This window comes from Salvia miltiorrhiza, chromosome 7 (assembly GCF_028751815.1).
Source record: "Salvia miltiorrhiza cultivar Shanhuang (shh) chromosome 7, IMPLAD_Smil_shh, whole genome shotgun sequence".
Classification (NCBI taxonomy): domain Eukaryota; kingdom Viridiplantae; phylum Streptophyta; class Magnoliopsida; order Lamiales; family Lamiaceae; genus Salvia; species Salvia miltiorrhiza.
In genome coordinates this window covers 46,724,062-46,868,240 of record NC_080393.1, presented here as the reverse complement: position 1 = coordinate 46,868,240, position 144,179 = coordinate 46,724,062, and the positions used below count along the sequence as shown (strand labels likewise).

General features: G+C 39.7%; 8 protein-coding genes and 2 long non-coding RNA genes across 12 annotated transcripts in view; 5 read left to right on the top strand and 5 right to left on the bottom strand.

Annotated features, from left to right (window-relative positions):
* The window catches only part of LOC130992807 (novel plant SNARE 11-like), a 7,556-nt gene extending 5,880 nt beyond the window's left edge, over positions 1–1,676 (bottom strand). For both annotated transcript variants that reach the window (XM_057917555.1, XM_057917554.1), the window contains exons 1-2: positions 1,202–1,676; positions 901–993 (exon numbers count right to left, since the gene is read on the bottom strand). In XM_057917555.1, coding sequence (XP_057773538.1) covers positions 901–993; positions 1,202–1,263 — 155 coding nt within the window. In that variant the 5' untranslated portion in view covers positions 1,264–1,676. The remainder of the gene's footprint in view (positions 1–900; positions 994–1,201) is intronic.
* Positions 1,677–19,684: 18,008 nt separating this feature from the next.
* On the top strand, positions 19,685–23,777 carry LOC130992806 (uncharacterized). Of its 2 annotated transcripts, XR_009091406.1 has the most exons (3): positions 19,708–20,501; positions 22,809–22,872; positions 23,473–23,777. It is a non-coding gene; the product is annotated as an uncharacterized LOC130992806 (long non-coding RNA). The 2 variants fall into 2 exon arrangements; XR_009091405.1 differs by having other exon boundaries at positions 19,685–20,501; positions 22,809–23,777.
* A 23,007-nt stretch (positions 23,778–46,784) lies between these two features.
* On the bottom strand, positions 46,785–48,101 carry LOC130994296 (protein ALP1-like). The gene has a single exon (XM_057919343.1). It carries the CDS (start codon positions 48,099–48,101, stop codon positions 46,785–46,787), a length of 1,317 nt encoding a protein of 438 aa, XP_057775326.1.
* A 543-nt stretch (positions 48,102–48,644) lies between these two features.
* LOC130994295 (uncharacterized) lies at positions 48,645–49,557 on the bottom strand. Its single transcript, XM_057919341.1, has 2 exons — positions 49,306–49,557; positions 48,645–49,178 (listed from the first exon to the last, which is right to left on the bottom strand). The coding sequence occupies exons 1-2, from the start codon at positions 49,555–49,557 to the stop codon at positions 48,645–48,647; spliced, it is 786 nt and encodes a 261-aa protein (XP_057775324.1).
* Positions 49,558–55,065: 5,508 nt separating this feature from the next.
* Positions 55,066–85,297, top strand: LOC130992803 (uncharacterized). The gene is made up of 3 exons (XM_057917553.1): positions 55,066–55,514; positions 84,507–84,527; positions 84,603–85,297. The coding sequence occupies exons 1-3, from the start codon at positions 55,389–55,391 to the stop codon at positions 85,170–85,172; spliced, it is 717 nt and encodes a 238-aa protein (XP_057773536.1). The 5' UTR covers positions 55,066–55,388; the 3' UTR covers positions 85,173–85,297.
* On the top strand, positions 55,657–83,898 carry LOC130992804 (uncharacterized). The gene is made up of 2 exons (XR_009091404.1): positions 55,657–56,281; positions 83,564–83,898. It is a non-coding gene; the product is annotated as an uncharacterized LOC130992804 (long non-coding RNA).
* Positions 85,298–92,280: 6,983 nt separating the features above from the next.
* LOC130992802 (NAD-capped RNA hydrolase DXO1) lies at positions 92,281–102,796 on the top strand. The gene is made up of 13 exons (XM_057917552.1): positions 92,281–92,870; positions 93,804–94,036; positions 94,736–94,801; positions 94,884–94,962; positions 95,093–95,172; positions 95,276–95,299; positions 95,723–95,847; positions 100,094–100,310; positions 100,416–100,469; positions 101,718–101,764; positions 101,889–101,973; positions 102,243–102,306; positions 102,496–102,796. The coding sequence occupies exons 1-13, from the start codon at positions 92,426–92,428 to the stop codon at positions 102,597–102,599; spliced, it is 1,623 nt and encodes a 540-aa protein (XP_057773535.1). The 5' UTR covers positions 92,281–92,425; the 3' UTR covers positions 102,600–102,796.
* A 658-nt stretch (positions 102,797–103,454) lies between these two features.
* LOC130994294 (uncharacterized) lies at positions 103,455–104,549 on the top strand. Its single transcript, XM_057919340.1, has 2 exons — positions 103,455–103,640; positions 103,725–104,549. The coding sequence occupies exons 1-2, from the start codon at positions 103,455–103,457 to the stop codon at positions 104,547–104,549; spliced, it is 1,011 nt and encodes a 336-aa protein (XP_057775323.1).
* A 10,555-nt stretch (positions 104,550–115,104) lies between these two features.
* LOC130994293 (uncharacterized) lies at positions 115,105–117,288 on the bottom strand. The gene is made up of 3 exons (XM_057919339.1): positions 116,916–117,288; positions 116,470–116,783; positions 115,105–116,406 (listed from the first exon to the last, which is right to left on the bottom strand). Exons 1-3 carry the CDS (start codon positions 117,286–117,288, stop codon positions 115,105–115,107), a joined length of 1,989 nt encoding a protein of 662 aa, XP_057775322.1.
* A 10,644-nt stretch (positions 117,289–127,932) lies between these two features.
* LOC130992801 (uncharacterized) lies at positions 127,933–133,796 on the bottom strand. Its single transcript, XM_057917551.1, is given in 4 exon segments — positions 127,933–128,315; positions 132,669–133,156; positions 133,477–133,591; positions 133,593–133,796. Coding segments are annotated over 4 exon segments (912 nt in total). The 5' UTR covers positions 133,659–133,796; the 3' UTR covers positions 127,933–128,072.
* Between the last annotated feature and the right edge of the window lie 10,383 nt (positions 133,797–144,179).

Here is a 144,179-nt window from a genome sequence, read left to right as displayed (position 1 = left end):
CAGAGGTTTATATCAGCAACACATCTCCTATCCATAAAGATTCATGAAACACGAGAACAATGCGACAATGACAAAGAAAAATAAAGTTGCATATTGAACAAATATCTTAAAGAAGAATATCAGTTCAAACCAGGACATTCCAAAGACCTTTCCAGTAGAATTGCTTTGCATTATTTGTTTCAAGTCTATCGAGTTCAATTACATAATGGAACAAAATTTACGAATTATGCACATCCAAACTTGATTCAGTTCAACAGAATCTTCCAAGCCATTATACAAGATAAGTACTTTCTAGAATTTGGAATTATATTATCATGTAAAAAACACCATATTGCAAGGAGTATAATGAGTTTTACAAGTGTGGACATGCTGGAAACTGGTCATTAATTTTTGGCATATTCTTTCTCTCTTTAAATGAAACACATCATAGGTTGGCATATTTAACTTTTGTTTGTGCTGATGGGAAACTAGGTCTTGTTTTCTTAACAGATAAAAAACCGAAAAGATGATCAATATTTTCTTCATGCATTGATGTCAGCCCTCTTCATTACTCCCGACATGTAAATGGGCGAGATTAGAAACCATTGCAGTTGATTCTACCTCATAAACAGGAATCACTACCCAACAGACTCAAGTGAAAATAAGAACAGTAATGACTGCATCGAATCCTGGCAAAAATCTTCTAACCAACACACATTCATAAAGTGGATAATCACTGGTTCCACTTTCTTACCATGCACAATCTGAACACCTAATTTACAAACACATCCACCTGTTTACCACACAAAATTCAAGATTAAACTCAAAACACCTACTTGTAATTACTATTTGCCAAAGCACTTTCCTGCCCAAAGCTCACATACCAACTCAAGTCAAACATCCAATGTTCCAATCAAATACCTCTTACATTCGCGCATCTTATCGGTAAGCTCCTCCAGCTGCCTGCTTTGCCGGCTGGAGTCCTTAATTTTCTCCAATTTTTGAAATCCATTCCTTCACAATGCAATCAACAATGATCAATACGTCAAATGCTTGATGCACAACAGTTTCATTTCATCGCCTTTTAGCAACCAAACGCTTCAAAGATTTTCTTTACGACAAATATATATACCCCACGCCACGATACAAAAATGTCACATTTTTATCACCCTTTCAGAAAATCAAACAGAAAGGAAAAACTACAAAGAAAAGGAAAGCTTACGATAGAGCTCGAAATAAATCTTGAATCTGGCCCTCGATCTCTGCGAGCTCTTCGCTCACCATTTTTCGCAGGGAATCAAGAACCGGAATGCGAGTCGGGGATCTTCAAAGACAAATTTCCACCGTAAAAATAGTCGTTAGAATTATCACTCCGATCAAAACAACGTCAAGATGGATCAAAACAACCGCATCAACGGCGGAAGAGTTGAAATTAGGAGCAATGTGGTGGTGGGTGGTGGATGGATCTGATTGGAAACTTTGGGGGAGGATGAGAGAGAGAGAGAGACAGAGAGAGGGAGAGACGGCCTCTGCTATGAGCTGGCGGTCTCGTGATTTACAAACATTTCTGCCATTGTATAAACTCAAAATTCATCCAAAAAAATTAAAAACAAATACCATAAATTGTTTTTCATAGTATACATTTATCCCATTTGTTAAGACATGGCTTTTCGTTGGGGTTGAGGGAAAGAGTTCCCACTTGTCCACATTACTTATTTTAGATTTATGTCCTATTCTACTCTTGTCTTCCTTTTTTCTTTTCGTCTTTTTCAACTATTAAAAGTTAAAAGTAAATCTATCTATCTATACATATATAAAAGATGGTCCATCTAGCAAAAAAAGATTCCCGCTCTTTTATTCAATCTATTTTTAGAAAATTGATTTATATTTAGAAAGTTCACTAATTCATAGGATGATATATATAAGTTGCGGGGCCCACTTGCTACAATCTATACAGTGCTCTTTTATATTATGCAATTTATAGTTTTGTGAAAAATATCCTTTATTTTTGTGAATTTATATTTTTTTAGATAAATTTATATAAATCTATACATATATAAAAGCTGGTCCATCTAGCAAAAAAAAAATTCCCGCTCTTTTATTCAATCTATTTTTAGAAAATTGATTTATATTTAGAAAGTTCACTAATTCATAGGATGATATATATAAGTTGCGGGGCCCACTTGCTACAATCTATACAGTGCTCTTTTATATTATGCAATTTATAGTTTTGTGAAAAATATCCTTTATTTTTGTGAATTTATATTTTTTTAGATAAATTTATATAAATATCCAATATTTAAAATTTAAAGTCACCAATATTTTTCAGTGTGAATTTATATAAATTTTGAAATATATATATATATATATATATATATTGTGAATTTACCCGTGTGAATTTAAATATCCAATATTTAAAATTTAAAATCACCAATAGTAAATTTATGAATTTATACTTAGAATTTATATTTTTTGAAAAATATCATTTTCTTGTGAATTTATATATTTTTAGATAAATTTATATTGAAATATCCAATATAAATTTATAGTTTTGTGAAAAATTATCAATTTCAATTAAATCTTTTGTGAAAAACATCTAATATTTAAAATTCATAATATAAATACATATAAATTGCATGGGATCTTGTAGTCATTTGCAAAAGTGAATATTATTTTTCATTTACACGCAATTTTTGACTATAGATTGTTTTTCAATTCAAGAGAATAAAAACTTATTTACGAACTCTAGCAATATCTCATATTAATTTCTTACTGATTTACACGCTAAACAAAGGGATTAGTATGCATGATCAATGAGATTTTTTGTATGATCTTCACAGCTAGACGATGAAGAAGCCTTATTTCAAGGTATGCATGGCGTCAAGTTTGTGGAGGAGAGAGAGAGAGATAGAGAGGGTGATAGAGTGAAAAGTGTAATTTGACAACATTCCTTATATATCTCCAAAAATGCAGCAACTTTTTATTATATCAGACCAAAATCAACTCCATTGTCAAAGCATCTCATTTAATATAATATATTAAATATATAAGTTCCATATATATCTCCCATGAAATGTGCATCCCCATGGCCTATATAAACTAACTTTTCGTGTTAAAATTTTACTTACACTCCCTTCTCATTTTGATATTCATCATTTCTCTAATCACAAGCATGCCGACCATGTGGTCTTTAGTAAAAAACTTGCAACCAAATAATGCCAGATCTATAATTAAAATGAGACTTGTGCGTGCATACAACCGCTCATCTCAAAGCACCAACAATGTTATCAGCTATGAGTGTATTTTTCATGATCGTGAGGTAAAAATTCTCTATTCACTAAACTATTACGTATTTAAGCATTTTTGCAACATTATTATGTTTTTCTAATTTAGTTGTTTTTTTTAATATAGGGTGACCACATCCATGCTACACTTGATCGCACGTTAATCCCCAAGTTCAAACATATCTTGAAAGAAGACAGTGTTTATGCCATAAAAAATTTTTTGGTGATGCATGATTCCAACAAAAAGTATAGAACAACGACAAATGTCTACTATATTAAATTTATTAATAGTAGTCATATAGTTGAAATTTATGAAGAAGGTTTTCCACGCCAACTATTTAACTTTAAAAGTTTTGAAGAAGTGGCCTCCATTGCAATGACAATATGTTATTTGGTAATGTGTTTATTTCATTATTTCCTTATACATGCATTTTCAATTGATAAACTCAAAATTCATATTTTTATAAACTCAACATTTTGATATATCTACATTATTGGTATGCATTTATATATGTAGATGTAATTGGTGTGGTTTATCACAAAGTAGTTAAACTGTACTTTGCAATGATGGAAGACAAGTTGAAGGGGTCTGAAATCTTGATATATAATGAAGACAAAGTAGAATGTTCGTCTACTACAAATGTTGTATATAAAGAAATTTTCCAAAATTTATAATAATAAGATGAGAAGTTTCCAATTGTCTTTTCATGTATTATTATTTTTACATTGATTTTTATGTAATTAAAAATGATAGTCTTAAATATATTTTAGTAGTAATATAATTGGTATAACAATTGTATAATACAAAAATGTCTTCGAGAATATGTTACAATAAAACTTTAACAACATATGTAATCCCGTGCATCGCACGGGTAAAACACTAGTAGTTTTTAATGTTAGGTTTTATATAATTAGGGTATTATCTATGAGAATATATTTTATGTTGTGATTTATAATTACTTTATGTTATTTCTATGATAATAACATATCAAGTATTTTTTGTATAAATTATTTATGTAATGTAATTAATTTAAGGGGTGTTGGAATAATATTTGTACTCTATTGTATTGTCATTGTGTAGACAAGTGATAATATCCGCAGATGTTCTTCTCTGAGTTAGCACAGTGTCTTGGTCAGTATTTTCGGATGTTCTAAATTGCAGTTGAGACATTCAGAGCCTTCATACTTGCGAATTTAGCAGATAAATTTGGAGTTATCTTATGCGTTTTTATGGATGTACATGGCCACGAATTTACAATTTAATGAAACATTATTGGAGCACAATTACAGATAGATCAAGATCATCGAAGAAGAGTCCTCATCAAGCTAGAACTCTTGTTTGCATCTATGACTAGGAAAGGATTAACTTGGGCTACAAGAGAAGATTGGAGACGTAGAGTCTATATAAGGAGGCCATATTTCATTCAAGATGGCAGGGAATTTTCGTTCATAACAACTCTTGCAATGTAGTCGAGATTTCTTGTTCCTACTAGGTGTCCCCTCGAACTTGTACAGTCTGTAGTACATTCACAGATACATTACTTTTATTTGTCCTAGCAGAAGAGTGTTTGTGAGTCATACATTTGAGCGTACATTGTAAAAGAGTTATATACTCTTCTTTATTGTTGGTTCTTGTTTCTCAAGGGGTTAGGTGCGCCTAGGAAGTAAGTCGTTGTCTAGCTTTCAGTTATTCATCGTTGATGAGGTTTTGAGAAGATGTAGAAGCTAAGTAAGAGGGTGTCTTATTATGTAAGTCCTTTGTATATCTTAACTTCATATAGTGGATAATTTTCCCTGGGGGAGACCCCCCAGATGTAGGTTGTTTAACCGAACTCGGTTATCATTCTATGTGTTTCATCTTTCGTACTCATATTCGTGTTACAACACATCTCACCATATATTTTATGGATTAGTCATTCTTTTAAGGGGTAATAGTCGGAAAATACACAAGATTTTTTCATTTTCTGGTTCATTTCATCACCTTTTAATTTGACTAAAAAATACATCAATTTTTAATTTGTTCGCAATTATACCACGACGAGGGCCTCCGATGAAATCAAAGTTGATGTGTCACTTATATAGGGAAATCGAAATTGATGTTTCAATTTCTTAAACGAAATGACATCCCTTTATTAAAAATAAAAAACAAAAATTGAAAACACTAAAATTAAAAATTAAAACATGACTCGACATGGGGAGCTTTCGGCTGCTATTGGCCGCTAGCTCGCGGTGGATGGGTTGTTGGACACCGACGAAGAATGAGGGTCTACTGGGGAGAGGGCTCGCGGTGCAAGGGCTGTTGAAGCCAGAAATTGCAAAGAATGAAATTGAAAACCCGCGGTGAAGAAAATTGTAGAGATCAAGAAGCCATACTTCGCGTTTGGGTTTGACGGTAGTCGAAGGTAGAAGGAGACAGGCTCAGTGACAATGGGGATCAAGGGCTCGATTTGGGTGAATTCGGCAGAGATCGAGAGAGGATTTAGGGCTCAACTTTGAGTGTAAGCGGTGGAGATCAAGAAGCCATACCTCGCATCTAGGTTCAGCGTTGGGGGTAGGGGGAGGAAGGGTCTGCAAGGGTAGGGGAAGTGGCAGCGGCGGGGTGAGGGAATGGCCAAATGGGTAGGGTCTGCGAGGGGTGGGGAGCGTGGGGGGAGAATTTGCGGGGAGGGGAGGGACGTGTGTGTGTGTGACTGATGCTGTGTGTGTAAGGAAGATAGAGAGAGAGAGTGTGTGTGTGCGTGTATCTATGTGTGATTTGGCAATTTCAACTGCCACGTTAACAATTCCGGCTGATACATCATATTTAATTTGGGCAAACTTGCAATCGTGGGACTATTACGAATAAATTATAAATTGATGTATTTATTAGTCAAATTCAAAATTTTTCGTGATAAAGTTTAATAGAATATCGATGTGGAAATAATGAATGATTAATAATGTAGGAATGATGAATGACCTTTTATTTAGGTTATGGATTGCTAAAGTTTAATGTGTTCTCAATGTGGGATAGAAAATTTAAGATAGCTAAAAATAAAGAATGGAGAAGATGTCATCTAGGATTGAGGATGAATATGGTACCTTCAATATGTTTTATTTTATACAATTAATATATTATGTCCCTAATGTTTATAAATTTAGGCAAATAAGTTCCCGGAGTTTATAAATTGAGGCGAATAAGTACCGTCATCTAACGATTGTGAACATCAAAGATCTATTTACCCCAATTTATGAACGTTATTGTAATACCTCGGATTTTCGATACTATGATTAATAATATTTTAATGATATTATTATTATAAGATAGGTTCCTAATTCTCGATTAATGAGAATAATTATCTTTGTGATAATTTAAATATCTTGATGCCTAGGTTTTCTTTTAAGAAAGACGGGGAATAAAATAAGGGTAGAATTCACATATAGCCAAACACATAAACTATATAAGTTTTCTATCAACCTACATAAAATTATAAGTTCTGTAGCCATTTTATGTTAAAATGACAAATATATCCCTAGTGATCCCCACCTACCTTTTAACTTATTTAAAACATAAAATAAAAAGATATAGTCATGCACGGCTACTTCAAAAACTGCTCCAAAAATGTGGCAGTTTCAATAAAGTGATATTTTGGTCAAATAATTAAGAATCTTCTATCTCATCAATACTATTCTATTTTTGTCTTATATTGTTTTATTCTCTCTCTCTCTCTCTCCCTCTCTCTCTCTTCACTACACGGTTGCTTCAAAAATAAAATAAACCCTAACTTTGTGCACGGCTGCTTAAAACAAATGGCTCATTCAAGAAAACAACAATGAGTTCAACCATTTTGTTATTCAAAAAAAACCCTAACTAAGTAGTTTCAATACACACGAGACACAACACACACGACACGGTTATTAAAAAAAAGCTCTTCACCGTGTGCTCCATACACCACCCACGACAAAATTTTAAAACAATGACTTTAACCAAATCTGATTATGAGAAGGAGGATGAGGTACAACAACCGTGAGAGGCAATTCATCGGATGAATTCGAAGAAAAATGAGCAATATCCGGCGCCACCTCTGGTAATTAACTGTGCACTAATATCGTGTTTATGAGTGCACGATAGTTGATATTAGGTGTTTATGTGTTCCCGGGGATGAATTCTTAAAACTAAGACATGTTTCGATGTAACCGTGTTCAGTCGAACCGTGCACGGTTAGTTCTTCTGTACATGGTTGCTCACGGTTTATGTTGTTGGTTGAGTTTTAATGCTTCATAAGATGTTTATATGCACGAATAAACACTGAAGTTGGTATTTTTACACGATATCAAAGTGCACAGTTGGATCTTGGTGCATGGTTAGTTCTACAAAATACGGTTGCACACGGTTTGGGCAATTGTATGCACGGTTGAGTTTTATTGCTTCCTAAGATGTTTTTATGCCTGAATAAATACTGAAATTGGTATTTTGTACACGATATCACAGTGCACGGTTAGATTTTGGTGCACGGTTAGTTATACTAGATACGGTTGCACACGATTTATATTTTTGTGTGCACGGTTGTGTTTTAATGCTTCCTACGTGTTTTATATGTATGAATAAACACTAAAATTGCTTGTTTGTACACGATAACACCGTGCACAGTTGGTGTTTTGATGTGCACAGTTCGATTTCTTTTGCATTATTTGATTATTCTAATAATTTTTAATTCATTGCAGCCTCCTCGCTATGCTTGGTTACGTCCGCACATGCAAAGTTATGCGGGACGTATCAATCACTATATCTGGATAGCTATTTTGAAGGATGTGAAGACATGTTTGGAGCGTTACCGTCATTATGAGGAATTCAAATGTGGCCCGTTTGGCCATTTAAGTGATTTGAAGAGGGAGGAGAGCGCCAATGCCGCACTGCATCAACTTCTTGCACGAGAACTGTATGACCCGGAGTTTGGTGCATGGGAGAAGTGGTTCCATATTTGTGGACACGACATACGTACGATTTGGAGCCGTTGAGTTCTGTTTGGTGACGGGATTACACTTCAGGTTATCCCCACACGGTTTTGATCCAAATGTGCATCATGATATTCCGAGGACGAGCTTTTTCACAAAGTACTTCGAGGCAAGAAGACTTCTATTTGTGATTTGCAGAAGCGTTTCAATAACAATAGCCTGGGAAATAACCCCGATGATTATTTGAAGATGGCAAACATCCTTGTGGCCTATTTGATCATGTTTTGTCGTGATAAGGAGTATGTCGATGATTGGGTGTGGGCACTGATTGAGGAACCTCGGGTATAGTTGGACTTCCCGTGGGGATAGTACTCATTTCAGATTTTATGCCATGGGATAAGCGTGCTGAAGAAGCACCCTTTGGAGATTTGTGGGTCGAGGAAGACGTACCATTTCTATGAGCCCACATGGGTATTAGAGATTTGGTCATATGAGGCCATTCCGGCTTTGGGCAGGATATGTGGGTTGCGAGACACGACCCTGAGGCTACCCCGATGTTTGATGTGGAGGACTTGGAAGTCGTCCGCTGAGTTTACCCATTTTTTCGATCAGGATGTAATTATTTGATGCTTTACACTTTCATTTTTTTTATGTTATATTTAACTAATCTTTGTTTAACTTTTGTGCAGCATGACTGTTACCCGAGGCTGGCGCTGACTGAATTGGAGACGGATGAGCTTTATTACCAAACCCTTTATACAAATCAGACATTCAATGTTTGGCACTACCCTCAGGGGCGATATGCCGGATTGAGGGATCCTATTTTACTCAAGCATGTTGTTGTTATTCCTTCGCATGTGTCGAGGAATAGGTCACAGTCACGAGTAGAGAATGCTCGTGGCAAGATGCTAGAGGTTGTTGAGCGTCAGAGACGCTCGTTTGTTGATCTGACTGCTAGCCCGTCGAAGCAGCATATATGCCGCATGAGTTTTGAGTTAGGCCTAGAGGCAGAGCCAGATCTTGTCTACTGTGAGCACGCCTCGTGGGGTCGATGGAACGAGAAGCTGATTTCTCCCATCCAACAATCGAAATCATTGTCAAACAACAATAGTTCTATTAATTCATTCTCCCGCCTAGGACATGCATTCCCAGTGTGTGCTTCACTCTTACAAATACCACATTTCTTCTTACGTCATGTTGGGATCCCGGAGGGTTGACTGATAGGTGTATGGGGATGGGGGAATACACATGTGGGCTATTTTTCGCAAACAATACAAACTTAACTAAATTTCAGTTCGAAATAAGTTATAGACTGATACTGAAGATACTTCAGTAGAGTGACACCAGTCAAGCACTGGACTTAACTGATATCCAAGTAAGACTTCAGTCTAGGTTGTAAAACAGAGTAGAGTTATTAATCTCTCTGACTATCAATAGTCAGTAGGATTAATAACTCAGCAACGAAATTTAAACTTAGTGTGAATAGCCTTTAGAAGAGGTTTGTCACTTGTAAAATCCTTGGTTACACTTTTCAGTTAATCCAGTTTAGTTGAAAACAGTTTGGCACAAATAAGGAAAAACTGAAAGCAGATAAAGAACACAAGGATTTTTAACGTGGTTCGGAGACATCTCTCCTACATCCACAACCAGATTATTTGTCTGACAAACACTCTGGGCTTATGTTTAGAGGTGCACAACAAACCTACCAATCCACCTTGAATTGGATTTAACATTCTAGTCATTCTGATGAAGTATCACAATTCTTTTCTACAAAATACAGATCTTTTCTCACAGACAGAGCTGTGGAATCAAGGTGAAAGAGTAGGAAGCAGGGGAGAGAGATAAAATCTTTAGAAGGAAGGTGAAGAGACCAAATGAGAGAGAATTGAGAAGATCCATTGAAGAAGATGAACCGTTCTGAGAAGTAGTGAAAAGACGTGTCTAAGGCGGTTTTCAATGAGGTTTGAAATCCGGAGAAATAAAGGGCTGACACATGTCCTAAATATCCGCTTATATAAAAGGACGGAATTTTTGGATATCGTGGGAGTAACTGCTCAAGTACTACCATCATTTTTAAAATAAGAGAGAGAATTACAAAATGAAGTAGTGCAACATTCTAGTTAACTTCTCATAGAAGGACAAAAGAAATTTTCAGATAACATTCCTCAACAATAAAAATTGACCTAAAAGATCATAATGAAGAATAGAGAAATGTACTGATACAAAGTTACAGGGTCAGTTAGGGGTGCTTACAAGTCGACTGATCATTGAAGTCAGTCAATACCTTGTTTTGGCTGTAATGAAGAGGTTTAGTTTCTCTTTGTTTGGAAGCTGATTTCCTTTGAGCTATAGTGTAGATTTTTTAATTACTGAAGTTCCCCCTGGACTGTTGCATTAGTCATGTTCCCAGATTGGTCTTCAGTGGTCTTTCTCTTTATCTCCCTGATCTTCTTCTTCAGGAAGCAATCCCATTTGACTCCATGTTATTGACCGAAACCTTGATCCTTATCTGAGGTTTCCTTGGGAGTCTGAATCTGATTTACCACAAGTTGGTGAGTCTGTTCCATTGTTAACTGATCTTCTATCTGATGAAGAATTTTCAGTTGATGCTGATGCTTCTCTTGACTCCGCTTCGGCTTTTGTATGTGACTCTTCTTCTTCAAAATCAGGCCAAGGAACGACATAAAAACTCTTGCCATTATCATTGAGTCGCCTTTGAGATAATAGAGCAGCTGAAGACTGAAATCCTTTAGGTTGGACCAGTTCGATCACAGTTGGAGGTTGTCTACTCTGTGACTGATGAGATCCAGATTCAGCATCTTTGGATGATTTCGGAGAAGCGTTGTTGTGAGAAACTGTTGTATCCTTAGCCAGAACTCATTTTCCCTTACCTTCATCAGTCGAACATCCTCAATTTCTTTCTTCAGAGCGGATGATGTCAAGTTTTCAATGCTGAAATCAACCCACTGTCCATTCCTTAACTTCTCTCCGACCAGCTCATCCAGTGTTTCATCAAGGAGTCTTCTTGATCGAATAAGTTTATCTTCAGTTTCTCTAAAGATTCATTGAATGAGTTGATTTCTTTCAATCCGAAGTGTCTGCAACAACTCCTCCAGTTTGGCAAGCTCTTGAATGATCTCTTCCTGAAGGTTTCCATCATGGATGACTGAAGAGATCTCATTTGCTCTGGATGAAGTCACGACGATAGCCATTACCAGCTTTTATTTTTCCACGAGGAGATATTCGAATTTAAATCTAAGATCCTCGTAGGCGCACACGACCTGTTCCAGCTCACTCACTTCATGGATCACTTGTTCAGAGGATGAGACTCCAGAATCTTCTACACTATTTACGTCGAAGAGGAAATGATTCTCAGCACCTGAGCTTGAAGACTCACTTGAGGAGGTGCCTGACAGAGGATAGTGAGCTTTTGTGTCCAAGTCAACAATCCATTTTCCTTTATCCAGCTGCTCAACTTCATTTTCTTCGGAGAAGGCTTGGAATGCAAATGAACTGCATGGATTACATGCCATTCTTGTTTTCAAGAGCTCTTCTGCTAAATGAGAGGAGACGATTGGATCATTCTCAACTGGCTTTTTAGAAATAAGAGTTTCATTATCTTGTTTGTCCTTTTCATGGCTCTTCTTCCATTGATTCGTCAGTCTGAGCTGACAAGTTGCTTCATGAATGATTTCTTCAAGTTCATTTGAAGAACACCTCAAATCATTCTCAGCATCTTCAAGATGAGACCGCAACTTTCTCTTTTCTGATTGTAGAAGTTCCATTCTCCTAATCAGTCTGCTGTCTTCTACAAATCTCTTATCCATGTCTGCTTCATCTGGAAAGTAGAGAATGATCATTTCTTGATCAAACCATACTTTACTGATGTCCTTCTCTAATCTCCGGTTTTTCGTAATGAGGTCTTCAAAAACCTTTCTCAAGTCTTGATATTTATGTAAGACTTGATCATACACACTTCTCCCAGAGGTGAGTGTTTTGGACTCTCATTCTCTTCAGGGAAAATAAATGAATCATCGGAATCAGAATCCAAGGATCCAATTTCAAGGCCGTTGACTCCACAGAAGAAGATGTTGATGTAGTCGCTTACAGAGTCTTCAGTGTTCCTAGCCATGAGAAAATAGAAGAGAAGGACAAGAGAAAAAGAGGCGAGAACACAAAGCACGTTGAAAGAGAAAAAATGGAAATCAAGGACAACCCTCGTGTAGGATCTAGTTCAGTAAGAACTAGGTCAGAACAGTTTGTTCTTGCGAACAATCTGCTCTGATACCAATTGTTGGGGTCCCGGAGGGTTGACTGACAGGTGTATGTGGGGGGGGGGGAATACACCTGTGGGCTATTTTTCGCAAATAATACAAACTTAACCAAATTTCAGTTCGAAATAGGTTATAGACTGATACTGAAGATACTTCAGTAGAGTGACACCAGTCGAGCACTGGGCTTAACTGATTTCCAAGTAAGGCTTCAGTCTAGTTTGTAAAACAGAGTAGAGTTATTAATCTCTCTGACTATCAGCCGTCAGTAGGATTAATAACTCAGCAGCGGAATTTAAACTTAGTGCGAATAGCCTTTAGAAGAGGTTTGTCACTTGTAAAATCCTTGGTTACACTTTTCAGTTAATCCAGTTTAGTTGAAAACAGTTTGACACAAATAAGGAAAAACTGAAAGCAGATAAAAAACACAAGGATTAACGTGGTTCGGAGACATCTCTCCTACATCCACAACCAGATTATTTATCTGACAAACACTCTGGGCTTATGCTTAGAGGTGCACAACAAACCAACCAATCCACCCTGAATTGGATTTAACACTTAGCACGCCCTGATACTGTCGTGTCCAATAAGCTAATGTTAAGGTAATTGGAGCCAGAACCTTTAATCTGAACTCCCTCTTGGTTTAAACGGTACTAAGGTAACCACCTAGTTTAGTTTTCTGATACTAAACAACAACCACTCAAACTCACTTTTCTCTCGGTTGAAAAGGGGGTTTGGACTCTTCCAACTAAGATTACTGAGAACAGACTCTCAAGTAATCCATTCTAGGCTTAAGATAAAACATGAAGTGCCTAGACTAATAAGAGAGTTTAGGTAATCAGCTAGACTGATTTTACAACGTTGATTACTCTCTTCTTCGATTCGAAATCTATCTATGGAAATGCTGGCTCCCTAATTCGACAGAGCTTCAGCGTATGTCTTGGAATTAGTGAAGATTGGAGTTGTTCCTCAAGCTCTATTTATAGGCAAAGTCTTGAATAGATCCGTTGGAGAGATGGTCTACAGGATTTCTGCCGTTGTGAGAGGATGTTGCTTCTTGGGCTGAGGTGGCAATCTTCGGATACTCTTTTTGATAGATATTTGAATTATCTTGTCCTCGGAGTATGGTGCTTCTGCATCTTTACACGTAAAGGGAAGCTCTGGTACTTGCAAGGATGATCTTCAAATCTTCGGCATTTAATGCTATTGTACTTGAGCATTTAATACAGCATGTCCGGAACTCTTCTCTTCAGTTAGATGCAGAATGTTGATTGGTACTTGACTGGTCTTCAGTTCAATGCTGATATTGAATTGTGTGAACATCTTCGATTGATGACTGATGACTTCCAGTCAGGATGCGTTCAGCGAAGTGTGCTTCAGTTGTACTGTGTTTGATCTTCAGTCTTCTGTTCCTTGTCCACCTGATCTAAAGTCTTTGCAGCTTCAGTCAAGGCCTGTGAGGGCTGAAACACTTGGACCTGAAACTAGTTGGATATCTTTTTGTGTCCCAACACGTAGCCTTCTTGCAACGAGTGGTGGCTCGACGTCCTCGTTCTCATCCAATGGCACATTAAAGTCTAACATAAGCAACGATGTGCATCCCCGTCTGTTGTGACCTCGACCCTTGCAATGTGAGCATACTAGAGATCGCGTAGAAGAATCCTCAATTACCGAGCGAGCCCTACTCATCTTCGGGCGACCCGCTTGACGTGTGATATTCGGGGCTTTCACAACATATATTGATACCGACTCTGGCACATCCCAATACATAGGATGTGGCACGGGCATAATACGAGGCATGTAAGTGGCCAACAACATAGATTGTTTGAAATATTGCCCAACAAAATCAATGACTTGTAAACTTGCACGCCTAATAAAAGGAAAAAATATATATTATAATACCAATTGTAGAATTATAAGAAGCTAAAATATTCATAATTAACGTACCTAATAGCGGCACAAGCATGACGACATGGAATCTCATCCAGATCGAACTGAGAACAATCACAAGTTCAATTTTCAAGATCGGCGACGCAGGATGCATGTTCCTCTTCAACTATAAACGCATGCATCGTCGTCCCATGGACAATCAATTGCCGACCTGCTTCAACAGCTACTTGCAACTTTGATGCTACCTTCTCAGTTAACTCATGCGACCTTGATGCAACATTTGCTTGTCATGCATTGAACCATTTCTACACAATGGCTCAATAAGACTTGATCAATAGGCAACCGAGAGGCATCGTGCCCACAACAATCTACTGTTCATCCTCTCAGCAGCATTCGACGTCATGAAGCTCGTATGTCGTACAAGACACTTAGACCTAGCCCATCACTCGACTCCAAAAGTGTGAAGATGTCAATGCGCATTGACTTTGAGGACTTCAAGCACTGAAAAACTCCTATGAAAATCCTCTGATGGATAGGAATATGCTACTGCTTTGAAAATTGCAGCTACATGCAACTCATAATGCTCAGGATTCTTCTACAAATGGTAATAACATAGCACATGCGGGACATTTAGGTAGATGATAACACTCATGTTTCCATTGTTTTTAGTGTTCATATGATGTTAATTTTATAAGAAATTGAGTGTTGGATGATTGTTTTGTGCTTAAATTGTTTTATCTTGTGAAATATGTTACTTGCTTGTACTTTGATGATTTTTACAGAAATATGGAGTACGGATTTGGACCAATGCTCTTAATGAAAGTTGTATATCGTCTCGATACAAGTTCGTAGGCGCAAACGGTTTGCAAATTCGAGTTTGGACGAGGAAGATATGGCCGAAACAAGAAGGTCGCGCGCAGCAGTGAATAGTGCCCGACGGGAATTTCCGAATTTTCGGGATTTTGCGGGATTTTCGGATTTTATCAGTATTTTCGAGCTCTGTACTGTATTTATCTTATGTGCCTATATATAGGTCCTTTTCCTGACCTAATAGACACATATCTTTACCTCTCTTTATTTCTTTTCTTCTTCTTTTTATTTTTAGACTTAGAATTTTATTGCTTCCATACATTAGCTTTATTTTTCCTGCAAGATTTCAGCTGTCATTCAACATTCATTCCGGGTTTTATTTAATTTAGTTTTTATTATTGCTTTCTTTTAAATTATGTTTATGCTTTCTTTTGCTATGTCTGGCTAGTTTCGTTTAGCTGATTTTAGGGTTTGTAAATAGTTGATTGAATTTATGTGATTTATTTGTTAATACCTTTGTGCCTTCCAGTTTATGATTCAGAATTCCAGGTGTTTGATTTCTTGTGGATTATTTGGCGAATAATTTGCATGTGTAGCTATTCGGTTTGAGACCTAGCGGGGATAACTGTTTAGCGGATTCAGGAATGTATGATATGATTTTAACCTTGAGACCTAGCGGAGATAGGTGGATCATAGAGAGCTATTCTTAGGAGCTATTGGGAGTTAGTAGATTTTCTTGAGACCTAACGGAGATAGATAATTTACTAATCTACGATCGTTGCTGCTCTAGCGAGAGTGATTGATTAATTAAGTGATCTCTCATCATAACTGGATTAAACTGGTACATAGGATTAATAGATTAATTGCGTAGATTTAATTAATGAACTTACTACCCTAGGATCAGCTGTTTTTCCTTATTTGATTCTTCTACGTGCTTTTATTTGCTACTGTTTGAGTTTAGTTCTAGTTAAATCCTCCTTACTTTCTGTTGCCTGTCTACTGTTATAGTCTGTTTAGGAGATAGCTAGAGTTGTTTCGTTGTGTCAGTCCCTGTGGATACGATACTCGATTACTTGTTGCTTGCTACAATTACCTGTGTTAGTTGCAGTCATTCTTGTTGCTAAGAAATTAGTGATCAACTTTTTGGCGCCGTTGCCGGGGACTGATTAGAAGTTGCTTTATATATTTCCGATAGGACTTAGTAGTACTTCAAGCGTTTACTGTTACTTTTTACTTGTATTTTTCTAATTCTCATTTTTTTTCAGGCACTGCATACGATGGGTACTGATGAACAAATTCGTGCTCTACAGGAGCAGCTGCAACAACTGTTGGACGCTCAAGCTGCTAAAGAAGCTCAGAATCAGCCTCCGATTGCAGAGATGTTCGTTCCTCAGTATATTTATCAGGAACCTCCACGAGTTAATGCCAATAATTTTGAGCTGAAGTCTGGTTTGATCACGATGGTCCAGCAGAACCAGTATGGAGGACACGCTATAGAGGATCCTAATGCGCATCTGGCGCAATTTCTGGAGCTTTGCAGCACTGTAAAGATGAATGGAGTATCTGATGATATTATTCGTCTTCGTCTTTTGCCTTTCTCATTGTGGGATAAAGCGAAGTCGTGGTATCATACATTGAATTTGAGTGCAACTACTACGTGGAAAGATGTAGCTCAAGCTTTCCTACGCAAGTTCCATCCTCCTGGCCTGACCCTAAGATTAAAGATGGACATCGTGCAGTTTCAGCAGTATGAGGGGGAAAAGCTGGCGGAAACTTGGGAGCGATATCAGGAAAAGCTCAGAAAGTGTCCGAGCCATGGATTTGATGAAGGCACGCTTGTGATCATGTTCTACAATGCCTGTGGGGAGAGAACACGGATGCATATGGATACAGCTGCAGGTGGTTCTCTGCTTCAGAAATGCAGTTCCGAGGCGTGGAGCATTATTGATAGTATGGCTTCTACGAGCTACCAATGGCCATCAGAGTGAATACAATTAAAAAAGGTTGCAGTTGCTTCCAGTTCTGATCCTATGGCAGCGATGGTTACTCAGCAGGCAGCGATGGTTACACAGTAGACAGCGATTTCTACGCAGCTGGCAGAGCTGACTACTAAGATTAATGTGTTGACCATTGGAAATCAGGAGCAAGCTGTGAGAGATCCCATATGCATAGAAGACGTAAATTTTGTCGATGGCCAAAACTATGGAAATTTTCAGAAGGTACAGCCAGGAATGTACAACAGAGGGCAGCAGTTTTAGCAGCAGTATCAGCCAGGAGGGCGCCCACACCCAAATCTAGCCTATAGCAATCCCAACAATGCTTTGCAACCTCCACCGGGATTTTCTGTGTCTAGTGGAGGAGTCATCAATGAGCCGAAGAAGGATTCACTAGAGGAGATGATGAAGCAAGTGTTGGTGAAGGTGACCGAGATGGAGGCAAACTCGGCAAACATGGGGACCAAAATTTTCAACATAGAGGAAAATTTTTCAGCATTGTCTAAGCAGGTGCAGATGTTGGAGACTCAAGTTGGTCAGATGGCTAACCAAGCAGCTGCACAGCACAAGCCAGGCCAATTTCCTAGCAACACTCAGTTCAATCCGAAGAGCCAACATCAACAGCCTCAGCAAAATCAGCAATGTCATTCCATCCGGGTGGTTGATAATTTAGTTGAGGATGAAGGTATTTCTGTTTCTCCCCCTCTTCCATTCCCGAGGCCAAGATTAGATGAGCAAAGCTCCAAATTTTTGGAGACATTTAAGAAGTTGGCTGTGAATATTCCTTACGTGGAGATCTTGAGAAACAAGCCAAATGAGGTGCAAATTGTGAAGGCTGTGATGGAAAAGAAAAGTGCATTCAATGAATTTGAGGAGGTGCTCGCAGTGAAGGAGTATCAGTTGCCTCCAAAGAGATAAGATCCGGGCAGCTTCAATATTCCTGTGAAGATTGGAAATTTATTGTTTGAGAAAGTGATGTGTGACACCAGAGCAAGCATAAATGTAATGCCTCTCAAAGTTTATAGGAAGTTGCAGCTGGGGGATTTGAAGCCAACCCACAAGACAATTCAGCTTATTGATAAGTCTTGCTCTAAACCTCTAGGAGTTGCGGAAGATGTGCTTGTGAAGGTGAGTGATTTTTTCTTCCCAGTCGACTTTGTAGTGTTGGATATTCTGGAGGATCCAAAGATGCCTTTGCTGTTAGGGAGACCTTTCCTTGCCACATGTGGAGCAAAGCTAGATATGAAAAGGGGGACAATGACATTGGGAGCCTATGGGGAAACTGTGATTTTCAAGAAACCTCCACCAAAAGAAGTTTCCCATAATGAAATGATTAATTTGGCTGAAAGTTTTCTAGCGAATTCGGAGGATGAAGAGGTTGAGAAGAATGAGTTGCCCAAGTATGAAGCCAAGAAAAAAACGACAAAGCCATACCCCCAATGAAAAGAAGTTCTGAATTTTGAGATGTGTTTGTTTTTGGAGCATGATGGGGGGTCTTTGAAAACCCATACCCCCAAGAAGAAGAAAGTGAAATTTCGGAACAAGAATGAGAATGGGGCAATGCTTGTGGAGGATGTTCGAGCCAAGAGAAGTGTTTTGGTGGAGAGGGCACCCAAGAGTAGAAAAGCTTTCCAATGGTTAGAGTGCTGTTTCCGACCTCCATGAGTTTTTGAGGTATCGTCGAGCTCTAGACGTTAAATTAAGCACTTGTTGGGAGGTAACCCAACTGTTTTTCTTTGTTTTGTTCTTTTCGTTCTTTTAGTTTCGTTTTGTTTCTTTTTGTTTCGTTGTTTTGTTTGGGGTTTTTAGTGCAGTGTTGAGCTTGGAAGATGCAGGAACTCGCGCCTTGTTCATATCACCACCGTGGAGCATGTGTTTCTGTGAGTAGTGACACACATATCATCATCCCTCCAAACTTATTTTCGAACTTATGTTCTGTAATAAGTTTGGGGGAGGGGGGTGAGAGTAGATATGTGTATCACTTTTATCTTATTGTTGGCTTTATTGTTTTATCCTGCTTGGTTGGTGGTGTGTGTTTTTGTTTTTGAGATGTTTAATGCTCCATTAGATTTCTGGTGAGATGCCAATGATGATTTCTGTGAAAAAAAAAAATTGGAATTTGATTTTCTTTGATGATTTAAGCATAATTGGAACTAATTTGCATAATTCTAGAGTGATTTTGACCTTGACTTTTAGACGTTGAATAAACCTGTGAGATTTTGAGCTATAACTGTTTATCATACACAGTTTATTCTTTGTTGTGAGTTTTGTCATGCATGTGGTGATCTTCTAGAACTTGCCATGGTTTCTGTGTCGAGGTTGCTGTTGTGCCCAGGATTATGAGATGATTTTAGGCCATCTTTTGTTAGCCACAATTTTTCCCAAACACTGTCCTTGAAAAAAATTATCATTTGTTATCCACTTTGAGCCTATTTAGCTTTTATTCTTTAGCCGGATGATAGTGTCATACCCCGACTTTTAATCCCTGATTAAGGGCTTAATTATTAATAATTAGGGTTCGGCATCCATTAATAATAAAACTGGTTTGATTTATCTAATGTGATTTAATCATTATATATGTGTTTTAATGTGTTTAGTTAAAGAAATTTTTATAAATGCAGTGCATAAGTTTTAATCGGTGAGTTAAGTGTATTTATATGATCAAGTTATTATGATTTTTATTTGAGGATTACTTGGAATTTTAATTAAGTTTCCAAAGCAAGTGTAGTTTATTTTACCGAGAAATCAAAGAATGCCGGTTCATGGAAATTTTTTCCAAACAAAATATTTTCAAATTATTTTTCCTATGATGAGGAATATTATAATTGAGTGAGTGCACTAATATTAGTGCCATATTTATTTTAAATTTTGGTCACAAGAGTTTTGTGTTATAGCATTTCATTAATTAGTGATTAGTCTTTCATGATTTTAATACATGGTTTATTCCTACACCACATACTACCTTACACACACATGATTATTTTAATTAATTGAGCATGTGTTTAATTCCTAACCTTGCATGAGAAGGGCACAAGTGGCCAAGTGGGCTTTTAATATTCATTAATTACTTAGGAAACTTAGTGACCAAGTTTAGCATTAAACAAAAGCATTTCCTCTCTCTTCCTCCCCTCTCACTTTCGTCCATCTCTCTCTCCCTCTCTACTCTCACTATTTTCTTTTCAATCCATCATGGAAGAACACTCCAAAGCTTCTAAACACATAGATCCACCATCACCACTCCTAGAACTAGCCTTCAATCACCAAGAATCAAGAGAATGATCAAGCTAGAGTTTCCAAACCCAAGTGGATCAAAGAGTTCGCCATTTTCTTAAATATTGAGGGTAAGTGGATCAACCTTAAGATTCCTTAAATCTACCTCTATTTCTTGATGTTTTGATGGAAGAAAACAAGAAAATCAAACCCCTCCATCATTTCTCTAATTTTCGAAAATTGGGGGTATTTTTACCCTTCAAATATTTTCACTTTCTTTTCTTAAATCGAGGCAATAATTATGTAATTGAGAACCTATTGAGTTGATATCCATGAGTTTTTAAAAGGATTAGAAATGATTTTGAATTTTCAAAGAGTTTAGTTTGCTAAATTTGGGAAGTTTTGGATTTGAGGTTGATTGATGAATTGATGGATGATATATGCTATTGAGAGTGTTTATATGAGATTTGATGGATTAGATTGATGGTTGAAATGGATTAGTAATTTTTGATATGAGTTAGTTTGATGTAATTTGGGTAAAATTGATTCTATGGTTTAATTTACTAATTGATTGCTTATTTATGCTATTAAGTGTGCCAATTTGATTAATCTAAGGTTGGATTAATGATTTATGTATGTTTGTAGATTTTCAAAAAGTTTAGTTTGTTAAAAATTGGGACTTTGTGATCTATGTGTTAATTGATTAAATTGGCTAAGTTTAATTGTTATTAAGCATGATAGAAATGATAATTAGGGATCAATTTGGTTAATTGTCAAGAATGCCTAAAATTGGTTAAGTTTAGTTTGCTAATAATTGGGAACTTTTGATTAATGAGATAAATACTTGAATTGATGATGTTTATATGTTAGTTAGACTACTAGCAAGGAGAAAACATGATTAATTTGGTTAATGATGTTGATTTGTGAAAATTTCTCGAGTTTAGTTTGCGTGCATACATGAGATCTTGTATATAAGATGAGTTATGAGTCGAGCATGTTTATATATGGCTATTTGATGATAAATTGAGATTGTATATGCGATATGAGACGAAACGGACCAACTCCTAATGACTTATGTGTTGGCCGAATGTAAGGAGAAAAAGGGGAAGTCGATGTTTGAATTTTCTTGAGTTATATGATCATGTATTTATGTTATTGTGATTTATATGAGCTTAATTTGAATTTTTGAGAATTTTTCATCAAAGAAGTCCGGAATTTAGGTATATTTGCTTTATGCTCAAGTTTGGGAGTTAATTTGAGAACCTTTTTAAAGGCTACTGACCTACTGTTTTCGACGCGATTTTGATATCCAAAAGCCATGAAAATTTTATGGTAAGTATATTTGAGAGTTTTGAGCACACTGGTAAACTTTCAAGCCATTCCAACTTCGTTTGATATTTCTTTAAAATGCAAAACCTAAACTACACATTACTACCGAGAATTTCAGAGAACAGGGGAAAGAGTCATTCATTTCAGTAGCTTCCTGTGTGATCTAGATTTTCAAATTTTTATGGTATTAACCTTATTGTGTTAGCTAGATATCCACCAAATTTGATCCCAATTTGACAACGTTTACTATTTTTCAAAAATCCAAGTTTTCGATTGCTCAAAACTGCCGAATATGGTAGACTGTAGTAAAACAGTCATATCTCCTACAATACTTGGAGTTTTTGACTCTACTTTTTTTTATATGAAACTAGACTCGAAGACCTTTCTGTTGGTATGAGTCTTGAGTCCAGGAGGTGTCGGAGTCAGAACAGGTTAGATTTTGAAGTTGAATCAGTGTAAAAACAGAGCATGTTTTAATGATATTTGATTGTGATTCTTATGTGCCTTATGTGATTGTGTTGTCTATGTGTTTGAATGAGATTAGACGAGCCTTATATGAGAGATAAATCGAGACTTAGTACCATGATTTTCTTGAAACCTATCATTGAACTTAAGGATTTGAGGTGAGTGGAGAGTTTATATAGAGTTGAGTAAGGAGATAGAATATGAGTTAGAGTATGAGTTAAGGCTTTATGAGTATGGATTTTTTTTAAAAGGATTAAAATGTTTTAAATCAATTCCTTTTTAATGGAGTTTAAATTGCTTATTTAAGTCATTTATAAATGAATAATGGAATTTCGTATTTATTTACATGGAAATGAAATGTATAGAATGTTATAAGATGGTGTATGATTATTATCTCTTATGTGAACATGTGAATTTCTAAATGATATTAAGTTTAAGGATGTTGAATTCTTTTATTTTGTTTGTTATGTGGTTACGTGATATTATGTGGTTAATCGATGTTATGTTGGTTTTTGATTGTTTTAATCGAAATGAATTATGGATGCTAGAACCCTAAAACACTAAAAGATACCCTAGGCACGTAGAATTAGACTTTGTCTTGTGACAATTTTCTTCACGAACTTACCGACTCTTCATCAATAAAGGTCCGGGCGATAGGAAGTGAAGCCGAAGAAGAAGCGACTCCACGCTAGCTTAAGAACGTTTGAGGTGGGCATTACTTTTACTATACGTATATAGAGATCCCCTGCGTGTCGTAGGCCTCTTATACGAATATATGCATGAGATGATTTTTAACTGTTAATTTCAGTTTATTATTATGCCCAAATGATAAATGACTCTTATGAAATGAAAATGGAATGTTTATGAAATGAAATGAAATGTTTATGAAATGATTGACTGCCAAAAATGTTTATGTTTTACGTATGTATCCTATCTGTGTTGGTTCGCCAACTTTAAAGGAAATCCAATTGGGATCCTATGCTAGACAAAGGTCGCTAGCTAGGGTTAACGTGTACACTTATGGAGACTGCGAGTCGCTTGCGACCGGTCTTGGCGTCCGTGGTAAGGAGGCCTCCTTCCCGGCGCGTGACAGAAAGGAACAGATATGGATCATATGAAGAAAAATGGGTCGGCCGGCCAATCTTATGAAAATGAAAGAAATGTTTTAGTAAGCGCAGGACTTTCAAGAAAACCCCTGTGTGTTACTGTTGGCAGTTCAATTTATATATGTTATGCATGATTGTATTTTCGGCATATGTCCACTGAGTATTTTTATACTCAACCCTGCATGTATTTCTAAATGTGCAGGTTGAGCAGTTGATGGAATGGAATGGTGTTGAGCGGGTGTTCATTTGATCATTTCAAGAAATGTAACCTTGAGTATACATCTTCATATGCATATCTTACACGTTTTCCGCTGCAAAACACTTTGATTAGGATAACTCTATGTTATGAAGTTGTGACACGTGATATTGGGTAACCCACCTTAATCAGTTCTCCTTTATGTGTATGTGTTATAAGTATCCAAATGATCATATATGATCCTAGCATTTTATCTATATGTGACATTTCCATATACTTTAATGTTAAGTAATTATCCATTTCCGTTTCCACTCATTAATTCTCATCCCAAGTCATAATCCCGGCTAAACCGTCATTAAGGGTAGCGGGCTGTGACAGATAGGGGGTGATGAAGTCTACGGGGATCTTTGTGTGGTGAATATCATAGTAGGTTGTGATAAAGAAGGGATGATATTGTATTACTATTTACTCTTATAAGCTCTAGAAAGTTGTTGAAAAAAGAAAAAAAAAAGAAAAGAAAAAAAAGAGAAAGAGAAAAAAGTGTGAAGTCGAGTGTTTATTGAGAAATTTGTTTAGAAAATCGACTTTATGTGTTGGAAATAAATGGAGAGCATAAAAGAGTGTTGAGTTATGTTGTGTGATGATTAAATCCATTGGTTGGAGTTGATTATGGTGACATAGTTTGGTGGAAGATGGAATTTATTCCATACTTGCTTTGTGAAGTTATAAGGTTGGTGTTCTTAATTTATTTGAGTCACTTAGCCTATATTTCCCTACCTTAACCAATGTCCCTACATTATAACCCGAAGAAAAAGACCTTTTTGATCTTAGTCCTGGCACATTTTTAGCGATGGAGATTGTAGACGATTGACAAGTCTATGGTAAGTGATCTATATTGTATTGAATTCGATGAGAGTATACACGTCCTATTCCATCAAATTGAGAGTTGAGTGATACACATACCTTGTGAGATTCAATTGTTTGGAATGTCAAGGTTGATTTTGCTATAGGTTGTGTTTATTGGTGAATTTTGTGCTTAATTATTGAGGATTTGAGAATTCTATCATTCTTTATTATTCGGAGGCATCGATGAGCTAGATTTCTTACCCATTCGTGTTATTGATTGTGTTCTTCTCATTATTCGAGGACGAACAATAGCTTAAGTTTGGGGGAGTTGATAACACTCATGTTTCCATTGTTTTTAGTGTTCATATGATGTTAATTTTATAGGAAATTGAGTGTTGGATGATTGTTTTGTGCTTAAATTGTTTTATCTTGTGAAATATGTTACTTGCTTGTACTTTGATGATTTTTACAGAAATATGGAGTGCGAATTTGGACCAATGCTCTTAATGAAACTTGTAGATCGTCTCGATACGAGTTCGTATGCGCAAAAGGTTTGCAAATCCGAGTTCGAACGAGGAAGATATGGCCGAAACAAGAAGGTCGCGCGCAGCAGTGAATAGTGCCCGACGGGAATTTCCGAATTTTCGGGATTTTGCGGGATTTTCGGATTTTATCAGTATTTTCGAGCTCTGTACTGTATTTATCTTCTGTGCCTATATATAGGTCCTTTTCCTGACCTAATAGACACATATCTTTACCTCTCTTTATTTCTTTTCTTCTTCTTTTTATTTTTAGACTTAGAATTTTATTGCTTCCATACATTAGCTTTATTTTTACTGCAAGATTTCAGCTGCCATTCAACATTCATTCCGGGTTTTATTTAATTTAGTTTTTATTATTGCTTTCTTTTAAATTATGTTTATGCTTTCTTTTGCTATGTCTGGCTAGTTTCGTTTAGCTGATTTTAGGGTCTGTAAATAGTTGATTGAATTTATGTGATTTATTTGTTAATACCTTTGTGCCTTCCAGTTTATTATTCATAATTCCTGGTGTTTGATTTCTTGTGGATTATCTGGCGAATAATTTGCATGTGTAGCTATTCGGTTTGAGACCTAACGGAGATAACTGTTTAGCGGATTCAGGAATGTATGATATGATTTTAACCTTGAGACCTAGCGGAGATAGGTGGATCATAGAGAGCTATTCTTAGGAGCTATTGGGAGTTAGTAGATTTTCTTGAGACCTAACGGAGATAGATAATTTACTAATCTACGATCGTTGCTGCTCTAGCGAGAGTGATTGATTAATTAAGTGATCTCTCATCATAACTGGATTAAACTGGTACATAGGATTAATAGATTAATTGCGTAGATTTAATTAATGAACTTACTACCCCAGGATCAGCTGTTTTTCCTTATTTGATTTTTCTACGTGCTTTTATTTGCTACTGTTTGAGTTTAGTTCTAGTTAAATCCTCCTTACTTTCTGTTGCCTGTCTACTGTTATAGTCTGTTTAGGAGATAGCTAGAGTTGTTTCGTTGTGTCAGTCCCTGTGGATACGATACTCGATTACTTGTTGCTTGCTACAATTACCTGTGTTAGTTGCAGTCATTCTTGTTGCTAATAAATTAGTGATCAGTAGACACAGTCCACAACATTTCTGATGCTCTTATGTTGATCAGACACAATTAAGAGACCATCAAGCTGACCAAAGCAAGTCCTCAGTCGGTGGAAGAACCAAGTCCAAGACTCGTCATTCTCAATTGGACCAATCCCAACTGCGAGAGAAAATACGCCTTCGTTTCCATCCTTTGTAATGATGACAAACAAAATGCCTCTATTCATTCCCTTCAGATAAGTCCCATCTACGACGATGACCGGTCTAAAGTAACTCCCGAAGGCAGCTACCCTTCGTCCAAGAGCAACAAACATATACTGGAACTCGCCATCACCATTCGTCTCAATGTCATATAACGTGTCGGGATTACTCAATCTTAGCATATACAAATATGATGGGAGCATCTGATAGGAGTTGTCAAAATTACCATACATAATCTCAATCGCGATGTTTCTTGCTTGGAGAGTGAAGCTGTAATTGATCTCAATGCAAAATAAGCGCTGCATCTCTAAAATCACATCCTTTAGCTTCAACACGACCTTGTCACCGACCAATTTCCGTGCAAAATACTTTCCAACGACCTTCACCGGAATCTATCTCGGAGCAGTGCGATTCAAATCTGTGTGGCAGGTATGATCCTTCACCAACTTAATCACTCTCCAAATCGACGCATTCTGAACGGCTCGTAGCTTGAACGAACAATCGCTGTTATGCTTGCAAACAAACCCCAAATGTGTCTTGCTTGATCGATCCACGACGTACTCCATATGATTCTCCATATGATAGAGTCCCACAACAATCGCCCAACTCATCTTTCGTTCAAAATAGAGCACCCACTTATAATATCCCGCTTTCCAGTACATTAGGTTCTTCCCAACCTAATGGCAGCGCAACGTCAAATCAAGGAGTGGAATCTTCCAATGACGTAGCTTAGGCCCCGCTTGCTTAACTCCGCCATGAGGCTCGACACTGAGGTGATGCTCCGAATTGAAGTTGTGAGGCCCTGTTTGTCTCCAAGCTTCTTATTCAGTCGTCACTGAATCCAATATCTCCCTGCGTCGTCTCTCATCTTCTTCTCCATCCGAAGAGTCGGACTTCTCTTCTTGCGAAGATGATTCATCGTTGCGATTATCATGTATCAGGATACTTCTTCCTGCGTCCATATCAGTAGACCGCTATGAATCATAATATCTCGCCTCATTGTGAGGATCCACAGCTGGAGATTGTTTGCCCTTCTCAATCACGTATACAATCAGATATCTATTTTACTTGGAAATCAGATGGTTCAAATCCGAATTAGCCTTCAACACCACTTTTATTTTTCTCCCTTCGTCGGTGGTCGATGTGTAGAAAAGCATATAAGTAGATCGACCATTCTCGTCTAATTGCTTGTGCACCTCCCACATCAAATTAGAATGACAACTCTTCCTTGGACATGTATACAACAACCTCATCACCGCCTACATACTCGGCTCTGTCCCACTAACCACTATATCATATAACGATCGCTTGAAACGACAAAAATATACAATCAAATACACAAAACAAGAAACCGTGTACATAAAACCATAAACAATATATACAGCAATGCTTGAAAACTGATTTAATTTGCGTACATAGTGTTTTAGATGATTTGATAAGTCCAAAACATGTAATAAGTCATATATATAAAATAAATAACGAAATAAACAACACAAAATCAAGACAAATGAAACCGTACACTCAGGAACACAACCGTGCACGGTTTAGTACATGGTTTCATGCACGGTTAGATTTTAATGTTGAAATGTCGTTGGTTCAGTCCTAAACATTAACATAATACTCCACATTAATTTACACATCAATTAAACATATAAAAATCCAACCGTGTACGGTAGAACAGAAACTGTGCACCCTTGAAATGACAAACAAATTGAATCTTTCACACACCTTTCGTATTATAAGCCCTCGGATGAATTTATTCTAATTTTTTTAGTAACCGTGTACTGGTCGTGCAATATGTAGGATTTTCTTGCTTTTATTTTTGAATCTATAATGAATGAACTCAATTTGTTGGTGTATTCACTTATTCCCACAGTCTACTAACTACTGTTAGGTCCGGAGGGTCTCGAATAGGTGTATGGGGAGGAGGAATACACCTATGGGCTATTTTTCTCCTCTAAAATAGAGGGATCTCAAGATAGAGATCAAAACGAAACTTTACACGCAAACTATGACACCTGTTAACTGAAAGGAGTTTTGACCAACAGGGTTGACGACTGATACTGAAAACACTTCAGTAAGGAGTTATCAGTTAAGTTACTGGAACTTAACTGATGCACGTAAGGGCTTCAGTCGAGTTTTCTAAAACAGAGATGATAACATTCTTCTTGACTATCAGAGGATAGATCAGTCAGACTGATATCATACGCAGCGGAAATAACTTTGTTTCGTAATAGCCTCGGTTGAGCACATTGTTAGTCTTAGGTTTCTCTTTGCAGTTATTCAGTATTCAGCTTATCAAAAGTAAGAACATAAGTAAGTATGTAAAATTGAAACCTGTAAATAACACAGAGACTTTTACGTGGTTCGGAAAACACTTTCCAACATCCACGGTCGGTTGATCAGACCAACAATCCACTCCGCAAGTGCTTAACTGGTGCACTGCAAATTGAACCGTGTGCTTGCCGGGTACACACAACCGTACCACTGAAGATTCCACTCTTCAGTACCCACACTTCACTCGTGTCGGATTTCTCACTCCTAGCACAACCCGTGCTAAGATCTCTCAGAGTCAGAGTACCTTCCTGAACTCCGAATCACTCAAACACTCTACTCTTTCTTTTCGAAAGGAGGTTTGAACACTTGCCAACTATACTTCAAAGAACAAGTTCTTTGGAGCAAGTTTGACCTTGGCTTCTGGGTAAACAGAGGTTTGCCTAAGGTCTAAGAGAATGTGTGTAATCAGCAGTGACTGATTTTTGGCTTTGGAATTCTCTTCTTCGATTCAAGCTTTGGGGAGGTTAAGCTTTGAGCTGAGTAGCAATTTTGGCAGAGCTTCAGCTTATGTCGTTGAATCGGTGAAAATTGAAGTGATCCTCGAACGCTATTTATAGGAGAGGTCTTGAATAGATCTGTTGGCAGAGAACGTCTTTAAGATTTCTTCCGTTGGAGAGCATTTTGAATTTGGGCTAAGGCTTCAATCTTCGAGGTTCCTTGTTTGGTGGGAACGACTATCTTGATGGGCAGGAGATGCAACGTCTCTGATAAAGTAGCCACCAAATAGGAATGACCTCTGCAGAGAGGGATGTGTTGGATTTGTATACTGAAAGCAAGAATGTTTTATGCTTGTATACAATGTTTCCTAAGTTCACTATCTAATCTCCTATCTGATTGTGTTCATGATTGCATATGTATGTTCTTTATCTCTGTATAAGTAGGTTATATGGTGTGTTGTAGATCACAGAAGACCATATAATTGGAATAACCTTAAGAGATATAATATGATCACAGCCGAAATAACTCTAGGACAAGTTATTGGTTTAGGCTGCAGTATAGATGGAAGTAGTTTGTCTTGGCTACTTGTCTATACTGGTACGTCATTACGTATTGATAGGACCACAGTTTGAGATGTATTCTTCTATCTGACTTAAGTGAAGAATCAAGATCTCGGTGACTTATAAATCTTAATACTAATAAGTATTCAGATATATATATTAATTCGTATATCACTTTGACTTACTATGGGTGAAAGTCATATACTAACTCGAGTACTCTGTATCTTGGGTGATAGCGGTTAATATATGATATTTGATTATCTGTATTAGTACCCGTATCCGGTATAGGATAATGGCATCCCCTTAAGGAGCTCAATAAGGTTTATTGCGCTAAACCCTGCAGGTTGATTAAGTTCAGGCGCAATAATAAAGTTTGAGTGGTACTGCTTAAGGATTTATAAAGAGATTAATTAATTTAAGCTGTCAGAGCTCTAATTAATTAATGGATGTCGGATATTTTAAATACGGAGATTTAATAAGTCTAAATACAAGCCCCGACTCATCACCGGCAATAAAGGGGTAAGTCAGTATCGGTTCTCTAGTGGAATGAACTGATATTTATAAATTAATTATGGTCTGGGCTGACCATAGATAAATTAATTTATTTGAGGCCCATCTTTATTCCTTGTATCTGGTCCCTAGACTGGCCCAATGTCTCCTAGCCCTAGAAGGAGAGAAAGACGCCTACTACACTTATTCTGTGCCCACACGTATTTAATTTTATTTAAATACAGCTGTCAGCTCTCAGGAAAATACACTGATAAAATATTAGGGTTTTGAGAGCTGTGGGGCGCAGGGAAGAAAAACGTGTGGGACTTATTTCTCTCTTGGGACTTTCATAGATTGTTGTCCATCCAACGGTGAAAGCTGAGCGGGATACAGTCGAGAAGATCAGAGCTGGAGTCAGATTTTCGCAGGAAACCAAGTTCTGGCAGTCTCCGTAAAACGGCCATAACTTCCTCCACAGAACTCCGATTCAGACGAATCAGGCGGCCACGGAAAGCTCTCTCGAAGACGAAGAAGTCGTATTTCTGGGCGAAATACGATTTGAGGACGTTTGAGGCTTCAAACGAAGGCTTGAAGCTGACTGGTCTGTTCAGATGCGAATCTGCGAATTCTTCTGAATTCTTCAGGTATTTCTGAACTCCAACGTGCAGCTGTTAAATTCATAGGAGCATGTTAGGATTAATCGTTGTATGATAAATCAATAATAATCCAAGAAACGATCATCGGGCAAAGCGGAACGTTAATTCAGTTTAATATTCCTTCAGTTGGTATCAGAGCCCAGGATTAATTTCTTGGCTCTATTATTAATTTATGTACGATTAATAATGTGCGTTGTTTTTACTGTTGTTGTTCTTCGTGGCTTGTTGATTCGTGGGATACGTCGTTTGACGTTGTAATCGTTTTTCACCGCGAGAAAATCCGTGGTTAGATTAGGATTTCAAGTTGTTTTTGTTTTTCCGTTGTAATGTATAAAATTGAAAATCGAGACGAAGACGACGACGAATCAACATCGAATGAACGGAGGTTGGAGAGCCGGAGGCAGGGCGGGCCTTACGCGGGCTGCCGCTGCGCGCCGGGCGATTGCTGTGCGCGCCGGGTGGTTGCTGTGCGCGCCGGGCGGTTGTGGTGCGCGCCGGGCGACTGTCGCTGCGGGCCGGGCGATTGCTGTGCGCGCCGGGTGGTTGCTGTGCGCGCCGGGCGGTTGTGGTGCGCGCCGGGCGACTGCCGCTGCGTGCCGGGCGATTGCTGTGCGCGCCGGGCGATTGCTGTGCGCGCCGGGTGGTTGCTGTGCGCGCCGGGCGGTTGCGGTGCGCGCCGGGCGACTGCCGCTGCGTGCCGGGCGGTTGCTGTGCGCGCCGGGCTGCTGCTGCTGCGCGCCGGGAGGCTGCTGCTGCTGCACGCCGGGCTGCTGCTGCTGCGCGCCGGGAGGCTGCTGCTGCACGCCGGGGCTGCGCGCCGGGCTACTGCGCGCCGGGCTGCTGCTGCCGAGCGCCGGGGCGGCTGCTGTGGGAGGTGGCGGCTGCGTATCTCAAACCCTAGGGGGCCCAAACCCTAATTCCAAAGACGGGCCTAAAGTGTTTGGGCCAAAGTTTTGTTTTTTGGTTTTCTTTTCTGTTTTAAATGTAATAGATTAGAAGTTGGGATTCCACGAATGGGTCACGAAGAATTTATTTCTGTTCTTTGCATGCCGTGGTGTTAATCCTTTATGCTCTTTGCATGTTGTTTTGTCTTTGCTTGTTAATATGTGTTTATTAACTGCGCTTAGACAAGCATGCTAGGTTTATCGTTTTCTTAAGCATGTTTTAGAATTCTGCGAGCATGTTTTACATGTTGCGTTCTAGATGAGCATGTTTAGGATTATGTGTTGAGCATGATCAAACCTTTTGAAAGAAAAAAGACTAAGCTTAATAATTTTATGGATGATTAAAATTATTTAGATTTCCACAAGCGGTCTCTAGACAAAGTGATTAGCAATATGAGTAACGGTCCACCCCACGTGGCTTACTTCATGTTTGTTCTTTCATAAGTTTGTCAGATGAGGTTTCTATAAAAATATTTAAATCCATTAAAGTAGTGGGAGTTATGCAGTAACGGTCCACCCCACGTGGCTTACTCGTATAATTTTTCACGAGTACTTTAGATGATGGATTTAAATAAGATAACTAAGAAATTAAATTGAATGCGGCATGGTCCGAGTGAGTATGTCAAAATTCGAGAATTTAATTTCAAAGTTAAATTGTGGTTATTTCTAGTTAGTTTTATTCTTAAAATTATGTAGACCTCCACATGCGGTCTCTAGACAAAGTGTTTAGTAATATGAGTAACGGTCCACCCCACGTGGCTTACTTCATATCTGTTTCTCATAAGTTTGTCAGAAGAGGTTTCTATAAAAAATATTTAAACCATTAAAGTAGTGGGAGTTATGCAGTAACGGTCCACCCCACGTGGCTTACTTGTGTAATTTTCATAAGTACTTTGGAGAATGGTATTAAATAAGATAACCAAGAAAATTAAATTGAAAGCGACATGGTCCGCGTGAGTATGTTAATTTCGAGAATTTAATTTTCAAGGTTAAAATGTGGTTATTGCTTAGATATCATATCAAGTACAATGTACAACTCCCCCACGGAGTCCCTTCTTGATGATGATATGGTCTAGTCAAGGTGCCAACTATTAATTTCTTTTGTCAAAAGGTTAAGTTGACATGGATAGAAATTAAATGACTAGGTAAATAGTCTGGTTGAGGAGTTCGTGTGTAACTGTCCACCCCACGTGGCTTACATATGGAATTCTTTGAGCCGTTGGAGGTTTCACTAATATTGTTTTATCAAAAGGTTACAATATTATTGTTACGAACTATATGCGTTCATGTTCTTACATGTTTAATTTTGTTTACTTTCAGATATGTCTATGTCTCCTGTTTCTTTATTCTTGCACAAAGTCTTTTAACCGGTCCACATATATAAAATGGAAACGCAGTTTTTGGATTTTTATCTTTATCACAAACTAACACAATTTTTGTGTTGCTTACTACTCCACGTTCTATTGGTCCGAATAATGAGTCAACTGATGAGAAAAATGAATTACATAAAAGGTGACATAAGGCGAATAATGTGGCTATATGCTATATTATGAGTATAATGTCACAAACCTTGTAGCTCCAACATCAGGGCATGGACGATGCTATTAGCATCATGCTGAATCTCAAGAAAGTGTTCGGAGAGTTGAACTGAGCTACTCATTTAAATTTGATGAGAGTAATCTTGTTATTTTTATGAGTGAGCACAACTCAGTGCACGAGCATGTCATGCAAATTTTTTTGACGGACTTGACTTGCTCAGTGGGAGTATCGACGGTGAGGCAAAAGTCGATATTATCCTGAACTTTCTTCCCAAGTCTTTTAATTAAGAACTTCCGCCTCAATGCTGTTATGAGCAAGAAAGATAATACTTCTTTTAAGTTGTTGAATGCTCTAGTTACGGCTAAGGAAGTTGTGGAAAAGAGATGTGCAAGCACTTGTTATTGCCAAAGGAGAGCCATCTTCTTCGTCGAATGACGGGAAGAAGAAGGGTCCAAGGGGCAAGAAAGACAAGGGAAATAGTGGGAGTAGTGGTGTGATAAGATTGGGTATTGGAGATTTCTTCTTTCAATACTCAAGGCAAAGGGTTAAGGTACTTCACTTGCTATAGTAACTGAGACATATCAGCTCATTTTCTACTCAGTTGTGAGTAGTGGATAACGAGAGAAACTGATAACGATTGTTACACCTTGCATGGCTTTTTATAAGCTAACAAGGAAGCTGAGAAGTGATGAGATGATTGTTTTCGTAGGCAACGTGACTAGAGTCACAGTTGTTGCAATGGGAGACTTGTCTTTAAATCTTAAAGACAAAGTTTAGTTTTGAGAGTTCCTTATCATGTTCCAAAATTTTGAATAGATGGATCTTATGTCATTTTTGATAGTGGTGTTTTCTATCATAAGAAATGACAAAGTTGTCTATTCCGGTATTTTGAACATCTCTCTTCATACTATAACTTGTCTACAAAATACCTTTATATTGCATTTACATCATCGAACAAAAGAAAGAGAAAAGTTAAGGCTAATCTCTCATGAGGATCTTACACATATATTGATACCCTAGATTAGGTCACATCTATCTTAACAGGATCCAAAGGCTCGTGTCTAAATAGTACATTGGATTTAATCCAGGTTGTACCATTTGGAACCTGCGAATCCTGTATAGAGGAAAAGATGGAGACCGGGTCATTCATGGCAAAGGGGATAAAGGGCTAATAATGTGTTAGGAATGATCTTTTCTGATTCATTGTCAGTGTTTGGGATTCCAACCCAGTTTACTACACCGTGTAATCCCTATATAAGATGGTGTGGTGGAGAGAAGAAATAGGTCACTCTTGGAAAAATATGTTCGATGATGAGTTATGTATCTTTGCAATTAGTCCTAAAGAATCAGAAGGTGGTTATTAGCAATGACACACGATTCTTAGAAGTGGACTATGAGAATAATCACTAATCCAAGTCAGATAGTGTGCTTCAAGAAATTGAAGACATTAGACAGGCGATTCCATCACCCAAGCCAAGTGTGCAAGAGTTTTGTACCACAAGACACTGCACGCACTGTTGACACACATGTGCCACCACAGATCCATTGTAGTGGGAGGGTTGTGGGACAACCCGATCGATTTATGTTCTTGGGAGAATCTTTGGATTCAGTCCCTGGTTGTGAATATAAGAGAATCGACCCAGATATCTACTTGGAATTAGTGGAAGACGAGAATGTAGATTTCTGGCACGCCTCAATGGAGCAATCCATTAAGAATATGGTTGTATACTAAGAAAATCTTGCTACCAGAATGCCGTAAAGTCATAGGTTGCAAGTGAGTATACAAGAGAATGATAAGTCCGAATGAGCAAGGTCGTAGCTTTTAAAGCTAGACTGGTGGCGAAAGGTTATGCCCAGTGTGAAGGTATAGGTTATGATGATATTTTCGCCAGTGCCATGCTCAGAACATTCGGATCATTTTACCCATAGCAGCTCACTTAAACCATCGAGGTTACGTGAGGGAGGGAGAGAAACATCTCGTGTCAATCGCTCTCGTGTCATCGGTGATGTGGTTTATCTTGCATTTTATGTAAACAATATCCTCCTAATTGGCGACAATATGGAGCTATTGTTAAGACATAAAGTAATGGTTATCCGAACAGTCTCATATGAAAGACTAAGGAGGTACAGTATACATCTTTGTGATCAAAGTAATAAGGGATCACTAGAAAAGGATGTTGGGCTTATCTCGAGTGTCTTACATTGATACTGAGAATACTCGTTGTAGTATGAATACCGCCAAGAAAGGATTGCTAACTTTTAGATATGGCGTTCCTTTATCTAAAGACTATGTCTTAAGATGCCTATTAAGGTTGAGGAAATGAAGGCAGTATTCTACGTTTCCGCAGTAGATAGCTTCATGTATGGATTGCTATGTACGAGATCTTATATTTGCTATGCAGTTAGCATGATTGTAAGATATCAGTATAGTCCTAGTTAAGGACACTGAATTGTGGTAAATTATATTCTCAAGTCCCTGACTAGAGAATAAGGATAGTTTACCAGTTAGACAGTTTAGTTCCTTTTTGGATTATATGATTTCGGATTTCCAGGCTGACCGGAACAAAGAATAATTACCTCGAGCTATGTGTTTTTTTCTTGGGAGGTAAAACCTTTTGGTTTGACCACTACCTCCAGGATCTAAGGGTAATTCCTAGTTTGCGTGGGAGCATCACCTTCGTGATACCTCAAGTGCAGTTGCGAACTCTAAGGAATCCAAGAACCACAAGGGGTTAAACACATGGAGAGTAAGTACCAAGTTATACGATTATTCGTAAATCGAGGTTTTTGTGCTCAAAGAATAAATTCTCACATATTGGAGAAACCTACTGATCTTTCACAAAAGGCTTATCGCAAATGGTCATTGAAAGATGGGAATGCGATTGATGCCAGATTGATGCCACCCACTTAGGAAACTTTAAGTATAAGTGGGAGAAGTGTTAGGTGATTGGTAAATAGACGCATTGTATACTAAAAGTTTGCTTTAGTATAAGTGGGAGATTGTTGGATTTGTATACTGAAAGCAAGAATGTTTTATGCTTGTATACAATGTTTCCTAAGTTCACTATCTAATCTCCTATCTGATTGTGTTCATGATTGCATATGTATGTTCTTTATCTCTGTATAAGTAGGTTATATGGTGTGTTGTAGATCACAGAAGACCATATAATTGGAATAACCTTAAGAGATATAATATGATCACAGCCGAAATAACTCTAGGACAAGTTATTGGTTTAGGCTGCAGTATAGATGGAAGTAGTTTGTCTTGGCTACTTGTCTATACTGGTACGTCATTACGTATTGATAGGACCACAGTTTGAGATGTATTCTTCTATCTGACTTAAGTGAAGAATCAAGATCTCGGTGACTTATAAATCTTAATACTAATAAGTATTCAGATATATATATTAATTCGTATATCACTTTGACTTACTATGGGTGAAAGTCATATACTAACTCGAGTACTCTGTATCTTGGGTGATAGCGGTTAATATATGATATTTGATTATCTGTATTAGTACCCGTATCCGGTATAGGATAATGGCATCCCCTTAAGGAGCTCAATAAGGTTTATTGCGCTAAACCCTGCAGGTTGATTAAGTTCAGGCGCAATAATAAAGTTTGAGTGGTACTGCTTAAGGATTTATAAAGAGATTAATTAATTTAAGCTGTCAGAGCTCTAATTAATTAATGGATGTCGGATATTTTAAATACGGAGATTTAATAAGTCTAAATACAAGCCCCGACTCATCACCGGCAATAAAGGGGTAAGTCAGTATCGGTTCTCTAGTGGAATGAACTGATATTTATAAATTAATTATGGTCTGGGCTGACCATAGATAAATTAATTTATTTGAGGCCCATCTTTATTCCTTGTATCTGGTCCCTAGACTGGCCCAATGTCTCCTAGCCCTAGAAGGAGAGAAAGACGCCTACTACACTTATTCTGTGCCCACACGTATTTAATTTTATTTAAATACAGCTGTCAGCTCTCAGGAAAATACACTGATAAAATATTAGGGTTTTGAGAGCTGTGGGGCGCAGGGAAGAAAAACGTGTGGGACTTATTTCTCTCTTGGGACTTTCATAGATCGTTGTCCATCCAACGGTGAAAGCTGAGCGGGATACAGTCGAGAAGATCAGAGCTGGAGTCAGATTTTCGCAGGAAACCAAGTTCTGGCAGTCTCCGTAAAACGGCCATAACTTCCTCCACAGAACTCCGATTCAGACGAATCAGGCGGCCACGGAAAGCTCTCTCGAAGACGAAGAAGTCGTATTTCTGGGCGAAATACGATTTGAGGACGTTTGAGGCTTCAAACGAAGGCTTGAAGCTGACTGGTCTGTTCAGATGCGAATCTGCGAATTCTTCTGAATTCTTCAGGTATTTCTGAACTCCAACGTGCAGCTGTTAAATTCATAGGAGCATGTTAGGATTAATCGTTGTATGATAAATCAATAATAATCCAAGAAACGATCATCGGGCAAAGCGGAACGTTAATTCAGTTTAATATTCCTTCAGGATGATCCTGAGATCTCTGCATTTAATGCGGCTGTACTTTTTGGATTATGTGGCTTTCTTTGAACGTTGGAAGTTCAGTCCGAGGAAGAATGTTTAACTGATACTTGACTTTAGTATCAGTTCGCTGAGTCCACGCGACACGCATTAAGTACTCAGTTCCGAACTGATTCTTCAACTGACACTTCAGTTGGTATCTTCAGTCTTCAGTCTTCAATCCTTCATCCTTCAGTCTTCAGAACCGCACGCTAAATTAGAAACGAACTCTAACACTTGAGTTCAAACCGTTCTATTCTATTACAATTAAGACCTATGGATTTTGGTATCATCAAAACAAGGATTAGGATATTCCACAAGGTTCCCAACAACTACACAACAACATTTTACATGAAATAAATGTGTATTTATTGAATAAAATACTTTTTGTAGTTTGCTCGTTCTTTTCGATTTTCAGCTTGAGTTTTGTATTGAGAGGGAGCAACAACCGAAATAAATGTTTCGGCCATTAATGTTTGAGTGTAAGTAAGTTTCAGCCATTCATGTTTGAGTGTAAGTTTCGGCCATTAATGCTTGAGTTTTAAGGTTTCAGCAACAAATAAAGTGAATTTGTTGTAAGTGGGTTTTAAACCTCACATAAAATCATAGATAGTGAAGCAAGCGTGAGTTTTGTGATGAGTATCAGATTTTACATGTTTTTTTAAATCAAAAATAAATTAGATGTCAACATCATTCACTTTATTAACTTGTCATAAGGATATCTAAGTTATTTTACTCCAAAATGGCTAGCCAAACTCATACTTTTATGGGTGTGTATATTAATCTCATATACTTTATGAAATATGCTATTGTCATGTATTACCACATAAAATAAATTAAGTTATTTTATTTTATTCTTCCGCGAATCATATTGATTTAAAATTAATATATTTTATGCATTTAAAATGTGTAAAATTTAAAGAGTATTTATTTTTAAACGATTTCGATTTTAATCAAGTATTGAGCGATAATGAGCCGTAGAAGAGGCCAATGGATGGGCTGATTTTTGTGAGGCTTGGGCCAATTTTTAAGCCTTGATTTTACGTTAAAATTCAGCCCATATTACTAGCCCAAACCCATGGATTTTGAACCATCATTTTTAATTCAAATTAGCCAACATGTGGTAGCCACCGCCCCTCCCCCCTCACCACCCCAATTTTCGTCCACCCCTTTCCCTATAACATTAGTTGGCTGAAAATCTTCTCCAACACTCTTCACTTTCCCTCTAAAAAGTCAAAAGTTCTCTCCCTCCCCTCTCGTTTTCAGCTTTCTCTTCCACCACCACTCTCACAAGTTCTTCTCCCACCATCTCACCCTTCATAGAACCCCCTTAAAGCTCCAAGTGAAGTAGGAAACAAGGAAAGGACGTGAGAAGGATAGGGCATAAAGTTTTAGAGTGAAGTTATAAGTTACAAGAGTGAGTCTCATTTTTTTTTAATTCTGAAATGGGCATGTATCCATTGAGTTTTTACATAGATATGGTGTATATTTTGTGATGGTATGTATTATCGACTTGGATGATAATTTTGATGAATTTTTGTGGGCTAGAAACTATGTATGAGGTGAAGTTGAAAATCTGCCATAGGCTCATTGTTTCGGCAGTGTTTTGCAAGGCAATTCCCACCGATCAAATACTTCCCAAAAATTCAAAATTTTTTACAGAGTGACCTTTTCATAAGTCTAATGCATTGTGGAAAATGTGTAGATTTTTCTGAGTTCTTGAGAATATTCTGCAATTTTTCAAATATTATTGGCTGATTTGAATTCAGTTTTAGTGGACAAACTTCAAAGGGACATAAGTCCAGTTTCAATCGGTAAAAACTTTTGAACCTTGGATATGTTATTCTAGAGTCTCATAGCTTTCTTTTGACACTGCCCTCACCATTTTTGGGTGAGGGTGCCGAAGCCCGTTGTCAAGATTTTGGGTGATATTTGTAATTTTCTATGCCCTGCAATCAAGATCAGTTAATGGCAAGTATAGGGTCGAACCCACAGGGAATCGGTGTAGCTCAGTACTTAGTGTCACAGTTTATATGGAGTTGCCCTCTCTGGGCAAAGGTGTCACTTGCCAGTACTCTAGCAGAAACAGAATTTAAATCTACTCCAGGCAATATGTAAAAGCTGAAAATAAAACAAAAAAATATCAGTAATAAAGGAAACCTGGTCTGGGCATAGTCTAGGTATGGTATTGGGTAATTCATTCGATCATCGATACAAGGATTTTCACTGTGCTTTCATGTCTTTGGTTATGGGCCGTTGATCAATAGGTTGTGCCCCCATTGTCACGGTGTCACGTGCACGAGCCTACCCAGCCCTCATCCACGCCCTTCATGTTGGGTGGAGTGTACACCCCTCCTCCCTCTGCCCTGGTAGATTCCCCGCATCAAGCTGTAGTTGTGCGGGTATGCCCAGAATGCATTATGGCATAGCGGACCCAAATGGTCATAGGCATGCCTAGGGCATACTACCACCTCCTGTATTTGCCGCACTATGTGGAGCAGAAATTTCTCCAAACTCGAGCCCACATACTGCTTGTAACTTGGCCATGTCCAGAACATTACCGGCCACATAAGGTATCGGGTTTGCCCAAGTTGTGTTGAAATCAAGCTAAATATTTCGGGAACATGGTTGCACAATTATTAAGTTCATTTTAATCTCACGAATATTGATTACCCCATGCCAATCCTTAACTTAGCCCATATCAGGTATAAAAACTTAGCTACTCATAAACATGAAAGTAAAGGCAAAACAGAAATAAAAATAAAGCATACTTGATTAATAGATGTCTGGGCAAAAGTTAAAAGCGATCTTTGCCGGCTCCAACTCCGGGCAAAGCAAATAAAAACATAAAACTGAAATATAAATTGGCATATGGCCTTGTATCTGCCTCACACGCTCAAAACATATAAAATATGACTAAGAAACAAAATAAGGAAAGTGGCCGAGTAGGGGGTCAGCCTGGATTAGTGCACTCGCCGGAAACTCAAGGTGTCGAATAAACTTCTCCTTCTGGGCAGTGCATCCATATTTATAGAGAAGGCATGGGCTAGGGCTTGGCCCAGAATCAGGCACCGGCTGGGCTAGGGCTATGTGGTCGGTTCTTTCCTTACACGGCGTGCCCTAGAATCTGCAGATCCTCTGGGTATGGCAAGATATGGTATGGGAAAGGTAAGGGATCTCCTTCCTTTTTTGGACCCGTGGGCAGATGTACCTTGCCTTTGCCTGTGTACGCCAGTTGTGCCCATATGCAAACTTCTCTCTTGGCCTCCTTTCATTTGCCTTTGTTCCCTCGTCCTCTGATCACGTCTTTGTCATCTGGGCATTCCGCCCAAATACGACCCGATCCAGCACGGTACTCGATATGGGCAAATCGTAGGCTTTGCCTCTGTATGAACTCGGGTACTTGCCTCTCTTGCAGAATGGAGCCTGTTCTGTCCCTGTACAATCCTGCACACTTCTGTGCCCCAGGCACAAACACACACACAAACATGCAAAAAGACTTGATCTAGACCTAAAACAGACTAAAAAAGAGCATGAAAACTGGGCTCGTTAGAGGGAAACAACTGGTGAAAATTTAAGAAGTTTGGTGCTTATCCAATGAACCTCCCAGTAGGTTCAGAACTCATTTTTTTGAAAAATTATTTTTTGGCATAATGTGAATCTCTTTGTTAAATTTTAGTATTTTTGGTGAAACCTAAGTTCGTTTTTTCTTAATTATGTTATATGCTTGCCGAATTTGAACCCTAGTTGTGCACTGATGTTCAAGCATTGATATCTCATGAACCATGAAACTTTTGAGGTTGAATCGAAACTGGAGTAGCGTTATACACTTTTCCTAGTTTTCGAATTGACCTTTGGGGTCCCCAGTGATTAGGAGTAATCCCTACATCAGCGCTGAATATTTAATTAGAAGTTTATTTTTAATTATTAGTTACTCTATTTTCAATTAGCGTCATTGTTATTGTCTAAATAATTATTCTAGCGCAAGAAATATTTGGAGCGCCGCATTATCTTAGGAACTCTCCCAAATACGAGTAGAAGCTAAACACGTTCGTCAACACTGTAAAAGAGAAGGAGTAGCTTAAGTCGAAGTCTGCCAAAGAAAGTAATGCTCATCATCATTCCAAGCTGCAGGCAAATTGAGAGGATCCAGTGCCGCCAAATATATAATTCCCAGTGCTGAATGAAGAGACAAAGAGTTCGCGACAAAAGCTGCAAGTTAGTTATTAAGAAGAATATTTGATATTAGTGATTGTAACCCTAGTCCGTGCATGAAGAGTACGTGAATAGAGTTGAAATGCCTTTTTTACCCTCCGCGATGTAACTCTTATAAATAACGATAGTTCGTCATTTGTAAGACTCACGCTATCTTGAATAGAAGAATTCTCTCTGATTTTCTAAAAAGTGTTCTTCAAGTTTTTGAGTTTTTCATCGAATCACAAACGATATTTCTGGTCCAGGTTTATTTCCTGATAGTATTTAATTAGTTTTACTTAGTGTGTTGATTTATGTTATATCAATTGGCGCCGTCTGTGGAAAAATCTGGGTTAAGACGTGAGAGTAGTTATAGATTTGCTGTTTTTTCCCTTACACTCGTTGAGAAGGGGTATTTCTTTATATGCGAATAATGTGTGTCCTTTTTTATCCGGCATTTTCCTCGCAAGTTTTTGTTGAGATATGTCTATCTGCTATGTTTTGGTTTATACTCTGTTTTGAGCGTTTATCTTTTTTGGTATCTATTAATACCATTTACTTCATGTTTTCTTGGCATGTGATTCGACGTTAATAGTTGATTTCGTTTGTTTACTAATGTCTTCTACTCCTTGAATGACCTTCTAACAATTGATAAACGAGCGTGATCTCATCAGAATACCTGAATAATACCACCAGAAATGGCGTAAATCTATAGTTTATTATTGGATTTCTAGAGGGTTTCGAGGATTATGGACAGAGGCTCTGTGTTTCTGGGTTTATTTCCTAGAAAAAAAACAAAAGCATACTTAGGAACATTCATGAGAGGGATCTGTTATTTGCCTTTTTCTTCTTGTTGAGGCCGTACGCTTGATCCGAAAATATTTATATGGGCTTCTGTTTATGGGCTTTCTTATTTACGCAGCGCATCCTTTAAGCGGAGAATTCGTTCAGCACAAGCATATCTATTATATTGTCTTATCTTATGATTTTTGCAACACAGGTACCAACCATGGACCCTGGCGACATCAATCGCGATTTAGTCAAGGACTTTGACAGCGCTGAGATCAATGTCAACACCAAGGCTGCAGGGACTTCTTCTGTGTTGGGAACTAATGTTACTGATTTCCCACCGCCGGGATTTACTACCATGAATGCAGCTTCACAAGGTTTAAATGTTCTGACTCCGAAGACAACTACTACTGCACTGAAATCATGTTTACAAGGGAATATGTTCCCCACCTCAACAGGAGGATTGATCAATGTTACCATGACAGAGCCAACGATGGCTATGTTTAACTATGCTGTAATGCGACAGATGATGGGAATTCCGTTCACTCCATTGGCACCGCAAGTACCCAGGATGGAAGAACCAACCACCAAGGCTGGACAGGGAATCACTGAAAATCTGGCTAAGACTCAGGCACCAAATCTCAGCATTGTACCGAGAAACGCTGCAAAATTCGATCTTCCCGATAGAAATATTGGCAAGGGAGAAGAAGGAAGGAGGTTCGTGACTCAAAGTGTAGAGCTGGAGGACGTTGGTGATTCCACCAGCAAAATTACCCATGCTTTGCTTAAGGACAAGTCGAACAAAGCTGATAAGTTACACGAAAAAGTATCATTCCTGCGTACACAATTGAAAAGTTTGGAGACAGCGCTGGAAGAGAAAACTCACAAAGCCGATGACCTTTCCGAACAAGATGAACAATCACACTCTAACCAGAGAGATAATCTACAAAAACGGCACAAGCCTACTGCCACTAAAGAAAACAAGTTCACCAAAAGAGGCAAGACAGTTATCACAACTGAATTCACACCACGACTTTGTCAAAGTCCATTCTCCGATGAAATCTTATCAGATGTACTACCCCGGAACTATAAACCTATCTCTTTGGACTATGATGGAACTTCGGACCCAGAAGTGCATATGGCCCGCTTTGAAGGACTTGTGATGCTACACCAATACACAGAAGGAATCAAATGCCGGATCTTTTCAACTACGTTATTAGGCGTTGCACAACAATGGTTTCGGAAACTGAAGCCGAATTCTATTCACTCGTTCGAGGATCTATACTTTGTTTTCATGAGACAATTCGCCAGTTCGAGAAAAGCAGAGAAGATAACTATGTCGCTTATGGATATGAGACAAGAATCACAAGAAATTTTGCGGGAATATGCAACTTGTTTCAACATGGTTGCATTGGAAGTACCCGAGGCTGAATCACAGATCAACGACTATGCTTTCGTGAGAGGACTAAAACCAGGGTCGTTTTTTGATGCTTTGCAAATAGCACCACCTCAGGATTTTGATGACATCATGTCTCAACTGCTCAAATATTTACAGTTAGAGGATGCTAAAGCTGCTAGGAAAGCTGAGACAGAATGTAATAGACCAAAGAGCGTAATTGAATGAAAAGTTTGATGGAGATAGTCTGAGAGCTACACTTGGATGTGTGATTTTCACATTGTGTGAATGCGTCCAAAGTAACATTCTTTTAAGAGTGGACTTTGAAAATGACCACTATATTATAATAAAAATAAAATTTGTCCACTAGAATAAAAAACTTAAAATTGGTCACATTTATCATTTTACCATTCACACAAAAAATTTAAAAAATTTATATTATATTATATTATAGTAGTGAATTTGAGTTTTAAAACTTTAAGCAATAATGTTGGTTGTGAATTCGAATTTTAAAGCTTGAATTCACAGCCAACACTAGCGAGTCAGTTGTGAATTCATCAAATTAGTTGTGAATTGAAGAACATTAACAACACAAACTCACTTCCACAACAATTGACAACACACAATCTCACATATTTGATTAAATCCACATCAATTTCTCCATCATGTTTTTTTCTACAAAATCAAACAATACTTAAAAAAAATAAAAAAATAAAAGTTGGAAAAAAAGAAGAAATACTACTTTTTTCAATAAATTAATAATAGTATTAAATAAAAAAAATTAAAAATCACGCTACGATGGGCTCGAACTAAGATCTTAAACATTAGGGTGCCTCCAACGGTTCCAAAATCCACTCAACAAACTAGCTCTTAGTTTCCTCAACATTTTTCAAAAATTCCAGTTGTTGTCGATGATGATGATGTTGTCGTCGTCGAAGTTGCTAAACCCACTGGAAAGGCAAAAGAGACAGGCGATTTGGACGCATGATGAAGACATTATTCTTGTAAAAGCTTGGTACAACACAAACACTGACTCCATTATTGGCAATCAACAAAAGAGAAGGGATTTTTGGGAGAAAATTGCTGCCTACTACAATGAGTGGAAGCCGGAGGGCACTATTGAGCGAACTTACTCGCTGGTAAAAAATCATTACTATAAAATCAATCCAGATATTAGTAAGTGGGCAGGTATTTACAATAAATTTTGGAGGAATCGAGCGAGCGAATTTGTGGATATGGCATGCTTTCTTTGGCGTCGCTGGAGCAAACAATGATATCAATGCTATTCATGGATCTCCATTATTTAATCAATTCCTTCATGGAAATGCCCCACCAGTTCAATTCATGGTGAATGGTCAGATTTATAACAAAGGATACTATCTGATAGATAGAATTTATCCAACTTGGGCTTCATTCGTCAAGAGTTACCCAGCACCAGTAGATCCGGTCAGACGAAAATTTGCGCAGAGACAAAAGGCTGCAAGAAAAGACGTCGAACGAGCGTTTGGAGTGCTACAAGCTCGTAGGGCAGTAGTTCGAAATCCCACGCGGTCTTATTTTAAGGAAAACCTTCACAATATAATGATCACATGTATTATTTTGCACAACATGATCATTGAGGATAAGGGTGAAGAAGCGGTCAATTGGTCTGACGAAGATGCGACTCCTCAGCAACCAATACCAATGGGTACTAATAATTGGGAAACATTTGAAAATTATCTCCAAAATCACAAGGATTTAACAAATAAACAAGCCCATCTCCAACTTCAACATGATTTGACACAACATATTTGAGCACAATTCAATACAACGGATGTATACAATTAAGTTATATTAATTTGAATTATTATGTTTATGTACTTTGAATTAGTGTACTTTTAATTTTTGCAATGTAATTTTAATTTTAGCATTGTAATTTTAATTTTAGTAATGTATTTTTAATTATTATTTAAAATTTTAAAGTTGATTTAATTTATTATATTAAATAATTAAAATATAAAATTTTAAATTAAGAATAAACCAAAATATATAAATATTATATTAACAATAATATAAATAAAATTAATTAGGAAACATATATAGATTATAAACAGAGTATGTATTATGGTGGGATCCTCAAATACTAAGAGAGTGGTTCCACTATGGAGCTACCCCATAGTGGTGCCACATATGCGCCACCTCAACAATTATCTCATTTTTCAACTACCTCATATCTTCTTCACTATACCACTACCTCACTTTTAACTATTCAATCCACTATGGTGCTGCTACCCAGCCTACCCATAGTGAATGCCACATGTGTGCCACCTCATCTACTACCTCCTTTTTCAACTACCTCATATTTTCTCCACTATAGCACTACCTCACTTTTAACTATTCATTCATGGACCACACTATCATTATTATTTTACCACCATATATATATATATATATATATATATATGTGTGTGTGTGTGTATTTAATTTTGTATTATATTTTATTTTAATAAAATTAATATAATTATATGAATAAATTAATTTATTTAAATAATATAATTTAATTTTAAAATTAATATAATTATACGAATAAACTATTTTATTTAAATGATAACATAGGATTTTAAAATTAATATAATTATGCTAACAAAAATTAAAATTCAAACGCACATTTTATTGAAAATTAATTGCTTACAACACACAACTAAAATTAAAAACACAAATACACACAACATCTTAATTTAAATACCAAATGACAAACTCAAAAAAAATTAATTATGACACTAATCATCGCCAAATCGCGCCCACACGTGCTCAACCAGATCGGATCGAAGTTGGTGATGTATTGTTTTGTCACGTACTCTAGCACCCCTTCTGAGGTACTCGTTGAATCCTCCTACCGAACCACGATTTATTTCCCCTGCAATATTGTTGCTCGACGTGCTTGGTTCATCTTCAACCCATTGGCTTGCCATTTCCCCTTCATCTTCAATTATCATATTATGTAAAATAATGCAAGCATACATAATGTCAGTGATGTTTTCTTTATACCAGAGGCGACTCGGACCTCTAATCATTTCCCAACGAGCTTGGAGAACCCCAAATGCACGTTCTACATCCTTCATCGCAGCTTCTTGCATTTTCTTGAACTTCCTTCTTTTTGGATCTTGAGGATGTTGGAAGCTCTTGACTAAAGTTGTCCACTCAGGATATATACCGTATGTTAAGTAGTATCCATGGGCATATTGCGTGCCATTTACTTTGAATGAGATGGAAGGCGCTTGCCCTTGCAGAACGTCGTTGAATAGTGGAGACTGATTAAGCACGTTTATATCATTGTTGGACCCTGCCACTCCAAAAAAAGCATGCCAGATCCACAAATCTTGATATGCAACCGCCTCAAGCATAATTGTTGGGACTCCATGATCGCCACGGGTGAATTGGCCTTTCCATGCCACTGGGGAATTTTTCCATGTCCAGTGCATACAATCAAGACTCCCGAGCATTCCAGGAAAGCCATCCCTCTGCTTGTGCATCTCCATCAAGCGCTGATAGTCATCAACGGTTGGCCGCCTCAAGTAGTGTCCGCCGAAAACCTCAATAACACCTCGGGAGAAGTGGCGCAAGCACTCGTACCCTATTGTGTCAGAAACCCGCAGGTACTCATCGTAGTGATCAGCTGGGCCACCATATGCCAACTGTCTAATCGCATTCGTGCATTTTTGTAGTGGCGTGAAACCTTTCTTCCCTGTGGCATCGGGTCTTTGTTGAAACCATGTGTTGTGGGCTTCCAAAGCATTCACTAAGCGAGTGAATAACTCTTTTCGCATTCGAAAATGCCGCCGAAATACATTGGGACCCCATGTTGGATTATCATCAAAATAATCCCGCATGAGTCGCTCGTGTGCTCCTTCCCGATCTCTTTGCACATATCTTCTCGTGTGAGGTGTGTTTGACGCTATTGCTCGAAGCACATGTTGATGGATACTATCATCCTCCATGTATTGGCACATGTACTCTTCCATAAAGGCTTCAGCTTCAGCTACAGCTGCAGATGCAGCTGTTTCTTCAACATCACATTCAGAAGAAGATGAAGACATAAGTCGTTTGTTTTGATGTTATGAAGATATATATTGGATATGAGAGAATTGTTCTTCGTAGATGATGAGAATGAAGTATATGGTACATATATTTATAATAACTAAGAGGTAACCGTTGGAGAAGGCAACGGTTACTTTCTAAATTAATATGACCGTTGGAGAAGGCAACGGTTACTTTCTAATTAATATGACCCTTCGAGAAGGCAACGGTTACTTTGGAAATTAATATGACCCTTCGAGAAATCAACTATTATTGAAACAAGTACATTTTATTGAAAGATAAATTTAACGGTTACACACAACACAGTTACAGAATTAAAAACAAATCCTAGTGGATACAAGATAACACAACTAATTATCATCTTCCCATTTTTTCAGTATCTTCTCGCAGTATTTTTTGTGCAAGTAAAACTGCATTTCTGTCATCCCTGATGTGTCCTTCATTCCGAGTTCATACTCTTTTAGACGTTGCCTCTCCTCATTCAGACGTTGTTCCTCCTTTTTTAGAAGTTGTTCATTTTTTTATAAGCGTATTTTCTTCCATTATACGTATGTATTTTGCTGCATGGTTTCATGCTCTTTTGCAACTTCACGCAGTGCATCGAGGTCATCTTTTTTCCCCTTTTCCTTCTCCTTTCTCTTTGCCGCTTTATGCCCCATTGGGTGACTCGTGGGAGTTTCTTCAGCTGTAGAAGATGATGTGTAGGCGCCTCCTTCTGTATTTTTGGTTCTCTTGGATGCTTGAACATTTCCTTGCACCTCGGCAAACTTGGGAACTTCTTTCAACAGTTTCCAAACTCCAACATATTTAAAACCTTTTGTACCGTGATGCTGCTTGTATTCTGTTTGTGCCATCTCCATAATATCAGCATCATTTGCACCGCTCTTCCAGATGCTTGCAATCCTATTGTAACATTCAGAAAACCATTTCACCTGTTTCTGCATCTTGTAGAAATGAGCCTTCAGCTGTTTAAACTTTCTGTTTGGAGTGTTGGCAGGGCGATTTTCATTGTAGGCTTTCGCAATGCGTTTCCACATTTTATCCATCTTTTGCTCGTTTCCAACAACTGAATGATGCTAATATCGATGTAACATTGCGCAAGAACTTCACACTCCGCATCTGAATAAAACACCCGGCGCATGTTGGTATTCTCTTCGTCGTCGTCGGATGAAGGCTCAACAGAGAGATTTATATTCTCCAAACCTTGAACTGTCTTCCTGAAGATGGTGTGCCTCCATCAGTACCACTCCCATCTACACTGGTCCTCCTAGAAGAGTCAGAAAACATAAACCCCTGTGAAGGATATCCTTGTGGGGAAAATCCTGGAGGGGGATACCATTGTTGAGGATATCCGTATGGCTGAAATCCCTGAGATGGATGCACTTGGGATGAAAATTGAAATGAAGGGGCTGATTGACTCATGGGATTGTTGGGATATATTTGAGGATTAGACATATTTGGCCAAGAGAAATTTGGAGGGCGAATGCCGGAATTTTGAGAAGGATCGTTACAATTTTGTGAAGGAGAACTTGAATTTTGTGAAATTGAATTTGATCCATATGGATCAAACCAATTTGGAAATCTACTCATGATGTTTCTAAATTTTTTGGAGAAGAACTAAATATGATAAATAGATGAAGAGTAATTTTGGGGTAAGAATCATATGATACATGAAGATATATATAGGGAAAAAAATACCCTTATTAAATATGGCCGTTTGAGAATTGAAACGTTAAAACTGTAGTAGTTTTTGGTGAAGCTCAACATTCAAGCCTAGATCTAAATAAATCGGAAAAGGAGATCTGATTAACCTGTGTAGCGATATGAGAGAAAAACTTGCTCTAAACTTTTAGATGAATTCCTTAAAGTATTTTTCGTGTTTATAACGATGGATTACACGAGGTATTTATAGAGATACATTAGGGCGGAGGGTAAATCCGACTTTATCACTCATTCACGTACTCCACATGCGGTGTATGATCCTGAGTCACTATCTACTGGAAACCTTTTCTAACTAATCTACAACTTCATGACGAATGTACGGTTATTCCATCAGCGCTGACTTCTTCCAGCCTTTGTCTGCGCCGACTTCGTCTTGAGTGAGCTTTTGTCTTTTCTCCTTGATCTCTCACTTGACACAATAGAATTCTTCATCTGCGCCATCATCTGGTTCCGTCTGCGCAGCTGCTTTTTAGTTTCTTGTTTCATCTATGATCTCTTCCTGAGTCTTCTTTGAGTATTATCTCGAGGTTGATCCGCCCTTTCGGTTCTGCTAAATCTGTGTGTGTTCTCGATCTGCGCCGCCTTAGTCTGCGCTGCCCTTAGTCTGCGCCGCTGGCTCTTGCTTTTATGCCCTTTTCTCTAGGATAGCGGTGCTGATGGGATCCTTACTCCTCATCAGCTTTGTACCATCACATCAAATATAATAGTAGCTTCGTATCATCACATCAAATATAGATGAATGGATATGTCAATCTCTGACAAATTTATTTGTTTGATTGAAAAGAGTTGGAAAATGGAAGGAAAACAAATAGGAAAAGGATGGGAAAAATGAAAAAAAAAAAAAACGGACGAAAACAAGAGAAAAGAAGTGGGCCAGCCCGGTCCGTCAATCGCAGGCGCACAGTGGGCGCGTGCAATGCACGCGCTCCAGCTGTGCGCGCTGCCAGCAATTTAACCCCAAACGCGCGTGCCTTCTTTGCCTTGGGGGCCCACCGCCTGAACTGCTACCAATTTGCTACCTTTCTCATTTTGCTACCCCAAATAAATTCGCCCACTATGGTTCTCTCCTTTCCATGTCAGCAACTACCCCTTTTTTTCCCCATAGTGGATGGCTCTGGACCCACTATCATAATTATTACTTTTACCACTATATATATATATATATATATTATTTACATATTTTAATTTTTGTATTATATTTTCAATAAAATTAATATATCATATATAAATTAATTTTGTAATATAATAAAATATCATTTTAAAAATGAATAATTATGTTAAACAAAATTATAATTCATATGAATTTTGCTTCAGTATATATAAAAGTTGAATATGACACTTATTAAAATAAAAGGCAAAAAAAGAATCAAACCACATTTTAAAGAAAGAACAACAACTATACATAATGTAGGAAATTTTCGGGAAAAAAAATAGAAAAAGTCATCTATCAGTACACAAGCGCGTCACTCTTCTCTCGGTGGGACCCAAAATGCATTGCTACCCGGGAAGCAATTTTGCTACCCAAGACTTTTTTGCTACCCCAATTTCACCTCTCCACTATGGTGCTCTCCATGCCATGTCACCAACTACCCCAAAAAAATGCTCCATAGTGGATGCCCTATTGTTGGAGGAGATGTTAGGCCATCCACTATGGCAAAATATTTTGGGGTAGTTGTTGAGGTGGAATGTACAGAACCATAGTGGGGGGTTTAGAAACGGGGTAGCAAAATTGTGGGAGGTAGCAAGATTGCTACCCACACAGCAGATGCGGGCCCCATAGCAAGATTAATACAAAAAATAAAATATATAAGTAATATATATATATATATATATATATATATATATATATATAGGGATGAGATCAAGTGAGAATTACATCTTTTTGTGAGAATGGGGAACCAATCACAGCGCTTTATTTGGACATGAACAACGATTGTTCAACATTAAGTCATTAACATCGTTGTTCTTACGTCACATGAACAACGGTGTTCATGACTTACTGTCATGAACATCGTTGTTCATGTGCTTATGTTCATGTATTTTATGTATTTGTTCATGGTTCTCCATATGAACATCGTTGTTCATCAGTTCGCACATGATCCTTTCCCTATATAGTACTCCCTCCGTCCCAATAAATGTGGCCACCTTTCCTATTTGGTTTGTCCCATTAAAAGTGGCCACTTCTTAAAGTAGTAAAAATTAGGGCTTGATTAAGTAACTAATGAATGTGTTAATTAATTTACCTAATAAAGTCATTATTCCTACCTAACCCTAGGTCATCCGCCTCTCACTTTCTCATTCGCCTCTTACACTCTCTCTCTCATCCGCCTCTCTCGCACTCTCTCCCTCTCGCCGCTGCTCTCACTATGAACTCCAAACGAGTTTCCGGCCTAACAACGTGGAGGTTTGAGACCATGCCCTCTGATTTCACACCACTCATCAAAGATGTGGTGTCGGAGTCGAAGACGTGTTCGTTTTGCGAGGTCTGCAACCCTCTTCTGCCACTAGCCGCCGCCGATTCCACAGATCCAAAGGCATCTCCGGTGTACGTCGTTGATCCTACAGATCCGCCGGTATCTCCGGTGTACGTCGCCTCTCTTAGCGGTGTTTTATTCCCACGGTCACCGGAGCCCTCTTCCCAACAGACCCGTAACTTTAATTCGCCATCTCCGGTGAAAGCAGACCCTCTGAGGAGTCCTTCGTCACCTCTGCCTCCCGATTCCCTTGGGTATGAGGATCTATGAGATCTTGTGGTGGCTGATACACTTTTCAGCAACGAATTGGAGATGGAAGGGTGGACGACGGTCTCAAAAATTGAGGGTATTTCGTCTCCAGATCCCTGGCAAGAAATTATGAAGATGAAGCTCCCCAATTATGCCACTTCGGTTTGCAATTTGCAATTTGGGATCTGCGATGTGCGATTTGGGATTTATTTCTGTTCATTTCTGTTCATTTGCGATCTGCTTTGTGATCTGATTTAGTTCATTTCTTGTGATTTGGATCTGTTCATTTGCGATCTACTTTGCAATTTGGGATCTGGTTTGCGATTTCGTCGCCGGCTCCGGCGTCATCATCGCCGGCGTCGCCTCCGGCGAGAATATGGAACTGATGTAGTGAGAAGAAGACTTAATTAGCTCTTTAATTTTGATAGATAACACTTAGTTAAAAAAGTGGGCCACACATGATTAACACTTAACTATCACTTTCTTAATCTCCGTGCCGAAAAGAAAGTGGCCACATTTATTGGGACGGAGGGAGTATATATATATATATATATATATAGAAGAGTTCAACAGAGAAGCTAAATATTATGGAGAATAGAGAATTCGTAAAATAAAAACAAACAGATCTATAATTTTAATGAACAGATTAATGTATCACATGAACAGTAATTTGCCAAGGGTTCGAATCCTGTTGGTGGCGAGTTTTTCTTTATTTTTACTAAATGCGACTGTTCATTACTTATGTTGATCTGTTCGTAAAATGAATAGATTTGTTCATAATGAATAAAAAGATAATTCTCTATTGAACTCAACCCTTACTCCCTCCGTCCCATTATTGAAGACACACTTTCCTTATTGGGTTGTTCCAATAATAAAGACACACTTCCATATAAGAAAATAATTAGGGAAAATGAGGACTAATTAATTTCAGGTTAATTACGGTATAAATAGGCAAAAAAAATACTCCTCCTACACTATGTCTGGTCTCCGCCTCTCTCGCTCTCTCTGAACTTCTGAAATCTCTCCATCTTCGAAACCCTAAAAATCTGCCTCCCCCTTTGAAACCCTAGCTACACCTCTCCAGCCGCGCCGCCCTCCTTCGAATCCTTAAGTTTCTGCCGCCCTCAGCCATATTCCCCCCTTTTGGAAACCCTAGTCTTTGCGTTTATGGATAATTCTAAATCTATCTCCGAAATCGCTCAAGAATCGGAGGTCGACTTCGTTCCTATCGACTCTCTACCTTCGATGCCATCGCCGCCGCTTGATCCGCCGGGTTATTGGGCTGAGATGAGCGGCGGTGTGCAGCTCGAATCGGAGGCCGAGGTCGTTCCTTTCGACTCCCTGCCTTCGCCGCCACCTCCCCCGCCAGGTTTTTGGGTTGAAATGAGCGGTAGTGTGCAGCTCAAATCGGAGGCCGACTTTGTTTCTTTGGTCTCTCTGCCTACGATGCCTTCGTCGCCGCCTGATCCGTCGAGTTATTGGGTTGAGATGAGCGGCGGTGTGCAGCTCCAATCAGAAGAGTCTCTAGGTGGCGAAACGCCGGAGGGTGTGACGGCTGGGTTAGCATCGCTCCTATGCACTGAGAACTGGGTGTGACGGCCGGACAATTTTTTTTATTTAATTTAATTTAATTTAATTAATTAAAATTTTTGAAATTTATGAAATTTCAAAATTTAAAATTCAACTATAACATTAAATAGAAATAAACAAATACACTAAACTAAAAGTAATCAACTACACTAATAGAGATGGTCCCCAACACTTTAAGACCTAATCTACCTCTGCTTAATCTACGTGCCCAAATGAAGTGTGTTTTCATTATTAGGACGGAGGGACTATATATATAGGCCGTGTTTGGTTCCTCCCGACATTTAAGGCCGCATAGTTTATGGCTGGATTCGTTTCGTGGATAAGAGTGTATTAAGATACTTGATTCCTGTTTGGTAGCATAATAAAGTGTAGTTAGCTTAATAAAGCTGGTGTTTGGTAGGCAATAACAATCGGTAGTTTAAGCCATTCAATTCCACATTTACCCCTTTACAAATAATAAAATGACCAGCGTGTCCTCAGCAAACCAACCCGCCAAACATAATTGTATAAACTCATTTGTAGCGCCAAAAAACTAGGGCACGGCGATTTCGGAATTGAAAGGCCATTTGCAGATTAGCTGTTGAATCGAGAGCTTCCTTCAACATGAGTTCCGCAACTCAAGGTGAGTAAATGTTTTAGATACTCATTTTTTTATGATGGAATAGACGTCGATTAGGTGAAACATGTGTATTATTTCTCTTTTGCTTTGCTTAGATATAAGAAATTTTCGATGACTTATAATGTTTGTGGGTAAATGTTGTATCGACATATGATGTTTGTCGTTGTATATTCGGCGATGGTTGAAATTTTTCTGGTTGTTGTTGTATTTTGCGTGTGGTTGATCGAGCAATTCCAGTGTATAAAATATGTGTGAGTTATTAAGAGGTCTAATGACCGTGTGGTCGTCACATAAAAGAGAGGTCTTTGTTGAAGTATTGGCTGGTTATTTTGTTGGTTTCTTGAGATTGATTGTACATTGCACCAAAGTGGAGCTGCATATTTACAATGTGGTCATGATTTGGTTAATGTAAACTGGGCAGCAGTGGCAGTGGCTTCACACGTTGTGGTCGCATCAATAAGACGGATAAGACGCGCCGAAGTTGGTCAACGGGGGAAGAAGAAGTCTTATTGGCTGCCTTGAAGGAGTTGGTTGCCCAAGGCTGGAAATCCGACAACGGTTTTCGCGCTGGTTACTTGAACAAGCTGGAAGAGGCGATAAAGAAGGCATTTCCCACAATTGATTTGAAAGGCATGCCTCACATCAACTCGAAGACGACAACATGGAAGAAAAATTACTATTCATTATCCCTCATGTTGCAACCTAGTGGTGTGGGATTCAATGTAAATGGTAAGCATATGATTGACTGCACCGACGATGTAACACCCGGTATTTTCACTACAGTATATATGTTATTATTAATATTATTTTCTATTTTCTATTATCTAAAAGAAGAAAGAGAAGTAGAATCATTGAGATGAGATGAGATATCATTATAATACCCTGAGCTTTTAATTCAGTGATTGCATAATTTGAATAATTAAGTATTCTTGTATCCTTTATTAATTTTATTCTTGGAAGCAAGTTTATAATTCCTAATTAAAGGGATTATTTTATTATTTTCAGAGATGAGAATGGTGATAAATACGAAATATTATTAGTCGACTTATCGCTCGACTAATTGAAGTGACTGATGTTATTTAATTATTTATCTATGAGCTTTCTTATTTTAACAGTGATGATTTATTATTGTTATTATTATTTCTTAATTATTGAGAATATTTATCTAAGTGTGTTTTTGGAAGAATTTCTTTTATCTATACATTAAGGTATATATATTTTTCCATTAAGATAAAATAAGGTATGCACATATATTTAATATTTTTCTCCCTCAAGTGGGCCGATCAATAGGCCACCAAATTGGACTCTCAAATATATTGTATCAAATGTTTTTATTTACTGCACAATTCCCAATAAAGAATGGATGTATAATTAAATAGGTGTAGTGGTATTTGAAGAAATCTCATTTTTCTTGTTCTCAAAACTATAGACTCTTTCCCCCAAAAACAGAAGCATCACCTTCTTTCTTCAAGTTGAAAATCGTAGAAAAATCTTGAGGCAGTAGCTGTACTATTTGAAAGAAAAGGTGAATTCTTTGATTCTATATCTATTTGTGATTTTAGCTTGAAGAAAAGTTATGTATTGAATTCTAGGGTTTAGAAAATTTGGGGATTTCATACTAGAGTTGAAGTATGATTTGTTGGAAATCCTTGACATCATCTAATGATACACAGCGGAAATAACAGTCAAGGAAAAAATCTAGATTTATAATTGAATCATGTGTAGAGATTACAAACACACAACAATAGTTAGAATAACTTACTTGTTGTGTAGCAAACCATCTTGTAGCAATTCTTCTAGCAATTCCTGCAGTTGAATCCACTACTATGGTATCCACGCATATTGCAGATTCGATGCAGGAACAATTCTCGATGCACAATTCAATCTTCGAAAGCTAGAAAATCTCCGATTGAACTCTGTAGTGCTCTAAGTGTTTTCTCTCTTGTGATTTTATGTATCTCACGTATATTTTTCTCACAGACAAAAGAAATATATTCCTATTCTTATAGGAATAAGACACGCCTGTAAACCCTAGGTTAAACAGGCCGGGCTTTTTCTTTTGTCTCCAATTAATTAATCCAATAGTCATACTATTTACTAATTAATTAAAGCTTATTAGAATATATCAAATATATCATAATCTAGTCCATATATCTTTCAATCTCCCACTTGGACTAGCATTAGATTAAATACCAAACACTATCTTTGCACCTTTGAGCGAATCAACAATACACATAAAGTGTGACCTAATAGGCCTCCATTATCGTCGATAATCAAATTAAAGTCTACACAAAACTCCTAGACTGCGTTGTGTAGCGAACTCGATATATGAAGAACGTTTACGTGGATTATGTAAACAAAACCTTTATGCGAAGATATAGTAACATCCTTTCATTCACGAACGACTCGATAGAGCCTAGAATTTGCCATTGTGTCTTTCTAATAGCTCTATCAATTTATCTCATCTTCAACTCTCAAAAGTTCGAACATATCTATTGCACTGGACAGTGACTTAATGGTCAAGTAATATAGAGAAACTGAGTGTTCTTCTCGAAATGTTAATCGAGGAATGAATCCCATCTTGGCACAACTACCACCTTCCCTTATATCCCGATATACCCAACACAAGCCGTATCTACCCCTTTGGTTGGAGTGCAAGCATTGTACTTGGTCAAAGTATATTATTCAATAAGTAAGATAAGTATTGCCCTCAAGTCAAAGGACTGTCACAATCTCCACACACCAATAATCATAGACACCAAAACAAATGATATATTGGTAGGGTATGCCAATACTTTCTAAAGTATCCATGCATCTATCACGAGTATCTAATATCTCATAGTCGTGAGAACAACTACATTATTGATGAGGAGTAATATATACAGAGCAAGGGAATGAGCTTTATCAGAGGAACGGACCTCGCCAGAGGAACGGACTTTGCCAGAGGAATGGGTGTCGTAAGAGAAATGAACCTTACCAGAGAAATGGCTTCCGTCAGAGAAGCCATACCCGCCAGAGAAATGGCCTCTGTCAGAGAAGCCACACCCGCCAGAGAACTGGCCCGTGTCAGAGGAATGGCCTCCGCCAGAGAAATCACCAAAAGAGCGGAGAAGTCTCTCGCTTGGGAGTAAATTTACTACTATGCCCTCGACCATGCGAGACGCATATTTTAGCACTGAATTTACTATTTTACCCTTAACTTGTAATCTATAAATAGCCATGCATACACCCTTTGTAATTTACGCTTACTTCACTGGCAACACTACAACAATCAGATTTTCGTGCTCTCAACTTTGCTTTTCTCTCTCGCTTTTCCAAACAACACTAGGTATAATTCGTAATTCTATAACAAATCACCGATTAAATCTGTATCCGTTCGATTATACTTCACCAGCTGGCGCCGTCTGTAGGAAACTACTGGGCTAGGATGTGAGTTTCGACCGCCTGCACATGCAGATCCGTAATTACGATCAAATTTGCTTACGCAGGCCCCAATTGAGCCGATAATGCACATACCCAAGCAAATCCGGACCGATATTCATGTTTTTCATGCGGATCTACCTACGAACCTTTGAGATCTGTGGTTTTTTACAACTTTCCTTGCATGTGCATGTCGGGAAGGTGGTGGGTGCTAAGGATTGGGCGTTAATTTGTGATTATTTTACGTAGTCGTGATAATTGTGCGTGGTTATAATGTTTTCTCGCATAATTCATGTTTTTCTTACGAATCTAACGTATTTCGCTAACGATCTGTTGATTGGTGCTCTGTTTTTGTGTTTTTTGGGTTTTCATTGTTATTTTATCGAGAAATACGTTATCTCTCACGAGTTTGACTCCGAATCTATGGAAAATCTCCATCGTTCTCTTTGTTCACGTTTTAAATCGTGTCCTGGGTTTATTTCCCAGTACGCGGGGGTGTTTCTCATGGGATCTCCTAATGGCCTTCGTGCCAGTGATCAGGGCATTCTACATCTCGTGTTTCTCTATTAGCGGATGGTCTGATCTGTTTCTTTTTCTCAAAATATTTTCTCACATTTTCCCTGTGTAGGTACTATGGGTTCTTCGGATGCTCACCGCACTCTTGAGAAGGAGTTTGACAACGCTGTCCTTAGCACCGCTGCTCATACCACTGAGGTTCCTACCTCGCTGTTCAACGGTCTGCAAGCTAGCACCGTCTTCACCATGCCGCCGGGTTTTCACGCCATCTCTGCTACCCCGTTGATGGGTCAGAATGTTAATACCCAGAGATCTGCTCTGGTGACCCCAGGTTCCGACATGCCAAGCTTGGTCCCCACATCTGGTGGTGTACCACTAAACTTTGTGTTGACAGAGCAGATGATGGCTCTGCTCAACTACGCTGCTGTGCGACAGGCGATGGGGACTCCCCTGTTGTCCACCGTTCCCGCCAAAACTCCCCCTATGGGTATGATCAACCCACAGGGCACTGAAGCCCCGCCTCCTGCTGCTCTGGAGGTGAACGATCCACTCGTCAACAAGCAGGCTATGCTGCCTAGGGAAACACCAAAGGGCCCCGCTGAGAGGTAACTGGAGAGAAGGCCAGAGGGGAGCCGAGTCAGAAGGAAAGGGGTCGACGAATCCTACAGCCACTCTATCACTCCTATGTTTGAGGAGGAAAGACCAAGGGAGACCGCAAAACTGAAGAATCAAGTGTCACAGCTGAAACATCAACTCAGAAATCTGGAGGACAGTTTGAGGGAGAAATCTCAGAGGGATGACAGGGTACAAAGGTCAGAGAGATCGCACCGGTCAGAGAAGTCGCACTGGTCAGAAAAGTCGCTTCAGACCTGAAGGTCAGAGGGACGGGACCAGGAGCACTCCTGTGGGAGACAAGAACACAGGGCCCACAAGCGTCATCATGCCCATGACGCGCTGAAAGAAAGGAGGGAACATGGGAGATATAAGGAAGACAAAAGGGCCAGGACGACAAGGTTCCACCCCACCAGCTGCCAGAGTCCTTTTTCCGTTGATATCTTGGCGGATACTCTACCAAGGAGTTACAAACCTATTTCTCTAGATTACGATGGTACCACCGATCCAGAGGTACACCTCAACCTGTTTGAGAGACTGGTCACTCTTCACATGTGCACAGAGGGCATCAAGTGTCGGATATTCTCCACCACGTTAACTGGACTCGCCCAGTTGTGGTTTGGGATGCTCGCCTCAAATTCTATTCACTCGTTCGAGGATCTACAGACTCGTTTCTTAAGGCAGTTCGCGAGCTCGCGGAGGGTTGGGAAGTCGGCTCTTTCCTTGATGGACATCAAACAAGATCAAAACGAAACACTCCGGGAATACACTGCTAGATTCAACCTCGCTGCTCTGGAGGTGCCAGAAGCGGAGTCACAAATTAAAAATTGTGCTTATGTTAGAGGGTTAAAACCGGACTCTTCTTTGATGAGTTACAAATCAGACCGGCAAAGGATTTTGACGATATCATGGCTAGATTGCCGGGATATTTGAAGTTGGAGGATGCCAGGATGGCACGAAAAGCTGAAAATGACAAGCATAAGGCCAAGAGGGCCGACGAAGCACCAGAGCGGAACAACAGGCACCAAGACCGGGCTCCCTTTAGAGGATTGCCCCCAAGGGTACCTCCTCCCCAAGCAGAGGGACCACCACGCCAACAGCGCACTGTGAATGAGGTCAATCGTTTTGACGAGTATACCCCACTGAACAAACCGCAGGAAGATATCTTTCACCTGATCAAAAACCAGCCGTTCTTCAGAGCGCCGGGGACTTACAGGGATGGGCAGCCACAGCAGGGCCCTAATAACAAATTGTGCGAATACCACAATTCTTATGGACACTTCACTAAGCACTGTGGACACCTTAAGCATCAACTGGAGCTTTTGGTACGCCAGGGAAATCTGCATCAGTTCATAGCCCGAGGGAATGAGGGCCAGGGTCCGAGGCCATAGCAAAGAAATGAGCCCCGACAGGACCAGGAGAATAACCGGGACCGAAGACCAGAGGAAAATCGGGATAACCGCAGAGGAGGAGCAGAGGGTCGGGTACCTTTCTTCCCATACCGAAGAGAAGTACACATGATCTTTGGGGAAAATGGGACACCCACATCCAACAGGGCCAAGAAACAGGTTGTACGAGCAGTGAAATCAAGGTATTATCCCAAGCAAGTGATGGAGATTACGGGCGCGGCGAAAGAGCCGGTCATCAGCTTCGGGGCAGAGGACCTGAGAACGCTTATGTATCCGTATGACGATGCGCTGGTTATCACGGTAGACATAGCCGATTGCATTGTTCATCGCGTCTTCGTAGATTCGGGCAGTGCAGTGAACATTTTATATCTGGAGTGCCTCCAGAACATGGGAGTCGAAGCCCACATTGAACCAACAAATGCCCCGTTATTCGGGTTTGGGGGAGAAATGGTCATGTCGATAGGTTTTGTGGAGTTGTCGTTAAGTCTTGGCAATGTGGATGCCAGTAAGACCAGGGTAATACGATTCCTGGTAGTGGATATGCCGAAACCATCCTACAATGTGATACTTGGCCGTCTTGCCTTGACAACGTTCAGGGCAATCATCTCCATGTTCCACCTAAAGATGAAATTTCCCATCGGAGGGGGAAGAGTGGGAGAAGTATGGGGTCATGTACAGATGCTTACACACTCCTCGGGGCAGAAAAGGGAAAGAATAACGAGGGATCGGATACCCGGAAAAAGGGAAAGGTGGGCGAAATCACTGCTCTAGTAGAGGAGCGTCAGGAGTTGGCGAAACTACTAAAAGATCGGGATAGTACAGAGAAATCCGCCCTGGTCTCCACCAGCGACGTGTGCAACATGATAGAATTATTTCCCGGGCGAGAGGGTTTCCAGACCAAGATTGGATCTTCTATGAACAACCAAGCCAGAGAGGAGCTAATCAGCTGCCTGCGGAGAAATGCAGATGTATTTGCCTTCAGCACGGCCGATCTGAAGGGAATAGACAGAAAGTTGGCAAAACATTATCTTAACGTGGATCCCAAGGTCAAACCGGTAAAGCAAAGAATAAGGCATTTCAGTGCCGAGAAAGATGCCGCGATCAGGGAACAAGTCCAAGGGCTGCTGGACGCGGGCCATATAGAAAAAGTACAGTATCCAGAGTGGATATCGAATGCCGTGATGGTGGCAAAGAAAATAAACACTTGGCGTATGTGTATAGATTACAGGGATCTCAACGCAGCCTGCCCCAAGGACCACTATCCTCTGCCGAGGATTGACCAGCTTGTAGATTCTACATCGAGTTGTGTGTTATTATCCATGATGGATGCATACCAGGGATATCACCAGGTGAAAATGAACAGAGGGGACATTACTAAAACAGCTTTTCCCATTTGCTGTGGGGTTTTCGGTTGGAGGAGTATGCCGTTCGGCTTAAAAAATGCGGGGGCCACGTACCAGAGAATGATGGAAAAAATCTTCAAGGAACAACTCTCCAAAAATATATCGGTATATGTTGATGATATGCTCGTGCGCAGCGTCAGAGCGGAGGACCATGTCTCTGACCTGGAAGAGGTTTTTACGGTGATCAGAAATCACCGGCTCATGCTCAACCCAGCGAAATGTACCTTCGGGGTCACTACGGGAAAATTCCTGGGATACAAAGTCACTCCCGCGGGAATCGAAGTCAATACAGATAAAGTCAAGGCCATCATGGATATGACCCCACCCAGAGGAATCAAGGAAGTACAGACCCTAAATGGGCGCATCACTGCTCTGAGCAGGTTCATCTCAAGATCAGCGGAACGGAGTTTGCCATTTTTCAAAATCTTAAGAAAGGGGACTAAGTTTCAGTGGACAGCGGAATGTCGAACAACTTTTAAAGATCTTAAAGCATACTTAGCGGAGCTCCCAACTCTGACTAAGCCAGTCCCGGGAGAGACATTATACTTATACATAGCAGTGGGAAAGGAGTAAGTCAGTTCGGTGCTTATCAGAGAGGAAGGAAGTCATCAAAAACCAATTTACTTTGTCAGCAGGATCATTCAGGGCCCTGAGTTGAATTACTCCGAGATTGAAAAGGCTGCTTTGGCAGTCATGGTTACGGCACGAAAATTGAGGCCCTATTTTTTATCACATCGGGTAGTGGTGCGAACTGTTTTACCTTTCAGGCAGGTGTTGGGGCGGCCGGATTTGTCGGGGAGAATGGTGAAGTGGGCTGTGGAATTGGGGGAGTATGACGTGGAGTATGAGCCAAGAATGGCTATCAAGGCACAAGCTCTGGCAGACTTTATCCAGGAGACTACTCGCCGCCCTGTGCAAGAGTTCTGGATTGCTTTTGTGGACGGGTCAGTCACCAAAGAAGGGTGCGGAATTGGGGTATACATCGTCTCTCCAAGCTCGAGCATATATCAATTCGCCATCAAGTTCACTTGCAGGATGTCCAACAATGAGGCCGAATATGAGGCCGTGGTCAGAGGAGCCCATATCTTGTCGGAATTACGGGCTGAATGTGTTATAATCAGAACTGACTCTCAGTTGGTGGCTCAGCAATTCTCAGGGAGTTATCACATTAAGGACCACAAGATGAAAGCATATCACTGCAAAATCAATGAAATAAAGCAAAAGTTCATGGAGTTTAAAACCGAACATATTTCCAAAGAAGAGAATACGAAGGCAGACTTGTTGGCACGAATGGCCAGCGCAGTGGAACAAACATGGAATGATGAGATTACGCTGCTCTGCGACACCAGAGAAATGGGGACTTCACAGGTCTTTTCAGTGGAAATCCGGGATGATTGGCGCGCCCCAATTATACACTTTCTTAAGACGGGGGAACGGTTGAGCAAAGAATCTAATCAGAGGGCTCGATACGAGAATTATCGCTTAATCAATGACCAACTCTACAAGCGGTCTTTTACCCACCCCTTATTAAAATGCTTATCTCCTGATGAAGCTGACTTTGCACTAAAAGAAATTCATGCAGGTTGCTGTGGTGCGCACACGGGATTCATGGATCTTGTACGAAAAATCATTCGGGCAGGGTTTTATTGGCCAAACGTCAACAAGGATGCCAGGGAATTCGTCCGCAAATGCGAAGCTTGTCAGAGACATGCGGGGATAATCAATGTCCCAGGAGAAACCATGGGGGTCATGTATGCTGCATGCCCATTTGACAAGTGGGGCATAGGCATCGTCGGGAAATTGCCCACGACACCAGGGGCAAGTGTTTTCTCATAGTGGCGGTGGATTACTTTTCAAAATGGGTAGAAGCTGAAGCTGTGGCGAAAATTGATGAGGTAACAGTGGAACGGTTCATCTAGCGAAACATATGTTACCGATTTGGAGTCCCTAGAATCATTATGTTAGACAATGGAACCCAATTCACAGGGCAGAGGATTGCTGATTTCTGCGACCGAATGGACATCGCCCAACGTTTCGTGTCCGTAGCTCATCCACAAGCAAACGGGCAAGTGGAATTAGCAAATAGATCAATCTGCGAGGGAATCAAGAAGCGGCTGAGTCAGAGCAGAGGGAAGTGGGTTGAGGAGTTGGACACTGTCCTGTGGGCCTACCGAACTAGCCCAAAGACAACAACCGGAGAAGCACCTTTCACCCTGGTATACGGATCCAATGCAGTAGTACCGGCGGAGGCCAAACTGGAGTCATACCGCATCACCACCTACGACACAGAGCAAAATTCCGAACTCCGAAGAACAGAACTTGACCTTGTGGAAGCACAGAGGGACAAAGCCCAAGTCAGAGCAGCGAAGTACAAAAGCATCATCAAGGCGGGATACGACAAACGGGTCAGAGCAAGGAAGCTAGCCAAGGGCGATCTAGTCCTCAAGAGGGCCGATGCACTGAAGCCAGTGGGCAAGTTTGAGCCTAATTGGGAGGCTCCATTCATCATCACCGAGGTCCTGGGCTGCGGAGCGTACACTTTGTCGGATCCAGACGGCATAGCCCTCCCCAGACCATGGAATATCAATACTCTGAAAAAATTCTATGTATAACCTTGATTCAATGACATATCAAATTGTAGACCGAATACTCTTTTTCCCCACAGGGGTTTTAACGAGGTTCGGGGCCATGATATCAATAAAATCGGATACGTGGTTCTAGGGAATTCCCTGGTGTTGACTCATTTACTTTAATTCATTGCTTTTCAAATTACATATTTCACTTAACATGTTCATGCAGAGCATTGCACATGTCACCAGAGGGGGGAGTAGGGTATATACCCACAATCTACAATTCACAAATTCAAATTGCTACTTAGCAAGATAAGGGAAAAACAAACACCAAAGGCAGGGCCGAGGGCAGAGCAGAGGAATCACTTGAATCGTAAGCCGCGAAAGTTGGTCGCACCCCCCGGGTCTTCCATGCTCCGCGCAGAGGGTTACTATTTAACCGTAAGCCACGAAAGTTGGTTGCGCCCCCGGGCCTTCCATGCTCTGTGCAGGGTGTTCTCTTAACCGTAAGCCACAAAAGTTGGTTGCGCCCTCCGGGCCTTCCATGCTCCGTGCAGGGTGTTCTCTTAACCGTAAGCCACGAAAGTTGGTTGCGCCCCCCGGGCCTTCCATGCTCCGTGCAGGGTGTTCTCTTAACCGTAAGCTACGAAAGTTGGTTGCGTCCCCCGGGCCTTCCATGCTCCATGCAGGGTGTTCTCTTAACCGTAAGCCACGAAAGTTGGTTGCGCCCCATGGGCCTTCCATGCTCCGTGCAGGGTGTTCTCTTAACCGTAAGCCACGAAAGTTGGTTGCGCTCCCCGGGCCTTCCATGCTCCGTGCAGGGTGTTCTCTTAACCGTAAGCCACGAAAGTTGGTTGCGCCCCCCGGGCCTTCCATGCTCCGTGCATGGTGTTCTGTTAACCGTAAGCCACGAAAGTTGGTTGCGCCCCCGGGGCCTTCCATGCTCCGTGCAGGGTGTTCTCTTAACCGTAAGCCACGAAAGTTAGTTGCGCCCCCCGGGCCTTCCATGCTCCGTGCAGGGTGTTCTCTTAACCATAAGCCACGAAAGTTGGTTGCGCTCCCCCGGGCTTTCCATGCTCCGTGCAGGGTGTTCTCTTAATAGTAAGCCGCGAAAGTTGGTTGCACCCCCCGGGTCTTCCATGCTCCGTGCAGAGGGTTACTATTTAATCGTAAGCCACGAAAGTTGGTTGCACCCTCCGGGTCTTCCATGCTCCGCGCAGAGTGTTCCAGTCAGCAAGGAGGAAAGCAGCAGCGGAATGCAGCAGAGGGATGACTCAAAGGGAAGCAGCAGAGGAATGCAGCAGAGGGAGGACTCAAAGGGAGGCAACAAAGAAATCTTCGAAGGAGAAGACAGAGAAACCTCCGAAGGAGAAGTCAGAGAAATCTTCGAAAGAAGAGCCACAGAAATCCCCGAGGGAAAAGTCAGAGAAATCTCCGAAGGAGAAGTCAGAGAAATCCCCGTGGGAAGAGCCAGAGAAACCATTAAGGGAAAGAGTCAGAGAAATCACGAACATTCCAGCAAAACGGAGCTACTAGCTTGGTCAGAGGCAGAAGAACCACTCAGAGGAATCATCAACACTTCAACAAAAATAAAAAATTCTACTCTATATGACAAAAACATTGGTCACATCCTGAAGTTTCAAAGTACAAGCTCACATCAACAGTAACAATAAAACAGTGCGGATGAGAGATTGATGCAAAGCTAGAGCAAAAATTAGAATGAGACAGAAGTCATGAAGAAAATCCATTAATAGCGCCAAAGCGGCAAAGTTGTACATTATGATCAAAACAACATTAAGTATTTACAAAATCAAGATTACAAAAATTTTTGAACAGCAAGGGAAAGGAAAAGCGGAGGCGGCTAAGAGGGAGGAGCGGGGGTAGCAGATTCGGGAGCAGCAGCGGTAGGAGGAGGCGCCGCAACCGGAGCAACAACATCAGAGGCCTCGCCAGAGGGCCCCTCTGCCTCAAACACTGGCAACGTGCCAGAGTCCTTTACCGTGGGGAGACAAGCTTCCATGTCTAACAACTTCAATGCCTCCTGTGCATATTTTGTTTCATCCTTGTACAGGGCATAGAGTTGATCCACCGCAGCAGAGAGGGAGGCCGGATCTTCAAAGGCTGAGGCCTGGAAGCCAGAAGGAAGAGGAGGCTCCATGCTGAATTGCGAGAACCCCAAAGAGCTGTCACCAGCCTGACCCCTCAGCTGGTTCACGAACTTCACCAGAGAGGCGCAGAAGGGAGGCCGATATACGGGAGAAGCAGGCGCCGGTTCAGAGCAGACCCCAAAAGCAAATTGGGGGAGGGCTTTCTCCAAAATAGGGTACCACCACTCAGGCTTCTTTGGGGACTCAGCAGTGATCCCCAACAGCGCGTTCAGGTCCTCGTCCTTGATGTTGTTCATCAAGGCCTCCATGTCCAGGGCAGCGACCTGCTCCGCGGACGCACATACCATCTCCGCCGCCTTCGTCGCGGTCTGCTTTATTACATGGGCGAAGATGGAGCCAAATCCTTCCAGGTAATCCGGAGTCCGCTGAAAGGTCGCCAAAGTACCCTCCAGCATCATACCCAGGAATTGTTGGCCTTGGGGAGACAGGAAGAACTCCAGGCGCTGGTCCCGAGCCCCCAGAGCGTAACCCCGGTTCTGAGCGCCCTCACAGGCTCTCCTCCAGCCACGTTTGGCCTCTTTATACTCCTCATCGTACCTCGCCCGAAACTTGGCGAGGTTATCGTAGCCCTCCTTTTTAGCCCTCTCTAGCTCAGAGGCTAGAGAAGCTTTCTCCACATCCGCCTGGGCAAGTTGGGCTTGCAACTCGGCCACGTCTGCCTCGGCCTTGCTGTACCGCTCTACTGTGCCTGTGACCTCCTCGTCGCGCTGTGCTATCCTCTCCCTTTCCTTTTCAAGGTCCTTCTCCAGTGCATCATAGTCATCGATGCACTGGATGGCCTCCCCCACCCGGGACTCCAGCTGGAGAGAAATGAAGGGAAAATGTCAGGGCAGAGAAAACGAGAGGTTAGTAATAAAATCATTTAAACATGATAACAAATGCAGGGTACCTGAAGAGCCAACTGGCTGAGCTGGTTAGCCAACACCGCCCGTTTCAGCTTGCCTGTTGCCTCCTTATCCTTAGGGTGGATATGGGAAAGCAAGGCGTGGACGAAGTCTCGCCCCTTCAGAGCCGAGATTGGCTTGGAGCCAGAAGCCTCTGACTCCCCTGCGGGCAAGGCCAGCGCCTTGCCTCCTTCAGCATCCATGGAGATTGTCTCCGCTGCACCTGTTGACCCAGCTTCCGGGTCCATGAATTTGCTGGCCTTGTCCGAGCCCTTTTTGCGTCTTTTCTCCGCAAGGGCCTGAACGGCGGCCTTCCTTTTTTGTTGGACTTGACGGGAAGCGGGAGTCGGGATGTCCCGGACCAAGGCGGAGATGGGAACATCGTCATCCACATCCACCACAGGAATAGTGGATTCTCTGCCGGCTCCGCCAGAGCCAGAGCCACCAGCCCCCTGGCTGTCGGGGCTGAACAGGGTCAGCACTTCCATATTTTTCCCCTTGCCAGGGGGGAAGCGCTGCGCGGGCGTAGCCTCCGCAGGAGCATCAAGCACCATCCGGGAGATGTCTAGCCCAGGATCTGTGGGCTGCTCAGAGCCTTGCCCCTCATCGCCAGAAGGACGATTAGACAGGAGCGTGGCTCGGCACTTATTCCTCCACGACATCCCTGCAAACAAACATGGCTTTATCAACAAAAGCAAGGTAACAAGTAATTTGTGCATATCTACTAACACCTAATTTTACCTATAGAGCGGCGGGGAAACAGGGGAAACAAGCCGGTGGCAGCTAAGGCCGAATTACTCTCAGCCAGCTCCTTACAGGGAAGAGGATCCTCCCTATTCATGGTGTTAAGGAAGCCTATTACACCTAGTTCAAAATTGGTGGGCTTTCCCAGAGTAGGAGGCTTATAGCTAGTCCGAGACTCATGCCATAGCAGCTCCTGAGCATCAAATTGACGCCAGGAACCCTGGTTGGTTTTCACAAAACAATAAAAGGCTTTGAAGCCTTTGTCGTGGGAGTTGAGGGAACGAAGGAAAGTGGTGGGGTAGGTTTTGCGGGCAACAAAACTATACGAAGGGTGGCCCTGCCACCTAAGGGTTTGGGTTTGAAGGAATAATGTAGCGGTGTCCTGAATACCATGGGCTGTACAGAGGATATGGAAAGCAAACAACCTCCGGAGAGCGGAAGGGGCCACTTGGAAGAAGGGGATGCGGAAATGATTGCAGACTTGTACTAGAAGGGCAGGAGGTGGAAGCCTTAAACCAGCTTCGACTTGGGCTCGAAAGAGGGGGATTTTATTCATGTGTAGTTCGGTGAAAGGCTCGGAGGCCTTGGAATAGGGCTCAAAAGTCAAGCCCTCCGGACGTTGGCACTTGTCAAACATCTTCTGCATCTCCGCAACACCTAAGCGGGACGGAGGAATAGTCTTGGGTGATTTGGGAGTAGAAGGGAGAGGCTCAGACGAGGCTGGGGAATCCTGGGGCGGACTAGGGTTAGAAACAGGGGTAGAAGAAGTTGGAGAAGCTAGAGGAGAGGGAGAAGGGGAGGGGGAGAAGTCAGGTTGGGCGCCGGAGGTAGAGGCCATGATCATAAAAATTCAAAAAATCCTAGGGTTTTCACACTCAATCAGAGCACCAACAAATTCAGAAAACACTCTACGCTAAAAACAAGTACCGGGAGAAGAGGATACGCGATTTACCTAAGTCAAAAACTCTTTAGGGTCGACGGAAGGAACTGGAGCGGAAGGGTTGCAAGAAATACGCCGGAACAGGGAGAGGATCGCCGGAAATCGAGAGAAAATTACGAAGAGTAAAAATGGAGAAGATGAATAGTAAGGATTTGAATCGCCTAGGTATAACGTACGCGGGCAACCACTAACTAGAGGGATGGGCGACACGTGGCATTGAGAAAATAATCGACGGTCAAGGATTTTTACGGAGAGACGAAGGGACGCAAAGGTTAAAAGGTAACCTCGAAATACGGGAAAGTACATTATAAAGGGGGCGGGCATTTAATGTGGATGACGTCAGTCACACGGGCAAGAGCTCTGACTAGATTACTCTGCTCCAGAGCGAACTAGTCAGACCAGAAGGGGGAGTAGCTGATGAGGAGTAATATATGCAGAGCAAGGGAATGAGCTTTATCAGAGGAACGGACTTTTCCAGAGGAATGGGTGTCGTCAAATAAATGAGCCTTACCAGAGAAATGGCTTCCGTCAGAGAAGCCATACCCGCCAGAGAAATGGCCTCTGTCAGAGAAGCCACACCCGCTAGAGAAGTGGCCCGTGTCAGAGGAATGGCCTCCGCCAGAGAAATCACCAAAAGAGCGGAGAAGTCTCTCGCTTGGGAGCAAATTTACTACTATGCCCTCGACCATGCGAGGCGCATATTTTAGCACTGAATTTATTATTTTACCCTTAACTTATAATCTATAAATAGCCATGCATACACCCTTTGTAATTTACGCTTACTTCACTGGCAACACTACAGCAATCAGATTTTCGTGCTCTCAACTTTGCTTTTCTCTCTCGCTTTTCCAAACAACACTAGGTATAATTCGTAATTCTATAACAAATCACTGATTAAATCTGTATCCGTTCTGATTTATGCTTAATTGTTCTAAATTTTGAGGTTTGCATGTGTATATTTTAAGTTAAATCTTCTGGAAATTGGTGCGTTTTATGGTATATTTTATGCTTTGCAGGAGATTTAGGATTTCGAGATGAAGAGTGCAAATTTTGGAGAGTTTAGGCTAAGAAGTACGCTTTTGTGCATACTCTGGCATGTCAGAGAAGCGAAGCCCCGCATGCCAGAGCAGCGAAATGGGAAGCCAGAGAAATGCTCCAGAGCCAGAGCAGCGGAACCAAGCCAGGCCAGAGAAGTCAATCTCCCCGGCAACGGCGCCAAAATTTGACTCAACCTAGAACACCTCTAGTTTGACTTGCAATAGAACAAGGACATCCTAGTGATGGTAAGTTGACCCAGTGTCATCTCTCAAGGAAGATCTTTAAGGGCTTTTAATTATGTCACAAGAAAGCTGTAAATTTAAGATTTTTAAACTAAAACATGAAAAGTAAATTAACATGAATTTAAACTTAACTAGGCAAAAAAGAATTATTAACTAATGCTTGTAATTTAAACTTAACTAAAAACTTAATCTTAAAATTATCTAGGCGAATTAAACTATTAAACCCTAGGCAAGAATTGAATGAACTTAAAGTAAAGGAATTAACTAGGCAAATTGAATTTAAATAACTTTAATTAAAACCTTCTAATCTAATCTAACTAGGCAGAAACTAAATTGCATAATTTAAAGAAAGCATCATAAAAACGCATAAGTAAATTTGCAGAATTTAAAGAAAGCATAAGTAAAAGCAAATAAATAAACTTGATTAAAGAAATACCGTAAATCGTCTCGAGAAGTAGTCTGTCACGTAATTACAACTCTAAACGGGAACTAATCTAAAACATGAATTAAAAGAACTATATTAAACTAACTAAAACAGAAATCGAAACTAGAACTATGAAAGCAATAAACCTAAGCTTCGGATGCCAACAGATCTCAAAGATGGCGTCTAAAACTAGGGCAAGGGATTGATATTTTTTACAATGAAAAGTATGGCCCTATTTATAGACTTCAAATCCCTAGGGATCACCATGGAAGTTGCCATGCAAAGCCGGACTCTAAAATGAATAGAATCGTGCAAAGGAAGGTAAGTCCAGCTGTGACGCGCTCTACAAGTCATCTCCATTCTGGCCGAATTCGGAGCTCTCGCCAGCGGAACGGCTTCCGCTCTGACTAGTGATTCCTCTGCTCTGATATGTTGATTTCTCTGGCGAGACTTTCATTCCTCTGGTCTGACCTTTGATTTCTCTGCTCTGGGATAAGATTTCTCTGCTCTGACATTCGGTTCATCTGACTATTGGTTTCTCTGGCGAATAGGATTCCTCTGGCGCGTATGATTCCTCTGGCCTGGAGATTGACTTCGCTGCACTGGAGATTGACTTCTCTGGCCTAGCTTGGTTCCGCTGCTCTGGCTCTGGAGCATTTCTCTGGCTTCCCATTTCGCTGCTCTGGCATGCGGGGCTTCGCTTCTCTGACATGCCAGAGTATGCACAAAAGCGTACTTCTTAGCCCAAACTCTCCAAAATTTGCACTCTTCATCTCGAAATCCTAAATCTCCTGCAAAGCATAAAATACACCATAAAACGCACCAATTTCCAGAAGATTTAACTTAAAATATACACATGCAAACCTCAAAATTTAGAATAATTAAGCATAAATCAACCCCCCCCACACTTAGCCTTTTGCTTGTCCTCAAGCAAAATCCATATGAATCATAGGAAGAGATTGATTTCAACAATGCTAATTTCCATCCAAACATTCTCAAAGTCAATTCAAAATTTTACAATCAACACACATCTCTCGATCATGCAAGTAACTCAAAGTTTAAGAAGCAACAAAAGAGTAATGTAAGCAATTCGATCAGACCCAATTCTCCGCTAGAAGTGAATTCCCTAATGTGATCACTTTTATAATCAATATCACCATTTTTCACACTTTGTGTGCTTAAGATTTTCGACAGTTGAGCCATAATTCGTGAAATAAAAACCATTTGGATGTAATCCAAAGTCTTTTCACGTGGTTTCCCATGCTCATAGTTAGACTAGAGGAGCAAAGACTCAGAGCTATCACATTTCAGAACAGGCCAGACGTTTCAGAGCTGGCAATTTTGAAGTTGGCAATTCGTCCAACATTTTTCACATTTCACAGATAAGATACGATCGTAGGCAATCACAATGACAACACTCCTTCTAGCATCTACCGGACAAATCACGTTTTACTTACTTACAAAAATGTGGCAACAAAACTCTTAATTCTTTGCACAATCAAGAAACATATATCAAAAGTAAAACAAGAATAACCACCATTCATTCACAAACCCGAAATTCTCATCGAAAACCTTCTACTCTTCCACAAATTCATAAAAATTAGCAAGATTCGAGACCAAAAACTAAGCATAGAAAGACTAATCTCGCCCAATTGAAAGCATAAACGCAATAAAACACCCCCCACACTTAAAGCATGCCATGTCCTCAGGGCAGAAAAGAAATAAGAATAGAGGAGAAAACGTCCCTGATTATTGGCATGGGAAAACTGAAGCATCGTGAAAGGTGGTGAAGAGGGGAATTTGCGGTCTGTGGCAGAGTGGAGAGTTGCAGCGCTGCAGAGTAGAAAGTGGCCACGCTGAATCAGGTCAGCGCTGGCAGAGCAGCGCGGAAAACATGAAAACCTCCAGAATCATAGTATCCGCAAAGCAACCGAAGCTTAGGAAAAACACAAAACAAACAACGAAAAACAAGAAAAGAACAAGAAAAACAAAACAAGAAAAACATAAACAAACCAACGGTGGGTTGCCTCCCACCAAGCGCTAGAGTTAGAGTCGCCAGCCCGACGTAGAGGATCCCTTAACCAAAATCGCTATGAAACGTCAGCTGACTTAGTCCTCGTGAAAGCACATCATCCTCCAGTTCAGCTGCGGGTCCTCTTAGTGAGCAGGCAGAGCTCATCACATTCATCATTCTCTCGAACCAAGAGTTATGTCGAGATCTCTCCTCTTTCTTCTCTTCCAAAGGTGGTGCACTCTGCACTCTTAGCACGACATTATCCTTGCACGGCAGCACATCGGCCCGTTCTTCCTCAACAGTTGCATCCTCTTTCACGGTAGTTGGTACCTCATGAACGGCATGAACGTCGAGTGGAAGCTTGGCCAAAAATTGATCTTCAATGGCCTCCTCATCCTGCAAATTATCAAGAAAATTTTGTATAATTTTATCCTCTTCCGGGCTGGTGCACATCAGTTTCTCCTTAGCAGAATTCTAGCGCATGCTGTTCTGAGCTGGGGCGCTGTTCAGAGCTGTTCGAAGAATTTCTGCTCTGTCCTCCAGCGGCAGAGCTGGAATAGTCAGCGCTGGCGGAATCGGCATAGATGGAATAATCAGCGCTGGCGGAATAGGCATAGATGGTGAAAGACAGTTTGCTCTGAAAATTTCTACTTCTTCCTCCTGGTCAGCAATCTCCACAAGAGAACAGATATGCATTGAAGAGTTAGAAATAATAGGCTTTTTATTAAAAACGGAGAATGTTACCGATCTACCAGACCCGGCCATGCTCAAAGTTCCAGAACCCACATCAATGCGCGTCTGGGTAGTAGCCATAAAAGGCCGACCAAGTAGAACAAGTTGCCCATTCTTTCCTATAATGCCATGCCCTGCCTCGAGCACCACGAAATCGGCAAGCACCGTGATTCCTCTCACCATGACTTCAACATCTTTTAAAATACCACGAGTGCTACAATATGCCCCATCAGCTAGTTGAAGTCTAATTTTCGTGCTTTTAAGCTCCTCTTCCTTCCTGCCCAATTTCTGAAAAATAGCATACGGCATCAAATTGACTACCGTCCCCAAGTCTAACATGCCCGTGAATTCTCCAGCTCGACCCAAACCAATACCAATAATGAAACTCCCTGGATCCTCTTTCTTTGGCAATGGTTGGGTTGGATCAACAATTGAAGGTGGCAGAGGCGGGCTGGGCTTCGGTGGTTGATATGGCGTACTTGATTTATGAAGTTTCTGCTCTGGCCTTATCAACTCCGGCGCTCTCCTCTGCGCTGTCATCCTTCTCCTCTGCTCTGGCTGCCAAGTCAGAGCTGGCTCTCTCCTCTGCTCTGGCTGCCAAGCCAGAGCTGGCAGCCTAGTCTGCTCTGGCATCCTTGCCAGAGCTAGCGCTTGATGAGTTTGGCTCTGCTGCTGCTGTAGCTGGTCCAGCGCGCCCGACAGTTGCCCTACGGTGGTCTCAAGGCGTTTAATAGTGGCAGCCTGAGACTCCATGCTCTGCTTGCTAACCTCCATAAAAGCTTGCAACGTATCCTCCAGATATTGTTTTTGCGTTGGAATTTGCTGAAAATTCCCTTGGTGCTGACCTCTCCATCCACCATTGCTTTGATTATAATTTATGCTCTGCGCAAGGACAGGTGCAGCTTCCGTATGGCTCATCTTGAGCTGCTGTACTTCGCGCATGATTGATGCTAATTGCTTTTGCAGCTCATACTGGTTCGTCACAGCGCTAGCCTCAACTTTCTTTCCACGGATTGATTTCTGCTGGGAGCTCTCGGCTAAGGTCTTGAATATCTCCTTCAGTTCTGCTGCAGTCTTCCGAGCTATGTTACCTCCTGCAGTGCTGTCCACCATGAATTGGGCAGTTTGCACTAACCCATCGTAGAAAAATTGCATCAACATCACATTGGGAAATTGATGTTGCGGGCACTGGCGGAGGAGTTCTTGGAATCTTTCCCAAGCTTCATGAAAGGGCTCGTCCATTCCTTGGGTGAATTCCATGATTTGCGACCTTAGCTCCTGAGTTTTGTGGCTGGGATAGTATTTTAGCATGAATTTCTCACAAGCTTCTCCCCAAGTGGTGATAGAGTTGGGCGGAAGAGTTAGCATCCATGTTCTCGCCCGATCTTTAAGTGCATAGGGGAAGCACTTGAGCTTAAGTTGGTCCTCCGTGAGATTCAGCAATGGAATGGTTTGAACTTGTGTGCAAAAATCACGGATGAATTGTAGGGCATCTTCACTCGGTATCCCATGGAACAGAGGTAAAAGACTTGAATCATTCGGCTTTAGATTGTAATTTCTGACGGCGGTGGGAAGCACAATAGCCGAAGTGTTGGTGTCTCCGATGACGGGCCGGGTGAAATCTCCCATGTACTCCATGTTCTGAGCCATCTCTTCTTTGTTTGTGTCCTGCTCTACTCGGTCAGAGGCAGAGCCGGCTTCAGAGTGCGTCTCAGAATCAGAGTCAGAGTATAACACGTCTGCTCTGGTATGTGTGCGAGTGTTATCCAGCGGGGAAGTTAGTTTTCTTTTTAGACTACGGCGTCCCTGCATACACAACACTTAACATACGGATTAAACGCACCCGGTGGGAGGAAAAGAAAAGTAAAAACAAAAAAAAAACAGAAATTTAAATAAAGCAAGTAAAAGCAACACAATTAAAACGCCTAAAATCTTCCCCGGCAACGGCGCCAAAATTTGACTCAACCTAGAACACCTCTAGTTCAACTTACCATCACTAGGATGTCCTTGTTCTATTGCAAGTCAAACTAGAGGTGTTCTAGGTTGAGTCACGTTCGATTATACTTCACCAATTATCTAAGAATGTGATACAGATCGCATGCCAACTTATAACATATCATCAATATCCCAATCTTGATGATCCTTAATTGGGGCGCTTTAAGAGCTATACTCTATTGCTAACCTCCCACTAAATTAGCAACAATATAAACTCATGGGAACATTTAATTGAATGAAAACAAATAATCAAAGTATTCAATCAAATAAATGCATAATGCCATTAGTGACATCAAATGTCATAAATGTGATCAAGTAATAAGTCTCAACACAGATTATTTCTAGACATATTACTTTTACTCCCACTGACTAAAGCCAGCCTCGAAGATATCCAATGCCCAAACACTCAAAGTGTTTGTTATGATTCACAATGCATAATAATTGGTCAAAAAGGATTAGATATCCAATTGCTCTAACATAATCTCTTGTTTCTAATATCTCTTAAAATCTGTCAACGATGCTAAGCACACACACTACACCCTGTGTAATGAAAATCATGACATTCATGACCATCCTATTGCCCTAGCGTTAGGATCATTCTTTCTGCATTAAATCTCATTGTCATTAGAAGGACAATCCTTCCTTGACAAATAGATGCCATATTCCATCGGTAGATGTCCTTTCGAACTTCTTCATGGAGTATCGCCTTTGCACCTTGTCTATGTAAGTGGATTTTGATAGCCTAACAATCTATTATAGCTCAAACTCAATAGATCTTGATCCCAAGGATATAATAGGCTTTACTCAAATCCTTCACCTTGAAGGAAATTAACAACTAGTCTTTCATGGATTACATCATGAGTACAATAATTTTCATTTTCAATACGTCATAAATAAATGATGATGAAAATTGTGTTCTCATTCTTGTGTTTCCTATAAACACAATACTTTCTTTGCTTTTGACCAAAATCAAACGATTTGATTTCTTTGTCAAAATATTTGTTCCATATTCTAGAAGCTTGTTTTAGTTCCATAACAACAAGTAAAATCTTAATGGACTTGACTTTTGCGATTGACGAAAAGATCATAATCAATGCTTTCGCACTGACTATAATCTTTTGCTGCTAACCTTACCTTGCAGGTTTGCACATTATCATTAGCATCAATTAGGTATTACCCCAAATGATATCTTATTTATGATCTAACCGGTCCATTCAGATTTTATGGCTTCTTGCCACTTCTAAGAATCTATGACTATCATAGTTTCGCATAAATTCTAAGATCATTACCAGTTTTAAATTCTTTCTCGTATTGACCTTAGACCAATAGATTAATTCTTTGACTGGTTTACGTTCTCTAAAACTTATACGACGTTGCATTTGTGCAGGCTCTTCGTTATTCTGAACTTGAGAAAGTTGATCCGCTATATCATGATGAAGAATCTTCGACATCCAATGTCATATCTCTCCCCCCCCCCCCCGTATTGAAGAATCTTGCATTTCTGCAAAATCTTCAATACTGGTCTTATTGGATGTAGATGACGCTCTAAGTAGTGCATCAATACCAATGAGATCATGAACAGCTCCCACTAAATCCTTGTTTAGACCGTCTAACAAGTTTTCTTCCTCCATGTTGACTTTGTGGCTCTCAAATCTTATTAAGATCTAAGTCATAACGATCTTGTTCCCTATAGACCAAGTCTTTTCAAGAAACATCGCATTCCTAAAACTGAGAACTTATATTTTCCAAGAAAATAATAGTATTATCGTGTTTTCTTCGGATGTCCCACAAAGTAACACTTCTCACTTTTGATTCCAACTAATCAGTGAGCATTTTCTCTACATATGTAGTGTAACCCAAGGTTCACATATGTGTAAAACTATGCTTCTTTCAATACCACAATCATATGATATTTACTCAACTAATTCAAGTGGAACTTGGTTCATAATATAAGCAATAATAAACAAGGCATGGTCCCAAAGATGCACCGGAAGTTTTGAGAAGTTCATTATGGATAGAACCATATCTAATAAAGTTCGATTTCTCCTTTCGGATACCCAACTCAAATAAGGTATCCCTAGAGGAGTCCATTGTGGATGGATTCCATATGACTTCAAGCAATCGACGAACACATGGTTTAAGTACTTCTTTCTCGATCTAATCTTAGAGATTAAATACTTCTCCAAGTTGTTTCTTGACTTCTAACTTAAACTCCATAGATTTCTCAAAGTTTCTGATTTGTGTTTCATAAGACACACATTTCCATACCTTAAGAAATCGTCTGTGAAAGTTGTGAAGTACGAAAATCCACTTTGTGCTTTAGTTGGAAACGGTCCACATATCAATATGTGAATCAACTTAAGTACTTCTTTAGCTTGTATTCTTTTCCTAGAAAGTGGCTCGTTGGTCATTTTAACCTTGAGATGTGATTTCACAAGCACTTTAAGACTTTACGTCAAAAAGTGTGAGATAGTCTAACCTTCTCGATCTTGTCATTCATTTCTCATTAAGTGACCAAGCCTACATGCCAAAGTTAAGTCGGACTATTCGCATTGCTTGTGATAGTTTATTTTACACACTGGGGATATTTTGTTCGCATTGAGCAAATATAAAGTATTCTCAAGTGAAATATTTTCATCTCCATTAAGCAAAGTAGAATAAATTCTATAAGCAAAATGGAAAGAAAAACTTCAATGTCTAACATGAGAATGGAAATTATATTCCTCGTTATTCCAAGAACAAAATAACAATCTAACATGTCCACAAACCCAAAGATAGATCAAATCCATAAGACCTTATGCATTTAGCAGCAACTATTGCTCAAAACAAATGCGCAAGCCATATTTCTTTGGTCTCACTCTCTTGTTTTTAGTTAGACAGTACACATTTTAACAAATGTGTGAACTATAACTCGTATCTAATACCCAGGAGTATGAGTTGTTACATGTTCACCTCAATGAAAAATATACCAAATCCTGCTATCAAAACATCCAATGTTTTGAACATCAAGCAGTATCCCTTACAGTGTCCTTTTCTTGACAAAAAGTATTTCATCTTTGGGTAACTTCTGCTTCTCTTGGTTTCCACCTTAGGATGCAAAATTTAGTTCTTTGATCCTTCTTCTACATTTTCTTTCTTTTTGGGTTAGAATTGGCAGAAGCATTAATCATAAGAACTTATTTGTCCTTAGTGGAAGACGATTCAAAATCGTTCTTAACATGTCATGAAACTCATGGCAGTGTTGTCACTGTCCTATTGTTCATTTTGAATTCACTATGAAGTTCACAAATGAGACAGATCATTACTGCAAGATTAAGTTGATTGAGACAAATATCGAATAGTCTCGTTCCAATCGTGGCCAACCTCTCAATTAACTTAATCTTTTTCAAGACATTCATAGAGACCTTGTCTACTCCATGTAGATTAATCCTGAAGAGATCCATGAGTATCTTATACTTTATGGTCTTAGCTTCTAAAGCATTAACACTCTTCAGGTGTATCAACATCTCAATCGTAACATGTGATCATGTTGTTTATATAGTTCTAAACTCATTGACACAAACATGACACATTTAGCAGAAGTTACATCATCCAAATGCTTCTTATAACTTCCATTGTCAAACATTTTGAAAGCTTCTAAAGTAAAGTTAAGATGCGGATTGATTTGTCCAAGACACAGTCAATCCTATCTAGCCTTAGCACCAAACGCAAATTGTGCGGTCAATCCAGAAAGTTTGACCTAGTCAATTTACCGTATCCAACAAACATATCAAAACAGTTGCAAATAAAACAGAGATAAAAGAAAGCAATAAAAAAATCGAATCAAATAAGATCACATTTATTTTACTAATCAAACAAAGCATTTTATTTTGATTAGCTCCCACTATTTTTGCATATTTTATGACCCCAACATAAAATACGAATTTATTAAACATAAATTATAGTGGTCCAAGATCCAAGTCAATATTATGCAGCCTCTGCTTGGGCTGATGACTACAATAATATTACTTAGTAGGCCTCTAAGCCAATTGCAACAACCATTTTGCAACTCTTGGTTGATTAATCTAATTAATGTGCGTCCTCAAATCACTTTGGTCGAGTTTCACGCCACAAATGATCAAGCAAGTCAACCCCATCACACGGTGCCAACCTATGCATGAGCCTTGGCCTTGTAGATTAGAGAAAACACTTGGGTGTAAATACTCTTGGTCGAAAAGGATGGGTTGCTCAAACAATTATGATGGACGACGCGTTTTGTGCTTACACAAAGACTTATATTGAGTGGGGATTTTGTATGTGATACTAATTGCTTATATTTAATATCCAATATTAAATAGCAAAACAATTACTGGGTGCCGCCTACCCAGGCATACGAAATGCGGACCACACATATTGGGTGCCGCCTACCCATACATAGTAACGCGGACTACATATAGTGGGTGCCGCCTACCCAAGGATAAAAGCGGTCTCTAACTACTATAGTTAAATAATAAGCACAAAATCAAATAGCATGCTCATTACAAAACAACATAGAATCTCTACGAATAAAATTCATTAATCCAATTAAATTTTATTCTCTAATTAAATTATGGGTTAATCAGTTCGTATTAATTCCAAATTAATACAATATTATTATTCAAAAATAATAATTCCATATATTAATTAAAAATTAATATAAAACTCATCAAATATTATTATTTCAAAAATAATAATAATCCATGATATATAAATCAAATTAATGAATTAGTCAATTTATATCAATTCCAAATTAATATAAATATACATTCAATATTATTATTTCAAAATAATAATACTAAATAAAATCATTAATCTAATTAATTTATATTAATTTCAAATTAATATAAACACACAATGATTATTATTATTTCTAAAATAATATCAAGATTTATTAATCTAATTAATAAACTTAATCCTGAAATTGGGATTAATATTATTAATTCTAAATTAATAACAGATTTTTTTTTTAAATAAAACTGATTCAGCCCACAATGGGCATTTATTTAAACAATGGCAGCGAAGTCCAATAGCCAACAGTAGTAGCCCAGCCTGAAGCCCAGAAAAACCCACGGCCCAGACCCGGTCTGCAGCTAGGGTTTGGCTGCTTTGTGCAGCCACTGCAACTGGTCCGTCAGCACTCCGCCGCCGCTCGAAACCGCACCGAAGAAAGTTTTGACGTCTCCGGCTACGATAAGCCTTCGCTGGCCATCTGCATCTCCCTCCGATCGCTCCGGCTTCCGTTTGCAAAACCATGCCGGAAAGAAGCGAAACAGACGGAGTATGAAACTCCTTGCCGCCGCTCACAGCGGCGAATCAGCCGCCCACCACGGGTCTGCTCGCGCGAGACCTCAGCCAGGAGTCCTCCCACGGTGCCGGCGTCCAAACCCGCGACCGGTGGGACTGTTACAAAGTGGCTGTGGCACTTCGACTCAAAGCCGTGAAGCGTTGCAGACGCCGGTAGGTGGTCGGGCGCAGCACAACGACGAGCCCCGAGTCACCTATCGCCGCCTAGTTTGTTTTCCCTTCACGTCACTTGCAATGGCGGCGATACGGTTTTCCGGCGAAGAATCAAAATCCGGTGAAGAATCGAAGCAAGATGAATTATCGTTATGCCCAGCAAGATTGAAAAACCAATTTCAAGAGTGTGTTATGCCAAACCTTTCGCATAATACAATTTCAATTCAGATTTCGAAAATCAAATTACAAAACATGTTCTTCGTTGCCCAGCAACATCAGAAAAATAATCCCAGTTAAAAAACTTTCAATTCCAAATTCAATAATTGGGTTTAATAGTTTCCGTTGCCAAGCAACAAATAAAATTAATCTCAATTTACAGAATCAATTTCTAAAAACGAATAACCCATAATTAATTAGAACATAAAACAAATATAAATCGAACATGGCTCTGATACCACTGTTGGAAATCCTTGACATCATCTAATGATACGTAGCGGAAATAACAGTCAAGGAAAAGATCTAGATTTATAATTGAATCATGTGTAGAGATTACAAACACACAACAATAGTTAGAATAACTTACTTGTTGTGTAGCAAACCATCTTGTAGCAATTCTTCTAGCAATTCCTGCAATTGAATCCACTACTATGGTATCCACGCATATTGCAGATTCGATGCAGGAACAATTCCTGATGCACAATTCAATCTTCGAAAGCTAGGAAATCTCCGATTGAACTCTGTAGTGCTCTAAGTGTTTTCTCTCTTGTGATTTTATGTATCTCACGTATATTGTTCTCACAGACAAAAGAAATATATTCCTATTCTTATAGGAATAAGACACCTGTAAACCCTATGTTAAACAGGCTGGGCTTTTTCTTTTGTCTCCAATTAATTAATCCAATAGTCATACTATTTACTAATTAATTAAAGCTTATTAGAATATATCAAATATATCCTAATCTAGTCCATATATCTTTCATGATTTCGATATTGAGATATATTAAGTTTTTGATGTTCCTAAGCACGATTGTGATGATTAATTGTGGTAATTCCTACTTGATTTTAGTTCTTGCACAAGTTAGCATGAAACCTAGATTGAGTTTGAGAGTTATGATTATGTTCTTGAATAATTGAGTTCATATATGTGTTTTTGAGATGGAATTATGTCATATATGAATAAATTATGAGTTTACACCACATAGTTTGTGAGATTGATTTTGTTAGTTTAGTGGAAATTAGGGCTTTTGAGTTAAGAAGGTTTATATGTTATTAATTGATGGATATAGATATATTATGATGTGATTTTATCAACTATGGAAATTAGAACAACCCTATTACCTCATTTTTTGTAAGGCTCTAATGTATGGAAAATTGTTATAAGACCTGTTATGTTATAACTTGTTGGCTTTGTTGTGTAAAACATGAGTAAAGTTTGAAGTTAAAGCATTCTAGTATGTATTATGATCATGTATTTGAGTCTCTACACTTTTTATTTGGCCAAAGTATGAGTTATGTGTTGAATTGAAATAAAGAATACACTGATGTCAGTTTTTAACTTGGCAGAACAGTGTCTTACGGGATGATTTTGATGATGTTCCCATAGTCCAAATAACTTGAAATTTTTACAGTAATAACTTCATTATGAGTATTAGATCTCTGCAAAATTTCAGCTGAATCCGACACCTCTAGATAGGTCAAACAATTTTCTTATAAGTACTGCGCGAAGCAGCAAGGTTTTGTGGCAGATTCTGCCTTTTGTGAGATAATTTCGTATACACTTGAGATATTGTATTTTTGTAACTTTCTAATAAATATAGACTTTAATAGATTTCTAAAAAGGTAAAACTTGTATTTTTCTTTGAAGTGGTTGATTTTATATGATTTTTCAAAATTGAGATTCATATATGATTACATATTTGAGATTTCATACTTGAGATAGTCATGAATAGAACTATGCTAAGTGATTGATGTTTTAGTTATTAATTGTAAGCTAATCTATATAGAGTGGATTGGTTTACTCTTATACTTTCTCAATTGAGATATCCTAAGAAATGGAATGTTAGTATATTCTTTTAGTTTAGTTAAATTTATAAAAGCAGACGATCTAAACTAGAGGATGCAACTGTAAAGTTTCAAGTGATAGAAGTTTCAACTAGGAATTATTTTTATTTATTTCTTGTCTATCTATCCAATCTTACCTGTGAACCTCATTATAATGAAGGTTCGAGTGGCAGTGTAGAATGAACAAGCAAGGACTTCTATTTCATTAAGCGTATCAGGTGGGCTTACTAACTCAAGAAGTAAAGATGCATACTTTATTATATAAAGTTTGAGTGTATGCATTTGTTTTCAAATTATTGACTTGCCAATATTTGAGATTTGTATGATACCATCTACATAGAAGAACGAATTCGGGTCCTGAGCGAGTCAGGATTTGTGTACACAGAGTTGACAGTTAACCTTTGAGTTAACTTGTCATCGTGTTTGAGAATGAGGCCTACTTCTCAACACTTAAAGTTATATGATGCGTAGATATGGTACATACATGTTAATTGTCTGCAGACGTATATGATGTTATGATGATTACAGAGAAGTTTTACAGTTTTACATACACATGTTATTTAAATAAAACTCCTGTGTGATGTTTGAGATGACAAGTTCAATATATAGCTCTAAGAGCAAGCTTTAAAGTTATTTCGGCATGACCACTGAGTGCTTTTTTGTACTCAGCCCTGCGTATGTTTCTAAATATACAGGTTAAGCTGTGTGATGCAGATGGTAGCAAGCAGACCAAAGCCCTTAGTGTATATATATATAATTTAGGCTCGGGATTTCATGTCCTCATACGTGTAATCCACTTGAGTTTATTTCCGCTGCAACACTTAATGTACTTTACTTTATTGATGTGTTGTAGAGATTTTAAACCAATAGCTTCAAGAATTATATCACTTAGACAACTTGTCGTTGTGTTATTGTAAGTTGTCTACTCGTGAGTTTTAAAAGTGATTGTATATGATTACCAGACATTATGGTAAAGTATTGCTTAAGCAGAATAATTATTTTTATTGAAACCTTTTTATTTTTCATTTTCTTTCTCTGTTCCCCGGTCACACCTTTCCCCGGCCTAACTATACACTAGATTAGGTCGGGCTGTGATAGACGAGCAGTGGGACGCTATTGTGAAGGCAATTTTCTGTGTTTTCATTGAATAATAAGTCCATTGTTATATCAGATACTGACACGAATGGATCCTGTAACAGAAAGATAAAAATGCTAGTACGATGCGCTATAAGAGCTGGCCCTACTTGGATCAATGGATGGAGATATTCGGCAAGGACAGGGCAATGGGCGAGGAAGCTGAAGATCTAATGGATGCGGCACATGAGATGTACCGCAAAATCAATCTTAGCCAATCAGTGGATGATGGTGACTATCACGTTTCTCTTGAAGACATTGATAAGACTGTGGATGCTATTGACAGCACAAGCCAAACCCACAAGGCCGACGATGCCGTGCGTGCAAAGAGCAAGAAAAGGAAGCATAGTGGGGCAGAAGACAGAATGTTTGAGGCGTTGGTCGCAATCACCCGAGGCACAGAGGATAGGCTTGAAACAATTGCAGGCCGAATGGGATATGATTTCGACATATCCAAAGCAAGGAAGGAGCTGTACTCGCAACTTAGCTCAATCACTGGTCTGTCCCAAAAAGCAATATTTGAGGTTACCGATCTACTTGCCAAGGAAGTAGAGCGCCTTGACGTTTTCTCGAGTCTGCCGTGGGAAGCCAAACCCGACTACATCTACTACTTGCTCGAGATAATTAATAAGTAGGTGGTATAACGACAGTATTAAGCCTGGCGGTCCTCTTTTTGTGTAGCATTTGTGATGCTTATATCCCTTATGGAACTTGTTAGGATTGCATTTCTTATGGTTTTTATGTAATCTAGTATTAATGACGCCACTACATTGATGGTACGTGATATCCATTACCTGCGTGTACTTGGCACTATGGGGACAGCAATGGTATATTTTGAATTTCACCATTTGGTTCCAATTTGTCAGAATTTAGAATTATCATAGTTGCATTGCAGCTTACTATTTTATCAAATTTGCGGCTTTAGAATTATCAGAGTTGCTTGCTAGATTTAATTTTTCCATTTGTTGTGCAGTTTTTTTTAAATAACTGGGCTTGGATTTCTGACGACATTTGACATTTGACATTTGACATTTGAACAATTACTTACTGGGACTCGATTTCACTATCATTTCTTTGGAATGAACACACCAAAGAATTGAAATAAGAAGACAAAAAAGAGCCCCTACAAACACACAAATATCATTAACATACTAACTAAATAGACCTATGTCCCCATATTGCTACGTAGTCGGGAAAAAGTGGTAGACAAGCGGCCCACAAAATATAATAACTAGAAGGTAGAGATTACTACTTGAACGATAATAATTAGAAGGTAGAGATTACTACTTGAACGGAGAAGACGAGGCACAAGAGCTTCCACCATATCCAGAGTCGGGCTTGTTTTTAGTCTTCGGCTTCCCCAAAAAAGCATTCTTCAGGGGAAAGGATAGCTTGTTCTTTATCGGCGTCCAAGGAACGTGCATGCAAGACGGGAGTGACAGTGGGAACCCGGGCGACACACTTGAGCAAGCGTCTACAGGGAACAGGTTGCGAGACACATTCTTCTTGGGTGCATCTAGAGGTGAAGTAACCTCATCTTCTGACGAGGAGTCGAGAAAACTATCCGGTGCGAAGTTCGCAGTCTTTTGCGGGGAGTCCTCGATAATGATCACGGTGTGGGATTTTTCTGTCTTCACATCGTAAAGTCCAAACACCGCACACATTTGGAGATATTCCAGCTCACCCTTGTGATAATAGGCTTTGAAGAATTCATTCTCCTACACATGTATTTATATTACTTCGAATGAGATGCATGCACGAAATTACTCGAAAAATAAGGGTGCGAAAAAACAACCTTGAAGAGTCGCTTCCATACTTCGTCGTCGGCATGAACCATGTTCGTCGCCGCATCCCAGTTGGTCTCCGGCATTTTAAGCAGTTGCTTGAAGCAAACATATCGATCGTGCAAAAAATTGACACGTCCCTCGACTTGTTTCAAAGTGACCTCCGCCTTGAGTTGTGAGTTAAGCGCCAGCATCGCGGATATTAAGGCATGAGGAGACAGGTGCGGTGGCGATGGTTTGCAATCGTCGATCTTATTGGCGAGGCACTTCAGCAACATGGAATCCTTATCGGCATCCCATTTGTGGACATATAGAAACCATGTCTGCGGGCCTATGCCATTGATCGGCATGTTGAAAGAAGGGAGGTGAAAAAAGCTCAAGGTAAACCTTGAAGATGGTGTGAATTTGATACTGAAACTAAGGCTTAAACCACTCCAATTTATAAGCTTAAGCATTGGCTTCTCGGTGGTGTAAGAATATGTCATTTATTATGGTGGAAATAAATATGGAAGTTGGTGGTTGTTAAGCAATATGGAGATAAACTCTGTCTTTTTTTGTTCCAACAAGCAAGCCTCTATTTTTGGTTAAATTGGAAGGTAGATTGTAACCATAAATTGTGTAATCAGGCGTATTTTTATGAAATGCATTCAATGAGGTTGCCAATAGCTTTGGCAAAATCTTATAAAATATAAAATAACACACTGTGTGGCTGGGTGCTCATCAATTCTCAATAGAGAAACTCAACAATTATAGAAAATCATTTTAATTCTGATTGAAATATCTAAAAGTTGTTGAATGTAGATATTAGAGCAACTAGTATAAGTTCAAATTTCCTGAGGAGCTCATTGAGTTATAACATTGACGAAGGTACACATAGATAATGAAAAATGATAACACATTGAATTAGATGGAGATAAACTGTCTTTTTTTGTTCCAACAAGCAAGCCTCTATTTTTGGTTAAATTGGAAGGTAGATTGTAGCCATAAATTGTGTATTCAGGCGTATATTTATGAAATGCATTCAATGAGGTTGCCAATAGCTATGGAAAAATCTTACAATTATATAAAATACCACATTGCCAGCCCTACATATCTTATAAAATAGTAATACCATCAATATTTGGATAGAGTTTTAAACACAGGAGAGGCGCTCATGGCCTAGCTTAAAAACAAAAAAACCACAATTGTCTAAAATACACACACTCGGAACCGTGTGTTACTACAAGTTCAAAGTTGTCTTTCAAACACAAAAGCAAAGATGAACATAGATTCATGACATCAACACCTATACTCATGTCAGCTTACCAAGGATAAAACCTATCACTAGTAAAAGTAAAGACATTCCTAAAATCGCAGTGTGTATTTCCAGATAACCCCGGGGGGTTTGCAAATCCTGCGTGGACGTTGGGACCAACATCTGCGTGGTAGTTGTGTCTATTGGATAACGTTGCCAACATACTCGATTATGAGATTGTGCAAACGTCGGAACTTGTCGAAAAGGCAGGCCGTGGTACTCGTCATACCAGTAGAAGCCTTTCGGATGATCATCTCTCAATGGATATTTGTAGTAGTACCGACCGGCAAATTTAGCTCCCGGTCGAGCGCATAGAAGGTTCACATGCCCATGGCCACAACTGCATGGAGGTGCGGGTGTTGATACATCATGTGCCTCTTCCATCCTGTGCACAACAATTATCATTTTAGAATAATAGCAAACCATTATACGTGTGCCAGCTAAAAACCAAAACAAGAATCCTGTACAAACCTAATAAGAGCCTTCAATTCTAAAATATATACTCAAGCACATACTGTCAATTCAGTGCACATTCCAACAAGTTTTAAAAAAAATTACTTTCGATGCCATAATAAGCAGGAATATGCGTATCATAACACAACACATTTGTACTGAATTAAAATTCTTTTAATCACCTATGAATTGTTTAGATACTGGACCCACATCTCCGTGGCCAGTGCGTCCCGCGGTGCATTCCAATGGGGAGATGAATCGACTGTATCGATGTACTCACCGGGCTCCATGTCTACACCTAATTCATTGGCTTGTTCCATTGCGTCGAGCTGCTGCTCGATAGGATCAAGGGGCATTTCCATGCAGATATAGTTGTTAATTAAAAAAGACGCCATGATTAGCCTATTTTGAATTTTTATAGGATAAAATGTAGGAGACCGGAGAATTCCCCATCTCATCTTCATGATTCCAAAAGCTCTTTCAACGACGTTACGGGCTTTACTATGTCTCAAGTTGAAAAGCTCTTCCTAATTTTGGGGCCTAGCGGCATTGGGACCCCACTATTTCAAGTGGTATCTAACGCCCTTGTAGGGCGTTAGAAATTCCTCACTATTTGCGTAACCATTGTCACACAAATAGTAATTTTCTATTGGAATAAAAAAACCAACGACAACAAACATTAATATTGTATATATTTAAAGAGACACGATTATAACAGATAATGTTTTCAATTCATATTATAAAAGTGCTAGTTATAGTAAATACCCTTTGGAACCTTCAAACCATGAGGTATGTTTAGAGCGTCCCTTAAGATTCTAGAATCCGCGGCAGATCCTTCCCACCCGGAGAGTACGTAAACGAACTGCAATTTTCGGTTGCAAACACCTAAGACATTGGTTGATATTTGCCCTTTTCTGATCCTATACCGTGGTTTGTCACCTTTTCCCACCAACACATCAACGTAGGTGCCATCTAAGGCACCTAGACAACCCTATAACATAAGATGTTTTTTAACAAATCAGAATTAACTCACATTGTATAAAGAAATCATTGATAATAACATCACGTACACAAGCGTGCTATACCTACCTTAAAAAATTGCCAACGTGGATCTGTTCAATTCTCTTGTACTGCCTCAGGTTTTGGTAAAAAAAGTTCGTGTATTCCCAGAATTGCCCCCAAAACCACGTGTATGTAGTGTGAAATGGTTTGACCGGATCTCCAGAAATCGAATCCAACAATCCTGTTCTTTTTGTGATGCGCTAGCACAGAAAGGAACATAGCCACCTGTTCTTCGACACTAACATAACGGCCATTGACTAAGCCCCCCGTTCCCGTAATAATTGACATAGTCTCCCAAAAGTATTTTGGTCCATTCTCAAATTTGTAATACAGTCAATGTCATTCCACCCTATCATTCGGTCTAAATGTTTAATTTGTTCCGGCAGCCTACTATTCAATTCATATTTCAAAGCCCCTATCCCACGCTTTATTTTTTTAGAATTATACTTAGCAAAATATGCGATCACAACAACTATTTAAAAACAATGTTGACGCATTATCTCTTGCAATAGTATGAACAAGATATCACACAAACGGGCACGTGCTTCTCCAGGCATTTAACTAGATATTGGTATAAAGACCTAAATCTGCATTATTCCATTCGCAATTATTAGTATCAAAAAATTGAACCATCACTCGTGGACAATCATCAGAGATTTAACAGCAATACACACATCGCATGAACCTTAGGTATTAGTAGCAATTTTATTTATAAGCTCTCCTTGATGTATCATTCGGCAGTAACAAATTACTTCACCAATTCCTTTGAATCAATATATGCACATGTAAGCACCAACAATTAAGACACCAACAACAAACATTTATCCCAACGAAGTAATGCCCATTTATTCCATACACTCCCTAATACAAATTTACAACATGCCACAACAATCTCAGTTTTAATTATGTTATAGTCATTGAGGCAACAACATATATGAAGAATGCATTATATAAAGTCCTTAGAAATTGCCAAACCACAATAGCAAGCAGAAACAAAATTAATTCTTCACTGCCTATAAATAATTAAGAACAAATAAAAAATTTACTTGCCTTGTTGTTATCGTGAAAGCTATGGAACTAACGTTACCTACACATAGCAACAAACGCCGCATTTAAATAACATATTTGACATTCCAGGAAGTTGGAGTATGTCAATTAGGCAAGCAACAACCCTACCGATTGGTATCACACTCTTGAGCTAACAATGAAATCAGAGCATCGAGTCGCCCTACACAATTGAATTGATTCTGCCAAAAAAAAGAGACCAGAATTAAGAGGCCGGAAGGGAATTCGAACACCAGTACACAACCCAGAAAAAAACCTCAAATATTTTGAAAAATATATACATATCCGCACCAAGAAACGGGAGATCCAACCTCCTCGGAAAACCTAACCCCCAAATCGACGAATTATATATGGCGGCAAACAATTTCGACAACCCTAACATAAACTATCAACGCGTCTTCTGCAAATGAAGAAAATTAAATAAAAAAGGCTCCAAATTAAATCGATTGAGAACGCCGGTGGAATACCTAGATCTGCAGAGGTCGCCCACCACTCTTCGTCTCCAAGCCTTAAAGAAAAAGGCTCCAAATTAAATCGATTGAGAACGCCGGTGGAATACCTAGATCTGCAGAGGTCGCCCACTCTTCGTCTCCAAGCCCTAAAGACTTCACGGGAGTTGCAAATGAGCGGGTCAATGTTTTTTAGGAAATTTTGAAATCCAAAATAATGGGGGCAAAAAGGTACACGTGATTTTACTGTTCACCAATGTTAGCGTAATCGGGGGGGGGGGGGTAGGGATTCCTAGTCGTGAATGTACAGTGTTTTGAGGTCGGGCCTCATCAATTTACCAGGCCATTACCAATGCGATATTTTCGTACCAAACACGAGTTCAATGCTGGATAAACACGCTAATACAGGCTATTAGCGAACCAAACACGGCCATAGGGTAGTGTTGTAGTGGAGAAAATATAGAGTAGTTGAAAAATGAGATGTTGATGTGGCACACAACTGACATCACTATAGGGTAGCACCATAATGGATGCTCTTAGATAAAAAAATACTCCCTCCGTCCCAATAATGAAGACACACTTCATTTGGGCACGGAGATTAAGGTGAGGTAGATTAAAGAATTAAAGTGTTGTAGTGTGTTTAATTAAACATATTTAATTCTATTCAACTCTCTGCTTCTCTTTCAAAGCTCCTCGGCGGAATCGCCGCCGACCACCACCGTCACCAGACTCACCACTACCGCCGACCACCACTTTTCCCAGAAATCAAACCTATAAACTTCTCTCTTCCTCCCTTCTCATCTCATCTCAGAAATCGAACCAAGAAAATTCCCTCTTCTTCCCTTCTCATCTCAAAAATCGAACCCAGAAAATCTAGAGATGGTGGTGGAGATATGGAGATGGTGGTGGAGATATGGATATAGGACGATTTTTGGGACGATTTCTGAAAATTGGTGCTAGGGGTTTTTAGGCGGCGCCACTGAAAATGGTGGTTGCGGCGGTGGAGATCTGGGGTTGAAGAGGAGGGCGACGGTTGCAGCAGTGGAGATCTGAGGTTGGAGAGGAGGGCGGCGGTTGCGGCAGTGGAGATCTGCGTGGTGGTGGTTCAGCGGATCTAGGTGGCAGAAGAAGGGCGACGGCGAGGGGTGTTTACCGGAAGGACGGTGGTCGTGGCGAGATGTGCTCGACGATTCCAGAAGGCGACGACGAGGGGTGATCGGCGGTGGTCGTGGCTCGCCGGCGGCGACTCCGCCGAGAAGGGGAAGGAGGTGGGCGGCTGGGAGTGAAGAGAAATGAGGGAGATTAGGGTTTGTACTAATTTATATCATAATTAAGGTTCAATTAATTAGTTATAATTGAGCCCTAATTATTTCCATATATAGAAATGTGTCTTCATTATTGGGACAGCCCGAAAAGGAAAGTGTGTCTTTATTATTGGGACGGAGGGAGTAGGTGACATCACTATAGGGTAGCACCATAATGGATGCTCTTAAATAAAAAAATAGGTGAATTTTTAAAGTTGATGTGACAGTCACGTGGTAATTTAAAAATTAGAAACTGAAGTAATTGTTGGAGTCGCCCTTAATTACTCAACACACAAGTGTTAAAAAAAAAAAAAAAAAAAAAAAAAAAAACTTGGTGGGAATGGTTAGGTCGCACCCAAATCTTTGTCTAAACCTAATGAGATGGGATTAGTGTAGAGAAATAGAAACTTGGAATCCCTAGAGCAGTGAGCAGAGACAGAGAAAAAGTTGCAGAATTCATAATCCCCAACACCAAAAATGGACTTCGCTGAGCAAGCCATGAATTTATTCGGAGAATCCGAGGAAGAAGAAGAGGAAGATAACACCGCCACCGCCACCGCCACCAACACCAATAACAATTATTCCAACGACGAGCAAGAAGAAGAGCAAGACAAAGAGCCGCAACGGAGCTCCTCCGCTTCGCCGTCGTCTTCCTCCTCCTCCTCCTCCAGCGGCTCCTCCTCCGCGGCATCTTCTTCGTCCTCCTCCTCGGCCAGCAGCAGCGCCGACGAAGATGAAGAAAACGACGCCAATCGCGGCGAAGTGAGGTCTTCTTCCTACAATAACCACGATTACAACAACAACAACGATACCAATAGCCACTATTATGAGCATGATGAAGAGGTGGAGGACAAGGATCTGTTCGGTTCTGATAATGAGGATTACGTCAAAACGCCCGTCAACAGTCCTCACCCGGTGCCAGGTATTTATCCCTTTCACGCTATTAAGCCTTCTTATTCTTTTTTTATTTTGATTTTGAAGTTATTTCTAGTAGCAGTCTCTTGGAATTTTCTATAAAACCCAAGGGTGCCTTTTTTAGTATTCTGTATACATTTATCTGATTTATAGTATTTGTTCTTATATTTGGTTATGGTATCATCTGTTTATCTATCTAACTAGCTAGTAAGCAGGTTCATAGCTCTTCACCTTGGTTTGAATGTTTACCATTTAAAAACTTAATTCTCTAGTTCTTGCTAAGAATTTTGCCTGTGGGGTTTCCAGTAGCTATTGCCTTTTCCGACTTTTCTCTATAATCTCGACTGTGAAGCATGGTAAAGTTTTTATATTTCTATAATCTCGGCCTGGAACAGCTGGACTCTGAGATAAAAAAAACTGTTCCTTGACCATATAGCTGGATCAGGATACTAATCAATAACATTCTTGAGATATTTGCTTCAACTGAAATTGGAGCTTAGGAAAAAGTTTGGGAACTATTCCAAAATACCAATATATATGTTGATTCAAAATCATGGTATTAGCTTAGAGAATTGTGAATAGGCCAACAAAAAAAGTAGATTTAGGAATTCGTTGTGAGATATACCTTTTGAACCACTGCGACTTCAGGACCCAAAATCGTGGAAACCATTAACATCAATTATTTGTTAAGTCATTAATGGGTTTTAATGCTTGAGTATTTCTCAAAGAAACATCAACTGTTTAGAAGTTGGCATTCCTGTTTAATTCTGCAATGTCTTAATAATTTTATGTAGCTTTGTTTGCTTAGAAGTAATCTAGATAAATTTGAATGCAGTCCTTACAATGGAACATGTATACAGTATTATGTTCTTGTTCTAATTATGTTAGAATATGTGCCTAAATGTTACTCTTCCATAACTAATTTATGCAACTGACTTAGTTCTACCGCCCATACGCATCACAAATAACCATGCAAGGGGAGGTTTTGCACGTGGCCGCTGGCAGAATGATAGAGGACCTGGTCTCCTGCCCCGTCCTGGGCCTTATCCACAAAGGCAAAACTTTGGTTATGGTCCAAAGTTCTTCAATGGTCCTCGTGATGAACGATTTGTTTCTGAGTTGAAATTCAAAAGTGAAGAAACGTTATCTAGAAAGGCCACTGTTTTCCAGGAGGTAATACTTATGTTATCCTTTACCAAAGACATCTAATCCTCACGAACTCAAATGCATAAGATATGGATTGTGTCTTTTAAAACATTGCATGGTATTAACAAGGGTGATCACAAGCTAATTTGTTCAGTATCTTTGTGATCATTTATGTTAACTGCAAGTCCAGAGGATTTACTGGCAAATGGACTACATTTTTGGCTCTGCTATTGTCTGATGCTTCTATATTGTATACCTCACTACATGATGTGGCAGTAAAGTTTTGTTTGCTGGCTAAGATTATATAGTCCAAAAATGTGTGAGCAGTGGAGTTAGTGAACTGCAGATAGCCATGTGAATGCCTGAAACATGATGAGGGTTGGATTTGGTTTCTCAATATTGCTATCAATAATTTGAAGCCACCTAAAACATGAAAGAGAAGCTACTGGAAGTGGCCAACTCCCTAGATTTCAGAATTTTACATATGTTAACATTTGAACTGGTGCCCTTATGGTGTTACAGTTGCATGCTTAGTCTTGTTCTAATAAAATTGAAATGTCAGATTTCCATGCCTTCATCATGGATTGTCCCTAATTCTGCAATGCTGGCCTCTTCGATGTCCTACCCAATATGATTTGTAACTGAGTGGGAAATACATGCATTTATATTTTGAAAAATGTAAGTCGTATTTTCTTATCCATATTAGCTTGTTTGTTTTGAAACTAGCCATGTGAACTTGCTTGCTACAGTCGTGTCGAAGGTGGGGATGTCTACTTTGATGATCGTAGTTTGGTGAGCCTTCTTTTTCTCTTGCCTCAGATTTTTATTGTGTGTTGATTATAAGCTTATCTGGATCAGTTTTCCACATTTCTAGAGGCTTTTTAAGCGGCTTATTACTGAGGATATTGGAACCGATCTTAATGAAGGTTTTGATACTTTCATTCCAAAGAAAGGTATGCTATATTAGAGGATGCATTGATATTAAATCGTTCCTACATGAAGCTTTTATTGCTTTTAATCTATATTGCATTTAATATAATTAATAACTTCTAAAAGTGGTCAATTGTTTGTTTTTGATGCCAGACTTGGGCTCTCAAGGTTTCGGTGACCTTCTTGCTACAATAAGAAATAAAAATATACCTCTTCAGAACATGCACTTTGTGGTAATAGTTTTCGACATACCCAGCTTTCATGTATCAGTTAAGCTTAACAAGATGCTTCTAGTTAATTAACATTTTATCTTTCTTTGGCTTCTCCCCTTTGCAGACGTATCGTAACAATCTCAACAAGGTAATTGCTGGTTCTTTTGGCTGCTGATGTGCTTTTGTCTAGTTTGAATTTATGGTAGGCTCCAAGTGACTATCCCTAATGTTTTGAATTACTGTGTTCACGAACTATTGAGGAAATCTTGTATATGTTTTCTCTTTCTCTTGTAGAATTTACAGCTGAAAAAAGCCATCTTTTAAAATCTGTAATGTTATATATTTATAATTATCAATTAATTTCGATATCTATTTCAATATTTCCACTGCAATTGGCGAGTAGAAAAATCTTCCTCTCATATGTAGCTTCTGCCATTTGCTGTGGGCAAAAGAACACTGTTTAGTGCTTTTATATTACTTTCCTTTTCAGAGATTTATATGTTCATATTTCAGTTTGATTATCACTTTATTTTAAGCTATATACTCTTAACAAAAAGTGATCCATTTCTAGATTTTGGGGACGGCTTATATGAGGCACGAGCCTTGGGAAATGGGGGTGCATAAAAGGAATGGAGTAGTCTATCTTGATGTGCACAAATTGCCAGAAAGGCCACAAAGTGAATTGGATCGTCGAAGGTACAATATTAAGTTTCATTTATATCGATTTTAATTTTTTTTCCTACTTGCAGTGAAGCAATAAAGGAGGGGAAACTGAAATTTGATTGACTACATGGGAAAGTATTAGCTATCTATCTATACTTTGAAATTTTTTTATCCTACTTTGAATTTTTTTTATCCAAAGCATATATCACAATAATAGAAAAAGTTATCTAAAAGAAATAAAATAAAATAATACTCCCTCCGTCCCACTATAAGTGGCTCAAAACTTTTCGGCACGGGAATTAAGGAGGTGTAAATGTGTTAAAAGTGGTAGGGTCCACACTTTTTTAAAGGGTTAAATTTTGCCATTTGTGGAAATAGGCCACTTATAGTGGGACGACCCAAAATGGAATACAGGTCACTTTTAGTGGGACGGAGGGAGTAATAATAATAATAATAATAAAAACTGATAATGAGATTTGATGATGTTTCTACATACATTCTTTAGCCTCTTTCTACATCCATATATCCAGACATTTGTGAAGAGATGGCTTTGTTGTAGCTACCATCAAGTTACCTTGCTACAAGGAAAATTGTGATAGGAGTAAAGGGAACTCGAACACAACTACCAAACCAAGAGGAATTATATAGATAATCAAAGGATAAACTACAACAGAAGAGGAACTCTCTCTCTCTGTCCAAACGGCAAACAAGGTCAATGAGTTTCCAGCCAAAAATCATAGACGAGTCTTTCAGCCTCTTTGAAGGAGAAAGACTTCTTTTATTTCCTAGCTCGACTTCTGGGGGAAAGTTAATAGTAGCGTCCAAGGGAAGCCAAGAGTAGCTTCCAAGAGAAGCTTAAGGATAAAAAAGGCTTGCTAGGCCCACATAGGAACTAGCAACCCTAACTTAAACTTGAATAAAACGCAATATGCTAACAACTTAAGAAATAATAAACAAAGAGGCTACACTCTCGCTTTCGACCTTCTACAATAAACTATCTGCAACAACCCTTCCTTCCTTCCAAACAGCCTTGTCCTCAAGGCCGAATTCTGGAAATTGCCCGCTGAACTCTTCCTCTATCCGCCAAGTCACCTCGTCAATCTCCTTATCCCTCCATTGCACCAATAACTGATGGACATGCTCATCTCCCTGCCAAACCCAACAGTCACACAAAATCCATTGAGAAACAAATTCACGACCAGACAGCCACAGCTCTTTGGCAACTTGGTTTCGACCAAATGATTGCCCACCATTGCCTTAAGTTGTGAGATGTGAAAAACTGGATGCAACTGTGAAGAAGCTGGAAGTAGCAGCTGATAAGCAACAGGACCAACCCTCTTTAGAATTTCAAAAGTTCCATTAAATTTTTTGCAGCTAACTTACATTCCCTGACCGAAATAAGGACTGTCGATACAGTCGATGCTTGAGAATACTTTCTGGCCGACCTCAGACTGCACATCTCTGCGACGCTTATTGGCGGCATGAACCATACGCTGCTGACTGCTGAGCACGCACAAGATGCTTCCTTAAATGACGAAGAACATCATACAAATAACATCATCTGAGACGACGAAGAACATCATCTGATGAGATGATGAAGAACATCATCTCTGGCTGCTAACTCATCAACCACTACCTTGAAACATCTCTAGCTGCTAACTCATCAACCACTGCCCTGTCTTTGATCTCAGATGGTAATAAACTCCCAAGCTTAGGCGGAGGATGCCCATGTACAACTTCAAAAGGTATTGATACAGCTCCAACTACAAGTAGGTATTGATACAGTTGCACACTCTGCATTTTCATAACTTCGAGACAAGGCATCAGCAACAGATTGAAAATCATAACACAATAATTAGCCACCAAAAATTGTTGTCCCGGCGTTGAAACAGATTGTCCCAATAAAAAATGAAGGTTACATTGATTAGTTCGCACGGTAAATCTCCGTCCCACCAGATAAGGCCGCCAATGATGAACTGCAAGGACGAGTGCCATTAATTCCATCTCATAGGCTGACTTTGCTTAGCTCTTTTCAGATAAAGATTTGTTAAATTAGGCCACCGGTTGACCTTCCCGCATCAATACTACTCCTAGTCCTCGTCTCGATGCATCATACTCTATGACAAACGGTTTGGAAAAATCAGGAGTAGCTGGTGCTGTGGTTACAGCTTTCTACAAGGCTTCAAAAGCTGATTGAAATGTTGGTGTCCCAACTGAAATTAGTCACACTCTATACTTCTGAAGCAATTCAATTAACGGACGAGCAATTTGACCGTAATCTTGAATGAATAGGCAGTAGTAGTCTGTTAGCCCCAAGAATCCACGAATGCTCCAATTACCACCTCCCATTACATTATTTTTGACGGGAGTTGGAATCTTACTGTGCTCATTGCCTCGAACAGCACCAATTCCCTCTCCACTTCTCTAGCTATATAAATAGTTTCAATTAAATCTTTTGCTTCTTGTGAGCGTATATGCAAACGTAGTTCGTCACGTAGCTCGTGTAAAAACATTCCTAGACAATAGTTTTTGGTGAGGCCAAACATGAAATAAAAGAGCCGATGTATTCACTTATTGTTCCGGTCTGAGTGGTGTGGTGTACATCAGGGCTTCAAATGCATTAGCCATAGGATCATGACCGTACATCCTTAACATCTCAATCTTTAGTTGGCTCCATGTTAAATATGGAAATCTGGATCGCATGAGTTGATACAATGAAGTGGTGTGGTGTGCATCAGGGCTTCAAATGCATTAGCCATAGGATCATGACCGTACATCCTTAACATCTCAATCTTTAGTTGGCTCCATGTTAAATACGGAAATCTGGATCGCATGAGTTCATACAATGAAGGGCATCCCCCTTCATTGCAATAAGTGCCATTTCAGCCTTGCTCACTTTTGCAGGGCCATGTAGCTATCCAACCTTCAGGATTACTCCCTTGGGAAGATTCATGCGAGTCGCTGCATAAACGCCTCATGAGAAGTTGGGTTTCTCTGAGGTACTGTCCCCATCAAATTAAATCCCAATTGTCTATCCGAACCAAACAAATAGTTTTTCAGACGTGGTGGGGGTGGAATAGCTCCATTCAGTTGCCTGCTGGGCTGGTTAATGCACGAATCTACAGTACCCCAGCCTTGACATTGTGCTCCAAACTCTTGCGCAGAATTTGATTGCAGCTGATGCTCCTTTGTGAGTTTCACTGTTGTGCAGCCCCTTGCTCTCCACTATAGGCCATTTTATTCACACCCCAACTCGACGATGCCCGTTCGGAGTAACAGAAATCATGGACCTACCGCCTGCCCCATGCTTTTGACAAACATAGTCGTGTCTGCGCGCTGATTCCAATGCTGCTCGTCTGCTCTTCCACATCGCCTAGCCCTTTTTCCTGCGGTAGTGGGGCTTTAATCTGTCCAAGTTTTGTCATATCATCCTTTAATTCTTCGATCATCTCGATTTTAGAGCGCTATTATTCCCATTCAGCCCTAATATCATCGTTCTCTACTTCTCTTATTCTATCTCCCGTTCTTTGACATCTCTCTTTCGACCTTCTACGAAAAACTCTATCCGCAACAAATTGATCTAGTGAAGCATAAAGTACTGACATTTGGTTTGAAACTAGAGTCTAAGGTTGGATGTTGTCAATCGTTCAGGCTTTTGAGAATTTACAAGCTCTGGTTCAATCTCATTCTAAAAAGTTTAAGCTCGAGCCTAAGTTCATTGTGATTTGTGTTTACCCTCCTGCTCAATTTAGAGATAGCTTGATTGTAGTTTAGTATTTTTTGTTGGGTTAATAGTGTTTTATGTCCCGAACTTTCAACATTTTCTATAAAATGTCCCGAACTTTCATTTTTTCTTAAAAAGTCCCGAACTTTCAACTTTCTTCCATAAAATGTCCCGCTATACAAAATTCGATGATAGAAAGGTAAGAAAAAATCCCGAAATTTCAACATTTTCCACCAACAGTGGTTCCTAACATGGTTTTTCAACAATGAAGATTCTCAAAATATTTCATCCGTGCAAGATAAGTTATCTTTCTCTCACCAAATTTTGTGCAGTGGGACATTTTATGGAAAAAGTTGAAAGTTCGGGACTTTTTAGGAGAAAATGAAAGTTCGGGACATTTTATGAAAAATGCTGAAAGTTCAGGACATAAAACACTATTAACCCTTTTTTGTTTTGTATACATTTCCAAAAGTTCCCTTGTCCGGTTTCTTTACCTAATTTCACTAGTGAATATTATGTAGTGACTTAAATTTTACCTGAACTTTTTGGAGATAGGTGTTACTGGGGCTATTGTTTTGAGACTCTTGCCACAGAAGATCCAAGAAGAGCTGATGGAGAAGCAATACACCATGTTGATGCCAATGTTGAATACTGCTCCGTAATTAAAACAAAATTAGGAGCTCATCGAATACTCATGGGTGCTGAAATGGACTGTTGTGATTCAACTGATGAGGGTAGAAGATTCTATGTGGAACTAAAAACAAGTCGTGAGGTTGGTATTTTCTTAATCCGTATTTTTATTTTTATTGTTTTGATGGCTGTACTCTAGTTTCCCTACCCTGGTTTATGACTTAGTCTTTTGCTTGTGCTTCTACAGTTAGATTATCACACTGAGGAAAGATTTGAGAGGGAGAAATTGCTCAAGTTCTGGGTAAATGCCTTGCTAATTCTGCTCATTTTAATTTTGCATGGTTCTTCATCTCCTCGATTTCTGCTGTTTCCTCATTGCCTGCAGTGCTATCAAATGAATGTTCCATGACAATTTTTGGATTATTTGGATGGTATCTGAATTATGCGGAAATGGTTGCTTGGTTAGCACATATAGTTACTAGCTTATTTGCACGATATGTTCTTGTTTCAGGCTTGATTAAAGGGTTCAGTAGCTTATATGTAATCTGCTTCAAATTTCGAGACCATGAAAATAGCATGACCCTTGATTCTAGATCACATCCACAGAAGTGATTTGTACCAGAGAATCATGCCATGGACAATAACTTTCTGGTGGAGAAATTGCTCCTTGCATTTATAAGCCCTGAAACCTGAACTGCTATCATATTATTCTAGGACTTCAAAATTATATCGTGAAGCACAATCAAATATACTAAACCAAATTGTTGTGTATTCTCTATATGAACAATTGCTATTTTGTTAACACTTTTTTTCTTTTGTTTCCTATCAAGTGCATACACTGCATGTAAACAGATACTAAATGTATTATCTGTATAAGTGATTGATGTAACATTGAATTCTTTAAAACATTGACTCACATTATGATTTGCATTGTACTGAAAGTACTAAGAGTTTTTGGCTTATGAGTATATGTTAATTGAATTGTAGATGCACTTGGATGAATTCATATTTAATGGATCTACTGATAATTGCAACAGATCTTTGGTTCAACTCTATGCTTTTACTCAATTCATCAATTAATTCTTTTTGAAAGAGTTTGTCAATTGAGAAAGTACAGTAAAGTTTATATTGATATTTTTGTATAAATTGATGAAGCATTTATCACCTATTAGTTATTTTCTCCTTTCTAAATCAATATGAGATGTTTCTACGGCTATTAATTGATGACGGTTTTACTCTAGCTGCTTAGAACAGTTAGTATAAGCTATAAGTGCTTTTTGCTTAACGTTATATGCTAAGTACGACGATATCCTCTGTCCCACTATCAACCTGGAGCAAACTCATTTTGCTGTCAGGACAGTTTGAACTTGGAGCAGAACTGGCTCCTGCAATACCTGAATGACATTCCCTAGTTTTGTTAATACTACTTACTATGATATTTCCTTTGTGTGAATCTGCCGGGCTTTTGTCTTTCTAGAAAATACATTATGAGTTCTTTGCGTATATGTTGATAGACATTTTTATTTTACCATTGTCCTACTACTTGCAGATTCAGTCGTTCCTTGCTGGTGTACCTTACATTGTGATTGGGTTCAGGTGTTTCCTTTTATCTTTTTAGCTATGTCTTGTTTTTACTTTTTCTTGCCTACATAAATGAAGTGGAACTTTTTCGTCTTTCTGTATTTTTTTGCGTATTCTTTATTGGTTTTTTCTGTTGCAGGGATGATGGCGGTCGGCTTGTTCGTACAGAACGACTTAGGACCAAAGATGTAACACACAGAGTTAAGATGAAAAATTACTGGCAGGTACAATTGTAACTGCATTTGGCTGTCTTTTTTTCTGTCTTCTCTGTGGATTCTAGTTTTAACAATCTAAAGGCAATGATCTCAAAACTTTCCAATTATGCCATTGACATTCTCTGACATGAAAGGAAAGCAGATTTTTTCTTTATGACGACGAACTTATACCCCACAAGTGATGGATATGTATTGGCCTAAGTATATTATATGTGTATAGTAAGTTTAATTTTTCGTACACCAAGCCACACTTACTATCGTCTTGGGATTTGTGGCAGGGAGGCGTGTGCTTAGCATTTGCTGATGAGGTGTTATGCTGGCTTTATGGGACAGTGAAAGAAAGTAAGAATCCCAATAATATACACCATTTGACAATAGGAATTTGATAAATTGTTGAAAAGTAGTTGTGGAGACATAGATTGTTTCATGGTATATCTGTATGATTTCAATGTTAGAGCTCTCTCTTGATGGTCATGCTAAATATTTGTTTTGAAAGTATACTAATGCAAAAATTTCTTTGTTCTCGTGCAGATGAGGACTATATATTGCAGTTTGCTCCTCCTTTCACGCGATTGGAGCTTCTTCAAGCTCAAACATGCCCTGATGTGATCACTGAGCATGTTCAACAATTGTAGCTTTGCAAAGCTCAGTCTTACCAACCATTCTCAACAATCGTAGCCACTCTACCTAACCAGAATTAATATATTTACACACAATTTTGAGCATTGTATCATATAGACCTTTGGGGATTCGAGAATTCTCAAATAGGAGGGTCCCCTTTTAATCAAATGTTTATCCTCATATTCTCTTATGTTATCCTTGCTTTCGTTGAGATCGGTCATCTCAGAGTTTGTCCACTGCGTATTACTCCCTTTGTTCTAACGAAATTGAGTCGTATTTTTTTTGGACCGGCCCAACGAAGATGAGTTGTTTTCCTTTTTGAAAAAATTAAGAAATTTAAGAACCTAATTAAGTTACTAATTACACTTGTTAGTTTTCTTAATTAAATTTTTTTTGCCCCAATTAGCTGGGTTTTGTGATGGTGCCTAGGGGAAAAGAATGAAAGATGGTGCTCTTCGGTCCGGTTTTATTATGGTTGTCTCACCGTCGACTTCCACGTATCCCTAAGTTTCCAACAACTATGTCCGTCATCCAACTCGGCAACTTTCGCCGTCGTCGCCTTTGGTTCGCACCATGGATTCTCGCATCATAGCCGGATCTGTTGTGGATCGTTCACTCGATCTCCTATTTCCTAAAATAGGTTTTTTTTCTAGGGTTTCTTCTACAACCGCCGCCATTGCCTCGGATCAGCAGTATCTTACGGCCGTCGGCCACCCCCCTGTGATTCTATCGGAGGACCTTCTCTTGCTACTGTGTGCTCTTCGACCTCGATTCCCCATGTCACGCCGCCGCCCCTACATGCTATTGCTAGGGTTCAACAGTCGCCATATGCGAACCCTAGTTCCGCTCCTATTTTTTCGGCTATCACGATGCCGCCTCCCGCCACAGATGAGCGTGTTTCTGCTGTGGGCTGTGACGACGGGTTGCGATTCCCGGAGACGGTGGCCTCGGCCAAAACCTCCGCTCATGCTCCGCCGCCTATCCAACCTAGAACCAAAACTTTTTCGTTCGCTGCCAAGGTCAAAGGGCGTGTTGGCCGTCCGGCGGATGTCCCGGTGCATGACTTTGCCGTGCTCCGCCCGATTTTGGTGGATAATAAGCATTATCTTGTCATTTCACAAGCTTTTCACCAATGACAGGTTCGATCCTTTCAACATGCTCTACATGGTCGTCTCCTCCTTCGCAAGGGGAATTCTCCTCGGTTTGCCTCTGACCTTTACTCGGAGCTCAACTCTCTTTGGAATCCAACGTGTCCATGGCAGATCATACCTCTCGGGAGAGGTTTCTCTACTTTAAAATTCTCAGCGTCGGAAGATTCTGCCAATGCTTTCGCGAAGAGCTCATGGCGTTTGAGCACTGGAATCTTGCATTTCCAGGCTTGGGTCCCTAACTTTGTTCCATATAAAGCCACTTCTACTCTCTCTCAGGTATGGATACGTGTGTTTAATCTCCCTCATGAATATTGGCATCCTGAAGTGCTTTCCAGTATTGCTCGACATATTGGAACACCTATTATCATTGATGTAATTTCTGCTAATGTTGCGGTTGGTCATTTTGCTCGTATTTTGGTTGAGATAGATGTTTTTGCTGATGTGCCTGATGTTTTAGATGTTAATTGTGGTGAAAAGGTTTTTGCTATTGAGTTTGGCTATGAGAATCTTCCTTATTTTTGTCAGACTTGCAATGTTGTGGGCCATGATACTAACGTTTGCAGACGCAATATTTCTGAGACTGAGCCCCCTACCGTTGTCACGACCGAGAATGCTAAAGGGAAGACCCCCACTCTGATTCGCAAGGACGGCTGGCGTCGAGTCCCTTCCAAGAATGCCGAGATTGTGGCTCCATTGGTCACGTCTAATAAGGCCTCTCCTTCATCGGGAGCTCTTCATGGGGACGTTACTATGGTGGTGCCCGTTGTGGAGGATATCCCTATTCCTAACATTGCCTCCCTCTCTTTGGGATGATGAAATGGACATTCTCCCGCCTCATGCTACGGGCGCGGACCACCTCACTACTCTGGCTGGGGCTGGGTTTGCTCATCCGACGGCATCTCATTTGCACTACCCTAATGATGTGGTTACTCATCACAACTCTTTTACTGCTCTTTCTAGTCTTGATATTATGGACAATCCTTCTTTTTATGGCTGAGGATATGGATATTATACCGGGAAAAGCTCCTCACAATTCTAAGGCGGCACTTTCTCATGCTTTTAGTGGGGCTGATATTCATGGTTCATCGGCCAATTCTCCCCTATCCATGGACAGTGAGACGAGGCCCTCAACGGCTTTTTTCGACGACGATGTGGCCTCCTTGGCTCGGCCTCACAACTTACAACCCATATTCACTCTGGATACCCCGATTCATCATTCCCTTGCGGGCTCCGCCAACACTAGACGCCCCCCTCGTCTACCGAAATCTTTAGGTGGTGGGCGAATGACCTCCTCTTCTGCCCGTGGGATGAAGGAGCAACATATGAATGTGCATGCCACGATTGCTAGGGCGGCTCCTCTTTCTCGGCAGCCGCCTCTCTTCGAGGATTCAGAACACCCAAGGTATGTCTCTTTCTCTCGCTCTCCTGTGGATGGTTCTGTTGTGTTGGAATATGATCATGCTAAACATTCCGGTATTGAGTATTACGGCGTGAGATAACATCTAGAGCTGCTAATATTGAGTTATCGGATAATAGGGTCCCCTCGATTTTTTTGGATAAAGTCTCTACTGCTCTGGACAATGGCAAATCTCTCTCTGGCTTCACTATTGATTTTGTCTCTTCTGAGGCAGCCAAAGTTATGTCTATGGTTTCTTCACAGAATTGGGGAGACATGGCTGATGAAGATGAGGATCCTCTTCCCGAGGATGGACAGATTGTTGTTTACTCATGAATGTGCTTGGTTGGATTATTAGAGGCATGAACAACAATGCCATGCCCATTCTCCGTCATTACTGTGACTCTTATAAGCCATATCTGCTTGGCATTTTGGAACCTAAATCCAGATTTTGTAACACCCCAATTTTCATAAACTTTTCAATTTAAAAACTTTGAAGAACTAATAGTGAAAATAAAATTTCTTGATTTATAAAGAAAATTTAAACTAATTTCAAAGTCAACTTGCCAAAACTACAGTAGTATCATAAACTTAAAATAAAAATAAAACAATAAACTAAAACTTAACAAGTTCAACTAAAATGTTCAATGGAAATACTAAATCTCTAGTCATTCTCGACTTCCATGGCCACCTCAACTCCATAACTGCAAAACTGAGAAGATAAGGGGTGAGCATATTGAAAATATACTCAGTGAGAAACCATGCAAATATTCACATACGCTTAAACATGCAAATAATTCACATTGTCATACACATATACTGATAATCTGATGGGCGAACTGAGAGCCCCTGAACATGTATTTCAACATGGCTAATATTCTGAACATGTATTTCTACATGGCTGAACATGTATTTCAACATGGCTGATATTCTGAACATGTATTTCTACATGGCTGAACATGTATTTCAACATGGCTGATTTTCTGAACATGTATTTCTACATGGCTGAGCAAGTATAATCAAACATGAACTAAGAGCATATAAAAACATACATGAATATAACCACAAGCATATAATCCCTCACCTTAAAGTCGAATCTAAATAAATCAAATCCGGAATGAAGGTCTTAATAGCGCCGCACCAGAAGAATTCGTCAAAATCGCAGCTGAACAGACCAGTCAGCTTCAAGCCTTCGTTTGAAGCCTCAAACGTCCTCAAATCGTATTTTTCCCAGAAATACGACTTCTTCGTCTTCGAGAGAGCTTTCCGTGGCCGCCTGTTTCGCTTGAATCGGAGTTCTGTGGAGGAAGTTATGGCCGTTCTCCCGAAACTGCCAGAACTTGATTTCCTGCGAAAATCTGACTCCCCACGTTTCTGGCCCTCTATGCTCTCTAAAACCCTAATTAATTAGTGTGTCCGTCTGTTTTAGGGTTTGAAAATAGATCCCATATTTATACTAGTTTTTAAAGAGTTCTAGTTCTAATAGGAAACAAAAAATAATACTAATAATAATAATAATAATAATAGTCTAGATAAAATTAATGGTGCATATCTATATGTATCATGTAATTATTTAAAAAAATAAGCTATACAAGAAAAATACTATTAATTAAACTTATAAAATAAATCTAAATTATCGGGGTATTACAGATTCTCCAGCATCCGAATTTCTTATTGGCATTCTCTGGGTCTCGTTCCTATTCATCAGAATGACAGGGGTCGGCGGAGGTCCAACATTTGGGTTTTTGCTCATCACTCTCTTGATCCCGTTGTGTTGTTCTCTTCGGCTCAGGTTGTTATTATTTAATGTAGGGTTTTGGGTTCACTTTTGATTATTGCGTTTACGCATGCTGATTGTGATTATGTTCAGCGTCGTACTCTTTGGTCTTCGGTTAGTCAGTATATTGTCGGGTGCTTTCTCATGATTGGCGACTTTAATGCTATTTTAGGGGCTCATGAGCGCCGCAGCAGAAGAGTTACTGCTTCTACTCCTTGTCACGAGTGGGGGTTCATTGAGGATTATAATCTCATCCATCCGGACTCGACGGGGCCTTATTACACTTGGACTGACCGTAGAAGCTTTCCCGCTCCTATTGAGTCGGTGTTGGACATAGCTCTCTTCTCTCAGGATTTTTCTGATCTTTGGTATTCTTCTTCGGTCTTGGTTCTTCCTAGGCTGGAATATGATCATTCACCTATTCTTCTACGGTGTCTGGATTCTGCTTCTCCTAGTGCTGGCTGGAGGTTTCGTTTCCTGAGTATGTGGTGTAGGCATGATGGTTTTTTGGACGAAGTTCGGGCCTCTTGGACACAGCCAATGGATATTCTTTGCCCGATGGTCCGTGTCATGAAGAAGCTTAAGCGCTTGCGTTCTGTCCTTTAGACTTGGAATAGGGACTCATTTGGCAATTATAATACGACCCTTGCCTCTCTTCACCAGGATTTGAGCTCTCTTTCGGAGGGTATTGACGCGCAGGGTTACTCGGAGAACCTTTTTGACCAGGAGGTTCGGCTCTAAGCGGATATTGGCATGCTTCTTTCGTGCAAATCGGATCACCTTCGACAGCAGAGTATGATTTCTTGGTTGAAAGACGAGGACCAGAACACCAGATTTTTCCACTTTGTGGTGAAGTGGCGTAGATCTAGTCACAACATCACTAAATTGAACATTGGCGGGGTGGTTACTGAGGACATCCCAACGATTGCAGCTCATGTTGTGGATTTCTACAAATCCTTGTTACGGTGCCGGGGGACTTTGGGGAGGTTGACCGATCTTAAATTTCTAATTATATCACTGCTGGGGTGTCCACTTCTCATGCTCATATGCTGATTGAGTGCCCTTTTGCCATTGTTATTCGGGACACGGTTTTTGATATGGACATGAATAGCGCCCCTAGGCCGGATGGTTGGAGCTTTCTTCAAAGCACTTGGGAGGTTGTGGGCGATGACTTGGTTGCGGCGGTCAGGAGGTTCTTTACACATGGTTATCTACCTCATGGTCTTAACTCCAATCTGCTTTGCTTGTTGCCCAAGAAGACAAATGCTTTCCTTGTGACTGACTTTAGGCTTATTGTTTTGGGAAATTTCTTTTTCAAGATCATCACTAGAGTTCTTGCTTCTCGGCTGAATATGGTTGCCTCTGAAATTATCTCAAACAATTAATTTGGGTTTATTTCTGGTCGCTCCATACAAGAGTGTATTTTGCTTGCCTTTGAGGGGGTAAACTGCATGGAGCGTTCCTGAAGGTTGATATTATAAAGGCGTTTGACACTCTTAGCTGGGATTTTATGGAAAAAGTGCTGGAATGCTTCAATTTTCCGCCTATTTTTTGCCAGTGGATTTATGAGATTTTTACTTCGGTGTGCATTTCTGTTCTTCTAAATGGAGAACAGTACGGGTTTTTGGCTGTTCTCAAGGAGTGCCGCAGGGTGATCCACTCTCCCCGATCTTGTTTGGTTTAGCTGAAGAGGTCCTTAGTCACCTTCTTCTTGAAGCTGTGGACAGGGGTTTCATTTCCAGGATGGGGATGAGGATGTCCCGGTCTTAATCGTTCCCCTCCCACCTCCTCTATGCGGATGATGTTATCCTCTTATGTAAGGCAGACTATAAAAGTTGTGTTATGATTGATTCTATTCTCCAGATCTATGCTTCTGTCTCTGGGCAGCATTGCAATAAGGCCAAGTCCACGGTGTATTTTGGCAAGGGCGTTCCTTTACAGCAGCGGCGGCGGTTGCAGCGCACTTTGGGGGTTCTCCATGGGCTTGCTTCCTTTTATCTATCTGGGGGTCCCTCTTTTTGCTGGTCGGACTTCTTCGGCACAGTTGACGGTCTTCCATGACCGGATCCTTGCTCATTTTCCAAAGTGGCAAGGTATGTAGCTTTCTATGGTGGGACAGATTTGTTTGGTTTTCTCTGTCATTCACAGTGCAGCGGTTCACAACATGTTAGTTTACAAATAGCCTGAGAAGTTACTCCATGATCTGGACAAGACTTGTCGTTCCTTTATTTGGACAGGCAACACTACTTCCAAACAGTCTTCTTCGATTTCTTGGAATCGGGTTTGTGCGCCCAAGTCTCAGGGGGGACTGAATATTAAATCTTTCTCGCATGTCAATCGTAGCTTCATGCTCCGCTTGGGTTGGCACATTATCACTCAGGACTATTTGGGTTTCAGTCTTTTTCGTCAGAGATATCTGGATCATTGTTTTAGGCTTCAGTCTCCTTTGTTCTCTTCTACTTTTTGGCTTGGCTCCCGTCCCTCTATCGCGTCTTTGATCGAGGACACCTTTGTTATATTGGCTCAGGATCCTCCATTTACTTCTGGAGTGATAACTGGCTCGGTTACAAGATCATTGACATACTTCATATTCCGTATAATCTATAGTATGAGATAAATTGGACTATAATAGGATTATGCAATAACAATATTTCATATAGAAGAATCATAGTGAACTAAGGAATCAATGTATACAAGCATAAAGTCTTGCTTTCAGTATACAACCCTTCATGCGCAGACGTCCGAGACTTCTGCCAGCATAGCATTAACTTGCAACACTTCGGCCATAAAGCTGTAAGTTAGTTAGAATCAAGTAGCCTTGTAGATAGTGACCGCCGCCGTTATCAGTACATGCAGAGTACATGAGAAATGTAAAAAGTCTCTTGTACCCTTTGCCCTTAGAACCTCTATAAATACTTCATGTATTCCTCTTTGGAGGAGGGACAATTTTTAATAGAAGCAACTACCATTTTCTTAGTGTTCTTGGAGTTTCTTGAAGTTTGAATCTGTATCGAAGAGCTCTTGAGCAACAGCTTAATTTCTACCCTATGTGTTCGTGTTTAGTTTAGGTGTTGGTTTTGTGCTTTACCAGTAAGGTCATATTTAATGAGATAACTTCGATATTTTGGCACCTTACCAACAATTTGAGACGGTATAAGCAAGTGTATGATGCATTTACAGTGGGTTATATTGGTAGTTTGATTAAACACTAGAGAAAAGAAAGTTCGAACGGTCCCCACAATCATCTTATAGCTCACCAATTGAAGGGTGATATCATACCCTCGGATGAGTTGTGGTTCTAGATTGCACGGGATTATGCGTGCATCACTGGGCTCAACTTTGGAAGCTCAGATTTTGATCCTCAAGGCAAACATCTCCTGAAGCTTACCAGTCTTTTCCACAAAATATTCAATAAACCTTGGTTAGTGAAATGCGCAGGATGTACAACGATCGATAGTTGGGAGATGACATCAAAGACTATTGTAAGGTGGCTAATTTGTTGGTTTACTATCTCTTTCTCCTATCCTGAGATAACATGGCAATCTAGACATGGGCATGGACATTAATTGAGAATTTCTACCATTGGGAACGATTTCCTTGGGGTGCTTACACTTGCGGGCCGTTGTGTCACTACATACACAACATGATCGAACTAATTGTGACCCCTACGCCCTTATGTATGTCGATTAATTGTCTCATCAATGCAGTAGCCCAACATCATGATGTATCAATTGATGACAAGTGCATTACTGCCTATAAGAAATGTATAGCAACTAGGATTTATTGGTTAGTAGTTGAAGGTTGTCACAGGCTTTGAGAACGATTTGAACTTGTTATGTCTTATGTATCTTAATATTTTAACTTCTTATGTCTTATGTGTTCTATAAGAATGTCTTGTGTGCATGATGGAATGAAATAGGAAAAATTTATGATGAAACGAGGAAAATATGTGTTTTGATGTGCACACGATGGCATGTCGATCGTGTTGACAATCATCCTGCCCTAAATTATGCACATGATGGCTACATACGATCGCATTATACGATCAAACCATTGTGTGCACAGTCATGGCCAGCATCGTGTGCATAAGAAATTTTATCTAGGACCATTTTTTATTCTCTGTGTTATTGATTTAGATGCCAACCTATCGCATTCAAATCTCAAGGTAAAACTATATGATGCATTCCTGAATCGGCTGAACAATTATCACAATTAAGTCTCAAATTGAACAACTAGACATGCAAATTATTGATTAGGTAGTTCACAAGAAATCAAGCATTAGGAATCATGAATCACAAGATGGAAGGCAAATTGATATCAATAAATCAAACACACAAATTAAATCAACTACATACAAACCCTAGAATCATAAATGAAACTAACCATATATAAATAAATAAATAAATAAAAGGCATAATTAAAAAGAAAGCAATAGAAAAGACCGAAATAAATAAAACCTAGAAAGAATCGTGAATGAATAGCTTGAATCTTGAATCTTGTAGAAAATAAATCTAATCCCTTTGATTGAAATAAGGCCCCAACTGCGAGTTGCCCACGTACCAGTGGAGGATGCTTGATCCAACCTAAAGGCCCCGCACTGTCACGTTCGGGCAATGAAATGACCCAATTGTGCATTACACGCATATGATTGGGCTCGCTTTTGGAATGATGGTTCGATGAGAAGTTCCAATTACCCCAAATCTTATCCATTTGTGTCGGCTGTCGGACGACTACCCAAGCAAGAAAGTTCGTAAATAGTGAATCATGCAATGCCTTACGACAATCTTCCTCTTCAGACGATGATGCCTCTTTATTTTCCTCATCTTCGTTATGTTCCTCATCTTCGTAAATTATTGATTAGGTAGTTCACAAGAAATCAAGCATTAGGAATCATGAATCACAAGATGGAAGGCAAATTGATATCAATAAATCAAACACACAAATTAAATCAACTACATACAAACCCTAGAATCATAAATGAAACTAACCATATATAAATAAATAAATAAATAAATAAAAGGCATAATTAAAAAGAAAGCAATAGAAAAGACCGAAATAAATAAAACCTAGAAAGAATCGTGAATGAATAGCTTGAATCTTGAATCTTGTAGAAAATAAATCTAATCCCTTTGATTGAAATAAGGCCCCAACTGCGAGTTGCCCACGTACCAGTGGAGGATGCTTGATCCAACCTAAAGGCCCCGCACTGTCACGTTCGGGCAATGAAATGACCCAATTGTGCATTGCACGCATATGATTGGGCTCGCTTTTGGAATGATGGTTCGATGAGAAGTTCCAATTACCCCAAATCTTATCCATTTGTGTCGGCTGTCGGACGACTACCCAAGCAAGAAAGTTCGTAAATAGTGAATCATGCAATGCCTTACGACAATCTTCCTCTTCAGACGATGATGCCTCTTTATTTTCCTCATCTTCGTTATGTTCCTCATCACCGTTGTCTTACTCATGTCCCTTATATTGCTCATGTTTGGACGACATGTGGTTGTGCTCTACTTGGGAGCTACTACCACTCACTTTAACCTCGGAGGTGTATGAGACATTATTCTCAACATAAACCTCCAGATCATATTTTTGTTCTAGTAACCATCGAACTAACTCGATATCATTCCACAATAGAACTTTTACTTTGTTGTCGCCCAAACCATATCTTGTAATCGGCCCCTTTTCGACCGCTCAAGCTCTCTCCAATCAGTTCCACGTGATTAGCACTGTTTTTGGTTGATCGCATCGATGAAGACAAAAAGTGAATCCCCCTTTACTTACGTCGATCGTTCTCAATGATCATTGTGATGTATCAGTACACGCGTCCACGACATCTGAGATTCACAAAGAAGCCAAGAAATTATCAATAAAATGATTGAACAAGCTTCTACAACATTCTCTGTATAGGACACGACGACCAATACACAATGGGAAACGACCGTGTGCATGTTTTGTGGCCATGAAACATGAACACTGTGGCTTGTCATGGCAAAGAAAATCCTAGTTTCTATACCCTACGATCATCAATATATTTTTATAGTTATTTTGCTTCTAAATATGTTCTTAAACATGCAAATATACTCTCTTGTGACCTAACGTCAACAATTTTCCTATTTCATGCCATTATACTACTATTGTGTCCACCATGCTTACGATCGAGTGCAGTGGTTGTGTGGTAAAGAATTCTCGAAAAAAAAAAAGAATTTTGCATGGTAAATTTAGTTGCATACATTCTTTATGAACCAAGAAACAAGAAACGGTCGTCCTATTTGCACTTCAACTCCTCTTTTCAAATAATTGTGTAAATTTTACAAGGATTTTGAGACACTCATTTCTCTTTCTCTCATTTTTCTCTCTAACGTATTTTCTTTGAATCTAATATGTTTAAAATGTAGTTGTTCATGGGTGATTAATGAGATTTTAATCTAATTTGTTTAAAATGTAGTTGTTCATGGGGTGAATAATGAGATGCAACAACCCTCTCCTACTGAAAGAATTTAGTGCCCCAAATTACCAACAAAGTAAAACTGTGTAAAGAAAAGAGTAATGTTGGATGCAATGTTATGAACAGAATGTTAATAACATTATAACCAACATGCAGCGGAAAGTAATAACACACAGGAATACTTTTTTCACGGATTATAAATAACCCGTGAGTGCCTCAAGGCTAAATTCACTATGTTGAATCAACAATACAAAGTACAGATTTGGATCTTCTTGGAGATCTATCTTTACAGAATATCTGCCTAAGATAAACCAACCTATCTACTTTCAGTACTACAATGTTGATACAACACAGAACCCAAAAACAGCCGAATAAAAAAAGTTAATCGGACAAAGCAAACAACATGCTATGCTCCAATGGCCTTGCACTTAAACTCTTGCCCTCGACATCCCGTCGATACAAAGATAGACTTTACAGATTGGCTGCCAAAGTCTACTTCGTCAAAGCAATCCTTGAAGAACCGGTGACACGTTTGCAGCAGGAAAATGACGAATTGGCTGTGAGTGAATGTTAAGTCGCAGATAATGCACTTTCAAAACGTGAGGATGATTGAAGCTTCTTGCTGCATTTATAGGCCTTCATGTCGTGGTTGGTTTCATCCACTTCCCACTTCCAGAACCTTCCTATAACTGCTGCAATCCGTCTTCAATAACTGCTAGTCGACCAGCCTTGGGATGTTGGCTACGAGATCATGGTTCCTGAAAAATAGCAACAACCTTCCCACTACTTTGAACCATGCAAAACCGCCTATCCACTTATTAGAAACGTGGTCAACAAACATAAAACCTTTATTCCACAACCAAAGAATAAGAAAACGTGAAAGGAAGGTAAAGATTAAATATATACAATTACCAATGAAGAGTCAAAGTATGGAGTCAAGGCAGACTCCGAAATGTTGGTTGAAAACCCAGAAATGTTGACACCATGAATGTTATCAACATTCCACCCAACATTGAAAACACGTATGTTATCAACATTGGTCCCAACATTATCGGAGTCAACATTGACTCTAACAATCTCCCCCTTAATCTTTTCCTTCCTGCAACAAAAACACAAACAAAGAAAAAACTATATACAGAAAAGAATTCTATGTTACAGGTTTTCAGATCAAGAAAGAGTTAGAAACTCCCCCTTAATCAAACAAGAGGTGAACCTCAAAATCAGTCCAGAGGAGATGTCGTAACAACACTCCCCCTGAAACAAACAAGAGGTACAACCTTAAGAAGCACAAACTGAATGTTGACCCAACAATCGGTTTGGAACAACCAAGAGAAAGTAAAGAACTCCTCCTGAATTGAGAAACAAAAGAACCTGTAAAACAGAAGAAAGGAAAACAAACAACAGCATTCAGAGCATTTAACCTCTCGATCAACATTGATCAAAAACGAAGATGAAACCTTACACAAACAAGTTGATCAAATGAAGCTTTGCTTTATTTGATCAAAATGAAGGTCGGCCGAAGGCCAAGACCTTCATTTGACCTGCCCAACACAATATACGAAGGTATATCAAAAACATGATAAATGTTGAACCAACAGAAAATCAAAAACCAAGATAACATAAACTATGTTACCAAAAAAAAAAACAGGTGCTCATGCACCACAAAAATTCACAATGTCCACGCATCAAACACATCACCAAAGAAACAATAACATTGTTTTGGAACAAACACTGCCAACAAAATCAACTACTCCCCCTTTTTTTTTGAAGAAGGAAAAGGTAGGAGTTTGGCGAAGACTTGTTCACAACAGTCGACCCATGCAAGCATGTCCTGTCCCATCTTGATCGTCGGATCCACCATCAACTGCACTTGTCTTTTGAGCTTGAGAAGATCCTCTCTGGACTTGATGAGCTCTGCAACGTCAAGATCAATCTCAACTTCAGAATCTCCAGCTGGTTCCTTGCCTTTACGAGATGTGGATGTTTCTTTAGTGAGATTGGCTTTGACAGAAATGATATTGGAAACATCAAGTGCAACATCAGGAGCAGTCGCACGATCAACATTTTCATCTTCACCATACTTGTCGATCTCAGCTTCAGTAGAGTCAGCATCATCATCAGACTGAGGAGACAAAGGAGGACCAACACGTGGAGGTTTGTAGGGGAGATCTTTGACACGATCAGGAGTGAGGAGGGTTTTTAAAAACTCAAGCAGATTCTTCTCTTCAACAAGCACAACTTCCTCTCTCTCCTGGAGTTCTTGCTTAACCAAGAGATTGTAGATGAGGCTTGGAAAAGGAAGCATACTTCCACCTGTGGACTTAAAGGCTGCACGAGAGATGTTAGCAAACACTTGCTCACCAAAGGTGAAAGCCAATGGCTTACCAACTTTAAAGATAAATTCAGCTTGTTCCTTGGTTATAGCAGTAGTGTTTTTGCTTGGAAGCCAGTTGTAAACTGCAATCTTGTGAAGTACAGAATATTTCCAAGACAAAGTGGATGCAGCAAACTTCGAGGTCCATGCCTTAAGTTTCCCTCCAGTCAACTCCCTAGTCATCTCATCATCATCAACCTCAACATCATCAGTGTTAGTATTCGCAGTGTAGCATGCTTTGTTAATGGCAGATGGGGAGAAATCAAAGACCTTACCCCTAACAAACACTTTCCCATACTTAACAGATTTTGGGTCAAAAGCCTCTGCCATCAGATTAACATAGAACTCTCTAACAATCTCAGCATCATAGGGAAAAACATTGACAATCGTACCCCACATACTCCTATCTTGCAAAAGGATATCAAGCTTATACTTTGAAAAGAAATCCTCATCCGCACGTCTATCATTATGAAACTTCCTAGCAGCCAACACTTTGAGAGCATTCTTTGCTTCACGAGTGTAAAAACGAGTGGAGTATGACTTACTAACCTCAACCTCTGATTCAGAGGAGCTTCCAGAGCAGCTGATGCGAGGGGAGGTAGTGTGAGAGGCAGAAGATACCTTTCCGCTCTTTGAGGTGAGAGAATGTTCAACCTTTGGCTTGAGATGTGGAGGCTGTGATGTTGGACCAACATCACTGTCTTCTCAGCTAGGAAGATTGAGAATAGATGGGATCACCCATGTGGATTTTGACCTTGAGGAACGCCTGAGAGAGGCCACCCCAGCTTTACGTTTCTGGCTTTTCTTGTCAGGGACAAAGGTGTCAACATCAATAACATCTGTGCTTTCTTCTGGATCAACATCAGGAATCTTTTCAGGGTCATCAACATCCATGGATGTGAATTTATCACCAGCAGCACATTCTTCTTCAGCAACAACAGAAGCTTTATCAACATCTGAGCCAGGTTGTGAGGCAAGATCAAGCAGGGCCTCTTTGGCAATTTCCCCAATTCTCTCCAAAGAGGTATCATGAGAAGCATGCGCTGATTCCTCTTTTGAAGACGGAATTGACTATTCGCTTGGAGTGGTAAGAGGAGTTTGATGTTGAGTAACACCAAAAGCTGGATGTCCTGTGGATTTTTTTGAAAACGCTTGAACAGTAGGGTTTTGCAAAGGAGATTTACCCTTCGTGAGTTCTTCATCAACCTTAACAGAGGAACCAGGACAAGGCGCCATTTTTGAATGGAAGATCTCAAGAGGAGGAACAGTGGAGATCGGCTCAGAATTGATGGGAGTTTCCACCATTTGCAGCGAGACAGGAGCAACATCAGTCCCAACAGACGACTCCGTGGTGCTTCTCTTCGGAGAACCTTTTGGAGAAGGAGCCGGAGGAAAGGTTTCTCCTGGGACTTCCGCCGGTGTTTGAGAAGACGAGGGTTTGTCGGTTGATTCGGCCATCTGAGGGAGAGCAGAGAGATGTTTGGCTGCGCTTTCCGGTGATCCGAAGTGTTGGATCAGACTCTTGATGAGAGAAGAAAGATCAGTGTTTTTGTCCATGACTTTTGGGCTTCAAGAGGAGACACTGCACAAATCTCGATAGAAGGGTTTGTGAAGTGAAAGGTAATAATGAAGAATCAGAACACCCCCTTAAATACAAACGAGAAGACCCCAACCAACATCAACCACTAAGCCTTGAGATAAAATCAAATCCCATAAAAATCTCCCTCACAAAAACAAATCAAAATTCGAAAATCATATCACAAGAGACAAGGAGAGGCGGATCAAGCATCAGAAGAACAAACCCTAGAAACACAAAAAAACTGATAAGATCACCAAGGAAAAATAAAAAGAGAGAGAACCAGAAAAGAGAAGAGATATGCCTATTGAAACAAAACAGTAGAGTCAATGTTACTTCAAATGTTAGTCCAACATTAGAAGTCAATGTTATCCAACATCCGGAACAACAGACTATGATTCTTTCAGCAGAGGAAGATACTTTTAATCAAAACACATTGAGATCTTAAAGCTCAACATCCATTTTCCCTGAGTGCATCGTCGCAGCGAACGCCGTGCCCCTAGTACTTAGATGAGAGAAGGGATGATCTCATTTATTTTCAGATGTTTTATGACCATTAAGCCTCACTCTTGTGCTACCGGTCTTATAACATCAATTTTTTTTTAATCAACATCTGCTAAAAGAACACAGCATAAACCGGTTAGAACGAACAACATCAAAACAACCAACATGGACACTGCACTGTCAATAACACAAGCTCCAACATGCATATGCCTAAACAAAAGAAAAAACAAACACAAGGAACAAAAACAGATGTTAGGATCCAACAAAGACAACCTAAGTCCTAACACCACACATGCAAGAACACTTAAATGCAGCACAAACCGAGAGACTTCCTAAGATGGGAGAATCTCTCAAAATCTAAAGCCTTGGTAAAAATATCAGCAAGCTGTTTTTCAGTAGGAATGTATTCCAACACAATGAGTTTTTTCTCAACAAGATCTCTTATAAAATGATGACGAATATCAATGTGCTTTGTGCGAGAGTGTTGACCAGGATTCTTAGAAATCTCTATAGCACTAGTGTTGTCACACATAACAGTCAAGATGTACTTTCCATACCATAGTCGTCCAACATCTGTCTGAGCCAAAGAAGTTGAGCACAACAACTACCAGCAGCAATGTATTCGGCTTCAGCAGTAGAAAGAGAAACACAATTTTGTTTTTGCTTGACCAGGACACAACATTGTTTCCCAAAAGATAACATCCTCTACTTGTACTTTTTCTGTCATCAGCATCACCTGCCCAATCAGCATCACTAAATCCGACAATGTTAGAGTTAGTGTCTTTGGAATAGTACATTCCAAGTTCAGAGGTTCCAGCAACATAGCGTATGATGCGTTTAACAGCCTTCAAATGTGACTCCTTTGGCTGAGCTTGGTACCTAGCACACACTCCTACACTGTACAGAATATCAGGTCTACTTGCAGTTAGATAAATCAAACTGCCAATCATTCCTCTGTATAATGTTGGATCAACATCACGTCCAACATCGTCCTTGCATAATCTGTCAGTGGAACCCATGGGAGTTCTCATGTGTTTAGCAGACTCGAGGCCAAATCTTTGAACAAGACTTTTTGAGTACTTGCTTTGAGAGAAGAAAATGCCTTCAGGAGTTTGTGTTAGTTGTAAACCTAGAAAAAAATTCAATTGCCCCACCATACTCATTTCGAATGTGGTAGACATGGCCTGAACAAAATCATTCACAAGCTTATCATTAGTAGCACCAAACACAATGTCATCAACATAAATCTGTGCAATGATAGTGTTACTAGCATGCCTTTTGATGAACAAAGTTTTATCAACTTGGCCACGAGAAAAACCATAATCAAGGAGAAACACAGTCAACCTTTCATACCACGCACGTGGTGCTTGTTTTAAGCCATACAAAGCATTTTTAAGTTTAAACACATGATCAGGCTTACTAGTGTTTTCAAACCCTTTAGGCTGTTCAACATAGGCTTCCTCAGATAAGACACCATTTAGAAAGGCACTCTTAATATCCATTTGTAACAAGGAGATCCCAAACTGACAAGCAATGGCAAACAACAGCCTAATTGACTCAATTCTAGCAACAGGAGCAAAAGTTTCATCAAAATCAATCCTTTCCACTTGAGTGTACCCCTGTGCTACCAATCTAGCTTTGTTTCTAACAATGTTACCAGACTCATCAGTTTTATTCTTGAAAATCCACTTAGTACCAATAACGTTCTTGTTATGTGGTCTAGGGACAAGATCCCACACATCATTTCTAATAAACTGATTAAGTTCTTCATGCATAGCATTGACCCACATAACATCTTTAAGAGCATCAGCAACATTCTTAGGTTCAACAAGTGACAGATAACATTCAAACTCAGCAAGCTCACACACAGAAATCATACATGCAATTCTTACCAGCTCTTTGTATTTGACTTCCTTCTTCTGTCGAGTGACAACTTTCTCACCCACATCTCCGATGATTTGAGAACTTGGATGATCTCTTCTCACATGACTTGGGGGATCTCGTCTGATGGAATCATGAAGAAATTGAGCTTCCAACTCTTCTTCAGAGTCTGACACGTAGTTACCAGCTTCTCCTTCTGATGTTGACCCGGATGAAGTAACATCAGATGTTGGTACAGATGTTGTACCATCATTGCCACTTCTGTGGTGGTCAGAAGCATGACTTATGTTGTTGGGCTCCTCGAGTAGCTCAGTAACATCTTCATCCTCTGTTCTATCAATGAGACTAAGAGAGTCATCAAACACAACATTAAAAGTCTCTTGAATAGTCTTTGTTCTCAGGTTATATACACGAAAAGCATGACTATTCACAGAATATCCAAGGAAGAGACCTTTGTCACTTTTGGAATCAAACTTGTTGAGGTGATCACGGTCATTCAAGATGTAACAGACACATCTAAAAACATGAAAGTACTTGAGATTGGGCTTCTTACCTTTAAGGATCTCATACGGAGTTAACATAGTACCTGGTCTCATGTACACCCTATTGATGATGTGACATGCTATACTCACAGCCTCAGCCCATAGTCGTTTGGAGAGGCCTTTTGCTTGCAACATAGCTCTCACCATTTCCTGAATGGTTCTATTCTTTCTTTCGGCAACACCATTTTGCTGAGGAGTTTTGGGTGCAGAGAACTCATGGAAAATTCCATTGTTAGTGCAGAAAACATCAAAAAGAGAGTTCTCAAATTCTTTGCCATGGTCAGTCCTAATTCTCCCAACATACTGGCCATATTGAACTCTAAACCTTTTATATAGTTTCTTGAAATGAGGAAAGGTTTCAGATTTTGTTTTCAAGAATTCAACCCAAGTGTATCTTGAAAAATCATCAGCAGCACACAAGTACATACCATTTACCTCCTAAGCTTTCGACTTCAATGGGTCCCATTAGGTCCATATGCAGGAGTTCGAAACATTTTGAGGTACAACATGTTGACGACATTGGATGAGCTGTCTTGTGTTGCTTCCCCTTCTGGCAAGGTTGACACACAACATCTTTCTTGAAATTCAGATTAGGAAGGCCTCGAACTGCATCATGTGTGATCAACTTTTGAAGATTCTTGAAGTTGACATGTCCCAGTCGTTGATGCCAAAGCTCAACATCATCAAGTTTGACTGCATTGCAGAACGTTTCTTCTTGGGACTTGTAGCAATTGTCAGACAACCTTTTTCCCATCATCACACACTGATTTGTGTCATCAAAGACTTCACAAAGATGTTTGTCGAACTTTACAGTCATACCTGCATCACACAACTGACTGATGCTAAACAGGTTAGCCTTAAGCCCTTCAACAAGATACACATATTTTAATTTAGGAAAATCAGTAACATTGAGAACTCCTTTCCCCAAAATTGTTCCTTTCGCACCTCCTCCAAAAGTAACTTTTCCTCCTGATGTTGGAACAAAATCAGAGAGTAAAGCCTTTGTTCTTGTCATATGTCTAGAACACCCACTGTCAAAGTACCAATTCTTAGAAATATTAGCATTCAAGGAGGTGTAGACAACAGTATTATAGGTTTCATTTTGTTCTCTCTTATCCAACAATCTGCTAAAGTCAAACTTGCCAATGTTACTAACATTCTTCTGATAACAGTCAAACATCTGTGTCACAGATTTTACAGCACAATCACTTATGTATTTGACACAATGAGGTTTGATATGTCCAGGAGCAGAACAATAATGACAAACATAGGATTTTTTCTTTTTGCTTTTCTTATGAGGATCCTTAATGTTGTCAACATTCACACTGACATTTCTTTCTTTAACAAAAACAGTAGTATTATGATGTTTCTTTCTTTACTCCTCAGCACAGAAACCAATACCAAAATTACTATACTGACCTTGAGACAGAACTTCATTTAAACATGAGGTGCCTTTGTTAAACCGTTTAAACACCCTTTCAGAATCACAAACTTTACCTCGGAGTATATCAAGTTCAACATCATGTTGAGAGAGCATCCTTTCAAGCCTTGTAATTTGCCCTTTGAGATTTTGGTTTTCATCAACCAACATACAGATGTCATTTCTCATCTCCCGGCATTGAGAATCAACAATCTCATAGAGATCTTTAAAATTCTCCATCTCTTTCAGTGGATCACTCTCCTGTTCTTCCAAGGCTGCAACACAACAAAAATTCGGTACACTAGAGTTGAAATCATCAAGAATAGTCATTTCATACCAGTTCGTTGTGTTAGTGGGGATCTTCATCCCATCAATCTCCTGAACATCAGTATCCATGTCAAAAACATCATTGTTAAAAATCACATTAAACTGATCATTTTCAGAAGAGATGTTCACATCAGTGTTGGCAACATCAACATCAACATTCATATTGTCAGACACATCAATCAGATCAACATCACAGTCAGATCTGGAAATATTGTCATCAACACTCAGAGTTTCAGATTCAGATAAGCTATCTGAATAAATTATTTCATCATCAAGATCTTCAAGAGCTCCAATCATGTCTTCTTCCTGCAAATCCTCTTCATCAACTGTAGCCACAAGGAGAACTTTTTCTTCCTCAGAATCTGAGTCATCACTAAGAGTTGCAGTAAGACCAGAATATCTTTTACTTGCAATTGTGAGACACTCATTTGCATAGTGACCCATCCCTTGACAGCCCCTGCATTGAATGTGATCAAAACTTCTTACCTCGGATGTTGTTCCAACATTCTTCTTAACATTGGTGATGTTGGATGAAGATCCAGCAGACATCCCAGAAGGTTTCCTAAAGCCACTTTTGGATTTTCCTTTCTTAAAAGATTTCAGCATGTTGTTAAATTTTTTAACCAACATAGCAAGATTAACATCATATTCCTCATCGGGATCAACATCTGTACACTCAGACAAGTTAGTAATTTTAGAGTTTTCAGGAATCTTTTCAACACGAAAAGCCACACTTTTGGACACATGATCAGCTTTCTGCTGTTCAAGATTCATCTCAAAGGTTAACAGCTTACTGACCAGATCACCAACACGCATAGTAGCAACATCAGCAGTTTCTTCGATTGAAGAAATTTTCATGTTATACCTTTCAGGCAGAGATCTCAGTATCTTACTGACCAGTCTTTCGTTGCTAATAGGTTCCCCAAGTCCAACAGCTTCATTTGAGATTTCACATAGCTTTTCATAGTATGCAGAAATAGTCTCATCATCGCGCATTCTCAAAATCTCAAATTTGGTGGTCAACATTCGCATTTTTGTTGCTCTAACACTGGCTGAACCTTCACATTGTTCCTGCAAAATGAGCCAAGCATCTCGAGCTTCCGTGCAATTAGAAATCATACGAAATGCAGGAACATCAACAGAGATAAAGATAGCATTCAAGGCTCTGGAGTTATGGTTAGAAATGAGTCTTTCATCAGCAGACCATTTACTCTCGGGTGTGAGAGAAGTAACTCCATTCTCATCAGTGGTACGCGGTGGAGTCCACCCATCCAACACAGCAACCCAGGCACGTTCATCAATAAGAGTTGATATAGATTTTCATCCTAGTTTTTCACAAGTTGTAGTTCTTCCCACTACTATCAAGAGTAGGAGGTCGAGCCGACACACTTGACAAATCCATTGGTGGTAATTTTGCACACAGGAATCGATTCTTAGTACGTCAAGAACCTGCTCTGATACCAATTGAAAGAATTTAGTGCCCCAAATTACCAACAAAGTAAAACTGTGTAAAGAAAAGAGTAATGTTGAATGCAATGTTATGAACAGAATGTTAATAACATTATAACCAACATGCAGCGGAAAGTAATAACACACAGGAATACTTTTTTCACGGATTATAAATAACCCGTGAGTGCCTCAAGGCTAAATTCACTATGTTGAATCAACAATAAAAAGTACAGATTTGGATCTTCTTGGAGATCTATCTTTACAGAATATATGCCTAAGATAAACCAACCTATCTACTTTCAGTACTACAATGTTGATACAACACAGAACCCAAAAACAGCCGAATAACAAAAGTTAATCGGACAAAGCAAACAACCTGTTATGCTCCAATGGCCTTGCACTTCAACTCTTGCCCTCGACGTCCCGTCGATACAAAGATAGACTTTACAGATTGGCTGCCTAAGTCTACTTCGTCAAAGCAATCCTTGAAGAACCGGTGACACGTTTGCAGCAGGAAAATGACGAATTGGCTGTGAGTGAATGTTAAGTCGCAGATAATGCACTTTCAAAACGTGAGGATGATTGAAGCTTCTTGCTGCATTTATAGGCCTTCATGTCGTGGTTGGTTTCATCCACTTCCCACTTCCAGAACCTTCCTATAACTGCTACAATCCGTCTTCAATAACTGCTAGTCGACCAGCCTTGGGATGTTGGCTACGAGATCATGGTTCCTGAAAAATAGCAACAACCTTCCCACTACTTTGAACCATGCAAAACCGCCTATCCACTTATTAGAAACGTGGTCAACAAACATAAAACCTTTATTCCACAACCAAAGAATAAGAAAACGTGAAAGGAAGGTAAAGATTAAATATATATAATTACCAATGGAGAGTCAAAGTATGGAGTCAAGGCAGACTCCGGAATGTTGGTTGAAAACCCAGAAATGTTGACACCATGAATGTTATCAACATTCCACCCAACATTGAAAACACGTATGTTATCAACATTGGTCCCAACATTGTCGGAGTCAACATTGACTCTAACACCAACAACAATTCAATGAAGTATAGTAGGAAGTGAAATCGAAAATTCAATGCAATGGTTTTTTTTTTATTTAAAATTATTTTTTACATTAATTATGTAGAAGAAAGAGAAAGAAGATGGAAAATAAAAAAGAATAAGTAAACATGTACCTTTATTTAGGAGTATTTTAGTTTTTTTTTTATTGATTTTGGTATGAAAAAGTTCTACTCTTATGGATGAGTGTGAATAACTTCTACTCCCTCTGTCTGTCAAGAGTATGACACTTTGGTTGGGCACGAGATTTAATAAAATTGTTGGTGATTTTTATGTAGTGGAGAGAGGGTCCCACCATTATTTGAAATGAGTGGTTGAAATTGAATAAGAGGTGAGTTTTTTTGTAAATAAGGGGTATTTGTAAAGATGAATAATAAGGAAAAAATGTTGGACCATGCCTTAAAAAGGAAAGTGATACTCTTTGCGGACGTCCAAAATGACAATTGTGACATGCTCTTGGCCGACGGAGGGAGCATATTTTATGCTTTTGTATAAAAAATAGATTCTCACTATTGCAAATATATTAATACATCCTACCAAACATATATTAATATACACCTTCCAGTCGCATTAGGAATGTCCCAATTATTACATTTAGATTAGGGGTGGAACGATACAGTATACCTTGATACATTGTTCATACCTTATACCTTACATTTACCTCCGGTATAGAGAAATTTCATACCTTTACTTTACATTTACCTACAGTATACCTTAGTTCGGTATACCTTAAATTACGGTATGAAAAAATCTCATACCTTTGTTTCGGCATACCGTACCCTATTTAGGTGTACCGTAGTTTCGGTATACTATACTTACACGGTATATTGAAATTGATAAATTTCGGTACGATAATATTGATAATTTTGTTTTATACCTGCTTACCTGATAAACAACATCTAACAAATATAATGTCAACACCGTCTCAACAGTTTCACAAGTCTACAATATAACAACATTAACATTAATACTATAACTTAAATAAGGTGAATATTATATTATAACTATGCTATAAGCCTATAATATCAATATAAACAATACTATAATTCAATTATATTAAATTGTATAACCTATATATTATACTATGTTCATTTTTGTATCGATGATATTTATATTCTCATACTTGTATATATATCCATGTAAACATAGATGTTATAAGTTAAATGTAATTTATTGTAGAACAATAATCTTAGTTATATACTATAAAATATAACTATATAACTCACATAAGGTGAATATTATATCATAACTATGTTATAAATTAATGTATTATAGTTTGTTTATTTTTATTTATCATCTGATGATATTTATAAGGTGAATATTATATCATAACTATATGAACTATATTTTGTTTATTTTTATATCATTTGATGATATTTATAAATTCAGGTACTTGTATATATTCATATAATATAGATTATATACATCATTTTATAAAATTTATCAATATTTTTTAAAATATAAACATAAAAATATATATTATATATATTAAAACTAAAGATTTTGATACGGTATATACAACTGCGGTATATAAAAATAAGGTATTATACCTTAATACTGGTATATATCGGTATACCGTTAATAAGGTATCATGCCTTATTCCAGTATATACCTTTAAAACGGTACTTATTAATTTTTTTGGTATATACTTCGGTATCAGTATATGCCGGTATACCCCGGTATCTGCAAAATCCATACCTTTACCTTACCGTAAATCTTTGGTACGGTATCATACCTTACTGAAAAATCCGATATACTCCCTCCGTCCCATTAAAGTTGGCCCCATTCTTTTCGGCACGAAGATTAAGAAATTTGTTGTTATGTTTTAATTGAGTATAGCCTCACTAAATTTAATAATATTAAATGTCTTAATTAGTGAAAACAGAAAATTGGCTTCATCTTCTTTCTTAATTCGTACACAATTTTTGAGTATAGCCCCACAAAAAATTGGCTTCATCTCTCCCTCCGTTCAGTATTACCCACCGTCGTCGCGCGAATTTCTGGTGACAATTTACTCCCTTCAAAACCAGATACCCAACACTAGATAGACAAAGTTCTTACCTTCTTCTCCGGCGACAAAGAGCTGCCGGAGAATCAAAAACAAAATCTGACCCCAACACCAGACACTCCAAACCAAATCAGAATGCAGAATCAAAAAGCCCCAATTCCATAAAGCAATCTGACCTTCTATTGAAAATCATCAAAAATTCCCAAACCCTATCTCAAATCGCTACCCAATGCCCCCACCAAACGGGGATCTGCACAAAATTGCAAAATTTATCGGTTCACTGAACATTCCATACATCGTTCCGCGGTCGGCTCGAACTATAGTCGGTGGCCATGGGGATGGCGTCCGCCGGAGATGAACAGAGGGAGAGAGGGGGAGAGACGGCGGCGGCGGCCATGGGGGTTGCGTCCGCCGGAGAAGAACAGAGGGGGAGAGAGGGAGAGGCGGCGGCGGCCATGGGGGTTGCATCCGTCGGAGAAGAACAGAGGGGGAGAGAGGGAGAGGCGGCGGCGGCCATGGGGGTTGCATCCGTCGGAGAAAAACAGAGGGAGAGAACAGAAGTAAGGGAGAGGAAAGTCAAGGGGCGAGGTGGCGCTCGGCGCTGTCCGCCGGAGAATAAGAGAGAGGTGAGAGGGAGGTGCGGTGTGAGAGAGAGAAATATGAGTGAGGATAGGTTAGGTTAATAGGTGTAGATTAGTTGACTTAATTATAGAGTTTAATTTGGTGTAATTTTTACCCAAAAAGGAAAGTAGCCAACTTTAGTGGGACACCCAAAAAGGAAATATGACCAACTTTAATGGGACGGAGGGAGTACCTTAAGTTCGGTATTTTACGGTATTTTTCGATACGGTATAAGCGCCCTGTATACCGAGTTTTCGGTATATTTTCTCAGCCCTAATTTAGACGTCCCACAAGTAATATCTCATACTCCCTCCGTCCCACTCCAATAGTCCCATTTTCCTTTTCGGGACGTCTCACTCCAATAGTCTCATTTCTATTTTTGGTAATGATTTTACACTACAAACAATGTGGTCTCACACACATTTACTCACTTTTACACTCAAAAAGCAAGTTTCTTAATCTCCGTGCCCAAATGAAATGTGACCATTGGACCGGGACGGTGGGAGTACCATTTTTAGTAAAAAAAATTAATCATTTAAAATGATATTAAATTGTGAATCCATCTTACTTTATACACCAACTCACTTAAAATAATCTTTATATATCTTTCACATAAATATTATATAGTAAAATACATATCGATCAAACATATCACATCTTAACTAAAAGGCAATAGCATAAGCTTAAGTTAAGTCGAAATTGCTTTTGGGATATGTCCGCACTGGAACCCTTTACTACCAGAATCTGTGTAGACTATGAGATGAGAATTATTGTTCCAAACTATGGCCGTGGATGAACGAAATTATCATAAAGCAACTGAGATAACTGCATATCATTTTACAATAAAATGAAGGAAAAAAGGAAAACTATACATATGATAACTGAAAGTGAAGATTCCCAGTCTAGATATATAAAATTCAGATCTTCAAGCTCTCAAACATCATCAAAATACTTTTCTTCAGCGTCTTGATTAGCTTCTTTCATCCAATGATCATCCAATGTTTCATCCTCATCGATTTTCGAGTAGTCGACATGCTGATGGTCTTCCCCGGACATGAACTTCTGCTGCATTACATACATGAACTGCTCCATCCGATCTTGCATTTCCTCCACAGATGAACTGTCTGCAACCAAGTGGTTTGCAGCTCTCATCTCAGCGTTGTGATTTTGCTCCACCTAGAGAATGTGATCAAACACGCAAATTAAAAGCAACACATAAGGTACAAGTATCCACTAATACAAGATCAACATGAACACGATCAAGATTATGATTACATGTCACTGTCAGCAATAATCTCGGCTGGTGACCAAGTTGAAACATGATCCAAAAATGAACTGGTCTCAACTATCTTGAGGAAAACTAAACAATTAACAATATGGTTCGCAATGAGAATTTTCAATCCATTTTGTTTTCAGAAAGCTGAATGTATGAGCTCCCAATATCTTATAACCAGAAGTGTTACGATATAGGAAAAGTAAAAATCTAACAAATTTAAGAAGATTCTGAAAATGTAGAAGCATATCAAAATTAGAACACCACCACAAAACTAGCCATTGTAAGAAGTTCAACATGATGCGGAGCTAGAAGTAGAATTTTGTTGGGAACTACATATTTACTCAATGAAAAGTTGCCCCCATTGCCCGCCAACCAAACCTAATGCAACCAACCATAACCCCCAACCTAATGAGATACTGGATGGGATGGGAACAGGCTAGGGCAAACCCTGCCTGTTGAGGCAGGTTCAAACCCGACCAACAGGTCCTAGGAGGGTTCGGATTGGGTAGCATGTTTGGCAAGACCTCCCCTGTATAAATTTAATACAAATACTTTTAAGTCAATGAATGAATTGACACAGTTCATTATTTAGTTAAAGTTATATTTTATTTCTTTAACTATACAGTTATTTAGTGTGAGGTTATTTAGGGTTGGAATAAAGTAATGGATCAAGATTGTGTGTGCTCCAAGCTTTTTACTTTGGCCTCAAGTTTCTTTAGGTCTTTAAATAGTTATTAGTGAGTTAAGGTTAGTATTATCATTTGAGTATTATTTTGGGATAACATCCATTGTTGGCCTCCCTTATTTCTCTCTGTTCTCCTTATTCATTATTTATTCCAATCAAAATCTTTTTGTTTTCTTGTTCATTGTTTCTCTCAATCCATTTACTCTAAGGGTTCATTTGGCTTGGGAGACGACACAAATTGGGAGAGGTCAGGACATATGATTATGTGATTGAGTTGGCAAACAATAATCGTACACATGCAGCAGTGTATCCAGCGATCCTAAAGGGTTACAAAACCCTCAGATCAGCCATACTATCTCAAAAGTTTAGCAAGGGTACTCGCTTACAATTCAGTGGACAAGCTGTCGAGGAGTATTTTTGGGAAGTTTTTCATAATCAAATTTGAATCAACTTTTATGCTAACCCAGTGACAACAGGATACTAGATTCATGAAGCTGGGAAAATTAAACTAAAAATTGCAAGCCCGAACACATATCTAAAGGTAGTAAAACTTCCACTTCATGAAGTATTTACCAAGAAAATTGAAATTGAAAAATCATTTACTTCCATGTTTAACAAGAAAAAAGTTAATGTCAAATAATAATAGGAACTCTCGTATTATCTATTACCAAAATTCACTATCAACACACTTTCAGAAGATGATAAATATACAGTTTACCTAGTGATTTATGCATAATTGTTCATATTTTGGGGGATTATTGATGATAATTTGAACTTATATTTTGTTGGTATTGGTGATTTTTATGAGAAGTGCATTACTTTTTGCAGGAGAGTGTGGAAATGGAGGAAATCTCTATACTTAGTAAAATGAGAGCAATAAGGGAGAAAAAGGGCAAATGCACCGCGTGCACGAGAGGCCAACGTCCGCTGGGCCTCCTCCACCCAGCGCCCGCAGATCTTTCCCAGCGGTTGAGCTCAACACTCCACCTCCGCGACCGCTGACCTCGTCCAGCGCCCGCTGGCTTGCCCACCTCCGCGCCCGCTGGGTCTTCAAGCCCCGCGCCCGCTCATTGAAGCCCAGCGGTCGAGGGCCTTTCAAGCCCCGCGCCCAAACCACAAGTCCAGCGGTCGAGGGCCTTTCAAGCCCCGCGCCCGAGCCAAAAATCCAGCGATCGAGGGCCTTTCAAGTCCCGCACCCGAGCCAAAAATCCAGCGGTCGAGGGCCTTTCAAGCCCCGCGCCCGAGCCACAAGTCCAGCGGTCGAGTGATTTTTCCACCTCCGCGCCCAAGCTCTCTCTCACGCCCCAGGAATTGTTTTAATCACGTGTTCATTTTTTAACAGCTAAAAAAAGAAGCGTGTTTTATTTTGGAGACTATATAAGAGCTGGACTTCTCTTTTTGACCACTCACTTCCGCCCACATTCTGGCACCACAAACACTAGGGTTTCAGCTTCCTTTCATTTTTCTTAGTTCTTTGTTCTAGAGTTGTTTATTTCCCGTTCTTGGATTGCATTTCCTTTGGATTGTAAGGATTGACAAGTGGATTCCATTATTCTCAACGTCTAATTGGTATTTCGTATTTTCCTTTATTTGAATCTAATTGAATTATGTTGCGTTTTTAGATATGCGATTTCTTTTCAGTCATTCTAGATCACTAGAATTTATTTTCAGTATTTTCAATTCTATAGCTTTCTATTCAGTGATTTATTTTAGTAGGTTGTTATTTAATTATCATTTAATTATTGCCTAGGGTTTCATAATTTTTACTACATCGGTACTTGCGTTTTGTTTAATTCTGCTTTGTTATTTCCTAGACCTAGATTTATTTTCAGTTATTTAATCATGCACATTAGGATAATAGAACAAACAAAATCGATTAGAGTGTTTAGGTTTTATTGTTTTCTGTGTGTGATGTGATTGAATGCCCTGCTAAATCTTCCTTGAGAGACGACTTGGGTTAGCTTACTGCACTAGGATGACCTCGTATGATTACGAGTCAATTCAATAGGTGTTTTGAGTTGAGTCACCTAGTTATGGCATCACAATTCTGTTATGGTTAATGGCTTAACACTAATTGATAACAAGTTAGTCAATGAGTAACCAAGTCTTTCTGATATGGTTTTAACTTAATAGTTTGGCCAGCAGTGAAATAATGAATCAAGATATCATCAAAATTCATACATATAGATTAATTCGTTGAAATCAGGAAACAACTCTAAACAGGAATAACATTTTGAAGAGGTAGGTTGACTGGTTGAGCAAATGGGCGAGTTGGTTCAAAACCAAACTGACCTGCCAAAACCAATATCTAGCATAACGTTCAAAGAAACCAAACCGGTCAAATTTTGCATTAAAACCTGAACCAAATCAAACCGAAAAATCTATGGTTCAATATGGATTTAGTGGTTTTTTTAATAAGGGAGTAAATAAAGATTACTAAGCATATGATAAGTAGCTCCGAAATTTAAACAATAGTGCATAGCTTAGTGGATGGGGGGTCGCCTTTCTGGCCAGAAGGTTAAAGTGTCGGGTCCGGGTAGTTGCTTCATTTTTTATGGTTTTTATGTGAATGGAACAAAGGAACAGGTAATTAGAATAATGGACATCGAGTTCTGATAGCCTAGCAGATGGATTGCCGTACTTTTATGTGAAAGGTCTATGGTTCAATTCTCACCACACATCTTGTGCTTCATTTGTATATTTATTGATAACTTTTTAACATAAAGTTGGTCAGTCAGACTGAAATTTATCCCATATTCCCATGAAAACCGAATGAATTGAACACAAAGGCAGGAGATGCGCTCAATTTTGGTTATTTTCATTTTTGTAGTACAAATTACTTTGTCCGTACTTAACATGGAACTTTTTTCAAGGTTTTTGGAATCTTTACAATGTCTTTCAAAATGTTTTAAATCTAACTCGTCTTTTAAATCTAACTCGGTTTTAGGATGTTACTACACTTTTCTGATCATGGTAACTCAAGCTATGGCTTCCAGAATTATGGTCAGTAAATATAATATGCATGTTGGGAAAGCATTGGCAGTTTTGAGTGCAAGCTCTTCAAGAATCATTTAAGAGGGTGTTTGGCTGAGCGTGGTAAAATAAGCTCCTAAAATAAGCTCCAAAAAACTAAGTTCCAGAATCCCATCGTATTTTTTCATGATCTTATAAGCAACAATAAATTTACAAAAATAACTCTACTGTGTTTTGTTATTTTCAACATATTCCCTTTCAATTTCATATCTCCTTAATTTTCTCTTTCTAACTAGGATTTTCAATCTCTTAACTCACAATTCTCCCTCTAACTTATAAGCTCTTGAGACATTAAATCTTATAAGCTCTTGAAACATGATTGAGCTTAAAAGGTGTCTCACATAAGATAGCCACATACCTAATGATGTAACAAAAACATTTTAGCAACACAATGATGTAACAAAACATTTTAGTATGAAGCATTGAAAAAGAGAATATCTTACCAGAACAGTCTGCGAGCTCTTAGAAGGGGGCTCTACTGCCATGCATTCCACTTTTTCCACTGTCTCCTTCTCTACTACAACTTCTCTTTCACTTCCATTTTCTTCTTCTTCTTCTCTTCTTCCTCTTCCTCTTCCTCTTCCTCTTCTTCTTCTTCTTCTTCTTCTTCTTCTTCATTTCCAACCCAATCGCTTTGAGCCACACCCAACCTCTGTTGCTCTCCTCTGATCTTCTCCACCAATATCGCCTCTTCTGATCGTCTCATAAGTGTCTCTGACCACCGCTCACCAGGCCTCGCCATGTTCCTACCACTTGGATCCTGAAACTTCCCTACGTACTCATGATGCAGATAAGGTTCCCTTTCCCTCATTGCATCTTCTGAAAAATAATGCCCATCTACCATTAACTTATCCATATATGCTAGCCTACGATTCTTGATCTTTGCTGACCTAGACTTCTTATCCTTCTCTGTTGGGCTCATAATTCTCCGGAGGTTGTTAAGGTGCCAATTGATTTCATAATCATCCCTCAACACGTCAAAGTGATTAAGCTCCTCCAGCGATAATTTCGACCCATAACGCTCTGAATTCATCAATTTTGTTAAGCTCAAATTAGTTACTCCTTTTTCAGCGAAGCAAAATGAATTGATTGGTACATAGTGGCCAAAGAAGAACCAAAAAATTTACATATCCCAAAAAATGGAAAAACATCTACCAATCCCCTATCCCATTAAACTCCCACGAATTCATAATAGACACTCTCAGCAACAACTAATTAAATCGAGATCAAATATCCTATCCAAAAGCGTAATTCGATGGAGAAGCCGAGTTAAGGTTTAGGAAAAAAAAAACAAAAAAAGAGAAAAGTAATGAAATCAAGTAGTAGTGCGGAGAAGAACGCACCGAGGAAGACGGGGGCGTCGGTGGAGAGAAGGTCAAGGAGGAGGGACTTGCGGAGTGATGGGTTAGCTGCATCAGCAGGTTGTACCTTGCGGGGAAAGTACAAATCTTCGATGATGAGACAATCTGGCTGTTATCCTCTCCTTAGCTTCACTGCCTATTGCAGCACTACCGGATTTCGCCATCTCCAACTTTTCTCTTTCAAATGGCTTCGGTATTTATGTTCTTTCGCCATTACACATTTTACAAAAGTAGTAGTACTAATAAACCCTAAATAATGGGATTTGTTTCAACACGATAAAACTTTTCCTTTTCACTCGCTGAGAATGAACGATTTGGTTTGAACTCTAGATCTCACTCTTCCTAGATAAGAGTTTGTTTCGTTTGATATCCCCTTGAGAATAATAAGTTAAAACTTATTTGACTTATTTTTTCTTCGAAATTAGTATGCCTATTTGTGCGTTGCACGACAAATATAATTTTGTAAAATAAATAAATATAAATATTACATAGAATTAAAATATAAATAAATGTAAAATATCATTTAAAATTAAAATAAAATAATTCACATCAATTACTAAATAAAATTTCTAATTTAAAAATACTATATAAATTTTCAATCATGTATAAAATGTAATGATAATTATAATTATTAAATAATTTTAAGTCATTTGATACTGAAAATTAACATTACACATTATTATTATAGAAAATTACACGTTATAATAAATAAATACATATTTTTATACACAAATATAAATAAAAAGTTGTAAAATTTTGACAAAGAGAGTGAAAATAAAATATTTTAAATTTTCACAACTTATTCATTTTAATACCATATTAAATATTTTGTCACGTACTTATATTTAAGATGCATATTAAATATTTTTTTTCATAAATCAAATTTGACGACGTTTAAAAAAGAATTAAACTATATAAACAAATAGAGATAAAAAAAGGAGGGTTAATTGCCGTTAAATTCAAAAGCTTTTTGAGATTTCGCGATATTCTCACCAACTTCAAAATCGGCATATGAATGCTACGAATTGAGAATTCAGTTCTTAATGTTCCCAAAATTAAAAAAAAAATCCTCAATTTGAAGGTGACATCGACATCGGAATGTCCAGCGTGGCGATGTCGGCCGACTAAAAGAACGATGTCGTTTAGTTTTAATCAAAACGACAGTCGTTTTGATTTCCATCTACAATAAAAATTAAAAATAAAAATAAAAATAATTGGGGCACCCTCTGAAACCATAACACCCCGCCGCCGAGTTCTGGATGCCGGTCACCCTCTAAAACCAGAACACCCCGCTGCCGCCGAGCTTTGGACGTCGGTCACCCTCTGAAAATCCGACGACACTCCGGTCACCGCCTCCCTCCTTGGTCACTCTTCTATCTCTCTCTTCTTCCTTTCTATTCTCTCAAATCGCCGCCTCCCAAATCGCGCCACCACCACCATCTCTCCGCCCTCCTCCACCTCCAAGACCACCGCAATTCCCTCCCACCACCCACCACCTCCAAGTGCTACCTCACCCTCTCCATCTCCTCTCGCCGCCACCGCGCCCTTCCATCGCATGAAAACGACGCCGCATCCACCAGCGAAACCCACACTCTCCGCACCCACAACGCCTACTCTGCCGCCCCTCCTCCTTCGCCACCTTACCCCCCAAACCCCATGACGAAGAAATTCACGAGATTTCGCTTGCTAAGCAAGAGGACGCCTCAATTTCCCGGATCAATCTACGTGAACCCTAATACGCCACTCGTGCAGAGCGTTTTCAGAAATGGGCTAATTTCGCGGTGGTGGCGTTTGCCTGGGTAGACGAACGACGGCGGTGCGGTGGTAGCATTTGCCGCCTTGTTCCGGCCGATCGAAAAGAGGGATGAGAGATGGGAGATGGGGGTAGGTGGTCGGGAAGGTTGGGGAAGGGGGTAGGTTTGGGGGTGCTTGGGGATGGGGGTCGGTTTGGGGGGTGTTTGGAGATGAGGGTATGTTTTTTTTTTTTTTGATGTAAATTAATTTATTTCTGAAATTATTATATTTTATTAAAATAAGATTATTAAAAAAATAAAAAAATGATATGTAATACCTAATTGCCATGTATTTGACACATAATCAGTGATTGCCTACCTCATCTCGCCGGAGTTCATAATTTTGGGAACATTAAGAACGGATTCTCAATTCGTGTATTTATACGCCGATTTTGAAGTTGGTGAGAAAATCAGCGAAATCTCAAAAAGCTTTTGAATTTAACGGCAATTAATCCAAAAAAAAAATGGCGAGAGAAGAAAGAGAAAAAAAAAAGATAAAAACTCTTTCTTTTATACCATATATAGATGTGCTAATACAAAAAAGAAATTTGTCATGAGGTTAACTTGTAAGCTAATTTGAGAATAAGAAATTATTTGTTTGATATTTTAATTTAAGTAATTGGTAATAAGTATATATTATAAGTGATGAGGAGTAAAATATGCGTAAAGTAAAGTTGGCAGCACCAAAGCCATCAGCGCTGGGAATAACTATGAGGGAAGGAGCTCGGATAATGTTTCTGGGAGAAAAGCATGAAGGGCAAGAACATCAGAGTCATCTCAAGAGAATTTAAACACTATGGGTGTCAGGGCTGGAATGAGGTAAGACGGGGCAACGCTGAGATTTTGGTATGGCTGGCGTAATCAGGATGGAAGTTTCAGAGCTGATAGACAAGTGCAGCGCTAGGAAAAACTGAAAGCACAACCGATTGATAATGACCTCGAAGATTATCTTTAACCGCCAGGGTCGCTATCAGTTATGTAATTACTAGTTTACCCATGTTTTGAGCGTCTATAAATAGAAGATGCGCTGGTCATTGTAAAGATATGTTATTAATACTCTAATACAATCCTCTCCTTTCTCGTTTTAAGCTTGTTCTCGCCTTTTTTCTCGATTTACAAACACACTACAGGTGAATCATTTTCTTCATAATTAAAGGGTGAAATTATCGAACTCATCAACTGGCGTCGTCTGTAGGAACTTGCGAATCGAGCTTAAGACGTGAAGAAATTAATTTGTGCATGAACTCTGCTCGGCCGAATTTCTTGGCAAAAGTTATACATCTTTGCTGAGAATTCGGGTTTGATGGGCACATATGCTTGTTTGCATTTGTTTTTTGGGGTTTGGATCGATCTCGTGGTGGGGTGTTTGCTTGGGTTTTCATGATTCCGCATGCATCTTACGTGATTTTAGATTTTACAGTATCTTTTATGTTCTTATGATGTTTGTTGCGTTAATTCTTGTTTAGATTCGTGTCCTCTTGGGGTGTTGGGAGTTTCTTGTTTATAGATCTATGGAATTCTTGGGATATGGTTTTCTGCCACTTTATTTGCGGTAGAGATTTGCTTAGATCCGTCGGATTTCTGGCGATTTTATTGCATAATCTCTGTATCGAGTGCTGAATGGGCCTTCTTAGGGGAATTCTTCATGACAATTATGAGTTGCCTTCTCTACGGATGGAAACATGTGTTATTCAGGAAATTTTACATTGTATCTTTCTTTTTGGGATTTCTAACTTTGTCACTACAGGTCATGGAGGACACAAATATCATCAAAAATCTGATGGGGGACTTCGCGGGAGAGGGCAGGGCTCCTGCTCCTAATACAGCTGCTATTGTAACCAATGAGGGAATCAGGGTTGAGGACTCCACACCCACTGGTCCACTCAGGCCCATATGGTCAGGGCTGCAGGTAACTCCAACTGAACAAGGGTCGACTACGCAGGGAACAAGACTAGTTAATGTCACTATAACTGAATAGATGCTGTCTTTTATGAGCTATGCCTGCATGAGACAGGTGTTGGGAACGTCTGCACCACCGTTAAACTTGGGACTATCGTTGATCGCAGGACTAGGGACTTCAGGACTGCCAACTCAAACTATTCCTGGGAGATTGCCAACTTGAAAATCCACCACCCTTGGTAAAGAGCACTGTTGTTGTTTCTCCGAAAGGAGCGGGAGAAGGCTAGGGCTGAAAAAGTCAAAGGCATACGTCGTCAGGGACCTATGTTCCCAAGAGATATGGAGGGTATCGAGGATATTGGGGACACTTCCAGTCAAACTCGACCTGTCATAGTACGACGGGATAAAGGCACATCACTAGAGGATCCAGTTCAGTTACAGGAGAAGGTCTCAGCTATGGAACGACGCCTCCAGGAGTTGGAGAAAGTAATTGAGGAAAAAGAAAAAGAGAAAAGTAGGGCTGTCTCACGAAAAAGGGGACGGTATGAGGATTCTACGCACTCTAGGGCTGGGAGTCACCAGGATTGGCACGCTCATCTGAGGGAGAAAAACAAGCATGTCAGCAGAGCTGGCGAAAGTAAGCGCAAACATACCAGTCAGCATTTTCAAGGTGAGGGTAAGGGAGAAAGTCGTCGTCGCCATTACTATCTAGAAACTACTGATAGGGCTGGATCAAGTCCATTTTCGGAGTACATCTTGGCAGGTCCGTTGCCTCGTCACTACAAACCCATTAATATGGAATATGACGGATCCGATGACCCGGAGGTACATATGGCCAGATTTGAAACTATGATCACGCTGCATCAGTACATAAAAGGGATTAAATGTAGAATCTTCTACTACTACACTGACTGGAATGGCTCAGCAGTGGTTCAGGGCTTTGGAGCCTGATTCCATTCATTCTTTTGAACAGTTGCACGATGTCTTCATGTGCCAATTCACAAGCGTCTAAACGAGCTACAAAAACCACTATGTCATTGATGGACCTAAAACAAGAACCCACCGAGACTTGAAGAAGTTCGCTGCTCATTTCACCAAGGCATCGCTGGAAGGTCCCAAAGCTGAATCTCAGATTAAGGGATACGCCTTTGTACGGGGCTTAAGACCAAGGAGGCCTTCTTTCGATAATTTACAAGTAAAGCAATCGCGGGACTTTGATGACATTCTAGCCCGACTTCCAGGGTATATACAGTTGGAGGAAGCCAGAGCTGCTCGTAAGACAGAATACAGTAGCAATAAACCTAAGAAAATGGAGAGCAGAACTGAAACATCATACGCTCGTCCTCAGGGGAGAGCACCGTATCGGGGACTGCCACCCCGAGTGCTGCCGGATGAAGTACAGCCAGCATACCAGCCCGCTCGCAATGAGCAAACCTATAGAGGAGTGAATAATGTCAACCGACTCACTGATCAGACTTCATTGAATAAACCTCAAGAGGAGATTTTTCACTTAATAAAAAATGAACCATGGTTCAGGGCTTCCGCGGGATTTTGCTGCGGGGGCTCCCAAGCCTAGGACCGAATGGACTGTTATGTCAGTACCACAATCATTATGGACATCCTACAGAATATTGCGGGCATCTGCATAATCAATTGGAAATATTGGTGAGACAAGGAAAACTTGATCAATTTGTGAAACAAACACCACCCCCGCACTTGCAGGACAATAATTATAATCTTAGAGCTGGAAGGGAACAAGGGAATCAAGGGGATGATCGTAGGGCTGCTCCGCCCCGTGAAGAAAAAAGACAGGTGCATATGATCATTGGTGAAGAAAATGGGCCCATATCCAACAGGGCGCGAAAGCAAAACATTCGTTCGTGCAGAGCTGGGATGTTGCCTAGCCAAGTCATGAGTGTCTGCAGCGCTGTAAGGGAACCGAGTATTTCATTTGGGCAGGAGGACCATGCCAGGCTGGTTCACCCGCATGATGACGCATTGGTTTTTTCTACGGACGTGGCACATTGCACGATGCACTATATATTTATGGATTCAGGCAGCGCTGTAAATATAATCTACAAAAACTGTTTGACAGCGATGGCTTTAGATGCCACCTTGAAACCGTCGGGTAATCTACTGTATGGTTTTACGGGGGAATCTATTTTGCCGCTGGGATCTCTAGAGTTACCAATGACGTGGGGAAAAGAAGGGGCTTCGAGGACTCGCATTCTCAAATTTTTGGTGGTGGATTTTCCGAAACCGAGTTACAATATCATCATCGGGCGGCCAGCGCTGAATGCCTTCCAGGCCGTGATTTCTATGTACCACCTGAAGATGAAATTTCCGCTTGAAAATGGCAGGGTTGGGGAAGTAGCAGAGAATGAGATCACATCAAAAGAGTGCTTCATCAAAAGTTTAACGACACAGGCTGGGCCTAAAAGAGCACAAAGTTTCCAAGGAGGGCCAGCAGAGAAAGTTGCCAGAGCTGGGGGTAGTTCTGGGAACACAGTGGAGCGAGCTGAGATAGAGGAAATTGGGAGGTCTCCAGATAAGCAACCGCTGATCTCAATGGACGACAGATGTATGTTAGTGGAATTATTCCCAAGAAAGACAGGTTTCACCACTCGCGTGGGTACCGAGATGCCTCTAGCCCTGGAGAAGGAAATGATAGAATGTTTGCAGCACAACGCTGACGTGTTCACTTTCACTACAGCCGATCTAAAAGGGATTGATCGGACACTAGCGGGGCATCGCTTGAATGTTGATCCAACAAAAAAATCGGTTATTCAAAAAATAAGGCACTTTGGGCCAGAAAAGGATGCAGCAATCAAGGAGCAAGTCAAGGCCTTGCTTCATGCGGGTCATATGGTGGAGGTACAATGGACTACAGGGACTTAAATGCCACTTGCCCAAAGGACTGTTACCATTTGCCTCAAATTGATTAGCTATCTAGTTGATTCAACTGCCGGGTGTGAGTTGTTGTCCATGATGGACGCTTTCCAGGGATACCACCAAATCAGCATGCACCTGGAGGACATAGCAAAGACAGCCTTCACGGTATGTTGTGGGGTTTTTGGGTTTGCAAGAATGTCATTTGGGCTTAAGAATGTTGGCGCTACGTATCAGCGCATGATGGACACAATTTTCCAAGTTCAAATTGGGCGCATCATGTCAGTGTACGTTGATGATATGATGGTACAAAGCAGGGCTGCCACTTCTCACCCATCAGACCTGGAAGAAGTGTTCAGGGTTATCAGACAGAACAGACTAATGCTAAATTCAAAGAAATGCACATTCGGTGTCAGAACTGGAAAATTCCTGGGCTATCCGGTGACCCACAGGGCATTGAGGTAAACAATGAGAAAGTACAGGCTATCGTAAACATGACACCACCTAGGAATGTCAACGAGGTACAAATGTTGAATGGGAGACTCACAGCACTCGGGTGATTTATCTCTCGAATTGGCAGACCAGAGTTTACCTTTTTTCAAAATTCTGAGGAAATGAACAAAGTTTGAATATACTAAAAATTGTCAACAAGCATTTGAGCAGTTGAAACAATATCTAGCGGAACTCCTAGTGTTGACAAAGCCGAGGGCTGGGGAAACCTTATAGTTGTACATAGCAGTGGGAACAGAATCCTTAGGATCAGTCTTTATCAGGGAAGAGCGGGGGCAACAGATGCCAATTTATTTCGTCAGCAAAATGTTACAAGGAGTATAACTGAACTATTCCGAGATTGAAAGGGCAGCGCTGATCGTGTTGGTAACAACTCGAAGATTAAGACCGTATTTTTTGGCGCACAAGGTCATTGTGCGTACCTCACTGCCATTCAAGCAAACTTTAGGGCGACCAGACCTGTCGGGGATAATGATGAAATGAACAATCGAGTTAAGTGAGTATGACGTGGATTTTGAACCACGGACCGCGATCAAAGCGCAGGCTCTAGAAGATTTTATACAAGAGACTACTAGGGTTGAAAAACAGAAGCCCTGGAGGGCATTCGTCGATGGCTTTGTCACCAAAGAGGGCTGCGGTGCGGGCATCTATATTCAGTCCCCCACGGACGATGATTTACAGTTTGCAATCAAGTATGAGCAGCGTTTATCTACTAATAAAGCTGAATATGAGGCTGTTGTCAGGGCCTTATCGATTTTGTCAGAACTAGGGGTTGAATCCGTGCACTTGAAATCTGATTCACAATTGGTGGTGCAACAGTTGTTGGGCAAGTATAATATTAGGGAAAGCCGAATGGTCGTATACCATGTCGAAGCTAGGGAATTGATGTCCAAATTCCAGGGCTGCCTCATTGAACAAATACCGCGGGAATACAATAACAGGGCTGACCTACTGGCACGGATTGCTAGCGCGGTCGAACATAGTTGGACAGATTCTGTGTCTTTGCTCTTTGAGCCAAGTCCGGAGAGTAAACAAGGTGTTTTCAGTATGGAGGTAAGGGAGAATTGGCATACGCCCATAATCTACTTCTTGTGGATAGGGAAACGACTTAACTCGGTTATCTCTCAGTGTTGCCTCTATGACAGATATTGTATTATCAATGATTAGTTGTACAAAAGGTCCTTCACTCATCCATTATTGAAATGTCTTTTCACCGGGGTTGCTGCGGGAATCATCTGGGTATAAGGATTTGATGAGAAAAATTGTCAGGACTGGGTTCTATTGGCCTACGATGGCAGAAGACGCCAAACAATTTGTCAAGAAGTGTGAGATTTGCCAGAAGTACGCCCCGCGCATCAATGTCCCAGGGGAAACTATGTGAACTATGTACGCCACTTGCTCTTTTGACAAGTGGGGAATCGATATTGTAGGAAAACTCCCTACAGCCCCGGGTGGAAAATGTTTCTTGATAGTGACCGTAGATTACTTTTCTAAATGGGTGGAAGCAGAGACGGTGACGAAGATAGATGAATGCACCATAGAGAGGTTTATATGGCGCAACATTTGTTGCAGATATGGATCACCGAGAGTACTCGTCTCTGATAATGGGACACAGTTTACCGGGAAACGGATAGAAGATTTTTATCACATAATGGTTATTGTACAACGCTTCGTATCTGTAGCTCATCCGCATGCTAATGGCCAAGTGGAACTTACCAATCGCACAATTTGTGAAGGGCTGAAGAAACGGCTAGAAAAGAGTAAGGGTAGATGGGCGGAAGTGCTGGATGGGGTTGGGCTCACCGTAGTAGTCCCTAAATAGCTACGGGGGAAACACCATTTACACTTGTATATGGTTCCAACGCTGTAATACCAGCTGAGGTACGCCTGGCATCATACAGGGTCTTGCATTATGACCCCATACAGAATGACGAGCTCCGGCGTCTAGACCTGAATTTCATAGAGCTGAGCAGAGACGCAGCTGTTCTCAGGGCTGTGAAGTATAAAAGCATCATCAAAGCAGGGTTTGATAAGAAGGTGACAATCAGGAAGTATAACAAGGGAGATCTAGTACTGAAGCGGATGGATGCACTGCATCCACCCAAGAAATTTGATCTTACTTTGGAAGGCCCTTTTGTGGTTACAGAGGTGCTGGGCGGTGGAGCATATCATCTCTCGAACAGCGAAGGGAGGCCACTCACTCGTGTTGGATTTGTATACTGAAAGCAAGAACGTTTTATGCTTGTATACAATGTTTCCTAAGTTCACTATCTAATCTCCTATCTGATTGTGTTCATGATTGCATATGTATGTTCTTTATCTCTATATAAGTAGATTATATGGTGTGTTGTAGATCACAGAAGACCATATAATTGGAATAACCTTAAGAGATATAATATAATCACAGCCGAAATAACTCTAGGACAAGTTATTGGTTTAGGCTGCGGTATAGATGGAAGTAGTTTGTCTTGACTACTTATCTATACTGGTACGTCATTACGTATTGATAGGACCACAGTGAGATATATTCTTCTATCTGACTTAAGTGAAAAATTAGAGATCTCGGTGACTTATAAGATCTTAATACTAATAAGATTTCAGATATATATGTTGATTTGTTTATCACTTTGACTTACTATGAGCGAGAGTTATATAGTAACTTGAGTACTCTGTATCTTGGGTGATAGCGGTTAATATATGATATCTGATTATCTGTATTAGTACTCGTATCCGATATAGGATAATGACATCCCCTTAAGGAGCTCAATAATGTTTATTGCGCTAAACCCTGCAGGTTGATTAAGTTCAGGCGCAATAATAAGGTTTGAGTGGTACTGCTTAAGGATTACAAAAGAGATTAATTAATTAAGGCTGTCAGAGCTATAATTAATTAATGGATGTTGGAGATTTTAAATACGAGGATTTAATAAGTCTAAATACAAGCCCCGACTCATCACCGGCAATAAAGGGGTAAGTCAATATTGGTTCTCTAGTGGAATGAACTGATATTTATAAATTAATTATGGTCTGGGCTGACCATAGATAAATTAATTTATTTGAGGCCCATCTTTATTCCTTGTATCTGGTCCCTGGACTGGCCCAAAGTCTCCTAGCCCAGGAAAGGAGAGAACACGCCTACTACACCTTTTCTGCTCCTCCTACGTATTTATTTTTATTATAAATACAGCTGTCAGCTCTCAGGAAAACACACTGATAAAAATTAGGGTTTTAAGAGCTGTGTGGGGCGCAGGAAATCGTGTGGAGCATTCTCTCTTGGGACTTTCATAGAACGTTGTCCATCCAACGGTGAAAGCTGAGCGGGATACAGTTCAGAAGATCTGAGCTGGAGTCAGATTTTCGCAGGAAATCAAGTTCTGGCAGTTTCGGAAGAACAGCCATAACTTCCTCTACAGAAGTCCGATTGAGGTGAAACAGGCGGCCATGGAAAGCTCTTTCGAAGATGAAGAAGTCGTATTTCTGCACAAAATACGATTGGAGGTCGTTTGAAGGGTCAAACAGAGCCTTGAAGTTGGCTGACCTGTTCAGCGACGGATTGACGAATTCTTAGGAATTCTTCAGGTATTTTCTAACTCC

What these genes read in the sequence shown, in the direction of transcription:
- LOC130994295 (XM_057919341.1), bottom strand. Translation starts at nt 49,557, where the DNA reads ATGTCTAATCCTCAAATATATCCCAACAATCCCATGAGTCAATCAGCC. An exon ending in CTTCAGGAAGACAGTTCAAG is followed by an intron (nt 49,179 to 49,305) that starts GTTTGGAGAATA and finishes CATCGATATTAG; the next exon opens with CATCATTCAGTTGTTGGAAA.
- LOC130992802 (XM_057917552.1), top strand. Translation starts at nt 92,426, where the DNA reads ATGGACTTCGCTGAGCAAGCCATGAATTTATTCGGAGAATCCGAGGAA. An exon ending in ATCGTAACAATCTCAACAAG is followed by an intron (nt 95,300 to 95,722) that starts GTAATTGCTGGT and finishes ATCCATTTCTAG; the next exon opens with ATTTTGGGGACGGCTTATAT. An exon ending in TTATGGGACAGTGAAAGAAA is followed by an intron (nt 102,307 to 102,495) that starts GTAAGAATCCCA and finishes GTTCTCGTGCAG; the next exon opens with ATGAGGACTATATATTGCAG.
- LOC130994294 (XM_057919340.1), top strand. Translation starts at nt 103,455, where the DNA reads ATGCCGCCTCCCGCCACAGATGAGCGTGTTTCTGCTGTGGGCTGTGAC. An exon ending in GCCGTCCGGCGGATGTCCCG is followed by an intron (nt 103,641 to 103,724) that starts GTGCATGACTTT and finishes CACCAATGACAG; the next exon opens with GTTCGATCCTTTCAACATGC.
- LOC130994296 (XM_057919343.1), bottom strand. Translation starts at nt 48,101, where the DNA reads ATGTCTTCATCTTCTTCTGAATGTGATGTTGAAGAAACAGCTGCATCT.
- LOC130994293 (XM_057919339.1), bottom strand. Translation starts at nt 117,288, where the DNA reads ATGGACAAAAACACTGATCTTTCTTCTCTCATCAAGAGTCTGATCCAA. An exon ending in TGATGAAGAACTCACGAAGG is followed by an intron (nt 116,784 to 116,915) that starts GTAAATCTCCTT and finishes CGTCTTCAAAAG; the next exon opens with AGGAATCAGCGCATGCTTCT. An exon ending in CAAGGTCAAAATCCACATGG is followed by an intron (nt 116,407 to 116,469) that starts GTGATCCCATCT and finishes CCAACATCACAG; the next exon opens with CCTCCACATCTCAAGCCAAA.
- LOC130992803 (XM_057917553.1), top strand. Translation starts at nt 55,389, where the DNA reads ATGCCTCACATCAACTCGAAGACGACAACATGGAAGAAAAATTACTAT. An exon ending in TGATTGACTGCACCGACGAT is followed by an intron (nt 55,515 to 84,506) that starts GTAACACCCGGT and finishes GTGATAGACGAG; the next exon opens with CAGTGGGACGCTATTGTGAA. An exon ending in AGTGGGACGCTATTGTGAAG is followed by an intron (nt 84,528 to 84,602) that starts GCAATTTTCTGT and finishes ATCCTGTAACAG; the next exon opens with AAAGATAAAAATGCTAGTAC.